Source organism: Podarcis liolepis (genome assembly GCF_965112155.1).
Source record: "Podarcis liolepis genome assembly, chromosome: 9".
NCBI classification, from domain to species: Eukaryota; Metazoa; Chordata; class Lepidosauria; order Squamata; family Lacertidae; genus Podarcis; species Podarcis liolepis.
This window is the reverse complement of record NC_139564.1, coordinates 52,407,637-52,551,815: the sequence shown is the minus strand read 5'-3', so window position 1 is coordinate 52,551,815 and position 144,179 is coordinate 52,407,637. Positions and strand designations below refer to the sequence as shown.

The following is a 144,179-nucleotide window of genomic DNA, read 5'->3' as shown; positions in this document are numbered from 1 at the left end:
GCCTGCAACACATATGTAGGTTATATACATGATTTAGAATCATTAACTATTTAACAGGCTGCCCACACCAGACCTTTGGCCCCAGCATATGGTCAACAGTGGAGTAGGTCCTCAGAGATGTGATGGCACACTATTGTTAAGTGCATGGACCACAATACCTGAAAAAAGGTGTATGTTTAATGGATATTAGGCCACTCTCATCTCCATCAGAAAATATCTGAATGTTCAACCCCCCCCCCCAAAAAAAAACTACTAGTAATTGGTAATATAGGGCAACTCTGAGAACACAGCTCCACTATTCTGTACATGACTTTTGTGATATTACCCTTTGAACTGCATCTTTTCTCACCCCCCCCCCATGATAGGGTTAACTAAAAGAACTCTTTACTGGAGTTTTTTGTTCCTCATTCATCAGAAATTGTCTCAAGTACCTTGTAGCATTTAAATCCTGTGCAGTCTTGGTGACTGGTTATTATTTGGATGCACACCTTGGCCACGCTTTATAGCCTAGGCTAGAAGTAGAGAAAATATCCTATCAACTTTCCTTTGAAATGTATAATAGAAGCCGAAATGCCTCAGAAGGCTCCAGTAGCAATATATAGAAGAAAGACGGCCATCTTGCCCTTCTCTGAGAGCATAAATTGTCATTATTGTTGTTTTCGAAATGCCAGGAGTATCATCCGACTCAGAAATGAAATGTGAAAGGTGTAAGAGCAGCAGCAAACATTTTGATTCATCATCACCATAGGAAATTAGAATTGCTTCTTCACGTTGGGCTGAAACAATAACTTAGTGGTGCAGCCAATTATTATATCCATAGATATAGATGGATCTTGACTTCTGAAGTGTAATAAACTATCAGGGTTAATAACACAAGAATTGTCTTGCTGGATCAAACTAAGGTCCGTTCAGTGCAGCATTCAGTTTTCAACCAACTAGATCAGGAAAACTTTTTCAAAAAGAGAGAGAGTTTAGCTTCTTACAAAAAAATCCTTTACTGAAAGTCCTTCTCCATTCACACTGATTCACCACCAAGCAACCTCTGCGCCAGAAGTTGCTGAATTACTACTTTAGTCAGCCCCAAGAATCATGGCCAATGACCAGGGATGCTGAGAACTGTAGTTCAGTGATATCTGAAGAACCAAAACATCCCCACACATGTTCTACACCATACTCATAATAATAATAATCATAATAATATTACCCCACCCATCTGGCTGGGTTTCCCCAGCCACTCTGGGTAGCTCCCAACAGAATATTAAAAACACAATAAAACATCAAAAACATCAAACATTAAAAACTTCCCTAAACAGGGCTGCTTTCAGATGTCTTCTACACGTCAGTAAGTTGTTTATTTCTTTGACATCTGATAAGAGGGAGTTCCACAGGGCGGGCGCCACTACTGAGAAGGCCCTCTGCCTGGTTCCCTGTAACTTCACTTCTCACAGTGACGGAACTGCCAGAAGGCCCTCGGAGCTGGACCTCAGTGTCCGGGCAGAACGATGGGGATGGAGACGCTTCTTCAGGTATACTGGGCTGAGGCCATTTAGGGCTTTAAAGGTCAGCACCAACACTTTGAATTGTGCTCAGAAACATTCTGGGAGCCAATGTAGGTCTTTCAGGACCGGTGTTATATGGTCTCGGCGGCCGCTCCCAATCATTGCAACAGGTTTCCGCACACCCCAGCATTATATCTACTGGATTGTGCAACCACCAGCATTCGGGGGAGGGGGGGACTTCTGTATGTGGCCACGATGATGAAGAATGATACGCAATGAAGGCATTTTATGCCTGGTCCTGGCTGCTGCTGCTGCTGCTACTATGGACCCAGCCTTCCTCTGCTCACCAAGCACCTTCCGCCAGCCTCGGAGCTGACTGAGTGGCAGTGGTGAGGGCAGCTTCCTGCAGTTGTGCCACCACAGGAGAAGGACAAGGAGGAAGTGCTGCCACCAGGGCTGGCAATGTTGAGGGGCCCACCACTATGGGCACAGGAGAGATGATATATCCTCCTCACATACTCTCTTTAGAAACCCAAGTTTGGAGGGGGGAAGTGTCAGTTCTGGATAACGGGGAGTGAGTACCTCCAGAAAAAAAGCACAGAGTACAACTATTCTGTTCACTTCTAATCTTGATCAAAAACTATCTGTAATATTAATTCTGTGGTAGTTATAACATAATTCAGCAAGATCTGGGGTTATAGTAGTGATACAACTTAATCATGTTTGCCTTAATTATGATATGTGTAATATCCAAATTGCCATTTCTATTTCAAGGGTTTGCTGGAAGTATTAGACACACAAAATCCAAAAGGAACTCTTCAGTCTTTTGGGGCAAATGGTAAATAAACATTGGATTGGGTCTAATTTGGTGTCCTTCCACACGGAAAGAGTTTTTCATTCATGGAAGGCCTTTTTTATACCTTTCATTATTGGAGCATTATGGGAAATTGCATCCATTTTTCATGTAAATTTAATTCAAGTCATTTAACAGAGTCCCGTGTTTTATATTGTTTCTGTGTCTTTGATAACTGTCAGCACATCAATTTTCTATGTAATTTTGATGCCACTAAGCAATAAAATATTAATAAATATCCAAAAAAGATTAGGTGATGGAGAAAAGCAGCTCCTATTCTGTAAGAGCTCTGAGGCTTTGGAAAGAAATGCTGCAGGAAGTTTGCCAGTGTGCTTTCCTGTGAAGATTTAGGAAGCTTTGCCAGTCATATATTTTTAGGCAAGGTTCAGAAGCTGAGCTGGCCATGTTCCTGCTATGTGGTCCTTTAGGTGATCTAGTGCTGCAGCTTGCAGGCATTTGTGAATTTTTGTTCTCAGTGTCTGTATTGTTACTTTTACTGCAGAGTGATTTGTTGTGATGGTTATTTTCTCTTTTACTCTTTCTGATGGCTTCACTGAGCATCTGAGAAGGTGGAGCACACATGTTCCACATAAGTGTATACACCCTAATTGGCAGAGGCTCTCTGAAGAGGTCTTCCCTATTGCCTTTGGTCCAAGATGCAATCAAACAGACCTGGGATTTTACATATGGAAACCATCTCTCCTGCCCTATATGCAAATCATATGGTCCCTTCCGCAGTGCTGGTTATCATCACATGCCCAACAGTTATGTGCACTGGGGCTCAGTACACAGGAAAACAACATGTTGGATTATTATTATTTTTAAGTGAATTGGTCCACCATAAAAGATCACCTTCAGATACCCTTGTGATCACCAGTCATGGAATGCCTTCCCCAGAGAGGGTCACTGGGCACCAACATTGTAGTCTTGTCACTGCCATGTGAAGACTCCTCCTCTTCCTCCTCCTCCTCCCCCCCAGGCCTTTTAAACTCATGATTTTTGAGCCCATTACCTGCTTAGTTTATTCCTTGGTGTTGCTGATAATTTTGTTTTATACTCCACTTTTTTGTTTTGTTTTATTCTGATTTTTCAGCTGTCCAGAAAACCTTGTTTTTCAAGGGTGCATAAAGATTTTGGATAAATTAGTAACCCTAAAATATGCAGAAGGCTTTGGGATTCTGTTTCTGCATGGACATTGTTCTCACGCTGCAGAACAAGGGCTCGGGGACCACTTGAACTAAATTCATTGGTTTGCTGGTTTTTCTATCTAATTTTATTAGATTGTTATCTGGCATTAATAATGTTAATTTAGGGACTAAATTTTAGTCCTTGCAACTATGGGTGGGCAAATATCACTTTTAGGTCAGCTCAGTTTCTCGTTTTCCAATCTTAATTTCTTTTCTCCACATTTTCACATCAATTTGCACATTATTGTTTCTAAAAATCCTTGTAAAAATTCATCAGCATTTTAGTGCAAATGTCTCATAATATACACATTTTATACACACCATACCTAGTACATGCATTTTGGTACACATTACTTGACTGGAGAATTGTACTGAGAAATTCAGAGAAGTGCAATTTTTTTGTGCATTGTTTTGGAAAGAGAAAATTAGACAGGTTTGCCTTTAAACATGAACTGAATTGAAATTCACCCCCATTTCTGTTTGCAACACAGCATGCAAGGATCGCAGAGTTCATTTTCTAATGAAAACCCAAAGGTAAGTTTAATTATAAACAGTAGCACTTTTTGCTGGAAGAGACTCAGGTGGTTTGCCTGTTCCCCAGATGTTGGCATTAAATGAGTTATTAAATAAAGAATGATGAGAACATGGAGAATAATTTGTCTATGATAGCTTTTCAGCTTTGCTTCCTTTCCTTGTGCATTAATGGCAATTGCTTCGCAGCCCATCTCTAATGGTGCAAGGTACACCTGGCATCGTCTAGAAAGGCAAGGCCGTCTTAGTTCAGCAGTATTAAGCAGTCATGCAAGTGTGGCACATTATAAAGGGACTTACAAGACTGACATGCAAAGTTGCCAACTTGTTAAACAAATTGCAACTGTGCCCACAAGTCATTTATATTCCTGGAGAGGAGCTGCATTAGCAAAATGCATCCAATTCCAGAGGCTGCACCACTAGGCTGCTTATATCTCATAGAAGTCAGCAGGATTAGTGTGATTTAACCATCAACAGGATTGTAGCCAGAGGCACTAAGAAATTATAACAAGATTAAGGAATGTTTTAATTGAGAAGTGCTTTTACATTGTTTGCATTTGCTTTAGCTGATTTGTCTGTAATATTTGATTTTTCTTTTTTGTAATGTAACACAAAAATTTAACCAGTTAATCTAGATCTGTTCAACGGGACTAATTCCAGTAGTTATCCAATGATGAGTAGCCACTTTTTCGTGATCTGTATAGCTTGTTTCTATTTTGAGATAGTAGGAAGCCTATTTTACAGAGTGTGAACTTCAAAGATGGCAGGCAGCTCAATTAGTCCTGCCTCCCATTTGTTTGAGAAACTGTTGAATGGATATGATGTATCGAAACATAATAATATCAAGTTAATAAGCTCTGTGATCCTTGTTTCATTTTGCCCCACTGATGCAATGAATGGCTGAACATTTGGTAGATTAATAGTGAGGCAAACCGAATTTCGGTTAGGGGAAAAGGGAATGTTTTCAGTGTTTACCTCAGTTACGGGCTAAAGACAAGACTGTGAATTCAAAGCCCTTGTGCAGTTCCCCCTAGAGGATTTAATAGCTGGGGTTGCTTTCATGCCCAAAGGATAAAGGGCTTTTTCAGAAGCACATTTCAAGCTATAATACTAGTGTGGTTACTACTCATTTTTTGTGCACAGTCCTGGCATGTTCTGTTGCTAAGGTATCACATTTGCCCAACATCCTATAGAGAATGTGTATATCCTGCATATGCATCAATGGAGGCTAGTGAAGATGCTCAGATAGCTCTGTGTTCAAAGCATTTGAGCATGCTTAGCAGTTGTGAACACACTGTCATTTTTCCCATTAGTGTGTGTTATACCAGCTACTCTAATTAAACCCATTTGTCCCTCTCATTACCTAAACTATTATTTGCGATCCTCACTATTTATCTTCCTTACAGAGGCAGTCCCATAATTTTTGCATGCAGGAAAGAAAAATAAGAAAAGTCTCATAAATGCAACCTAATATGGCAATTTAGTTTTGTTGAAAGTTTGACGTCGAATCAGGAAGTGAAAATTCAACAAGCCTCTTACTTTTCAGCTGCAATGATGAGAGATGGAAAAGTCATAACCTTTTTGTTCCTCTGCCCTTCTCCATTTCTAACAAAAAAGAAATAAAATGACGACAAGGTTAAAATACTCCCTGCCCCATTAACATTTCCATGCCCTTCTCAAAAGTTTAAGCGAGGACATGCATGGCATCAAGAGAATGGATTGCTTTTCCTTTCGGCCCATCCTCATTCCATTGGAGCCTTGCACATGTAGCGAATGTCAGATAGCTAGCGCATGCAGACTGCAGATAGCGGCTGTGCCCGAGACATGTGTGGCAAAGATAGGAATGCCTTAAGCTCTGGGGTGACGAAGATAATAACCAGGCAGGCCTCAAACATACAATGTACCAGCAAAAAGATAAGGATGTTAATGAGGTCACTGAGCAATTGCACAACTTCTGAATAATGGGACATCAAGTTATGCAGATAGCGCAGCTAAAGACAGATGAAAGGAAAAGTTAAAAATAGGAAACTGGATATTATGTTATCCGTCCTATTTGAAAAGACCACTTGCTAATGGTGAGGTTATTAATTATAGTGTTACAGCGGAACAGAAGCCATTTCTATTAACATAACTCAGCTCTGCCATTGCTCTTAGGCAAAGGTTTAAAGTTTTCTTGTGCTCATAACTTTAAGACCATGCTCCTGTGATATTTTGAATAAGAGAGACAAGGACAGATATTTTAAATTGTGGCATTCTAAATGCTAATATTAATATCTATTAGGTGAGAGGTAGAGCCTTTTTAGTAGTGTCCCCGTGGTCATGGTATTTCCTCCCAAAGGTGATTTGTATGGCTCCTATACTATTGCCTTTCAAATGAAACCTTTTAATTTCAAACAGCTTTGTTATATGTGACACTCCGCTACTTTTTAAGTGTCGTAATGTTTTAGTTTTAGATGATAATTTTATTGATACCTGTTGTGCTGCAGCTTTAATGTAAGCCCATTACAACATTTTAAAGGTGTACCCTTAAGGCTAACTTAAATGTATACCTAAGATGTACATTGTGAATGTGGCAAATGTACACTTCGTGGCACACCTGGGTGTGCTGGGGTGAAACACATGAAGTGTCCCTTAATCTAAGAACACTGACTTGCTGTGAGATGATGTGATGAACAAATGGCAAGAATGAAGTTCAACACTCTTTGATTACTGACTGTGCATCATAGACTTCAACAATGCAAAGGGTTCCTTGGCAAAAAAAAAACCCAAAAACCATGCAGAAAGCATTCCCTGGTGGTAAAAAGTTGGGAAATCACTGATATGCCCCATTGCCTATTTCGTCTTGCTTCTCCTATGCACAGATTTCAAAGAACCCATTGTTGTGTGCAGAAAATTGGGACTCTTGGAAATTAGCTTATGGCTTCAGACTAGGCTTAACAGAAATAGTTTAATTTTATTAAACTACTTCCAGAATACCCCTTGTATAAATCTTGGGATGGATATGTCTGTGATTAGGGTATTCTGAAATCCTGGCCAGGAAAAAGGAATGGATCTGCCACAAACTTTGCATACATCAACACAAAGTAACTTTTTCAAATAGTTTGGAGGCTACCCTAACAAATAGTTCCTTTAGCTCGCAGCACTTCTATTCAAGTTCTGGCTGGTGATACTGCCAATTCAATTTTGCTGCCATCTCTTTTTTAACCTCTAGTGAAGTGCTCACTCTCTCTGTGTCTTTACACATTTTATTTCGTATTTATCAGCTAATGGAAATGGAAATTACCTACATAAATAAGACATATACTCGCTCGGATGCAGTTCAACTTTGGCTACTTCTTTCTGGATTTTTAAATTAAAAATGCTCCACTTTAGTTGTTTTCAGATGGCAATCACATTCACTTTTAATGCAGTTGAATACACTGAAAATTAATTAGTTCCCAGGCAGTTCAAAGTCTAGCATGGCATTTTCCTTCAGTGAAATAAGGTTTATAGAGTAGCAACATGCTGCAGATAAGCAGTAGCTTTCCACCTGAAGTTAAGTTACTTTGTTGTTAATAAGGTTAGTTTGGAGGCCAAATTCAATGTTTTTTATCCTTTAGGACTCTAAGACAGGGACAGCCAAAGTGGTGCCCGGCTGATGTTCTTGGACTCCAACTCATGCCATACTAAGTCAGCATGGCCAATGGTCAGGATCAGGGATGATGGGAGTTGTAGTGTAGCAAGTTCTAGAAAGTGCCATTTTTGCTACCCTCTCCTTAAAAAAATAATACAAAGAGACTCCCCAGCACCACCCAACACATGCTTACATACCTTAAAGGTAAAGGTACCCTTGACCGTTAGGTCCAGTCTCATCTTGCTTTACTGGCTGAGGGAGTACAGCTTCTGGGTCATGTGGCCAGCATGGCTAAGCCGTTTCTGGTGAACCAGAGCAGCGTATGGAAACACCGTTTACCTTCCCTATTTATCTACTTGCAGTTTGATGTGCTTTCGAATTGCTAGGTGGGCAGGAGCAGGGACCAAACAACGGGAGCTCACCCCATCGCGGGGATTTGAACCGCCGACCTTCTGATTGGCAAGCCCTAGGCTCTGTGGTTTAGACCACAGCACCACCCGCATCCCTTACCTTACCTTCCCACAAACTCAGATAATGAAAGGCTGTGGGGAACAAAGAACAAGGATTCTTTTTTATTTATTTTTATATAAATTTTTATTGATTTTACAGAATTTTTAAAACAATACAAACATATAAAAAGACAAACAAACACGTATAATTTCATAACCTTATTCTCATGAACCTTGTTTCTCGGACTCCCCCGTACCTCCCCTTTCTGCATCCCAATGTCCAAATTTTTTCAGCAACTTCTAGTGATTCTGTCAGGAATATGTCTTACTAATCTTTCCTCCAATCTATTCTTATATCGCTGAAGCCCTTTCATTCTCAAAGCCTTGACCTTTTAACATTCATCAAGTTTATAATAGTCCTGAAGATAAATTTTAAATTTCTTCCAATCTTCTTCCGTCGTCTCCTTCCCCTGGTCGCGGATTCTGCCAGTCATCTCAGCCAGTGTCATATAGTCCATCACTTTCATCTGCCATTCTTCCAGAGTGGGTAGCTCTTGTGTCTTCCAATACTTTGTGATGAGGATTCTTTCTGCTGTAGTAGCATACATAAAAAAAAATTCTGTCTTTCTTTAACACAAATTGGCCGACAATGCCCAAGAGGAAGGATTCTTTTTTAAGCTTTGGTGCCTTCCTTTGGTATCCGAAGTTTTAGTACTAGAAAAAGGACTATTATCTTAAGGACTTTGAACACAGGCTAGCTGACATCTTTTAAATGCTCCTTAATTTTTTACTCTGTTTTAGTATTGGTGCTGCTGATGACAGGGTTTTTAGTGGGGAGGAATGATATTATACCCTCCAACATTTACCTGATGAAAATGGGGACGTCCTATTCAATGATAATAATAATAACAACAAGCCACATATTGCACCAGTTCTGAAAGACAGGCAGAGGGCAGGGCTGCTCTGGGCAGGAAGAAAGGATGAGTGGAGCAGGGCGGAGCACAAGGAGTCTTGACTTTTTGTCCTTTGTGCCTCCATGTCTAATCCTGCCCCTTTCTAAAATTTATTCATCTGTATGTCTGTCTGTCCTTTTTGTAAATCTCCCACAGAATAAAATAAAATAAAATCAGGACTAAAGGGTTTTCTCAGGTAAAGGGAATGTATGCTGTGTCTCGCTGGAGCAGCGGTGGTGGCATTTGGCCTCCTTCTGATAGGAAATGCTCTGTTGGTGGAGGGAGACTGTGGCGATCACACAGGGTCCCCGAACATTTAACAGTCTATTGAACCCTGTGCCACCACTGTGCTTGCTTCCTCACTGCCACCAACCCGTTACTCTCGGGTAAAACACTGAGTCCAGACATTTGTTAAAAGTGAACCAAATAAACAAATTTTTTTAACAAAAATTAACAAGCTTATGGTTTCTCAGATAATATTCCTGTCAGTATCTTAAATTTAGTTTTGTTACCGGCCTATACCTTTCTAATACCTTCTGACTGATTATCTCAACTGTTTGACCGACTCCTCTTAACAAATTCTCTCCCTCTCACACCAGACTAGCCCAACCCACAGACTTATCTTCTCTGTCTCTTCTAACTCCAGACTGTCTTCTCCACCCTAACTCTAACTCTAACTCTAACTCTTGGGTTCCCATTGGTTAGTCATTTTACAATGAGTTAACCCTTTCCTTATGAACCTAGTATGATGTCACACACCTAGGAGGGCAAACGCCACAGAGACACAGAAAATGGGGGGTCAAGGATGGTTAGTTGGAGGGGAGTGAGAAATGTCCCTGTTTCTATCTGAGGAATGTTGAAGGTTATGCGTGTGTCACATCTCTGGATTACAGGGGCTTACACCAATTTAGTAGCCTTCATATGTCTTGGACTACAACTCATCAGTCCCAGCCAGGATGTGTTGTGTCGGACTATTAGTTGTGTTCCAAAACAGGCTACAGGGTTGGCAAAGGCTGGCCTACAGGATTAGACGGCATTGCTCCTCTGTTCTAACCTTCTGCAACTTTTAAATATGCCAGAACCTAATTTGTTTTCTTGCTTCAGATTCTGAATTCCTTCCAGAAGGTCATTAAAGTACAGCTCCCATCTTCTTCTCCTAAAGCTTTGAAGTAGAGAAAAAGACAAAAGAAAAAGAAAAACCCTGCTTTTGTGTTCTCTGTGGCAAAGCAAAACTTGGAAATAACTCTTTTGTCTCTGATTAAATACTGAAAGTACAAATCTGGCAATGTAACCCTTGTTAGATTTTGATGCGATGAAGCATGATCTGTCCAATACTGGGAAGTTGTCTCTACTACATTAACCCTGCTGAGAGGTGCCAAGTACAGCATTAAAAAATTCCATCGTCGAAACACACTGGGAGATGTTGGTCCGCTATGTCTTGAAATCTTGATCCGTTGTCTGCAAAAAGCAGAGCTAGGAGTTGTATTTAAGCAGAGGGAATAGCTCCATGAAACATTCATATAGTCACGTGGGTTAAGAATAAGGGATAAGGGATCATCTTAAATTTTGTAGAATGAAAACATCGGACTATGATTTTATTGCAGTCAAAGGCCCCAGTCTGAGACCTGATTCTATGTGTTCAGAACACAGTATCTACCCCTCTACCCACCCACAGTACTCCAAAGTATTCCACTATGCACAGTGGGTGGAAAGAGAAGGGAGCTCGTATAGGAGCCCCTCTATATGCAAATAATGAAAGAATGATATATGGATTTGCAGAGTGAAACCATCCCATATGTGCACAATGGGTGTGTGTGTGTGTGTGTGTGTGTGTGTGTGTGTGTGTAATTGGTCGATTCAAATGTTACACAGTCACTTCAGTTGAATGCATACGCAACATGCAGTCAGTGCATTGGTAGCCTAAAGACCGAATTACTCAAATGTGTTTTAGTGGGTCTGCCCTTGGTCCTGATGTTCCATCCAGTGCTGAATGCAGTGGCTAGACTGATTGGGACCAATGGTCAGCAGCATGTTAATACTTCTGTTAAAACATTTGAAGTGGCTGTCCCTATGCCAGTGTTTCCCAACCGGTGTTCCGCGGCACACTAGTGTGCCGCGAGACGTTGCCTGGTGTGCCGTGGGAGGGAGGCGGGCGAGTCGGGCGGCGAGAGGCGGGGTGGCGGCGGCGAGGAGAGGCCGCCCAGCGCGGGGCTCTCGCCGTCTGCCTGCCTGGCTGCCTGCGTGGCGCTGACGTCACGGGGCTGTAACGTGCCCCACATAGGCACACGCGGGGCGGCGAGTGAGCTCCCTCCCACATCCCATCGCCGCTCGCTTCGGCCGGCCTACTGGGCTGTCGCAGGTGGAAGGCCTGCGCATGCGTGAGGTTTTCGCGCCTTCGGGATTCCCTTCACGCCTTCCTCCTCCCGGGTCCTTGAGAGCGCGGGAAGCGGCAGCGCGAGACCGGCGTTGAGCCTGGTAGGTATTGCGCTTGCCAAGGCAGTCATTTGGGAAATGAAAACTTGCAAAGCAAGCAACCAGTTCAATCTGAAGTACGTGTATGCTTAATATCCTGTATCTGAAACCTGTTCTGCCCCCTCCCCCACACTTGGTGCCATTTTCATCTACACATGCAGCAGAGTAAGTTGACCCAGAATAGTACCAATTCAGATGGCAGATGGGAGAATGACAGTGCTGAATGCTTTCCCATGTAGAACAGTCCCTGCAAATAAAAACCTAGCATATTTGGAAGAGGGATGCTAGCCTAACCATTACCTTCTATGCTGTTACTATTTTTTTTTTATTTTTTTTTACATAAGTAAAAAGTGACCTTTCCCCATCTGGCATGGTGGTGTGCCTCGAGATTTTTTTCATGAAACAAGTGTGCCTTTGCCCAAAAAAGGTTGCCCTATGCTACTGGACCAGGTTAAAGGCTCTTGTGTTAATATACAAAGCCCTGAGCAACTTGGCTCCAATTTTTTTTAAAAAAATGCCTGACTCCTCCTATCACTGCCCAATTGCTGAGATCATTTGCAGGAGTGCTGTTAATTGCCCCCTGCATTACAGAAACCTAACAGACTTCATCAAAACACCCAGCATTTCTTTTCACAAGTTCCATGCCATGGAATAATCTTCCAGCAGATGGAATAATCTTCCAGCAGAAATTCTGCTACTTATTTTCAGGACCTTTTTATGTTGGTAGTCCTACACACCTATTTAAATGTACTTAATTGGCCATGCATTTTAATGATGATTTTTTATGATTTTATGTGTTTTATTGCACTTATATATGTTGTTGTACAGCACCTTAATATAACTTGGTGGCATATACATATTTTTATAAAATAAAATAAGAAAAAAAAACATGCTCGCAGATTTTTACAGGCAATTAGCACACTCATATATTTTGCTGTGTTGCACACTTACCAGATGTGGCGATTTGCCACTGCTTCCATGCAATGAGATGCAGTCTTACATAACTCTCCCATCAATGTGTTTAACTTTACTTGGATTGTCCGTTTGTCTTCACAGCATCACTGGCTTCTCTTAGTGTGCATTTAGTGTCCTCGGATATACAGTTCTAGTGCAATTATTATACCAAACTGGATTCTGCAGAAAGAGTAAACATTGTTTTTAGTATATTTTGACCGAATGAATGTGATCTGCAAGTTCCTAGTTGTATAAGTGAAAATATTTCCTGCTCCCTTAGTTGTCTGTGCAGTCTGGTTGAATTAAAATCATTACCTGTAGCATAAAGGATTACCACTAATTGCCAGTGGTTAATTACCGGTACTTAATTGTTCTGTAGGAAACACTCCCAAAACCTTTTGGTGTATCTCTAATTACTGTAATAAGCCATATTTACTTACATTTCAATTTAATCCCAAGACACAGATCCTGAAGGATGCAAAAAGGCTGTTGTTGTGGTGGTTGTTGTTGTTGTTAACTCACCTACCCTTTACCTCCATCCAATACAATACAAAACAATTCAGAAGCTCTGCATGAGCCCAAACATTGTCATCTCTGTACAATTCTTCATGGACTCAGGAAAATGCAGAGAAAGTATTCAGAGCAAAGTATGATTTTATTAAAATGGCTGAAACAAGATACTAATGCTGGTGCTGACACTGATGAATAAATAAAATAAGTATTTAAACCAGTGATGGGCTGGACAAACTACAGCCTGTGCTCTACATCAATCCCATATGATCTTTTAAATATTATTATCCAGCCTTCCTGCACCTCTCTCACTGGCTGAGTCCAACACTTCACACTGCCATGGAAATAAGGAAAAACAGACCAGATTCCAAGCCATGTCTGTGATTTGGGGAGTCCATGTGACTAGGATAGCAAGGAGACCACACACTCTGTTGCCTTGCTGATGGGGACATCACTATCTTCACAGGGTGCCTTGCAAGGTGTCTCATAAGAGGATGGGACAAGTCAGTTGTGGGCCCATGTGTGGATTCCACAGCCTGGTTTTAAAGATGGTAGGAGGTGGCCTTGCATTTCTCTATTTCTGTGGACTTGGGAGAGCTAGGTTCAAAAGCCCTTGAGCAGGCTAAGCAAAGAGGGAAGCAAGCAGGAGATAGGTAGAGGAGAGAATCTCACTTCACAGCCAGCCACACAATTTCCCTAACCAAAGATATGGCCCTCAGGCCTGATTTGGAATAAAGCTTACCAGGCTTTTTCTTTTTTGCCAAATAATTTTTATCTATTTTCCATAATTTTTAACAAGTGGTCTTCAAATGAATGCAACTTAATACAAGTTTTACTTACCAGACTCTTTCATGGCTGCCTGTCTTGTGAGGAGAGAAATGTTCAAAGCAAAACTTTGGTTGAAACTGCTACAAATCCACAGGAAATAGATTTCAAAACATTGCAATTAACACTTGGGGGGAAATAGTTTAAGCTGTGTACCCCTCTCTCCCCATACCCTTTACGGATAAGGTATGCAAAATAGAACAAATGAATTCAGAAATTCCAGAGGTATTCCAGTGAAGGATGAACTGAACCATTATGGTGCTTTCAGTACTAACTGAGGCATGTTTGGTGTTTTAACAGATGGAGGAATGCAAGTAAGGGAACAAAGAATTATTATTATTATTTAATCAAGGATGGAGGAATGCAAGTAAGGGAACAAAGAATTATTATTATTATTATTATTATTATTATTATTATTATTATTATTATTATGTCAAGTGACCTGGAAACAGTTTTCATGTAAAGCACCCTTGCACAGATTGTAAATGATTTTATGCAAATAGGATTCTATCTTGAAGATCAAGTAAGATTGCAATGCTTGCAAAATACACAGAGACATCAGTTGACTTTGGGTGTGTCTTCAAGTTTCTTATTTCAAATGTGATGTGCATATGAAGTTCATTGTTCGTATGCTCAGGTAGCTTCAGCTTGCTTAGGTATTTTACCCATCTATATGAGTGAATGATGGCATATGCAGGAACAGAATAGGCTATGCAGTTTGCGTAGTAAGGCCTCTTACTTCCTTTCCTGCAAATATCACGTTCAGCCTTGTGTATAAAACCAAAGCTGGCTGAGTCCCTTAACAAGGAAAACTGTTAGCACAGTAGACATCTCATATTGTGTTTAGGTAATGTGATCTATTTATCCACTTATCTGTTGGATATGTTATCTACCCTTTATCATAAAGTCCCAGGGTTGATTACAACAATATGAAACAATATTAAAAGCAGTGAAAATAATATACACCAGAACAATACATCATCTATCTATCTATCTATCTATCTATCTATCTATCTATCTCTATCATAATAATTTACTATTTATACCCCACCCACCTGGCTAGGTTTCCCCAGCCGCTCTGGGTGGCTTCCAGCAGAATATTAAAATACGATTCCTCAATATTAAAAGCTTCCCTATACAGGGCTGCCTTCAGATGTCTTCTAAAAATCTGATAGTTGTTTATTTCTTTGACATCTGACGGAAGGGTGTTCCACAGGGAGCGCACCACTACCGAGAAGGCCCTCTGCCTGGTTTCCTGTAACTTCACTTCTCACATTGAGGAAACCACCAGGAGGCCCTCGGCACTGGACCTCAGTGTCTGGGTAGGACGATGGGGGTGGAGATGCTCCTTCAGGTATACTGGGCCGAGGCCATTTAGGGCTTTAAAGGTCAGCACCAACACTTTGAATTATGCCTGGAAATGTACTGGGAGCCAATGTAGGTCTTTCAGGACTGGTGTTATGTGGTCTCGGTGGCCACTCCCAGTCACCAGACTAGCTGCCGCATTCTGGATTAGTCTGGATTATCTATCATCTATCTATCTGGCTGCAGCTTTAGCACAAAATGAAAGTTATGCAGTGAATACTAGCACAACGGCATCAAGGTCAGGACATGAGCAACTGCTGTGTGGATAAAATCTCAAGTATATCAAGTCTTGGTACCATCCATGCTCAAAATGTATATCATCAAAACAAAGAGGCCAGACCCCCAGCTTTTCATGACTTGTTGAACATAAGCAGATGCACAACTATTTAATACTACGACCCCCTCCCCAGACTTTTTAATTGTAATTCTGCAGCTGGACCAGTTATCTTTAATATAGAATCCTTGGTATATCACCAGCATTATCAATGGAGGCAATGCCTTGGCAGTTAACAGGAACAAAAGTCATAGAAGTTCATAGCACAGCTATGCCAATTGTCCCTTGTGAAATGTTAAAAGCTGTATACAGTTCATAGATTTCAGGGACTGCTTGTTGATTCTGAATGCAGACAAAGCAATCCAATGCATTTTACAAGTAGGCGGAAAACCCATCAAGAAAGGGCATTTAGGACTTTGGCTTTTGTTTATTAAAAGTTAATGAGCAGTGAGACATGCTCAGGTACTTTCTGCAAGGGAAGCACAGTCATGATTGAGAGAGAATATAGTGTATTAAAAAGTTCAGCTGAATCACTTGCAACACCTGGATTGCTTGAGATGACCTATGCGGAAGAGGTTCATCTCCCTTACCTTTGAAGTTCCCAGTTGGTGTTTTAAATCAACATCCGCATTCAACAAAAATTGCTTTTTATGTGTACCGAAATAATTTATTTCTAGTTAGAACCATTCCCCGTGCTAATTAAGATAAATTGTTTCTAATTAACAGAAGCTTGGCATTTCAAGATTGGTTTGAAGACGGAGTTCTAAACGTCTGCAGAGAAAACACGGCAATCAGAATCAGATAAACGATATTGATTCTGCAACTGTCTGGCTGGAAATGCTGGATGTTCATTACTCATCTCATTGTTCATACAATAAGCTTTCTGTGGCAAAACATTAAAATGAAAATTCAGTGGCTAATCAAGAGAGTAGATGGAAACTTGATGCTAATGGGGCTGTGCCTACAAATAATGTTCCATCTAATATGACTGTGCTGATTTCCCTTATAGTAATATTATGCAGTGATAATATACACTGAAAGTGACAGTATACAGTGAGCTTGACTTAGATAAGCAGAGCAGACTGAAATATCATGAAGGGATTAAAGGGATCCAGTGAATAGACTGGGAGCAGCCGATGATTCTGAATTGGGGTGGAGCTGATTATGGTGACCAAGACACAATATATTGAATACATACTCCAAAGGGGCATTCCTCTAGGAATTAGGACTGCCATTTCTCTTAAAGACCCAAAAGGTACACTTGCATTTATGTGGCAATAGTTCCTCTTTGGTGCTGGAGGAGACTCTTGAGAGTCCCATGGACTGCAAGAAGATCAAACCTATCCATTCTGAAGGAAATCAGCCCTGAGTGCTCACTGGAAGGACAGATCCTGAAGCGGAAACTCCAATACTTTGGCCACCTCATGAGAAGAGAAGACTCCCTGGAAAAGACCCTGATATTGGGAAAGATTGAGGGCACAAGGAGAAGGGGACAACAGAGGACGAGATGGTTGGACAGTGTTCACGAAGCTACCAGCATGAGTTTGACCAAACTGCGGGAGGCAGTAGAAGACAGGAGTGCCTGGCGTGCTCTGGTCCATGAGGTCACGAAGAGTCGGACACAACTAAACGACTAAACAACAAGTTCCTCTTTATCACATACACAGCCCAACAAGACAATGACAAGAATCCACCAACAGCATTTGAATCAATCTGGCTAACCTGATTCTAAAACACCCACCCACCCCACTCACACATGAATACAAAGTTCACCACAGCCAATCACAAACAAACAAACACACCCTAGGCCAACCCCAACCTCTCTCAACACCAAAGGAACACAAGCAAATAGCAAAAATAACCTGCACAAGCGACGCTGACACAAAACCCCACACATACATCAAGTAGAATAGAAACATTGCCACCCCACCTCACCCCCACTCGCCATGCTCCCCTCCACCTCTTTCCCCCTTTTCTTCCTAATGCAACACTAATGTCTCAGCAAATGAAACTGATATGTAGAAAATGTAACTTGAAAAAGAGATATTGCACATACTTTTGTAAACCAAGAAATCTTGAATAAAAATAGGTGTTTTTTTAAAAAAAAGTAAATCTAACCATTCATCTAATCAGCATAAGTCATAACCTAACTTAATAGCTGCTACTCCTATCAGAGGGGTGTTATAAGTCATCATTTCTAGAGCAGTGCTGTAGAAGTTAAAGAATAACAAGCAAAAATAAGAATTTCTACCTAGTGAACTTTGGTGTTTATCCTTGACGGCTGAGTACATTCCTTGCTTACCGGAATGTGTGCTGCCATAATATGACAGTTGTTCCAGCTGAATTTATCAACACTTATGTGCCTATGGGGGAAAATTGGCAAGTTACAAAATAATTCCCCCATCCATGAATATACCCAGGACCCAGAAACTGCCAGATAGATGGCCCATAAGCCCCAGTGTTTTGCTTGACCTGACCTAGCTGAAATTTTAACCTCTGGCTGCAATATACTAGAAATGCATGTGCAAACTGAGGACAAAACTTGTCTTGTTCCTTTCCCCCATGTAGATAACAGAGTGCAGCGCACATTCAAGCATAAACAATGTTGATAATTTTTGTGTATGTATTTGCTTGGTGTAAATGTCTAAAGTAATTCTTTAGCCCGAGTTGCCCTGTTACTGATCCATTTTTAATTGCAGGGGAAAGTGTAAAAAGAAAAGTTTATGTAATGTGCCCGTAAAATATTTATTTTTAAATCTGTTTTACAACTGTAAATAAAAATCTGCTCAGACTTTGTCCTTTCCTACTTCGTGTATTTATTTTAAAAAAATTGTCTTTGTGAAAGAGCTCACATTGAGTCAACACCTCTTAGAATTATGGGTCAGAAGATGGCAGGTATATCTGTGTGTCAAACGATCAGAAGGAAGAATGTTACACAATTGCTTTTCTGCCATGCTCATCTTATCCCTGGGTAGATGTTTGGAACTTGCTCACCCACTGGGTGACTAGGTTTGTGGCCTCACAAAGGGTATAGTTGTTTATCTGCATAGCTGACCACTTTGTAATCACTCCCACCACTTTTCTAGCACACATACATCATTGGTGTAATGTCATAGCCCACACAACTAATCATAGTGGGTTGGAGCCAGGTTTAGTGATTCTTAGAATCAAATCACTTGAGTTACTCTTGGCTAACTTAAGTTCCATTGATTTTTATGCATCTACTCTTAGTCTGGTGGCGCTGTGGTCTAAACCACAGAGCCTAGGGCTTGCTGATCAGAAGGATGGTGGTTTGAATCCCCATGACGGGGTGAGCTCCCGTTGTTCGGTCCCAGCTCCTGCCCACCTAGCAGTTTGAAAGCACGTCAAAGTGCAAGTAGATAAATAGGTACCGCTTCAGTGGGAAGGTAAGCGGTGTTTCTGTGTGCTGCTCTGGTTCACCAGAAGTGGCTTAGTCTATCTGGGCACATGACCCGGAAGCTGTCTGCGGATAAACGCCGGCTCCCTCGGCCTATAGAGCGAGATGAGTGCCACAACCCCAGAGTTGTCAGCGACTGGACCTAACGGTCAGGGGTACCTTTAACTGTACTCTCAGTCTGACTATTTCTGGATCCAACCTGCTGCGTCTGCAAAGTCTATGATAGACTTTAAATAAGAGAGCATCCCACTGGGTTTTAAAGAATCTAATCAAAAGCAAACTTGCTATAGAATAAAGCTCAGACTCTCACTGAACAAGGGTTGCTTATGGAATTTGATCTTTGGAAAGTCAAATATGAACTGACCTGATCTGTACCTACCAGACTAATGTACAGAACACAACTCACAGAGTAATCCTAACTGGGTCTGGGGAGGTGTGGAGTGATAGAATCACCACTGCCTTTGAGGGGCTGCTGTTGGCCAGGATGTTTTCATAGAATCATAGAACTGTAGAGCTCAAAGGGACCATGAGCGTCTTCTAGTCAGCCCCATTGCAATGCAGGAATCTTTTGCCCAACATCGGCCTCGAACCCACAACCCCGAGATGACGAGGCTCATGCTCTACCAGCTGAGTTATCCCAATATTTGCACATCACCTCCAGGATTGGTGCAGCAGAGAGGCCCAAGAAGAAGACCCCTCAGGGAATCTGTGGGGCTCTGAATCCAGTGCCCTGTCTTTAAACGTATTACTTCAGATTTCTGCACGTCTTATCACCAATGGGATAACTGCCAGCAGACGTTTATCAGCCATCCATGAACAGATGCAACATCCCCTATGACAGAGCCCTCCCCTTACCAATGGTGCACCTCTCTACTGGTAGAAGCCAACAGGGACGTCAGTGCATGTCCATCCTGATCTGACAACCCAACCAACAGCAATAGCTTGGTTACCTTTAGTTATCCACTGAATTCCACACTTCCCAAATGTTGTGCACAGTCCTGGACTCAAAAAATAAAATAAAAAAGGAATTCTATTCATTTTCAAATATGTATTTTGAGCGTAATTGGCCTTTTGAGAGAATATGCACATTTAAGTTTTTGTTGAGATTTCTTTCCTTTTTTAAAAGAAAAGCACATTAGTGCAGAAATGAGCTGGAACAAAGTTATGGGTGAGAACATGAAAAAGACAAGGACTGGACATCGCCCAGCATGCCACCACTGAATGTAATAAGTAGGCACAGGTCGAGGCAGCAGGTGATCATCAGGTAATCTTCACAGATCTTCATTTGCCAACATTCCCAGATGGCTAGGTAAGAGTTAAGAGTGTATAATTCTCTTACTCCCTTTTTGCACTTCTCAAGTGTCCATGCAGCACTCCAAAATAAGAATCCTTGTGCCAAATGAAATAACTTTTGCCTTGACATAAGTTATTTGCAGGGTCAGGAGCCAGCAAAAGCCAAGAGTGGAGATTGTGAAGTCTAGAAGAAAATAATAAAAAGAGCGACTTTATCCCGCACATTCTAAACATACCACATTACAAACCAAACTTGAAAGTCTTCCTAAAGCACCGAAAGTGAATTTCTGAACAACTAAAGCACATGAGTAGAAAATCCAGGTAAATATTATGTCAGACTTCTTATTTTAGATTTCATATTCCCAGATGCTCCCTTTTATTTTGCACACTGCCACTCCAAAATAGTTTTTTGTTTTCTTTCAAGTTCTGATGTATCATTTAGTTTCTCTTGTCCTAGGGAGTGTTGGATGTGACATAGCACTTGGGAAATTCCATTTGAATATCTTATATTGGGGGGCGGGGACACACACAACGTAACTCTGTCTCTCTCAATGCCTTAAAAGACTTGCTTTGTTTTGAAGACTATTCAGTGATGCTTTACAAGTGCTTTATGCAATTCACAGGAAAGGGGAAATAGCTATCATATAACAGGCTGCACATCCATTTTTTTTCCAGGAAAAGTTGAATAAACCTAAAAATGTACTAAATTTGGTTTTGGTTTCAAAAGCTCAGTTCAGACTGGGCAGAGATCCAGCATGCTCGGAAAAGTAGGCAGACAGACAACCCTACCATCCACCTAAAGTAACATGGTGGATGTAACACTCTCACACACAATGATTCCATTCCCCTCCTGCTCCCTCCCTGCCTTAGAACAAAGGGCCTTTTTCACTGGTGGAATATCTCCTTTCCATCTTTCCAGCTCTATCATGGCATATGCAAGTCTCTAAGAGCAACACCAGGTATGATTTTTATTGTCCATTCACGATGATTTGTGCTCATGATAGTATTGGGGCATTTATACACAATCCCACTTTCAGTACTATTTGTAGACGTTTTGAGGTGGAGATACCGCTTCATTTGCAATCGGCATATGCCCCATAGCTTTCTGATGAAATCCTGCAGCTTTTCACACAACAACTGTGAAGTGAAGGACACGAGTTGTAATGCAGGTGAGCTGTGCACAGGCAAGCTGCCGGCTAGCTCTGTAGAGGGTCCTTTTATTGGCACAATATGCAAAACCAGTCAGATACATTTTGGACTGTGACCTTTACACAACTTCCAATCCCGAGATCATGGGGTGGTACAAAGTTATTTTGGCACCTGTTTCCACCGCATCATTTTCCCCTTGAACAATGTATGACGAAGGAGACAAAGGTCACAGACAGGGCACGGCAAACCACTAAGAGATCAAAGGTTAGATAGGGGGCAAGATGTTCAGACAGCTGTGGCTTTGTCTGTGGGGGAGTGTGCTCTGCACCCCAAGGTCAAGCATGCAGACAGCTGAGGCTGTCTTCGAGCGGAAGTGTGCTCCACACCCAGCGATCATTCCTACACAACTGTTCTCTTCTCATTTTGTTTTTGTTTGTTTTTTGTCCTGCTCAAATGTGCAATAGTGCAGGAGTTCCCTTTCCAGATGGCCATGCTGCATGGGGGCAGTAACATGGGGGCAACATGGCAGAACAACTAACAAAGCGGAATGTTGTAGGAACGGTGTGTGGATGCAGTATGGTTGCATGGACATGTTGCAGAATTGCCACAAAAAGATTGTTATCAGCACACAACCTTGAAATATAAATATATACTAGAGCAGGAAGAGCAACATGCTGCCCTGCAGATGTTGCTGGACCACAACTCCCATTAGCCCCATCCAGCATGACCAACAGGCAGGGATGATGGGAGTTGCAGTCCAATGACTTCCCGGAGGACCACACACTGGGTACCTCTGTACAAGATCCTACACACACCATTGCAATGGAATAGAGACATATTGGTGATGGGTGGGGTCAGAAATTATATGAAACAGCACTGGTTTAGGGAAAGTTCCCAATAGCCTATGGTGCACAGCTTCTCAAATATTAGTACCCTTAATCCTTCAATGGCAGGGTGTTTCTTTCCTCAAAACCTGCTTTATAGCTACTCTCCTGCCCCATTGATTGTCAATCACATAGTATTAGGCTAGCAATTTTTCAAGGAGCTTTTCACATAGCACTCACCAATTTAGCCATCTGTCAGTGTAGCTAAAGAAGGAATCTGCCTAACAGAATTCTGACACATGAAATGCAGCAGAAGTAATGCTAACTTTGCTTCGTTTCCCCCTCCTCTAGCCATTGTATAGGTCACTGCCACCTTTATTTCTTATAATAACAGTTGGTTTTCTGACCCATGAAAATGTTCTGTTTGGCATTTTGTTTTTTTTATGGTAGTTTCTTCAACCTTCCCTTGTGTCGTTATTCTTGCTCTTGCATATGACACATTAGATAACTATGTGTTGGCATTATATTTATGGTTTAGTCATAATTTATTTTGATTTTATATTTGACAATGGAAAAATTCCTCTCCTTCCTATACTTGAAAGGCGTGATTTATAAACTTATTGAACTGGTAGAGCCACAGCATGTCTGTGCTACAAATTTAAATCAATTTCAAACCTAACTACCCTGGATCTCAAGACAAGAACCGTGGGATTTGATGCTCTTTGTGGGAGCTAGGATCCCAAACAATGCATTCCCAACACCATCTCAGAACTGCAGCTCCCCAGGGTCTTTGGTGAAAGCAATAGATGCTAAACCTGTTTCAAACTAGTTTAGATTGAGGTTCAATACACACAACACTTTAATCTAGAACCAATGGAGACTGAGTACTTGTTTTTTCTACACAGTCAACACACAACCTAGATCCATTACATTTTTATTTTATTTATTTATTTGCTGCTGAAAAGCACTTGCATGTCAAGACCCCGAGGCCTCCCCCTTATATTGAATAATAACAGCTGGACACGGTATATTAGGTTAATGGCCAAAATTAGGCTACAACTTTATTGGTTACAGAACGTGAGTGGTATTGGCTTAGGCATTGGAACTGAACTGACTATATCTGACTCCTGCCCGCCATGCAGATAGTCCAGTAAGGGTCAACCACCAATAGGGGGAGCCCTAACTAAGAGCTCCTCCTGGGTCCCTGTTGGGGTCGTGGCATGGTCCTAGCCCCTTTCCGGGCTTCAGACAAGATCCACACCTCCAGATCCCTTTAACAGAATATCCTTAAAAATGAAGGGGCAGATGATGTCCACACCTCCAGAAGACAGAACAAGAAGGGAGATTCCCCGACCGTGCAGCTGCTTAAAAGCGCTAAGCCATGCCCCCGGGCAATCGAATTGGCTGGCCGAGGCCCATGATGTGGCCAGGGACTCCCTGATGACGCAAGGGCTTAGCCCAGCCGCCACTGTGTGCAGGAGGCCACGTGGCCTGCCCACAACACTGTCCCATCAGGAAATGGAACAGACTTCTTGAGAAACCAGTTTCATTCTGCAAATGATTGGAGTTCTTTAGGAAAATGGCCCACTGTGATTGAAACCTGGTCCTGTCAGTCTCTCTCCACCTCCTTCCCACGTAAGTTCATGGTATTTTCTCTCTTTTAAAAATAAAATAAAAATACAACCATCACTTTTGCGGGGATTCATGTATGCAGAGTGACTTGGGACTTTAAGGAGTTCCTGATGCAACTTGAGATGCCTTCATCACTCAGATTTAGGCATCTGAAAACCTCACCGGACATCTGAAGCACCCTTATTCACACTGTGATTTGGTAAGTAAACAGCACTGCTGCACAACTGTAGTAGATGAATCTGCGATTAATATTTTTTGCATCTAAATTTTATTAAATTTAAAATACTCATTTTTACATCCTTAAAATAACAGTGACTTCCCTTCTTCTCTTTCTATGGTTCATTCTGCATATCATAAATCCCTGCATATTTTACAGAAATTATACCATTCAGTATTCCGTTATTACATCCATCATGACTTATTTACACTGTTGAATTTATCTTAATGCTGTCAGTGCTTTCACAAAGCACAGGCCGCAGTAGTAACATAACCTTTTTTGACACCTGGGAATTTCAGTCTGAATTATCCCCAACAGAAAGAACTCTGTTTTTTTGGGGGGAAAGTACTTCAAAATATTTTTTTCAATTTAATATGGATCATTTCCCAATACTCTTTTACCCTTTTACAAGTCCACCACATATGAAGGAATGTTCCCTCAACCTCTTTGCATCTCCAGCGCTTATCTGATTTAGTCTTACACATCTTAGCAAGGCTACTCGGAGTTAAATACCATCTGTAAATCATTTTCAGGTAGTTCTCCTTCAAAGAATAACATGCTGTGAACTTCAAATCACTTTTCTAGAGTTTTTCCCAGAGGTTAAAATCTATATTGTGACCTATATCTATTGCCCAGTGTGTCATTGAGGCTTTAACAAGCTCGTCTTTTGTTCCCACTCTAGCAAATGAATCTGCAATTTTAGGGAGGATAGAAAATTTTAAGTGGCCAATGAATCTCTCCCAAAATTACTTATCTGAAAATAATTCCTTCCCTATTTTTGTTTATCACTGAAGAACACATTGTTGTACAGTTTTTAAAAGCTTACATTTGTCTTCTATGCTTGTGTGCTTAGCTAACATAGCTTGCAAATATTTCAGCTTCAGATAATAACATAAAATAACTACTTTGGGGGAACATAGAGGGCTGAATATTAGCATTGTCCTGCTCTTTGGTTCTTGCACATAGAACTTCTAGCTGAAATGAGTTTCAATCAACCTGCTTTTTGAGATGAAAATAACTTTCCATTTGTTTTAAAGTACACATAGCAAAATAAGCCCAAATAAACATATGCATTTAAATGGTCACTAAAGACACTTGCACTTTATTTCACATTGCATGGTAATGAATTCAGTCTAGTTGAAAGCTGCACAACATGTTTTTTATTTGCAGGTGTTTCACACAGTTTTCAAATGAATCGGACGAAAATTGTGACCCATGGGTCAGGGCACTGAGGGCTGATTTTGGGGCCTACCTGGAAATGCAGCTTTTGCACTGCAAAACATTGCAGGAGGCAATTTGCAGGTGTTGGGTGCCATTTTCAAGTGAATCGGATGTCATAATTTTGGCAAATACCATGACGCACGGGTCAGGGCTCCAATGGTTCATTTTTGGGCCTACCTGGAAATGCGGCGTTTATACCGCCAAATGTTGCAGGGGGCAATTTGCAGGTGTTTGGCATCGTTTTTGAGTTAATCGGACAACATTGGAATTTTGCCGAATACTGTGACTCCTGGCCAAGACACAGGTGGTGGATTATGCGGATGAGACCAATAGTGGTTCCAGTGGTCAAGAAGTTGGTTTCTGCACATGCTATAGAAGGAAGTGAGGGGCAGATGGGACTCATCAACTCTGATTCTAAACCTCCACTGCCTTGTGTGATATCTTCAGAAGAAGAAAAGGCTAAGGAGTAAACCCTACACCAGAGGTTGTTAACCTGGTCCCTACCACCCACTAGTGGGCGTTTCAGGATTCCAGGTGAGCAGTAGGGGGTTCTATGGCACAAGATGAATCCTTCTTCCATCAAGCACTAGTGGGCGATAAGGAAATTTTATCATCAAGAAAGATGATTAGTGGTCGGTAGGTATAAAAAGGTTGACGATCCCTGCCCTACACAAATCTGGATTTGACTGCCTAAAATGGTTGGGTAGTGCCTTGTACACCTCCTTCTGGGAAGCTGGTGCCAAACACAATGCTGTGCCAGACTTCACCCCTGGAGGCACACTCCATTGTCTCTTGAGACAGACAGATGCCAACCAGCCAGGTAGCAAAGACTTCAACGTGGTCAGCTTCTGTGATTTCTAAATGGCCATAGTTAAGCATCACTTGTGAAAATGCTCTAATGTTAGCCAGTCAAATTAAAGCTCCTTTTTTGTTCCATTGCCTTTGATAGAAGCATACCTTCATTTTGACTGTGGCCATCAGTCAGTTGATAAAATATAAGGTACCACCAGTCTTTTATCTGACTTTGCTCAAGAATTCTAACAAAGGATTGGTTGTCTTCTTCCTCTTCCTCTTCTTACTTCTCCTGCTTGGAGTTGGGGTAGAAGAAACAGGTATAAAATTGAGCAGGATGGGATGAACTGTCCTGAGTGGTTTAGGGTGGGTTGGTGAGGGATTATAATAATAATAATAATAATAATAATAATAATAATAATAATAATAATAATAAATTTTATTTATATCCCGCCCTCCCCAGCCGAAGCCGGGCTCAGGGCGGCTAACAACAATAAAACAGTACAAAAGTACAACATAAACAACATTCTAAAATCATTCATTATAAAAATTAATTAATTAATTCAAGCCACTAGCAACCATTGGGCTAGAGCTCTGCAAAGATTGCCGAGGGAGGGAGTCAGGCTGTGCCCTGGCCAAAGGCCTGGTGGAACAGCTCTGTCTTGCAGGCCCTGCGGAAGGATGTCAAATCCCGCAGGGCCCTGGTCTCTTGTGACAGAGTGTTCCACCAGAACACTATGGTATGTATAGGACTGTTCAATTTTCCCTGCACCCACTGGCTAGTGAGAGGGAATGCTAGCCTCTAGCATGGGGTCCCTGGGAATGAGAATCATTTACTTCTTGTTTGCTTTTTCCTTCCCACTCCCCACCTGTCACTGCTCCTGAAACTTCCCCTTCATTGGCCAGTCCTATGCATGTTATTTGTCAGGTGGCGGAGGAACCAACCTCCATGGCAGGTTGCCAGGAATGGATAAGACAAGGAAAAGTCCTTACCATCTGCTTTTTTATTCAGTATTTACAGAGAGAGGCTAGGAATGCAGCCTCTCGGAATAATGGTGGCTTTCCACCCCCTTTTCTTCCCACTTCCTCATTCATCACCTTCTCCCCTGCAGGTGGTGCGGAGGGCCTTTTGCTTCTGAGTCCTTTGCTCTACTACTTTCAAGGCTTGCCGGGTTCTGGAAGAGGTTCTGTAATTCTCTCTAAAGACACTGAGTCCATCAGCTGCCATTCCCCTGGTACTTCTTCTTCCTCCTCTCCCATTATTTCCCAGTTTTCCCCCTCCTCTGCCTCTGAGCTGTGACCTCCCTCAAAGCCCTGTTGTAATTCTGAACTGTCTTCTTATTCTCTGGGATGGTCAGGCTGGGGATGCAGTCTCCACCATTCCTCCTCTGCCCAGTCGCTGACATTAATGCAGAAGTCTGCCCCACCATATTCAACGAGGCTTACTCTCAGGTAATGCAGACTCAATCAGGCAGGGGGCACCTTCACCTGCTAATTTTATGGGGACCCTACTACACTCTGTCTTCAGATAACGCTTCCACATCCTGCCTTCCTGGGTAAGGGGAGGCAAAGCAGCTTCTGGAAGAGGATAACAGAGTGCGTCTAGGAATGTGTGTTTCTGAGCCTCCCTGGTGTCTGAATGTCAGTTAATACTTCAAGCAAGGCTAAATAGTTTCTCTATGGACTAAAAAAATTTTTCTGCCTGGGGGTGGCAGACACCATAAATATACCTCTGCCTTTTAGGTGTGCTCTTAAAATGCTGAACACCCCTGAGGTTCTTCTATAAAAGGTAGAGGGGAAATATTTGAAGGTAAGTGCCACTGGGAGCATGTGGGTTCAGGAAAGGAATTGGCTTCTTTGCCTCACGAACCTCCACGGATCATAGCACTTCTATCCCACAGAATAAAATTCAAATGATCACACATTCTTTCCAATTAGACAAAATTATACCGCAACCTGCAGAGAATGTTGCAAGTCAGAGGAGATATTGCACATTTACGTGGGGCTCTTGTGTGCATTGGAGAGAGCAAACATCTGCTGCAAATTATTCTTTAAAAATCATTAGCTTTACAGCGTTATCTGTTTTATTGCAGCTCCTGGGAACAAAATAATAGATGTGGAAGCCTATAAAAACTGGTTTCAATGTCTGATTGGCAAGGGATGCCCTTTTGTGCATTTGTATCCAATACAGGTATGATAAATGCCTTCCTTTCAGAAAAGGAAAGAAAACACACTTTTGGTGAGAATTCAGCCGAGATTTGCACACTATTTGTTTTGTCAGGCTAAAACAGTAATCACATTCCTTACAGAATATTAACCACAATCTCACATGGTTTCATATCATAGTTTCATATTTTCAGAGAATAGAACTCCCACCAGTTACTTGCCCCCCACTTTGGTATGGAATAGAGAAATATGTCTATGTGAAGAGGTCTTTGCATAGATTGGGCCAATGCACATGCACTCAGATTTGAGAAACAAAATAATGATTAAAGGTTATATTCTCCAGCCCATTATCCTAAAATGATTAAGCACTTCAGCTGATCAGCCTATATATAAAAATACAGGCTTCCAGACTAACCATAAGAGGGAAATATCCCTCCTTTCAACCCTGGGTGAACTCCATCACCTTGAATAATTTATAGGAGACTACTTTTTTCTCCCTGACCTTGGGAGCAGTGGATATTTGTACCTGACCAGTCCAGCATTGATAGAATGCACAAGTGAGGTCCTAAAATCATCTATCCCAGGATTTACCAAACTGGTCAGCAATGAAAAGTCATTGGAAAAGTGCTCTTCACCCAAGAATGTATCAGTGTGTTTGCAACAGTTGTTGCTAAAGGCCTGTATCTAAGAAGCACATCTCCCATTGCTTGCTGGTCAGAGTCATAAGATCTGCTTGTGATCCTTTCAACACCTGAGACTCATTTTGAGGGGACACAGGGCAGGGCCTTCTCTGCTGTGGCACCCCAGTTGTGGAACTCTCAGTGGAGGTGTGGCTATTCTCCTTCCATATTGTCATTTTAAAAATATTAAATGAAGTAGTAGTTTGGGGGCTGAAGGAGATTAAGACCTTATCTTTTTCTCTCTTTTTTTGCCAGACTGCATATCTCTTGTGGTAGTTAATGTTTTAATAGTTTATTTTAAAACAACAACAACAACAATAATACAATAATAACAAGAACCTCAACTGCATTGAAAGTTAAATATTGTATCAGATCAAAGTTAGAGAAGAGATACTGAGATACTGAACATTATCACTGTTGTTTGGGCCTTATAATGTTCTTTATTACAGGAAAAAATATATATGCATATATATATCAGTAGTATAGTTTAGCCTGCCTGATCAGTTTTCAGTAGCATCAACATACATAAGCCCATTTATTTCAAAAAGTGTAAGTCTGCCTAATTCCACACAGGATCAGGCTGTTTCTGAGTTCCCAATGCAGCTGTTTTGGAATCATTGTCAAAAACCAACCTTTCCGAGCACACACACTCACACCAAAACTGGCCAGGCCTAGAATATGTGAGAGCATCTACAAAAGTAGGTGGCCAGAAAACATGGCATTGATAGGCAGCCTGCGACTTGAGTGAAAATGCTGGCTGCTATAGTGCATTAGGAACTGAATGCATCAGGTCTTTTAGCAAAGGCACTGTTCACATGTACATCAACCAGACATGACAGCATGAACTATAATGGTTCCCTAGGAGCCATTAAGGTCTATCTATTCAGTTAGTTATACATGGGATTAAAATGATCTGTGCTGAGAAGCAGATAGAAAGCTATGCTGTGGCTTTAGGTCAGTGCCTGACTGAATTAGGGAGGAGAACTGTTGAGTACAAGAGAAAGAAAAAATCCTCCACAGGCTTCAATAGCTCGGTTCACTCCTACTAGAGTGATTTTGAAGGGGAGTTAAATAAAGGAAGACTCAACGTAGCAGCAATTCCCATTTTGTGGAATGCTGAGGCTGGCGTCTTTGTTGGCACCTGCAATTGATCCATCACCTTGCTCTGCAGTGGGATGCAAGCTCACCTGGGGCCGTTTGAACTTCTCTGCAGCCATTATGAAAGGAAAACAAAAGGAAAACACTAGAAGGCTGATCATCGTGTGCACTGGGAACCTGTTGTCCATGGGTGCGCTCAAGGTTGGGTCCTGGAGTTTGAGTGTTTATGGGTGGCTACATATGCAATGTGGGTGGCGCTGTGGTCTAAATCACTGAGCTTCTTGGGCTTGCCGATCAGAAGGTTGGCGGTTTGAATTCCCATGACGGGGTGAGCTCCCGTTGCTCTGTCCCAGCTCCTGCCAACATAATCATAATAATCATAATAATTATAATAATAATTTATTACTTATACCCCGCCCATCTGGCTGGGTCTTCCCAGCCACTCTGGGCGGCTTCCAACAGGAGATTAAAAATACATTAAAACATAAGTCATTTAAAAACTTCCCTAAACAGGGCTGCCTTCAGATGTCTTCTAAACATCAGATAGTTGTTTATTCCTTTGACATCTGATGGGAGGGTGTTCAACAGGGAACCTAGCAGTTTGAAAGCATGCCAGTGCAAGTAGATAAACAGGTATCACTGTGGTGGGAATTTAAATGGCATTTCCGTGCACTCTGGTTTCCATCACGATGTCCCATTGTGCCAGAAACAGTCATGCTGGCCACATGACTTGGAAGGCTGTCTGTGGACAAACGCCAGCTCTACCAGCCTGAAAGTGAGATGAGCGCTGCAATCCCATAGTTGCCTTTGACTGGACTTAACAGTCCAGGGGTCCTTTATGCATTGCCAGAGGAAAAAAGGAAAGCGGAAAGGCATCAACCAAAAAGAAGAAGACAATAGAGGACACAGATTTGTGCATGTACTAATTTATAGGTGGATGCAAATTTAGACATAATTACTATAATTTGAAGAGAAATAAAATACGTCTCTCCACAGTAGGGAGGACTGTGGCCACATGACCTTTGGGCCTTGCTGGGTCAAGCACCATATATTTAAAGCACCCACGTGAATCCTGGAAACTGTAGTTTGTTAAGGATGCTGGGAATGGTACCTCTGTGAAGGGTGAATTATACTTCCCAGGATTCTTTGGGGGGAAACATGACTTGAATGTAGGTGTCGATGCAGCCTAAAGGTCTAACCCACCAGAATAAGACTGAACCAATAACTGGATTAGGAGAAGGTTGCAATGATTTATATTATTGTCCTTGCAACCAGGTTAGTATAGGAATAAATGCAACCATATTTTCTCATGTGCTCTGGATTCCTAGACTGCATCATTTTCCTGTGCATCTGGCATGTCAGAAGGGAGTTTAGATATTTGCCTTGGAGACACCTTTTTTCTCTGTCCCTTGGGCCAATGCTAATTAGCTCAGGGAAAGGTGCAAGCAACCAGCTGTAGGAAATTAACCCACACTTTGTTCTCTTTTCAACTGTAGCAGATGGGGATTGAAACATCATGGAACGATGACTGTAAATATATTCAGGCAATAAGAGCTTGCACAGTCCAGTTTATGTGTGGAGACAGAGGACAGCACTGTGTAGATCTGCCCAGGAACACTAGAAGATCGGGCAGTGCTGTGTCAAGCTAAATGGCCTCATTTGTAGCACCGAATAAAGATCTGGAACTTGCACCTAATTTATTTATTTTTTAAGAAAACCTTTTGCAGCATTCAATTTTCCCAGAGAAAAGCAACAAACGCGTGTGTGCCAGGGCTACTTCCACACCACACATTTATAGAACATAGCTCCACCAGAGAATGCCAAGAACTATGGTTTAAGATTTCTAGGAATTGTAGTTTTGTCAGGGGTAAACTACAGTTCCCATGATTCTTTGGGCAAAGCCATGTGCTTGCAATGTATGGTATGAATGTAGCCTAACTCCACTTTGTCTTCTCAGCTAACATATTTTAAGGCTGCCTCTAAACCTGTGCAGCATCTAGGAGAGATTAATCTAATTAGGTAATCTAATCTACACTCCCTTTCAGCACTGAGACCAATGGCTTTAACACTAAACCAGCTTCCCCCTGTCTCCTCTATCCCTCCCAACTAGTATTAGGGATGGCTCATTCTGTTAATTTCAGTTTCTCTGAGTTTCTCATTTTCCCAATGATAAGTTCTGTTCTTCATATTTCCACAGCCATTCTTAAAAAAACAATTCCAAGTTTTCACAACCCTTTGTCAGCTTGCTTGTGCAGATTCCTCCTACAATACATGTGTTTATATGCAATTTTCTTTAATATACACATTTTTGCAAATCAATTTCCCCATATAGAATGCATTTGGTATCTAATTTTCACTACTATATACATTTATATATATATACAGTATAGCATAGCATAGCATAGCATAGCATAGCATAGCATAGCATAGCATAGCATAGCATAGCATAGTATATGCTATTTTGTACGCATTACTTGGCTAGAGAACTGCATTGCAAATTTCAGATATGTATGTGTGTCAAAGCATAATCTTGTTTTTAAGTTGTATTGATTCAACTTGTTTTTATTATTGCTTGTTAGCCGCCCTGAGCCTGGCCTTGGCTGGGGAGGGCAGGGTATAAATAAAAATTACTATTATATTATTATTATTAAAGCATGGCTGAGTTTGTTTTGCTTATTGTTTCAGAAAGTGTGAATTAGGTAGCTTCACATTCAACTGTAAACTGAATCAAATTACTCACCCATTTCTACCTATCCGTTTTCCTTAGCATCCAGCCTAGTAAAGAGGTCTGTGGAATTTAAAAGCTTGTTCACTGTTTTGTTTGGCTGCGCTACTGTGGATTTAGGAATTTAAAAATTATTGCTTTCATACTTTTGTTCTCATGATAAACTTACATGTCCCCAGCAAACACTTTGCCTATCCCTCAAGGGGGAAAAACACAACAGCCACTCATTCCAAGAGAAAGTTCTTCAGGAAGTGCTAATTAAATTCTATTCTGATGCTGAACCCCCTGACCTGCCTTAAGAAAGCTGCCTTATGTAATCCTATAATCCCTGCTTAACACAAGCTCTATTCTAAAATATGAATTATTGACAAATAATTATTGACTTGCAGATGGTAAGCACAAGAGTATGCTGAAGCTTTCATGAGCTCCAAAGAAAGAAAGAAAGAAAGAAAGAAAGAAAGAAAGAAAAGCAATGCACAATTGGATTTTTTTGCACTTACATGCTGTATCTGAATGTCCTGCCACACATGGGAATGAATAATGTTCTTTTTTTTTAAAAAAAAAAAAAGATATTTATTACTTTTTCAACATTTTCAACGCAACACTACAAACAAAAAAGAAAAGAGAAAAACAATACAAATACAATACAAAAACGCTACATGGACTAACAAAACAAAGCAAAAACCAACAAAAACAATTTACAAACACCTCAAACATTTTCAATACAGTGGTGCCTCGCAAGACGAAATTAATTCGTTCCACAAGTTTTTTCTTCTTGCGAGTTTTTCGTCTTGCGATGCACGGTTTCCCATAGGAATGCATTGAAAATCAATTAATGCGTTCCTAGGGAAACCGACTTCAGACCAGGTCCGGGGACAGTCTGTCCCCCGACCTCTTCTGAAGGCTGGGGGGGGGAGGGCTTTTCTTCCCACCCCCAGCATTTTAAAAAACCCCGGGACAGCGGAGGGCTTCTCTGCTGTCCGGGGCAATCTTAAAATGCTGGCGGGCGGCATTTTAAAATCGCCCCGGGACAGCGGAGGACTTCTCCGCTGTCCGGGGCGATTTAAAAGCCCCTGGGAAGGCAGGCAGGGGGGACAAAGACTTTTGCCCCCCGCCAGCCTTCAGAAGAGGTCCCGGACCTCTTCTGAAGGCTGGCGGGGGCGAAAGTCTTTGCTCCCCCCGCCTGCCTTCAAAAGCTGTCCGGCCAAGGCTTCGCGGACCTCTCCGCAAGCAGCGGCAGCGCTGCCGCTGCTGGCGGAGAGTTGCCGGCATGCCGAAGCCTGCGCGCGCTGAGATCAGCGCGCCCAGGCTTCGCGGACCTGTCCGCCAGCAGCGGCAGCGCTGCCGCTGCTGGCGGAGAGTTGCCGGCATGCCGAAGCCTGCGCGCGCTGAGATCAGCGCACCCAGGCTTTGCGGATCTCTCCTGCCTTCAAAAGCCGTCCGGGATAGCGGGAAGCGCTTCCCTGCTATCCCGGACTGCTTTTAAAATGCTGGCGCTGGGGAGCAAAGCCTTTCGGCCCCCGCCAGCCTTCCTGGACCTCTTCTGAAGGCTGGAGGGGGGGGAAAGGCTTTGCTCCCCACCGCTAGCATTTAAAAGAGGTCCCCGGAGATTTCCCTATGGGCTTTCGTCTTGCGAAGCAAGCCCATAGGGAAATTCGTTTTGCGAAGCGCCTCCAAAACGGAAAACCCTTTCGTCTAGCGGGTTTTCCGTCTTGCGAGGCGTTCGTCTTGCGGGGTACCACTGTATCTTATATTTCATTCACTTATTTCCAGCGACCTCCTCACACCTCCCTTTTTGTATTCCACTTCTATTAATTGTTTCAGCAATTCCTTTCCATCTTACTCTGTTTTCTATCCTATAATTATCTTAACACATTCTTGCCTTATTTTTCCTTTAATTTTCTATTAATCTATTTATACTTAATTCCTTATGACATTTCTACTAAAGCCATATAACTTCATTCCAACATTTTTCTAACATTCCTTAATTTTACAATATTTCTATAAATAGTCTTTAAACTTTTTCCAATCTTCTTCCACCGATTCTTCTCCCTGGTCTCGGATCTTGCCAGTCATGTCCGCCAATTCCATATAGTCCATCAACTTCGTCTGCCATTGTCCAACACTTCAGTGTTTTCAAGAAGCAGCCATTCTCTCAACCAGCAAAAAGCAGATGGTTCACAACGAAATTTAAAGGTCTGGCAGGGCAGGTCCACCTGGGAATGAATAATGTTCTTGCATATTCCCTTGGATGAGTTTATTTACCACAGAAGTAAGAATAGGTGAATCAGCCAATTTGGTTTTCTCTCAGTTTCTCATTTTTCCAATCTTCTGTGCTGCATATTTCCAAATCAGTTTGGGGTATATGTGTGGTGTGTGTTGTTGTGTGTTGTTGTTGTTGTCGTGTGTGTAGAGATTAAGCCATTGAATAATTCACCAGCATTTCAGATAAATTCCCCCCTACTATACACTTGTTTGCAATTTTTCATGTTATTTTCAGAACTATATGCAATTTATTACACATTTTTACCCTAGTAAATGCAATCTTGTAAAGACTACATGGCTGGAGATCTGCATTGCAATATTCAGAAAACTGTGAATTTTTAAGAATGGCTGTGTTTCAATGGGTATATTGTTTCAGGAAGTGCAAGTTAAGTAAGTTTGCCTTTAAAGGTGAACCAGATTTCTCCTCCTGTCTCTATACAGGTTGTTGTTTCATGACATTTGTCTCCAAAATTTGCTCTGGGAACCTGCAATATTAGAATCCATCTGTCACATAAGTTAGAACATGAAACCAAAGCTAATGAGCATGGAACAGAATGGCAGATAAATCCAGCTTCAGGTTCCCTTTGTATTGAATTGTTTATATTTTCTTTTTAGGGGCATTTGCTGCCACTAGACTGAACATGATAAGATAAATCCAGCTGTCCATCCCTTGTGACACCATCAAATTAAAGCGTGTCAAAATTATGAGAGCAATGTGGCATATAAAATTTGTCCCAGGAAGCAATATAATGCCAAGTATTGTTCTTTGATTGTTCAACCAGATGCTAAAGCAGCAGGAATTTTAATGTCAATGAAGGGGTTTCGTTAAGTCTGGTATCTACATGACCCAAATTCTCTTTTAGAATCCTACTTGTCAAGTTGTAACCAAAAGACCTAGTTTTAGGGCTGGGATATTTAACATTTATCATTGTTCCAAGATTACATAAAACAAATACATGCCCTAGCAGAGCACAAGAAAAGTCTCCTGGATCAGACAAAAGGCCCATCTATTTCAGCATCTGGTTTTCACAGTGGCCAGCAGACACCAAGGAAAAAACTGAAAACAGGACCTAAGCACTTGTGATTGCTAGCAACAAGCATTCATAGGTGTGCTGCCTTTGACAGTGGAGGCGAGACATTGCCAGTATGGCTAGCTGCCAAACACAAAGCTAGAACTAATGGCCCATAGAAAACAATTACAGTTGTGCCTCGAAAGTCGAACAGAATTCGTTCCGGAAGTCCGATTGACTTCCAAAGCGTTCAGAAACCAAAGTGCGGCTTCTGATTGGCTGCAGGAAGCTCCTGCAGCCAACCGGAAGCTGCAGAAGCCCCGTCGGACATTCAGCTTCCAATAAGAGTTCACAAACTGGAACAGTCACTTCTGGGTTTGCAGCGTTCGGGAGCCAAAATGTTCAAGAATGAAGCTGTTCAAAAACCAAGGTATCAAGGCATGACTGTACTAGAATTGCACTGTCACCCACATAAAAATAGAAACAAAAACAATATTGTTACGCACGTGAATGTGTTCATCCCCACAGCATCATCAAGTAGAATTTCAACTAGAGTGCTTAGGGGTCACATATTCAATCCATTATAAGCTTTGTTCTCCAGCCAATAAACACATGGGACTTTTTTCCCAGTATCTTGACCATGTGATGGGCTCATGGGAAAAAGCTGTCCCATGAGCCCATGAAAAGGGTAGGGGGAAGCCTATATAAGGTTGCTTCCCCTAGAGATCAGGGCCATTTTGGTTCAAGACGAAGAAGAAGAAGTAGAAGATTTTGGATTTGATATCCTGCTTTATCACTACCCGAAGGAGTCTCAAAGCGGCTAACAATCTCCATTTCCCTTCCTCCCCCACAAGAAACACTCTGTGAGGTGAGTGAGGCGGAGAGACTTCAAAGAAGTGTGACTAGCCCAAGGTCACCCAGCAGCTGCACATGGAGGAGCGGAGACGCGTACCCGGTTCCCCAGATTACCAGTCTACCACTCTTAACCACTACACCACACTGGCTCTCAAGAGCTTCCCACCTGCCCATTCTCAGGTTAGGGCCTTCAATGAGCAATTTTGGGTCTCTGGTTGGCAGGACCAAAAAGGATTTTTTGTCTCTCAACCTGATTGGCACTTGGTCCCGTCCCCCCCCCCCCCCGCTTTCCCTCAGTAAAATTATGGCCTTCCTTTGTTAGGGTGAAGAACATTGTTTGTTGAGGGTGGAAATGGAATTGGGTTGGAACAACAAAGTATAGTAAGGGACCATAAGGGGTCTGAGGGTAGGATTGACCACAGCACCCCCTAAACTCGGGTTGGGATATCTGCCTGGTTGGAATCTGCACCCTGGTTGCCCAGTGAGACCTTGCTTGCTAAGCGTGCACCATGGTAAGGTTCAACACTGATCAACTCCCATGGAACAAGTCTGGGGTGGTTCAAACCCAGCAGACCCATTCCATCAACATGGGGCTTGTGAAATGATGAACTGATCCTTCCCCATTGCCATGCTAACCTTTCTGCTGCCTGCTGCTGTCAATAAAGATTTGGCCTGATTTTATCCCATCACCATTGTACAGTCTGGTTATGTGCTGCTCACGTGGGTCACATAATGTGCCTGCCTGGGCAACAGCCAGTATTTGGAGCTTCCTAGTGTATAGGTCCCTAGCACACAAGAACAGTTTGTACTATCTGGACAGCCCCTGATAAAAATCAAGCCCTGTTTGGTTAGAGTGGTGGAAAATGTGCCTGGTTCAACTGAGTTTGCATTAGGAGCAACATTGTGTTTTGGTCCTCATACAGCTGCAATTAAGAGACAACTTGCAGTAGCAGTGGACACATTCCAGATGGTTCCCAGCTGTGAAAATGTTTTTGTGCCGCTGATAGTTTGATATCCTTGTCATCCTGGCAAGGCTACCCTCCCTTTTGCTACTCAGAGGAAGCAGGGGGCAATCTGTCCTGAGCAGGGAAGTTGCTTAAAATAGAACTTGCTGTGAGTTTTCTTCCTGCTTCCTTGAGAAAAAGAAAATGATTCCACAAACCCAACGCTGTTATTTTAAGCAGCAATCTGGGAATTATGACTAAAATTGTGGGTGATGTTTATGAGAAATTTCTTCTACCAGGAATTTCTCTTGTACGGGAACTTTCATTTCAATCTTCAGACAGTTCTGCCAGCAAACTCAAGTTGACCCAATTCATAATAACTTGTTTTAATTGCTATATTTTGTACAGGCAATGATTTTGAGTTGGGGTATGGATAATATGAACAGAAATGAATTAAAAGGGGACATTTAAGCTTACTTGTATCCATTTGGTGGTATAATGATGTTCTTAATTTGTCATTTGCAGCATACATTTAACTCAGATCCAGAACTGCTGTCCCTGAATTGTGTGAGAAAGGCAGTTTTTCATGTCCAGCTGATGTGTTTGCTTTGTTATTTTAATGCAGAACAGGGATCTATGGAAATCTTGGTGCTAAATCCAACTATGGTAGCTCCACATCAGTAGAAAAGGCATTGTTAAGCTTGCCCTGCTTTTCCAAACAGTGAAAAGTTCCAGAGGTGCAGTGTTTACCCTGATTGGCTTACCTCTGGAAGGAGGTGACAGAAGGCTTCTTGGTGTTATGAAATATTTGCCTTTATTTACAAATATACCAGTTGAGCATAGACAGAGCCGCAGCTTGAACACTCCAAAAGACAGCCAAAGACTACTGCTTCCACATCAGATCTCCAGGGAGGCAATCAGCACTCCCCAACACTGTTAAGCTACAGCTCCCTAACCTTCACCACCTAGTGCTCTCCAGATGTACTTGGATTACAACTCAGATCAGCCACAGCTGGCATGGACAATGGTAATGAATTATGAGATTTGTATTCCAGAATACTTAGAGGGCACAAAGTTGGGGAAAGCTGACCTTCAGAGCGCAAAAGCTAGCTCTCTCTGTCTTTTTCAGCCTTCCTTAAACTTTCATCTGTTGTACTTTTCCAAAACAGAAATCTTACAGGAAGTCTGAAGGATAGCTGTGTTTTGATCTACATCATTTTGAGAAGTATGAACTAGGAAGGTTACCTGAAACAAATTTCTTGTGCATCCCAAGGTCAAGGGATCTGAGCAGCAAAGGAGAAAAGTCTGAGGCATTTGAGAGGGCATGAAACTCTGAGGTGGAACATGGATTCCATTTTTAGGCTCTCTGTGAATTTATAGATATATTAGTAGTAGTAGTAGTAGTAGTAGTAGTAGTAGTAGTAGTAAAAAAAAGCTTGTTGAAACCCATACTTATCTATCTGCTTAATATTAAACACTTGGATCCATATCAAGTTCTTTTTTTCAACTAAAATGTTTGGTAGAAATACACCTCTACTGCTGCCTTTGCTTTCCATCCTGTTTTTAAGGAGTTTCCATTGAAATGAACAGGGCTTAATTTACAGGAGTAAAGCTAGAAAATTATGTGGTTTCTCAGCCTCCTGATGACCTTATTTGCTGGGACAGTGGTGTGAAAAGCTGCAGGGATGTTAGGAAAGCTTGCATGCAAACTGGCTAGCTAAATGTACATCCACAGGGTGTTTGAAAGATAGAGAGAAATGAGCAAAGCCTTTCAAAGCAATCTCTTGACCTTTGGTATATATCAGCTCTGAGAAACAGGTAGTGGTTGTCCCCAAATCTCTCAGCACCACATAATATCACCATTTTCTGTATTTTTTGTTGGCCAACTGGTAGACCTCCACTGTGGCCTGCTGTGTTTGTTAAAGTGAGATTCTTCCACTTGCTCGGAGCAAAGCAGTGTTCCCCCATTACCATCCCTGTTCACAGAGCAGCAATTTCAAGATGACATATTTTCAAACTGAAGTGGTATGTTGCAGGAGCACAAACTGAGGTTGCAATCCCTCAACCACTTTGGAGAAAACAAGGAGAGTGCTCAGGGGCTATTTTAGATTAAGTTGCTGGAGGTTTTCCTAAAGCTTTGTTTGCAAGCAAACTGTTCCAAGTCTGGTTCTACCAAAGTTATAACTATAAAACCTCTGTGGTTCTCTAAGACAGAAGAAACGTCGGCAACGATGCCAATAAACACTGAGGTGATTTTTCTTGTGTGTGTGCTATTCTTTTAGTGGGTGTCAGTCAGTTGGCTTTGGAGTCCTTCCAGTGCTTGCTTCCTTGTGGGTGCTTTATGCAAAACAATCCATAGTTCTCTGACTTTCTCCCTTCACTCAGGAGTGTTCACTGGAAGATGAACACACAGTTTAATTAAATGTGGATTCAGAGCATGGCAATGTACTGTGAAGATAAATGTGAACAGTTTTCCAGTAACACGTCTGCTCAGTTAATCGTCTTATATTTTGTACTTGCCAGTAACCATCCTGGTACTTAATGTTTAGAGGAGATGGACTTGAGTCCAATTTTGAGTGGACAAGAGATGAAATGGATAATAATTAAAACAGAGTTTTAGCAGACGAATGTTTTGTTCCACACACATAATATGAATGGGTGGAGAAGTGTTGTATATCTCTCCATCTTCATCTCCCTTGTTCCATGATTTAGCTACATTTATGAAACAGATGTTTCCTCTGGTGTATATGTCTCAATAAATTGACACTTTTTTGGAAGGGAGAAGATGGAAAGCTCCTAGTCAAGAGAATTGGTTGAATTATACTAGAGTGGATCACGGTTAAGCTTTAATAATGTAGCTAGCAGCTTTCTGAGCCTTGGATATTTTTAAAATTTATTTTATTAGTTCCTACATTGCTTTGCCAAAATGGAGGCCTCCATTTAGAATTTCTAAAATGGTCCCATTTAGCAACTTGGGTATTAGGGAGCAGGCTAATATGGGTAGGAACATACAGCTCTGCATGCAGAAAGTCCTCGGTCCAATACATCAAATTGCCCATTGAAGGATTTCAGACAGCAGGACAGAAAAGGATTTCTGCCTGAGATCTGAGATGCTAAAGAGTTCTGGGGAGTCAGAGATAGATGGACATAGATGCTAAAAAGTTCTGGGCAGTCAGAGATAATTTGGCCATCATAGAGTTGGAAGGGACCACAAGCATCATCTAGACCAACCCCCTGCAATGCAGGAATCTCAGCTAAAACATCAATGACAGGTGGCCATCCAAACTCTGCTTAAAAACCCCCGATGAGGAGAGTCCACAACTCCTGAGCAAGAACACTCCAATGCCAAACATCCCTTACTGTCAAAAAGCTCTTCCTGGTCAGAATCTCCTTTCTTGTAACTTGGAGCTGTTGATCCAAGTCCTACCCTCCAGAGCAGGAGAAAACAAGCTTGCTCCATCTTCTATGTGACAGCCCTTGTGATATTCAATATCTTGATCATCTTGGTTGCCCTCCTCTGCACATGTTCCAGCTTGTCAACATTCTTCTTAAATTCAGTTGCCCTGTCAAGAATAAAACACCTTCCCCAATAAGCATTGGCTCCATTGGTAACCAAATCAACTGTTCTTTGCATTCTTAAGGTTAGAGGCCTTTATCTTCATTTTGTGTATACCCACCCCATCATAGCCTTAACCTTGGATATTTTTGGATAGAAGGAGCTAGCTGTGCAGGATCAGGTCAGAGATTAATCTAGTCCATTTTAAGAATATCCCTGCTGAATCTACTTTGTCTGTTCTCTCGGTGACCAACCAGTGCTTACAAGTCGGGGGGGGGGGAGATTTCTTCACAGATCTCCCTGCCTAGACATCTGTGAAGAAATCATATTTATTATTATTTCTGGGGCAATTAAAAGAAAAAGGAATATGTAAGTGATCTCACGCTTTTGCATATAATGGGTTAATTGTGTGCAGCCTTTCTTCTGAGCGTTCTGGAGACGCAAAGTATCCACAAGAGGGTTGCAGGTAATTGAATCTCCATCTAACTGCCATGTTATGTTGTGAAAAGCCACGATAATTATGGGAGCAAGATTTCTGTTTCATCACTGCTAGCCTTTCCTCTGTTGCACATCTTTGTTCTGCTCTAATGGAAGCCTGCACCAGAAGTTTTGAAACTGCTGGCATGGAGATAGAACAAACAGTTGCTACAGCATCTGTGTTAATTTGTTAGTCAAAACCAATGCCAGATCAGGTAGCTCAACTGGGACAGAAATCAGTGTTGTGCATCAGACTGGATATATGCCCAATATCACCCAGTCCAAGGCCTGCTACCTGTTCTAGATTATTTTCCTCCTTTCTTCCTTTCTAGGATGTCCCTTTTTTTCACTGGAGAAATGTTGGAAGGTATGATAGGATACTGAGAAGAACATTTTGCTCAGAAGGTCTTTCCTCGCTCACAGGAGCAGATAATGTCAGTTCTGCAAGCCTTTTTCTCAAGAAAATTTTATTTCCCCTCAAGAACCAGCCTATAGCTGAGCTATCATATAACTATGATTTGGAGCCAGGAAAAAAACTCTTAACAGCCTTAATCCAGGCCATAGGCCCTACCTTACCTATGTGTACAATGTGTGACAAATGAGACTATGTCCATCTGCCTTTGAATGAAGACAGGAAATCAAGGTTGGAATTAAGTAGCTCACAACTTTATTAAAAGATCTGCAAATGGCCTATTCACTGTAATCCAAATATCATTAACCATCGGTGGCTATTCAGGGATCCACCTGGGTGCCACAAGTAGAACCAAGAGTTTTCTGGTATCACTGGACAGGTCAGGCACTAACACAAGGGGTAGCTGTACATTGAATTCAACAAGTGTAAAGTTTGTAAACACAAACATTTGAGCTGTACAATCTTTCACCTGAACTTTTGTACAGAGACAGCTTGTTTGCCTTCAGTGTGAGCTCTGAACAATCTTACAGTCTAATATAGAGTAATCTAATCTAATGTAATTGCAATCGAATGCAGAGTACCGTATTTTTCGCCCCATAAGACGCACTTTTTCCCCTCCAAAAATGAAGGGGAAATGTGCCTGCGTCTTATGGGGCGAATGCAGGCTTTCGCTGAAGCCTGGAGAGCGAGGGGGGTCGGTGCGTACCGACCCCTCTCGCTCTCCAGGCTTCAGGAAGCTCTGCGCAACCCTCGGGAGACCGGCTCGAGGGTTGCGCAGAGCTGCCTGCAATCCCGGGACCAGCGCAGCTCTGCGCGGCCACCGGGAGCCGGGGGAGAAGCTCCGCCCGGCTCCCGGTGGCCGTGCAGAGCTGCGTGCGGTCCTGGGACCAGCGCAGCTCTGCCCGGCCACCGGGAGCCGGGGGAGAAGCTCCGCCCCGCTCCCGGTGGCCGCGCAGAGCTGCCTGCCATCGCGGGACCAGCGCAGCTCTGCCCGGCCACCGGGAGCCGGGGGAGAAGCTCCGCCCCGCTCCCGGTGGCCCTGCAGAGCTGCGTGCGGTCCTGGGACCAGCGCAGCTCTGCCCGGCCACCGGGAGCCGGGGGAGAAGCTCCGCCCCGCTCCCGGTGGCCCTGCAGAGCTGCGTGCGGTCCTGGGACCAGCGCAGCTCTGCCCGGCCACCGGGAGCCGGGGGAGAAGCTCCGCCCCGCTCCCGGTGGCCGCGCAGAGCTGCCTGCCGTCGCGGGACCAGCGCAGCTCTGCCCGGCCACCGGGAGCCGGGGGAGAAGCTCCGCCCCGCTCCCGGTGGCCGCGCAGAGCTGCCTGCCGTCGCGGGACCAGCGCAGCTCTGCCCGGCCACCGGGAGCCGGGGGAGAAGCTCCGCCCCGCTCCCGGTGGCCCTGCAGAGCTGCGTGCGGTCCTGGGACCAGCGCAGCTCTGCCCGGCCACCGGGAGCCGGGGGAGAAGCTCCGCCCCGCTCCCGGTGGCCGCGCAGAGCTGCCTGCCGTCGCGGGACCAGCGCAGCTCTGCGCGGCCACCGGGAGCCGGGGGAGAAGCTCCGCCCCGCTCCCGGTGGCCGCGCAGAGCTGCCTGCCATCGCGGGACCAGCGCAGCTCTGCGCGGCCACCGGGAGCCGGGGGAGAAGCTCCGCCCCGCTCCCGGTGGCCGCGCAGAGCTGCCTGCAATCCCGGGACCAGCGCAGCTCTGCGCGGCCACCGGGAGCCGGGGGAGAAGCTCCGCCCCGCTCCCGGTGGCCCTGCAGAGCTGCGTGCGGTCCTGGGAGCAGCGCAGCTCTGCGCCGCCATCCCGAGCGGGGCGCTAAGTCCCGCCCCGCTCGGGATGGCGGCACAGAGCTGCCTGCCATCGCGGGACGGCAGGCAGGTCTACGCCGCCATCCCGAGCGGGGCGCTAAGTCCCGCCCCGCTCGGGATGGCGGCACAGAGCTGCCTGCCGTCGCGGGACTGCAGGCAGGTCTACGCCGCCATCCCGAGCGGGGCGCTAAGTCCCGCCCCGCTCGGGATGGCGGCACAGAGCTGCCTGCCGTCGCGGGACGGCAGGCAGGTCTACGCCGCCATCCCGAGCGGGGCGCTAAGTCCCGCCCCGCTCGGGATGGCGGCACAGAGCTGCCCTCCCCATCGCCAGCCCCACAAGCTCGGGGGGCAGCGGGGAGGCAGAGCGTGCCTTCCCACTGTTCCCCGACCTGGTTCTTCCAGCCCCGCACCTGGGGGGGGGGAAATAAAAAATTTTTTCTTTATTTTCCCCCCAAAAAACTAGGTGCGTCTTATGGGCCGGAGCGTCTTATGGGGCGCAAAATACGGTACATTATTTCAGCCAGGGTGGTATAGTTTATAGTGTTGGACTGTGACCTGGGAGAGCAGAGTTTGACTCCTCACTCAGACATGAAGCTCACTGGCTGACCTTGGACCTCTAACTGTCTCTCAGCCTAACCTACCACACAAAGTTGTTGTGGGGATTAAATGAGAAAGCTGGGACATAAATGCAATTAATAGTAATAATAATGCTTTGGACCTGATTTGTGCATAACTTACCTACAATATTAGCTGGTGCTAATATAGAGTGTGGCATCTGAAGATATATAGGGATGATCTACCCTAGTTCATTTCCAGAAATGGAATCAGAAAGTATGCTTTCTTCTCCTTATTGCCTCACCCCATGAAGAAGGGAGCATCTCTGAATTCTATGTGAGGGTTTTCCAGTCCCTGAAGCCCCTAATCATTTAGCTGTGGGTATCTGAAGGCTACGCTGTCTCCAAATAGGACTCATCCAAACCAAGAGGCACTCAAAGTGTCCTGCCAACATTACATTCCTTCCTAACCCATGCTGTCACCATGCAAACAGTGGCAACTCCAATGCAAATCAACTTATTGCATTCTAAAACAACCTTACAGTCTCTATCTCCCGGGCCTCATCACTGGACCAAGGACACTGGATAATGCCAGTCACAAATCCCACAGAACAGTGAGGAGGGATGAACCACAGCCAGCAACGAAAGGAACACAGATTATGTGACCATAAGAGCTGTGATGGGCGAAGTACTTCCATCCTTACATAGCGAAGGGGGGTTCATTCCGTCCTCGAGTGTTGTCTAGTGTCCTGGTTGCATCTGTTTCCCTAATTTAACATTAACATTTGCTCAGTCTCACATTACACTGTCTTTCCCCAGGCCGCAAAATATGCAATCAAAACTTCCCATGTATAGCTGTATTCAAGACTCTCCCCCACCTCCTGCTAAATAAATAAATAAGTATCATATATAGCATTAGTTTTGAAATGAATATACTGCTTGTCACAGAAAGATGGATTTTTCCTACTGTTCTACTGTCAACTTCCTCCTGATCAAACTAGACAAGACCAGCTTCTACTGTTTTTAGAGCTTTTGAATTTTTGGGCTGGTTCCCCCCCCCCTCTCTTGGCAATCTCTTCTCACATCTGCACCCTGTTTATAGTTAGAAAGTATGGAGTCCAAAAGCTGTCAGGGGATGGAAGTAATCTTATAAATCCAAAGTGAATACAAATGGGCTCCCTATAAAAGATCTCTCATTAGATAATGAGACTCACCAACAATGTAGCTTCCATTTACACCTCCCCATTCGCGCCCACAGCCTGGAAGAGTGGAAGTTGCTCAGTAGGAAATTACTCTATGATTTCTTCAACAGCTTTCAAAATATTAGAAAGAGCAAAAGAGTGGTTTTGATTTACTCATGCCCTAATTGCAAAGGGAGTGTATGGAGATAATAACGAAAACAAAGCATTTTAGAATTTGCAAGCTACACTGTTTTTCAATTAGAGTTCCCAGACAGAGTAATGTTCCCACAATGCATTTTTCTCCCATGCAAGACCGTTTTCTCTGCTTTGCGCTTTATGGAGTGTATTAAAATATGAGCAATGATCATGGGTTCCACCTTGCTATTGGGATTTTTCATTTCCATTTCTCAGAAAATGTCTGATTGAGAATCTCCAAGTTTATATTTATTGGGAGTTTTCAGGTTCATACCGGTGACATGTCTCAGAATAACATTGTAAAACATTTGCTAGCTCATTTGAGCAGCTCATACTATGAAAATGACAAACAAGAGGATGATGCTGATTTGATCATTACACTCCCCTCACTTTCCAGGCAGAGGATTGCACTCAGGCTGCAACCTTAATACCACTTAGATAAGGTAAGGTAAAGGTACCGCTGACTGTTAGGACCAGTCACGGACGACTCTGGGGTTGCGTGCTCATCTCACTCTATAGGCCGAGGGAGCCGGCGTTTGTCCTCAGACAGCTTCTGGATCATGTGGCCAGCATGACTAAGCCCTTCTGGCGAACCAGAGCAGAGCACGGAAATGTTGTTTACCTTCCCGCCAGAGTGGTACCTGCTACTTGCACTTTGACGTGCTTTTGAACGGCTAGGTGGGTAGGAGCTGGGAACGAACAATGGGAGCTCACCCCATTGTGCGGATTCGAATCGCCGACCTTCTTATCAGCAAGTCCTAGGCTCTGTGGTTTAGACCACAGCTCCACCCGCTTACTCAACAGTAAATCCCAGTAAATTCAATAGGACTTCTCAGCAGAAATGGTTACAATTGTGCTGTTACCTGCATTTTGTTGCCTTCAGACAAAGGTCACTGAAGGTCCTTTTCTCTTTATTTAACTATTTCCAGTCCCAAACCCCAAATCTCACAACAATATGAACCACAACTCTCCACTTTCCAATTTTTGCTCTGCATTGAGTGCCCATCAATGGATCTTCTTCCCAGACCTAAAAATAAAATATGGATTGAGCAAGTAACGGCTCCTCTGGACTGGTGTTTTATTGTGTATGTATTCTGTAGCATGTTCTTAACACCATAATGCATCCGTAGTGGATTTTTTTCTGCGTTTCTGATGCTACCACATTATTGCTGTCCAGAGGGGTAATAGAACAACAAAAGCAGGATAAAATCAACCAGAACATTTGTGGTATACAAAGTTATGGGATTTCAACAGGAAATTATGGGATATGCAGTGGTGAGAAAGGAAGCAGTGTGACTGCCCCAAAACTTTTGCAGACACAACCACTATTAAGAGCAGGCTCATGTGTGGCCATAGCATAACAAGCAGATATTGTCATGGATATGCAATAAAAAAGGAGGGCCCTGTTTTAAATCAGGGGAATTGGTGTTATACCAAGTGCATTGATTTTTAATGAGAACGGCATTTTTATTTATTCTCAGTCACATGGCTTCTTTTAATTCAGACTGGGGAAAAAGTAGAGTGGCCTTAATCCCCTCCATTTTTAAGTGTCATAATTAATTTTTGGCTTCTCGGGAAATTTCCAGGGGTGAAGAATTCTTGCAAGATCTTGCTTGTAGAGTATAAATTATTTTGCACATTTGCAAAGACTGTTTAATGATCTCTCTAGGGGAAATATTGATAATATTGATGCCCCCTCTTCCCCTGTACTCCTTCCCCACAAATAACTACATTTTCCCCTTTTTATCAAAACGATGTAGCTTGTTTTGCCTCAAATATCTGCAATGGCCACTTACCCGTCTTCTGGGTAAGCAGCAGTTGAAGCCCAATGTGGCGCCTCCAGAACACCCCACTGCCATCTTTGTTCAGGCCATTGCTGCTTCCCTGGCCACTGTGGTGCTTGACGGGTTGTTGCCGCCAGGCCCTCAATTCAAACTAGCCAATCTGTGGCGGCCTGGGGGGCGTGGCTTGGGGAGCGGACCTGGAGGCTGCAGTCTTCCTCCAGACATGAACATCTTTTTACTCTGAATCAGTGTGTGCAGATGTTCTTTTTGGGTTTTCCTCTACATGCAAAAGACTTTACTTCACTGTAGCAGAATTGCCTTCTAGTTGTATATTAAGGTTATAGACACAGAAATGATCAGTATAACCTCTGTTACAGGATAACAAGCATGAAATTCTACTCAGTATTGATCCAGAGCAGAACTACAATGTATAGTAAGCAGAGTAAAAAACTATCCCAAAAGATAGACCAGAGGCAATTGTATTTCATTCAGCAGAGCTTCACTGCTACTGAAGGCAAATGAGCATAATGGTCACAAATCCATTACATTCAGGGTTGTCAATGACCATAAGCAATTCAGCAGACTTAATTTAAACTTACAATAACTTACAATAAGACTAAACCTTAACACTATGAATACTATGTACAGAACACCACACCAGAAGGAAAAGAGATAGAAAGTGAAACCCAGGTTCCTTATGGCCTTAATTTTATAGTCAGCATGTCCTTGACAGAAGAGATAACAAAAACCAGTTTAAGTCAGCTGTACTCGGCTTCTCTGAAGTTATAACCCAAATATGAAGCTTCTGCTTGTTTCTTTCACGCAGAGAATCTTCCAGAACCCTCTTGAATTAAGTGGTATAGAAAAGATCTCTACACATCAGATCAATACTTTCTGCACTAAGAAATGCAAACTGACAAATCTGAGGCATGATTGTGAATAACCGGCTGGCTTAACAAGAGTGACAGAGCTGGACTGCACTGGTCAGGAAAAGCACTTTTGCTGCACTGCCAGCAGGGCTGCCACAGCCAACCATCATCATTTGGGGCCCTAATATAACTTGTGGCTTGCTAGACAGGCTTAGTTTCAGTGGTTCCTTGACTGCCCCGATGTTAACCCATCCTTACCTCGCAAATGTCCTATGCTGAGGCTTCATGCTGCCTATGGGAAACTTGTTTGGTTTTATTATGTATATTAGAAAGAGAAAATAATCAACCATGATCCCTGAAATCTCTGCACTAGTGCAGCCTAATCAGCAGGTCTAGGATTTTTGCTTCTTGCCTAGTCCCTCATATCATCTTTCCATTATTTGGGACAATCTCAAGGAAATGGTGAGCTGCAAGGAAGAGGAAGAGGAACAGTAAGAGCGTCTCCACCCCCATCGTTCTACCCAGACACAGGTCCAGCACCAGGGGCCTTCTGGCAGTTCCCTCACTGCGAGAAGCCAAGTTACAGGGAACCAGGCAGAGGGCCTTCTCGGTAGTGGCGCCTTCCCTGTGGAACACCCTCCCACCAGATGTCAAAGAGAACAACAACTACCAGGCTTTTAGAAGACATCTGAAGGCAGCCCTGTTTCGGGAAGCTTTTAATGTTTGATGTATTATAGTATTTTAATATTCTTTTGGAAGCCGCCCAGAGTGGCTGGGGAAGCCCAGCCAGATGGGCGGGGTATAAATAATAAATTATTATTATTATTATTATTATTATTATTATTATTATTATTATTATTATTATCTTGAGACGCTTGCTGCTACTTCTATTTTGTTTTCTCAGAATTATTTCTGTTTTGAAGTTTGCCTACCCTTCCTTTATCTCCCTACACAAACTCACGTCTGGAGATGAAAACTCAGACTGTGCTTTGGATACATCTTGTTTTTAATCCAGACACCAATAATTTAAATTGATTGAGGTACAAATAAAAGCAAGCCCTCTAATCTATGCCATTGCTTACTGCGAGCCCAAACAAATGATTGCATGAACATATTTCAGTTCCTTGAAATCACTGAATTATTCAAAATATAGGTTGACTTCCAAGAGTTCAGAACTTTTATTTCTTCTTTTTCTGGCACAAATATATTTTTTATGATAGATATTTGTTGTGGCTGCTTTGTAAGCTCAGTTGCAGTTTTGTATTTTTCTTTCCCTCTCAGTATACTTAGCTGTAATGGTTATTTCTACAGCAATATGGCACCTGTTATGTCTTTATGTTCTGTGTTTCATTCAAAAATCAATGCAAATCTAAAATTAAAATAGCAAACACAATTGGAAAGATATAAGAAGCATACTTGCATATATGCACAACTGTGGCCCATTGATGAAGACTCAAGCAGTAGTACCCGGTGGAATTAATCAGCCACAGAAAATACAAGAGGAATGGGTCTGAATAATTCACTGCTGTCTCTGAGGCCATTTCTTCATTGAATTTATATTTCTATAGAGCAGTTTGAGCTTTTATTTATCTCCTGGCATTCCTATAATGTGAGAATAGGTTGGGAAATAATGGCAAAAGAAGCGAGCGAGCTGCAGCAATAAACAAAATGTTTTTCAGTAGCACAGGTCTTTAAAGGATCAGTTTACAGGGGAGGGTGAAACACAGTCATACTTCTTATAGTTCTAACTTCACAGTGAGTGGAAAAATGACTTTTAAAAAATCTGTATATACCACTTTCCCAGGGAAAGCCTACTCAAAGTGACTTGCAGCAACAAAGACTTCAAGCATATGCACTATAGACACAAATGAAAGTATTATTGAGCTATTTAAATAGCAGATCATTTTCTCCAGAGCTTTATTATTATTTGAGTACTTACCATTATATTTATTTTTAATCATATGGTATGTATATACCCCACTTTTCTTCCACCGTGAAACTGAAGGAACCTCAGGACAGATGAAATAAAGTTCTTATTAATGCAGTGCATAAGAGGCAGTGATGACCAGCAACTTGGATGGGTTTAAAAGAAGATTGTATAAATTCAAGGGGAGTAAGGCTATCAATGGTGACTAGCCATTATAATTGGACTCTGCCTTCATGGTTGGAGGCAGTAAAGCTTCTGAATTCCAGTTGCTGGAAGCCACAGAAAGTGAGACTGTTCTTGTGCTTGGGTTCTGCATGTGGGTTTTCCATGGGCATCTGGCTGGCCACTGTGAGAACAGGAACCTGAACTTGATAGGTCATTGGCTTAATCCAGCAGGAGTTTAGCGGCAGTCTTCTGCCTGGGCACTGATTAACCACGAACCTCTTAGTTTCAGCAAGGGAGCTATTTCAAGGGCCCTCCGGCCATGTTAAGGGCGAACAGCTCTGCCCTCTGCAATACAGTGGTACCTTGGGTTACATACACTTCAGGTTACATACACTTCAGGTTACAGACTACGCTAACCCAGAAATAATGCTTCAGGTTAAGAACTTTGCTTCAGGATAAGAACAGAAATCGGGCTCTGGCGGCACGGCGGCAGCAGGAGGAGGCCCCATTAGCTAAAGTGGTGCTTCAGGTTAAGAACAGTTTCAGGTTAAGAACAGACCTCCGGAACGAATTAAGTACTTAACCCAAGGTACCACTGTATGTGCCTCTTTGTTTGTATGCACATATAACATTTATTATATAAAATTTTCTCCATTTATTATTAACTTCATAATAAATGTTCACAAATGTGTGTCTCCTAACCATTAAAATACCAAATTACTCTGTTCCTTTAATATATTCCTTGAGATAGGATTTTACAGTGCAGTTTTTCTTAAAAAAAATGTTTAAGGTTACTCTCATTTTCCTACTCAGATTGAAATACTGCCCCTCAATGACGCTAAACTTGGATTCACAAAATGTTTAGGGGTGTGTGTACCCCTGAGTCCCCCCAGAAAAAAAGCACTGGGGTTTTAAAATAAACCCTCATGAAATTTTGGAGCAAAATGTCCAAACATGTATGGCAACTTTTTTAAAAAAACAAGTGAAATAAGTTGGTAATTCTGAGTGTGAAATTGTTTAGTCTCTGATTCAAACACATGCCCTATTCACCATATAGTTGAACTATTCATTTACAGATACCCAGATTTGGAAAGATAAGTATGGAGCCTTGATTCAGTATTGTACACTTGTAACTGAAGCTAAAAATATATAGGAAAATACTCACTTTAAAAAGTTCCATTGTCAACAAGAATACTCCAAAGTATGTCAATTTAGCATTGTCACTCACAAAAGCAATATTATTCAAACTAGACGTTATCTATTTGCGGTGATTCCCTTGTCATTTGTACTGCAGTTAAAAAGTCTCAGTACTATACAGATGTCAATCAAGTGGAGGAAAAAACACCCGAATAGGAAATGACAACTAGAGAAAAAACAGAATAAATTTTACTTAACTTTCTTGGATGGTTAATGAACCGGGACTCTTTCAAAATGCCTACCTGGGAATCCTTTTGATTAAACAAGCAACCTAGACAGGATGGCTCATGTATTTACATGATTCGCCAACTAAAGGTAAAGCAATCTGATTTATCTCTCAGCCCCCTGCTAGAGTGTAGGCCTTGCCAAATGCACAACAATACAGTGGTACCTCGGGTTACAGACGCTTCAGGTTACAGACTCCGCTAACACAGAAATAGTACCTCGGGTTAAGAACTTTGCTTCAGGATGAGAACAGAAATCGTGCTCCGGTGGCGCAGTGGCAGCAGGAGACCCCATTAGCTAAAGTGGTGCTTCAGGTTAAGAACAGTTTCAGGTTAAGAATGGACTTCTAGAACGAATTAAGTCCTTAACCTGAGGTACCACTGTACTGAGCTCTGATTCTGTCTGGTCCTACCACAACAATTGTTTGGCTGAACTCTTAGGCAGCATCCCAGCCAGATCTCTGGAAAATCTACATATGCTTTGAGAGCCATCACCCCAATGAACTGGCTACTCCTTCTTGCTTCTGCTATCTGTTTGCCTTTCCTCTCCAGTGATTTGACCAAATATATGAGAAATTGAGAATAAAGTGTTTGCTGAAATGCTGCCACATAATTATTTTGCCGATCATTCAACACATTTCCGTGGGAAAGAAACCCATTGAACTTTGTGGCAGTTGTGTCATAAGATTGCATTATTGAACTCTGTGTGTCTTTGTGATAGGGAACGCCTTTAAAAACTTTTTCTTTGGGGGGGAAATAAAGCATCGGAGGGTTTCCCCCAAGATCTTTCAGTGTTTTTCAAGACATTCTTATGAAAAAAGAAATAAACTGAAACATAAAAGTATTTCAGGTTCATTTTTCCTTGTTTAATAATAATAATAATGGTTGAATGCAATGGCATTGCACACCGTGACTTTACAAATATATTTTAAGAGGCCCACTTCAATCCCTGCCATTACTTTTCCGGAAATTGCTTTTTGCTGTTGTTGAGAATATGTAACAAAATAGCAATTAACTGGTTTAGTGTTGGAGGGTTCCCATGAAGGACGATAGAGGAGGAGGCACTGAGGCATGGCTGTGCAGTAAATTTCAGCTTCTAAGGAATGGGAGGAAGGTTTGCAGTAAAAGTGAGAAAAAGGGAATACGGGTGGAATAATCTGAAAATCATGATGGTGGGCTCAACTGCGTGGATCCCCCCCCCCCAATTCAAATCTTGCTCCTTGATCTCATTAAGAAATGAGCACTAGTCCAGAGAGGCAAGGATGAGCAGCCAGGAGCTTGTATTTTGCTATTCACCCCTCTACCCCAAATTAAAATAAATTGAAGCTATCCATTTCAAGGTGATTGAAACATCTTGCAAACGATCATTGCCATTTTGAGCCAACATCACCAATGGAAAGCCACTTCTCTTGCTACTTTTAAATACATAGGAATATTATCATGAATCACCCTTTGTCTAAAGATATCCTCCCTAAATATGAAATGTACACAGATTGACTTTTATGGTAAACAAGAGAACAAACACTTCTGACACAGATCTAGAGATAACTGAGTTTCTTTAGGAGTGTAATATGTTACATTCAATGAGAGTACAGTCTATATACCTTTGTACATGGCTGAGCAGTATATATCAAAATAGTACACACTTTCACACAACCACCTGTACCTATGCAGAGCCCATTTGTTCCTGGGTTTACTGCAATGTGTGAACAAGTCTCTTATACAGATAGAGATAAAAACAGTTGTGATTTGCTGCTGCTTTGAAAAAGCCAAATTAATAAAGCACACATTACACAAGATTTTCATAAGTCCCAAGTTATCCCATGCAAAGCAGCAAATGCTACCTTTCTGGTGCTGAGCATTTTCCTAACACTATTTAAATGCATTCTAAAAGTACATAAATGTTTTGGATGACTTAATGAAGTTTACGGCATTTATTAGCAGTTGCCATGTAACGAATCTGAAAAGTTATATCTAGAGAACACTTAAAAAGTCAGCCAAATGGTGAGGATTGCAGCCAACATTTTAGCAAATCATTATGAAGGAGGGGCGAGCGAATGGGCCATTCTTTGAGCCTATAAATTGTAGTTATCACTTGGTTCTCTCCCATTTCTGGTGTTTGTAATTTTACAATTAGGAAGAAACTTGTCAGAGGCACAATGAATGACACAGGGGGAAATTCTTGCAGAATGCAACTGCCATCAATAGCGGGAGAAACAAAGCAATTGTTGTGTTGCTTAAATTTTTTAAACCATTTGGCAGCTTAATCTGTCTGAACAGTCGGGCATAAAATCTGTTATGTTAGCTTTGATTTACACTCAAGTGGTTATTTTGCTTTTGTGGCGGTACAAACAAAAGATGGGCTTCAATAAAATGAAGTGCTAATGAGGATTTGTTTGAATTATTTTAATAGATTGTGATGGCCTGCAAGGTGTGTGTATACAAGCAGCATGAAAACACACACACACAAAAGTGGCCTTTTAGAACAAGGTTGGCAAAACATCATTTAGGAATTCTCATTGCCTGCCAGACAGATTGCACATTGAGCTATAAGCATGGTTGACCCATCCCACAAACTGATAGAGAAGCTTTGGGTTGCTAATTGCCACCCTGGAACTAGGCTTAGTTGCATCTGTATAAGAAAGCAGCTACAGTGGTACCTCGGGTTACATACGCTTCAGGTTACAGATGCTTCAGGTTACAGACTCTGCTAACCCAGAAATATTACCTTGGGTTAAGAACTTTGCTTCAGGATGAGAACAGAAATCGTGCTCCGGTGGCGCAGCGGCAGCAGGAGACCCCATTAGCTAAAGTGGTACCTCAGGTTAAGAACAGTTTCAGGTTAGGAACGGACCTCCGGAACGAATTAAGTGCTTAACCCGAGGTACCACTGTACTACCTTTTGCCCAAAAAGGGGGGCAGAGACATGCAGCTCTGATCTGCTTGCTTTTAGAAACGTCTTAGTCTGGTTTTTCAGGCACCTAAAACCACCAGGATTGGATCCAGTCAATGCCTGGATGGAAGCCACATATAGGATATAAGAGAAAGATACAAGAGATAGAAAAATGCTGCAGAAAACAAATCTAGGGTGCATGTCTTTGTTACAGCATATGAAAGAGGCAAGTTGTCTGAGGAACCTTTGTGAAAGGTTCTTTTGGATATACTAAAAAAGAAAAAAGGAGGGGAATGCACACATAAAAACTCCATTAAACTAGGGACCTCCCCCTATCAAACTTTAGGGTGAATGTTTGTGGTGAATGTTCCTCAGTTTTGATGGGCTCAAGTATGTGCTGTGGCCTATATCATTTTGTTCATTAGAGAGAAGACAAAAGGAAGAAGAGACAGCTGCAGAATAAGACCATTGGTCCATCTAGCTCTCCTAGCCCTACATGGAGAGGTTGAGAATTGAACCATTGGACATTCTGCATTAAAAGCAGATGCCCCCACCACTGTGCTCTGTTCCTTCACCAAATCTTTTTCTGTGATGCATATTATCTCTCTTTTCCTTCTCCTTTCTTGTGGCTTCTCCTCTCTCCTAATTAGTGGGCTTTAATTCATGCACACTGTATATTTTTTAATAGTCTCAATAAACATGTTTTTAAAACAGGGAGCGAGAAAGGGAATATATGTTAGAACATATGAAATCAGAATTATTGGGATGCAAAACAGACTAATGGCAGAAAGTAAACCATGAATTCAGAACATGACTAAAGAGCACATTTGAGGTGAACAGGTTCTCCTGTATTAGCATGATAATTTCGGGTGAAGTGTGCTCTGAATAACTTGCTTGTAGCAAACTATGCTTCAGAAGCAGGGATGGTGCTCAAATTTACCCAAATTGCAACCTGACTGCCACTAACCAGCTTACCTTAGCTGGAAATATCTAGAATGCTGTTGCATCTCACGCAGGGCATGAGGCCCATCAGGCCAGTGTGAATTACGCTGTCAGGACTGAGCTGCCACAAGAGATCTGGTATAGCTGGGTGCAAACATGGACTGGAATGGATGGGATATGGCTGTGAAAACGGCCTGCAGATGCCCACCAATTTCCTGCCTGCCTCTAAAACGAGGGTGGGATTGGGGGAGAGAAGCATGCAGCAGTAGTAGCAAATGGTGGGAGTTTAGAGGGAGACTTACCACAACATCAGAGGCATCAAAGAAAACAGAAAACAGGTAGCCTTAAAGTGGAGATGGCTAACAGAGAGGACTTCAATTGGAGCAACAGTCCTGGCCACTGGAGATACCCTGGGGGTGGGGGTGGGAGGAAATATGGCTACAGCGCTTTGGAGAGTGACTAAGGCACCTGTTAAATGGCTACATATTTCTGGGCTAACGCTCAAGATGATGTTCACCAACCCGGTACCTGAGGACTCCACGAGGCCTGCAAAGGTGGGGGGCCTGAGCGTCACTTCTTAAAAACTGTACAGTAAGTCTCTAGCCCTCCTAGAAAGAAAGTTATGAAGCAAAATGTTCAGGCACCCTTCTATACATTAAGTATGCCTTTTATTTGTGATTTTGCATCTGTATGGTGGGCTGTGGTACTTCAGTATTATTCCCAGAGTTAATTATCTTTTATTATCTAGCTCTAATTTAGAGCTGTACACCAGCAATAGCCCACCAGTTTGAAAGCGAGTGTCTGGACTTGCTTGACAGTTTGCCTAGATCCTCTTAGGTTGGAGACTTGTGGGGTTTTTGAATAGTTGGATGATAGAGGCATCATTGCTATTGGTGTACCTGTTGCCTCTGGACATCATTTAAAAAACAAAGAAACAAAAACACTGCAGATACCTGTAAAGCTTGTTGTCACACGACAGGCAGTTATACGTCTGTTTCACAATTCTCCACTCTCTGAAAAAAGCATCGTTTGTTTCTAACACACAAGTTCTCCACTACCCTCCAGAATTCAGCAATAATTTAAACCAGGAGAACCCAATATAGCGCCCTCTAGATATTGTGGAATACAGCTTACATAACTGGCCATGCTGATGGGGACCAGTGGGGATTGGAGTCCAGAACATCTGGTTGGCATCACTTTGGGCATCTAGATAACATCTCAGTAGGTCTCCAGAAGCTGTTTTAAACTTAATATAACTCAGATAATTTGTTTGATTAACAAGTCAAACATTATACATTTGGGAACCAATCTCATGAATTTGTGCACTTGAGTTAATAAAAGTTCTAAGTCATATCCTCTGAAGATTAAAAATTAGTTTCCTGTTGTCACTTTGCTTTACTTCAGCAATTTCCTCTCTTGGATGTTCAACCATTTGAAATTTCTGTACTTCATTTAAACTATCTGCCTCTGCAATACCATAAACCTGCTAAAATAATAACAAACAATGAAATGGATGAATGCTCCACAATGGGAAAACACACCCTTGAACATCCATATTGCACATTCTGGAATATGAACTCATTCAAATACAAATTGCTTTCAAAGAAAAAATCACCAGGTGCAAACAATGCTATGTGAATAATTTACTTTAGGACCAAATGAAACTACGAGGCTGGCATTGAATTGATGCTTGGGCAGCGTGGTAAAGGCTGAGGAGAGGTGGCTTTACATTGCTGTGTGAAATGAGGCATAGGAAGAGATGGTTTTAAGGGAATGGCCTGGTCAACTAAAAGAGAACTGAGGACAGATTCTCATTAAACCTCCTAGCACTGTTGCTCCTGTGGAAGATGACCGCTGACAGAGGAGAAGGGAGGTGAGCTTTTTGCCTATTCCCTTCTGCATCACCTAACAACTGCATGTTCTGGTGGGTTGAGAGAAACAGGATGTAGTGACAGACCCCAAGCTGGATGGCTACTAGCCATGATGACTATGTACCACATCCAGCATTGCAGGCCATACGCTGCTGTGTGTCAGTTGCTGGGAATTGTTTTCTGTAGGGGTGTTCATACATTTCATTCAACACGTATATAATTTGTGTACAGAAATAGTTGAGCTCCACACTCATATAACAAGTGTACAGTTTGAGGTATTTAAAAAGGAGATAGATGATAGATAGATAGATAGATAGATGATAGATAGATAGATAGATAGATAGATAGATAGATAGATGATAGATAGATAGATGATAGATGAGAGATAGATGAGAGATAGATGAGAGATAGATGAGAGAGAGAGAGAGAGAGAGAGAGAGAGAGAGAGAGAGAGAGAGAGATGACAGATAGATATAGATAGATGATAGACAGAATCAATATCAGTCTTTGTACCTGTGTACAGCACAGCTAAGCTGCACAAACCAACAAGTGTTATTTTAGGTGTAGTGGTAGCTTGTAGTTGTGTTCAGTGTAACATAAGAGTACACCTAGATTCACGTGCTATTAAAGTTTAAAACAAATTATAAGAGACAAAAAGTCCAAATTATACAATTAAAAAATGTATATAAAATCCAAGACAGCTTTAAATCCTTTGTTACACATTTTCAGTTTGAGCTGAAGCCTCCAGCTTCGAATGATTACATTTCTTGCTTCAAGTCGCTCAGGAGGTAAGCTCTGGCTTAAAGACATTTCCTGTTTCTTGTCTCTAAAGGTTCCTCAGCTTCACGGTTATCAATTAAACAGTCTTATTAGCTATGACTCAATCTGCCAGCTGTATTTGCAACCACTGGGCAGACATTGAAGGAAGGGGGAGACTCATAAAACATCTTCCCTGTTCATCTGGAAAAACGATCACTTCACCACTCACCAGCTACTTAGACTTTGGTTGCCTTCTTTAAGCTCCAGAGAATAACCATCTCCCATGACAATCTGAAATCTCAAGTTCATAATAATTATTTCATTGACCTAAAATAGTTTGAAGCAGAGCATCACAATTTCCCAGCAAAATAAGAGAGATTCACCACATATATTGCCTTTTAACTACTACTAAATAGTCCCAAGTACACCAGGAAGGATGAAGAGCAAGTGTTCCTTTCTAAGAAAAATCCCTTCTCACTCCCCCAAAATATCCCCTCCTACCCCCACTGCAAAAACGAGTGTGTGTGTGTGGTGATTTTCTGGAGATGAATTATTTTGAGACGTTCAAAAGGGCTGTTCTGTACAGGGAGGTTTTAATATTTTATTGGAAGCTGCCCAGAATGACTGGGCCAATCCAGTCAGATGGGTGGGTGATGATGATGATCACCATCGTCATCATCTTACTGTGTCTCACCAGGCAGTGTTACTAGTGAAAAGCACTGCTCTCTTCCATCTACACATCCCAGAATGCCTTGGGAGCAACATGATGTGAATGTTGCCTCATTCCCAAGGTGTTCCAGCCTGTGAACAGATGCAGAAAGAGGCTTATTTTTGCTGCAAGCTGCTTACTAAAATAGTTTTAAAAGCAAGAAACATGGAAAATCACTCACCACCTCATAAAGGTTAAGTATGATAAGTGACAACTCTTTCCTGAAATTTTCAAAGAGATCTCTCTTCTCTCCCTAGTCCTATGACTTTTCAGGAGTTGTGTTTTGTCCCAACCCAGCCAATGAATGGTCAAAAATTATTAATTGTATTTTTTTTGGGGGGGGGTGAAGGGTGCACAACTCGATACTAGAACAGATGAGTTATCTCTTATTGCTACACCAGTTCAACAGAACATCGTGGGACACAAAACCAGAGCAAAGAAATGAATTGTGCCCTCATAATGCAAGGATAGGGGGGGGGGAGTCTGTGACCTTCCAATTATCACTGGACTCCAATTTCCATCATCACCAGCCATCATAGACAAGTGTCATGGATGATGGGAGTTGTAGTCCAGCAACATTTAGAAGGCTATAAATTCCTCACCCCTTTCATACCCTCCAACACTTTGTGAGAAAAATTCAGGACACCCCCCCCATCTCCATCACTTACCCCCTCCTGGCTGCTGACCCCTTCCTTGCCTGCCTGCTCACCCCCTCCACCCCTCCCCTCTCTTACCTTTGCTGTCTTCAGCCTTCTCACAAAATGAGATGATGCCAGGCCTAGAGTGGCCCTGGGAAGGCTGTGCCAGGCCTGGCAGCCACCACAAATGGCATGAGGCCTAGAGCGGCCCCCACAAGACCACGCCATGCCTGGCGGCTGCTAGAGACAGTACAAAGCCTAATGTGGTCCCGTGAAGGTCACTCCAGTCTATACCACATCAGTAGATGGGGCATGGCCTGGAGCAGCTTCTGGGGAAATTGGGGGATCCTGGATTAAGTTCAGAAGCCGGGGCAGCTTCTGTAAATTTGGGATGTCCCTATTAAATTGGGGCACTTGAGGGGTCTGCTGTTTTAGTGATCTCCCTTGTATGTTCCGATATATCAGAACATTGTAATCCACTTCTTTAGTCTGATGAACAATGAAGATGACTGTCTGGAGCTCAGTGCAGTCGTTGTTTACAGATAAGATAGAAAACTCTTTGTTTCCTCAATCTGTTTCAATTGCTAAATGAAAATTACATGCTTCCATACTGTTGCAACACGAGAGACTGAAAAAGCTATGAACGGTTAAACAAGTCTTTTGTTTCCAGACACAATCCTCTTTAAAAAAACAAAAAAAAATCCAAACAATTTTCCAGAACTAAAATCTGGACAAAATTGTGGCTTTTAGATTAAATCAAGCTTCAGCATTCGGTGTCATAATTCAAAATGCCATTGTGATGTCTGTAAGTTAGCACATAACTTATAAATGCGATTTTTCATGGCAACGCTTTAGCTTCGAGTTGTGCAATGGACATTTTTGAGGTCAGCTCATAATCTCATCCAAAATTCATTTCCCCCTTTTCTCCTTAATTCTCCCTCACATAAAGCTGCCTTTTAAAGTGTGAAGAGTGAGAGCAGGAAGATGGGCAATGCAAACAAGCCCAATATAGCATATTGTTATGGAAATCTGCATGCGTCATTTATGCAACTGAATGCAAGCTGTAACATTTCGTTACACCTCATATCGAAGCGAGCATGCAGGGGACAAAACTGAAACCAATCGCTGAAAATAACTGTTCTCTTCCTACTTACAGAATGCTAGGAGCATTTCAAAGTAACAATATTAACTCTAGAAAGCAAAGAGAGAGAAACAAATTGAATGTATCGCTACAAAAAAGCCCAATTTGAAAACCTTCCACTGATACACGAGCCTTCTGCATCCTTGGAAATATATCATTTTGTTTGTTGCTTTTAACTCAGAAAGTTGTAAGGATACATATTATACCACAACTTTTGTATAGTGTTGGTCAGACTGTTCTGTTGCTTCATTTTTAAATGACCACCAGTTTAGTCAAATCCCTGCTCAATCATAGGTGAACTGGAGCCCACATAGCTAATCTACCTCACAGGGTGGAGTAGGAGGAAATGAAGTGAGCGAATCACATATGTCATCTTGAATTCCTTGGAGTTAAGGTGAGATATGAAAATCACTGGTTATTTTTGCATAAGGTTCTGGGGACATAGAAGCACTCTACTATTTGGTAGACTTCTGTCAAATAAAATCCCCGAGAAGCTATTATTATTATTTATTCAGTTTGTATACCACCCTTCAGCCAAAGAGGATGTTGTCATGGGTAGAGTAAGGCTGCATGCACATCATACAATTAAAACTCATTTCAAGTACACACCCCTCCAGAAGAATCCTGGAAACTAGTTGTCAGGGGTGCCAACTTGAATAAAATATGGAGGGGCAGGTAAGCCCCGCCCCTGCATAATCGATCACATGACACAGCAGATGCACACCATTTGAATGGCAATGTCCATCCACGTACAGCGCCCTGGGACTTCAGTTCTCATGGGTCTTGGGACCCATCTATACTCATAGTTTCTATGGATAAATGTTTCAGCCCAAGTAACATATTACCTTCTGTGCAATCTTTCAATGACCACATGGCAGGTGGGACCAGAGGCAATAAGCAGGTGGAGCAACAAATGTAAATTACCTTTGTACAGTAGGTTTGTTGTTGTTGTTGTTTAGTTGTTTAGTCGTGTCCGACTCTTCGTGACCCCATGGACCAGAGCCTGCCAGGCACTCCTGTCTTCCACTGCTTCCTGCAGTTTGGTCAAACTCATGTTCGTAGCTTCGAGAACACTGTCCAACCATCTCGTCCTCTGTCGTCCCCTTCTCCTTGTGCCCTCCATCTTTCCCAACATCAGGGTCTTTTCCAGGGAGTATTCTCTTCTCATGAGGTAGCCAAAGTATTGGAGTCTCAGCTTCAGGATCTGTCCTTCCAGTGAGCACTCAGGGCTGATTTCCTACAGAATGGATAGGTTTGATCTTCTTGCAGTCCATGGGACTCTCAAGAGTCTCCTCCAGCACCATAATTCAAAAGCATTGATTCTTCGGCGGTACAGTAGGTTAGTTTCTACTAACCCATCCATCCCATTTTGTCCTCCTTCCAAACTTGAGGCATTATCAGAATTGAAGGTCACATCCCAGAAAGGCAAAAATATTGAAGAAGGGTGCAAAGGAGGATTAGTAAGGGGGAATGGCCTTGTGAGAAGAGGTCCAGGTGAGGATGGGTATGGTGTGAGTCCTGAGGGCCACATAGAGAGGCTTGGAGTTCCTAACTCACCATCTTGGTTCTGTGTTTGTTGGCCATCAAGCTTTCTGGTTTTGAACTATGCAGGGTTTGGGGTTTATTAATTTTATTTTCTGAGGCTTCTGTCCTTCACCTGCCATTGTTCACGTGAGGTGTTCTGCTTCCTTCCTCAACAGAAGGATGCAATAATTACAAGAGTTTTCTACAACTGGCAATAAAAGATCTATTTTTTTCACTTGCATTTTCTGTTGCACAAGCAAAAGCCACAGGTACATGTCTTCCGTTCGTTCGGTTCAATGGCTTCAGTGCCAATACCAACAGCGCAACGGAAGGAGGGTGGTCCTAGGTGTCAGGACATGATCTTCTGTGGGTATGATCCTGCAACGAATGGGTGGAAGTTTGCATACCCAGAGGGTGATCAGACCAAGCTGCTGGTCAGCAAGCATGCTGAGTTCTTTGAGCAGGGTGTTTGGTCACAGCCTAGGTATGGTCCTGATTTTCTCTCAGAATGCTTGTCCGATTCTGGAGGGGAGGAGAGGGAAGCAGAGGCTGATCCCGGTGATGGGGACCAGGTCCAGGATCAGGGTTCAGAACCCGGTGATGAGGACCAGGTCCAGGGTCAGGGGTCAGGGCAGGTTTGGGCATCTCCAAGGGTTGTGAAAGGAATGTCCAGGTGTGAGGCTTCATCTCCGGTAAGCGTAATGGAGAAAGCTCACGGACGGGTTGTCAAGTCAGAGGGGGAAAAGTCTGACGGAGGAGACACAACTGCTGGCCCAGGTGGGTCAGAGGGGTTTCAGGTCACGGGTGCGTGGGAAAGTGTCGCACAGTGTGATTCTGGGAATGTTGAAGGGGTTCAACAATTGCCTGGGATAAACGCCAGCCTGAGACTTCCGGTCGGTGCCAGCGCTTAATGGCGGTCCTAGCCCCGAGCTCCGGGGAAGGACTGCTTCGCAAGTTCGGGTCTTACCTGCTACGGCAAGCGGGGGACCCCTAAAATCCCAGGCGCTGAAGCCTGAGAACAAGGAGACTCGGTGGGCACCTTTGCGCCCCCCGGTACCGTGAAAGCGACACCGGGAGCGAGCGCGGTGCTGAGAGTCGCTACCCAGCCTGCGAAGTGAAGCCGCGTCGCCATTAGCGGAGAGCGCCGATTCCTTCCTGAAAAGAAAATTCGGACTGAATTCCCGTGAGTAAGACTTGAAAAATAACTGGGACCCTCTAAACTTTAAAATTTGAACTAAAAACGGGGGAGATCTAAACAAAGGAAGTCTGCCTCCCCCCGACTGCATGAAAGTGAAAGCAACGGAGCTCTAAACCTGCATCCGTTTAAACCAGCTCTTTAATCAGCTAAACCGGACATTTGGACCTTTGATCTCCCCTCTAGCTAGCAGGGCAGAGGGGAGGTGAATTGGACTAATAATTGCATGATCTATTGGAAGTTAAAAATCTCTGCCGTCTCACCCATCTGAAAGCATGAAACGGTCTGCCTTTTTTTTTTTAGCACACTGAACTGACTTTTCCCTGTAGAGTGATATCTTGATACAAAGTTCCCACAGTGTCTGGCTACTCTGTAGTATAAGAAGAAATAATACAAACTGGATAACTGTGGCAGCTTAAAGCTACAAGCTTTCTAGCAATATTGATTTGGACTGTGTTAAGCTCTTGTTTTGTATTCTGGACAATCTCCCCTGTTTTTTGTACTTGGAACATTGTTCTATGGCCATTTTGATTTGCTCCCTCTAGAGGATAAAGTAAAGTTTGCCACAGCTTGACAGTGGAACTTTCCAAGGGAGAAAATTCCCGTGGGAAGTGACCTTGACATGAGTGGCCCACAAGAAGAGATAGTCACAAGAGCTAAGACCAAGCACCATCAGCAACAACAACAGCTGCAGCAACAACAGGCAAAGAAAAGAGGATCAATTTCAGGCCCAACAACTGGAGCAGCAGGAACAACAGGACAAGATAAAGGGACAGCCGTCTCTATGGAAGCTGTGACAGATGCGCTGCTTAAGATCAACCAAACTTTGGAGTCTTTAACAAAACAGACCTCAGAGAACACACTAAAATTAGCAGAAATTTCAGTAAGATTAAACCAGAATACAGAATCTATAAATAAACTGGTGGAGGAAAATGCCACTACGCGTCAAATTGCGGAAGATGCCAAGGCTACGGCGGGAGAGACACAGGAGAAATTAGAGCCGATTGCCAAGAAGGTCTATGAGCATGACTCAACTCTGGCCTTGTGGGACTTACAGAGGAAAGAGAGAAACTTAAAATTAAGACTGATCCCGGAGAACGAAAGAGACAACCTTGTGGAATATCTGACACGGGAGTTTGTGGATTGCTGGGACCTTGAGGAAGACGAATTCAAAATTACGACTGCTTTTAGATTGGGAAAAAAGCAAGACAGAAAGACCCCGAGAGACTGTTTGATCACATTCAGATCCAAGGAGGAAAGAGACAAAATATTAAGACTACACTTTGAAAAGGCCTTGCAAATTGGAAATTCAACTGCACAGTTCTTCAAAGACATCCCAAAACATATTTTGGATTTAAGAAACTTCTACAAGGACTTAGCTCTTCTGCTAAAGAAAAATTCCATCCGTTTCAGGTGGGAGTTCCCACAAGGACTGTCATTTGACTACAAGTTAAAGAAGGTAAAAATAAAGACAATTCAAGATAAAGAAAAAATTTTGGCAAGATATCAGGAGGAGCTACAGAAGGGGATTGTGGACGTACTTGGGGAACAGAGGAGAGCACTGGAGATCCTGAATCTCTCGACTGGACAAAAACCACCACCATCAGAAGAAGAGCAACAACTTGGAGCTGTTGGAGGAGCCTTAGAAAAATAACAAGATGGCTCTGCAATTCCTTAGTTGGAATTGTAATGGACTCAATGTGCCTTTGAGGAGAAGACAAGTATTTCACATACTGAATAGAGAACAATTGGACTTGATATGTCTACAAGAAACTCATATAACCAGAGCCCACAGGAGACTACTTATAAATAAAAGGCTAGGACAAGAATTTATCTCATCAGACAAAGTCAAGAAGAGAGGAGTTGTAATATATGTTAAGGAAAAATGGGCTCCAAAAATGATATTTAAGGATGAACAAGGGAGATATCTGGCAGTGGAAATACAAATTCAAGGAGAAAAATTTTTAGTGGTTGGAATTTATGCGCCAAATGAAGGCAAATCTGACTTCTTTAAGAGACTTCATGAAACTCTTTCTGACTATTTGGATTACAATATGATAATCATGGGAGACATGAATGGTGTGGTCTCCACCAACATGGACAAGGCACAAAGACTAACAGTTAGTAAAGAAGGGAGACTCCCTAAGACTTTTTTTGAAATGACAGAAAATATGGACTTGATAGACATATGGAGAACAAGGAACCCTCTGGAGAGAGAGGGAACCTTCTTCTCCCAAGCAATGACGACCTGGACCAGAATTGATCAAATTTGGGTTACTAGTGGAATGGCTCCAAAGATTAAGAAAGTGGAAATCTGCCCAAAAACTTGCTCCGACCATAACGCCGTGAAGATGGAGATGAAACTTACAACAACTGGTCAATTCAGATGGAGAATGAATGACACCCTCTTTCGGGACAAGGAGATTCTTATGAAGGCCCAAAAGACTTTAAAAGATTATTTCGAAATAAATATGAGGACCGACGTGGAGAAAAGAGTGATCTGGGATGCAAGTAAAGCGGTCATGAGAGGATTCTTGATTCAACAAAATTCAATAAAGAGGAAAAAACAAAACGAGAAAAAAGAGAAGCTATTGGAAATGATAAAGGAAGGAGAGAGAAAATTAAGAACAAAACCAAAATCTCAGGACATCTTAAGAGAGATCAAGTTATATCAAACACAATATATGGAATTGATGAACCAAGAGATTGAATGGAAGATAAAGCAAATGAAGCAAAAGACATTTGAATCAGCAAATAAATGTGGCAAACTCTTGGCATGGCAATTGAAGAAAAGGCAGAAACTAAATACAGTTACAAGCCTGGAGGTGGATGGAAAGAATATATCTAAACCTAATGAAATTAGAAACTGCTTCGTAAGTTATTTCAAAAAGCTTTACACTCAAGGCCCCCAAAATGAAGAAGATATAGACAAATTCCTGGGAAAATACGGATTACAAAACATCTCTCATCAAAGTAAGATGGACTTGAACCAGAGAATCTCAGAACAAGAGATAGAGGCTGCTATTCAGAACATGCAATTGGGCAAATCTCCGGGACCAGATGGATTGACTTCCAGATACTACAAATCGTTGAAGGAATGGCTAACTCAACCACTAAGAGAAGTGTGCAACGAGATCCTTGAGGGAAAAAGGGCCCCTGAATCGTGGCAAGAGGCATATATTTCACTCATACCAAAGTCAGAGACTGAAAAGACCCAACTTAAGAACTACCGCCCAATATCACTCCTCAATGTGGATTACAAAATTTTTGCAGACATTTTGGCAAAAAGATTTAAAAGAGTATTGATGGAGAAGATTCATAAGGACCAAGCAGGTTTTCTCCCCAAAAGACACCTGGCAGACAATGTAAGGAATGTAATAGACATTCTGGAAAAGCTAGAGGTGAATATAAACACTAAAGCAGTACTGATTTTTGTGGACGCGGAGAAGGCCTTTGACAACATTTCTTGGAGTTTTATGAGAAAGAATCTTCATGGGATGGGGGTAGGCCAGGGTTTTGAGAATGGTATGGCTGCAATATATTCTGAACAAAAAGCTAAACTGATTGTAAATAATGTTATGACGGAGGAACTTAAGATAGAAAAAGGAACACGACAGGGGTGCCCGATTTCCCCATTACTTTTTATTTCAGTTCTGGAGGTGTTGCTGAACATGATAAGAAATGACCAGCAGGTTAAAGGTGTGCAGGTCGGAGCTAAACATTACAAGTTAAGAGCGTTCGCAGATGACCTGGTATTGACTTTGCAAGAGCCAAACACTAGTACAAAAAAGGTTTTAGAAATAATACAACAGTTTGGCCAGGTAGCTGGATTTAAGTTGAACAAGCAAAAAACTAAAGTTTTAGGGAAAAACTTAACAGATATGGAAAAGGAGAAATTTCAAGAGGAAACAGGTTTGACTGTGGTAAAGAAGGTGAAATACCTAGGGGTTTATTTAACATCTAAAAATCTGAATTTGTACAAGGACAATTATGAAAAATGTTGGTCAGAAATTAAAAAAGATCTAGAAATATGGTCAAATTTGAAACTGTCAATGCTAGGCCGAATCGCTGTGATTAAAATGAATGTATTGCCTAGAATGCTTTTTCTGTTTCAGACCTTGCAGATTCTCGACAAGATGGAATGTTTCAAGAGGTGGCAGAAAGATATTTCGAAATTTGTCTGGCAGGGCAAAAAGCCCAGAATTAAATTCAAAATATTAACAGATGCTAAAGAAAGAGGGGGTTTTGCCCTGCCGGACTTAAAATTGTACTACGAGGCAGCAGCTTTCTGCTGGCTGAAAGAATGGATGCTCCTCGAGAACACTGATATCTTGGATCTGGAAGGTTTTAACAATGCTTTTGGTTGGCATGCATATCTTTGGTATGATAAAGTAAACAGCGCTTTTAAAAATCACATTGTTAGGAAAGCATTGATTAATGTTTGGATAAGATACAAAGATCTATTGGAAAATAAAACCCCTAGATGGGTGTCACCAGTGGAGGCCAAAGCAGTGAAGAGACTCAATACGGAGGCCGGATGGCCGAAGTATTGGGAAATCTTAGAACAGGATGGAGACAAGTTCAGACTACAAAGTCAGGAGAAATTGAAGCATAAAGTTGGAAACTGGTTTCAATATCGTCAAATAATGGAATTTTTTAAACAGGACAGGAAAATTGGTTTCCAGGTGGAAAAATCAAAATTAGAAACTGAACTGTTAGAACCCAATACTAAGATTTTATCTAGAATGTATAACTTGCTGTTGAAATGGAACACACAGGATGAAACAGTAAAATCTGCTATGATTAAGTGGGCTCAGGATGTTGGACATAACATCATGTCAGCTGACTGGGAATGGTTATGGAACACCGGTATTAAATTTACGGCATGTAATGCCTTAAAGGAAAACATTATGAAAATGGTATACAGGTGGTACATGACCCCAGTCAAGCTGGCAAAAATCTATCATTTGCCTGGTAATAAATGTTGGAAGTGTAAAGAGACTGAAGGTACCTTTTATCACCTTTGGTGGACTTGCCCGAAGATTAAGGCCTTCTGGGAAATGATCTATAATGAAATGAAAAAGGTACTTAAATGTACCTTTCCCAAAAAGCCAGAGGCCTTTCTTCTGGGCATTGTCGGCCAATTGGTGACAAAGAAGGATAGAACTTTTTTTATGTATGCTACAACAGCGGCAAGAATACTCATCGCAAAGTATTGGAAGACACAAGATTTACCCACTCTGGAAGAATGGCAGATGAAAGTGATGGACTATATGACATTGGCCGAGATGACAGGCAGAATCCGTGACCAACGAAAAGAGACGGTGGAAGAAGACTGGAGAAAATTTAAAAGTTATCTGAAGGACTATTATAAACTTAATGAATGTTAAAAATGTCGTGGTTTTCAGAAACAAGGGGGTACAGGGATATATGGTTAGAAGATAGAAAAGAACTAAGTTGACAGAGACTTGAAAGCAATAATTGGGAGTTGCTAGTTGAAGTATGGACATTGGGATGCAGAGAGGGGGGGTATGGGGAAGTCCAAGAAAAGAGGTTTATAAGAAAATATGTACGAAACTATGCGTGTTTGTTTGTCATTTTCATTGTTTGTTTGTCTTTTTAAAACGTTGTAAAACCAATAAAAATTTTATAAAAAAAAAAAATAAACGCCAGTGGGAGGCAAAAGGCAATGGGAGGTGAGTTGAACTCAAAGAGGTCTGTAAATAGGGGTTCACAGTTTCCCTCAGGATTCGAGACGAGAGGGGGTGTTATTGGTTTCAGAACTCACAGGGTTAAAGAGTTCTGTGGTGACGTCTCTGACCTGAGGCGTGGTTAGAAACTTCTATGGGAGTGGCTTGACTCCGAGAGTTTGAGTCTGGTTTCGTTTTCGCGGAGAGAGGATGCAAGATGTGTCAGTTCTCGCCGGGTTGATTTAAGAGCTGTTTTACTTCATGATTAAAGGCAAGAGAAGATAAAGAAAGCCTTTGTGTGTGTCTGGATTTATTACCCACATGCTGCAATTGCTTCGACCGCTGTGTTTATCTCTGCTACCGGCAAGAGGGAGAGGCAGGAAGGATTTTTGGATCAGCACGGACAGACAGCAGAGCTGCGCAAGGGGAAGCGTGCTGGACATGTTTGTTTTTCTTGGAACTCATGGCAACTCTGCACTCTCCGTTGCCATAAGTATGCCCTGGTAGTCCTGACAGAGAAGAATTATTTCCTGGATGTTTCTCTTTCAGTGCAATTGCTTCCTCGTATATTCGGAATAGCAGGAAACCTTAACATATCAATGGCAGGTTTTGTTTGAGATAGAAGTGGCACTATCAGCAACCCCTTCTGTGTCCATTCTCATTTTTTAATGAATGCAAGGAAATATCACTTGACAGCAGGTAATTCCTGCCACCCCAGGTGTGGGATAAAAACAATTTTCATAGGCAACATCCCCATTTCTGTTGAAGTCTCAGGAGATATTAGATAAAAGAGGGGAAAAAAGGTTGTGGATCTACACCTTCGTTCGCCTCGTTTCATAAGTGTGCCCCAATTAAATATATTACTCTGGTTATCTCCAAAAGAACTATTGATCACATTCTTTCTCTGTGTAGAATGCTGTTCTTTTGTTTGGCTCAGGCTGATGGCAGAAACAAAGCATAGTCCCCATCTTCTTGCCTCTTTAAGAGTTAAGCTGCGCTACAAACCCATCCAGCATTGTTCAGTTCACCTTTGTCTTCCTCTATGCAACTTTCTTTGTGGGCTACCTGCCTCCCCCTCCCCCAAAAAGTGTTTCATTGAACTCACTCATTATATTCCTTTTTGTTCAAAAGCAAATTAGGTTTCTAAAAAATAAAATAAAATAAACTTTGAAAAAAAAAAGCTTTGACAACGAACACTGATAATAAGCGGTTGGTGGGCTGTTGACCTTCTGTGTTAATGATAAAGAGCAAAGAGGGTTTTTATTTATTTATTTCCTTTAAAAAAGGATGAACAAAAGGACCTTTTTTTGATTTATTGTTAGTCTTTCCAGAAGGGCAGGTGACATTTCCTGCAACACTGACTTTAATTCATAATCCCCTTTTGGCAAGCCGATGAGAATTACAATTTGAACGATTTTCACAGTTACGCGCTCTGCTAGGATGAAAATGCAATGGAGAGCCTCACTTCAGCTGAGCCAGAGAAAACCTCCCCTTGCCAATCCCTCCTTTGTGTTTCAAAGTTGGCTTCCCAGTACAGATTGGATTCACACCATTTAAAAATAAATCCGCTGTCTGGAAAGCCAAAGATTCATCTATGTTGTCATGGCATTGGTATTTCCATTTTGACTCTTGGCGATAGCTTTAAGCTCTAGAGTGAGTAATGGCTTCTCGCATTAAAAAAGCTTCTGCTTAAAATAACATAAAAAAGAAGAAGATGTATACTCCTTTTAGTAATGTTACTGTAAGAGACTGGCCAATGTCTTTTATGATGCAATCACACACACACACACACACACACACACACACACACACACGCTATTATCTACTTACTTTTAGAATTTATTTTATAGCCTGATAGGTGATCAATATACTTTGTGGCTAGATGCATGTGTGAGTGCATTAAAATTGCATTTAGTTTCACTTCTAACATAAAATTAATAGAGCCATAAACGTTGAGCAATGGCTGAAACTTCATTAACCTTTAGCATCTTGTAATGCAAGGACATTACACGGAAATTCAAATATTCACATTTCCCATCAATATTAAAAGATCTAGAATGCTTGGCCTCTCTTTCCTCTTTCCAGTCTAGCTCAACAGCCTCCAGACCTGGAGTGTGGATGGAAAGCTGTTATGTCTTTAAAAAAATGCTTCAGCAACAGGAGCCTCCTGAGACAAATCTGACATCAAGTGGGATGCCAATTCATCTTCTAGTTTCTAACTCAGATTTATAAAGTGAGCAGGGTGCCTATATCACTAAGGACCACAGGGGTGGGGGACTACAAGTGAGCATATCTTCATGGTTATGACAGCAGAGGTTCCAGATTGGAAACCTGGCACAGGAGACTCTTGGAACTTAAATACTTTCCCTCCCACTGTGGTCCCAATCTGGATCAGAGGATGGGCTGGACCTCTAATCGAATTGCGAAAAAGGAGGTCCCATTGAAATAACTAGGTTGTTTTTGTTTATTTATTAGCAATACAAATTGCAGTTGTGAAGAAAGGAGAGATCCAGACTGAGATCACGGCATGAGGAAAGGGCTTAAAATATCCCACTTCTCATTCTAGTACAGTGGTACCTTGGTTCTTGAACATAATCCATTACAGAAGTCCATTTGACTTCTGAAACATTTGAAAACCAAGGCGTGGCTTCTGATTGGTGCAGGCATCCCCAAAACAATAGCCAACAGCAGCATTGGACATTCGGCTTCTGAAAAACATTAGGAAACCAGAACACTTACTTCCAGGTTTTTGGTGTCCGGGAACCGAAATGTTCAAGTACCAAGGTGTTTGAGAACCACGGTTCCACTGTATTCTAATCCATGCTGGGGTCCTCACACCAAGAATCTATGTATATGTGAGAAGCACCTGCACTCAAGCGCAGAACTTTGGATTAAAATTAATGTGTAGTTTGGTCCTCAGTGGCCCACTTTGAGAGTGGCTTTTGGAATTTTGGTCCACCATTCCTCTTCTGTAGTTATTCTCTGGTCACACCTACACTGTCCACTTAAAGCCCATGGCTTACCCCAAAGAATCCTGGGAACTGTAGCTTGTTAAGAGTGCTGGGAATTGTAGCTCTGTGAAGACTTAACTGCAGTTTCCAGAATTATTTGGTGGAAGCAAAGGGCTTTAAATATATAATATGAATGTGGCTTCTGACAGTACAAAGACTAGTTGCTGACAGGAACCCCAATGTGGTTTAAGAACATGTTGTGTAAAGGTGAGGGCTGCTTTAAAAACAAAAAACAAAAAAACCTTCAATTTGGGAAAACAAAATGGATTTCCACATTTTATTTTAAAACAAATATCCTCTTTCCCCCCCTTTATGGACATTCCAGACAGGATTTTTAAATAAGACAGAGCTATTACTAGTTATCAGTATAAGTATTTGGTGGGGAAGATATTAATTATACATTTGTGCAGGAGACCTTTTTTCATTAGTGCTCAATTTAAAAACATAATTGACATAACTTCTAATATTAATGTAGTTTTATTATAAAATCATTCATGTGGTACCCGGAGACTTAAAATAATGAATCAATCAAGCTTCATAATACAGACTTAGTGAAAATATTATTTACGGTAATTAAAATTTCTCTTCAAATGTTAAAAGCATCCCCCATGAAAAATAAAGTGGTTTTTTTTTTAATAAACTGCCCCCCATTTGTGACTTAAATGCTCTCAAAATGGGATGTAAACAAAAAGAGCTACATTTTAATAAAAGTCTAAGAACATATGCATAAATTAATTGCATGACAAGAAAACTGAGTGATTCCCTCTAAAGGGGCTAGGTTCAGAGCACAGGGAAACGCTGTTAACCTTCCCACTGCAGGAGTACCTATTTATCTACTTGCACTGGCATGCTTTCAACTGCTAGGTTGGAAGAAGCTGGGACAGAGCAACGGGAGCTCCCCTCATTATGGGGATTCAAACCACTGACCTTCTGACCGGCAAGCCCAAGGAACTCAGTGGTTTAGACCCCGCTTGGAGGACATGAACTAGGTTGGCAGAAGAGTTATTTGCATTATATCATTGTAAATTGCCACAAACACATGTGCTTGCCCTCATTTCTTGGGGGGAATGTGTGATACAAATGCAGTTAAAATAAATAAGTCTGCCCCATCACCCATTAGAGAACATGCGATCATCAGCTGTTGCTCCTTGCCACCATCTCCATTCACCCACTCACCTCTAGCAACCAGAAATAGAGAGAAGGAAACAGTGGCTAGGACTGGTCCCTTCCAGTCCTCAGCAGCTGATGTTTAAGGATGATGCCAGCTGTGATCTTCATCAGGACTAGACAAATAACGGTGAACTATAACATTTAGGTAATGGGAAAATACCATTACAGATTATTATTCAAGATGGTAGCAAATAATGGCTACAAAAATATTTTTCTCAAGGAATCCCACCATTTATTCTTCTATCAGGATCAAGCTAGACAGGAGATCCATGATCTCCCAGTGGCTGTTTTCTTCAAGTTCAAAAATGCTTTGGGGAAAACTGGATTAGAGGTGCGCAGTTGGGTGAGGGGTTGAACCTGTGTCATTTCCCCATTCTAAATCTTCTTCCTTGCAGATGTTATTTATCCTGCAGGACAAACCATACAGATAACAATATGTTTCCCTCTGAGTGAGAACTAGTAGCTTGGGAGATATTTAGATCCAATTTGGACTCCTCTACAGCTGCTTTGACGGGACGCGGGTGGCGCTGTGGGTTAAACCACAGAGGCTAGGACTTGCCGATCAGAAGGTCAGCAGTTCAAATCCCTGCGACGGGGTGAGCTCCCATTGCTCGGTCCCTGCTCCTGCCAACCTAGCAGTCCAAAAGCACGTCAAAGTGCAAGTAGATAAATAGATACCTTCCCACTCCAGCGGGAAGGTAAATGCCGTTTCCGTGTGCTGCTCTGGTTCGCCAGAAGCAGCTTAGTCATGCTGGCCACATGACCCGGAAGCTGTACGTCGGCTCCCTCGGCCAATAAAGCGAGATGAGCGCCACAACCCCAGAGTCGGTCAAGACTGGACCTAATGGTCAGGGGTCCCTTTACCTTTGCCTTTACAGCTGCCTTGAACTCAAAACAAAACAAGTCAGCCCATGGGAGTTCCAATCACATATCTCCCAGTGAGTTGTCTCATTTAATAAACAGGTTAAGTTTTGGGTTCTGCTGAAAGTGAAAAATAATATTAATGAGAAATGTTAGAAAAATTCCCGTAACATAGTGACAAATTGGAAGAAGTGGAACTTAGTTGCTGGGTTTTCAAGCACACCTAAAACAACCTGCAATTCTGCAAAATAAACAAGATACAGTTTGAAAATGGTGGCAAAATGAAATTCTGGTCTCTTCACGGTGCATTTCAGAATGCAGCTAATTTATTTATACTGGTTTTCCTCTTTTTTCCATGACTAACTGTAACAACAGCATTACTGGAAATCATATGGGTTGTTACTAAGTTTAGAACTACCTGGAAAATGGGAGAAATCTATTATTTTCCATGGAACACAAAACTTCATACATTGCTATATGGCAGTAGAACATCCTCTAGGGGGAGTTGCGTAGGAGCAGAAAGGAAGCTATAACTTAGCAAAAGTAGCCAAGAAAATGTACAGTTAGACCTTAATACTCCCAAACTGCTTCCCACTGTTCCTTATTACCTGTGATCTTCTCCCACTGGACCTGAAGAGTCTGCAAGAGTTTCTACAGCCAACATTTTATAACAGCTGCTGCCTGAACGCGAGGCAAGGGGCTGTGGCTTTAAAGCTTTGGAACTTGTTGAATGGAGTCAGAACTGAAACCAGCTCCCCTTGCAATCACCCAAAGGCAGGTTCCCTGGAATTATGGACTTCTGTTTACAGAAGGTGACTCCACTTTGCTTTTGAGTGATGGCCCATCAACTCAGTCTCCCATGCTGAAAGCCATTCCATTCAGCTGGTCCTCTCTCCCTAAGGAGTAGTCTTGAGGGCATGGGGTTGCAGAGGGGAGAATGTGTGGAATCACATTCTGACAACCATCTTCCCTGAGTGCTTCTCAAGATCTAAGCCATTGAGATAGATAGCAGTGTAGGGATGGAGAAAAAACTGTCAATTTCAGATTTTCTCAGTTTCTCATTTTTTTCAGCCCTAAGGTCAATTCTCCACGTTTCCATATTTGTTTATTTTTTAAGGTCTTCATGAAAGTCCATCAGCATCAGTCCAAATTTATCCTAATATACACCTTTTAATGCAATTTTGCCTAAAAGAAACATGTTTGCAAAGGAATTTTCTTAATATAATTTATTTTTGTATGTTATATTAATGTATGTATGCATTTATATATGGGTTTTACCCTAGTAGATGTACATCCCTTGGTTGGAGTTGCACAGGAAAATTTAAAGAAGAGTGAATTTCTAAAGACTTTCAGTTTGCATATTGTTCAGAAAGTGCAAATTCGGTAGATTAGGTAGATTCGCCTTTAAATGTGAACTGAACTGGATTTTTCCTCCATCCCTACAGAAGAGTCAGGCAAGCATTGAACTGGTACCCACTGTACTATATGGGACTTAAAATATTTTATATCTGGATCATATACCCCAGGGTCAGCAAGGTTTATCTTGCCTGGGCCGGATTGGTCCTGCAGAGATCCCTCCGTGGGTAGGATCACACACGCGCTCGCGATTTTAGCGCAGCATGCGAGCAGGCAACTCGGTTCAGGGGCGGCTTGGGGGCCGGTCAAATGACCTTCATGGGCCACTTCCGGCCCATGGGCCTTAGGTTGCTGACCCCTGATATACCCTTCTTATTAAAACTTTCAAGTTAGTTTTAGATACATCAATAGTAGACACATTGTCCTTGCAACCGTTTAAGTTTCAGATTCTTGATTCTGAACTGCAAAAGCTTTGCAATTTGAAGGTCTGATGAAAGAGCAGCCCATTTTGCAGGCAGTTCTGTGATTAAACAGAAAGTTGTCTTTCACATTACTAAGGTATATTTGGGCATAAGCTTTCGTGGACTAGAATCTACTTTATCAGAAAAAACTTATGGCATCATAAATTTGTAAGTCTTTAGGGTCCCACTAGATGCTTTGTTGTTTTTGCTGCAACAGACTAGCAGAGGTACCTATTTGGAAATAATTATGTACCATGGCTTATTTTTCATCCTCTTAATATTCCAGGAGAAGCCAGACAGCTCCTTTTTTAAACTCGCTCATTCTCAGCCTTGTTCTAAAAGATCCAGATACATTTTCTTATTAGGCATAATTCAACATAGTTCTTTTTATTAGGAAATTTGGACAGTCACCAAATTCATCTGGGATTGGTGACATTCACAAAACTTGATATCACCTGAACCTAAACACAAGAAAGCATATTTTGATCCCAATCAACTGTTTGTTTTCACTTTAAATGATAGGATCATTCTGTGGCGCTGTTTCTCTGAATTAAATTTTACCTGGAGAAGCATGCCCCAAACACAAAAATATAAAGCTTTTCCTAAAAGTATTTCTTTCCTGTGTGAAACTGATAGCACACAACTATGTCGATCTGCTTTTGGTGTGAAGAAGTCCATTTCATTCAGTATTTGCTGCAAAGCATGGTTAAGATGTCAGTATTGGTTTTCTGCAATGTACTTCCGCTTTGGGGAATTGTGCTGAAATAGTTTGAAGGGCTCTGATTATAAGAGCACTGATCCTGCACTAATGCTAAATTTAATTCACTTTAGAAATGTTCCACAAATCCACTGTTGTTTTCATTTGTTTCCCGCAAGCATAAAGGATTTATAAAGGGCATAATGAAGTTTAATGAATAAGCCCATAAATGTTCAGTTGCACACCATTTCCATTAATCTGAAAATCCATTTAATACATAAACTCCAGAGTTGGTTCTTAACTGGAGTTGCCATCAATTTTAATCTTCTGAAGGTTTGCATGCTTTGCGTAAAAGGGCATAGGAGACGATAAAACAAAAATGCCCTAATACAATGGAAGCAGTTTTCTATCAGAGCAATCTAGAGGAAGACAATGTAGTACCCTCCAGATGCTGTTGAACTACAAATCCCATCATCCATAAGCATTGGTTGTGCTTCCTGAGGCTGATGGAGTTGGAATCCAACAAAATCTAAAAGATAACATGTTATTTACCCTTACGATAATCATCTTTCACAGGAGCTGGAGATATGCTGTTGTAACATGCTGGCAAAATGGCTGCCATATCAAATGCTTGCTCAGCCCGAGAAAGGAGGGGGGAATCACAGGGTAAAATCACAAGTGTCAAAAGGGCAGACTTGCTCCTAATATCTCCAGAACATCGCCAGAGTGCACAAAGTCAGGAACTGTCCCAGCGATGACCTACAGAAAGGAATTCCATCCTGCATAATGGCAGCTAACATCCAGCACACCTGAGAAATTACCCAGGCAGGTACATAACTATGACTCAATGGGAATAACTCAGATTGGACACCAGTGCTGTGCAAAATCAGGCCACAAGTTTATTGACTAAGTGGAGGTGGCATAACAGCAGGGCAAGGATCAATTCCTTATTCCACTCAGCCCTTGCTTGATGGAAGGGCACTCTGTCAGGGTTGGGAAGCATCCCAAACCTCCACCATGGGGGATGGTCAGTGTTGAACCCTGTCATAGTGCAAGTGTCCCACTGGGCAACCAGAAGAAGGGATTCTAGCCAGGAAGAGGACCTACTCCATCTTAGGACATCTCTTGAGCTAATCCTCCCATTCAGGCCCAATATGGGGTGCTCCTCTCCCATGCTGATTCTGCCCACTGCCATTTCTGAAGAAGTTGTGACAAAAATGTCTAATCAACTAACATAATCAAGCATTTTCACCGAGGTAAAGATGAAAGAAAACCCAACCAAGAGCCAATTCAAGTTGGGAAGAGGTGAGTCCTTTCCGGCCCTAACAACCAGTGACTAAAATAACCCAGTAAGGCTCTATCACTGAGAGTGGGCAGGTGAGAGGAACTTTGGGGAAATGGCCCTGAAATGGGTGAGGTCTTTCAGGCTTCAGCCCCTCTTTCACTCTCACAAGTACCCACAGGAGATTCAGAACAAGATTAACCATATGCCCAGCTTTTAATATTAAAAAGAAATTGTATTAATGACAATGTATGTATCCAACAAAGAGACAGTGTGCTTGGCAATGAATGTCACAAGGATTTCCCCCAAAGGTGAACAGAAAAGCTAGACATTGGGTGACTATCATAGAATCCTATAGGAAATAAAAGAAAGATTCCTACTAATAAGAGCACAGCAGTGTGTCTTCTTCAGCAAAGCACATTGCATTCAAATACTGGCACTCCCTGTTTGAATGTTAAGAGCTACCAACTATAATTTACCGCAGAGCATCAAATATAGTTAAAACAGAATAAGACCACCACCTCAGTGGAGGGGGCCCTATTGGTGGTTCTGCTGGCTTAAGAAGTTTAGGGACTAGCAGCCTGAGAGAAGGAGATGGGTGGGGAAAAATAATTTACAACTGTTTTCACCTTCAAGAGGTATCATGCAAAAATTATAGAATTTATAAAGGTTGCTTCAGGTTGAAACAGTATTTCAGCATTGTATGTGCAGCTGCTGGGTTGTGAGTGCATTCTGGCTCTGGATATCTAACAGATATTCTAGCAGAACATGCAGTCACTGCTGGAAAAAAAATTTCAAATGTTACCAGCTCATATCTTGCAGGGGCTGGAATACCATTAGTTGTTTCTAGCAGTGCTGTAACCATTGCCTTGAGATGGTAACTTTACAGCAATTAAAGAAATGGTGAATAGAATGGGATGAAGTGTTATCACAAGGAAAAACAAACAAACCCAGAAGACGTTCTTGGCCAGGAAAATGTTTCAAAATGTTTTATACTAGAATGTGAAGGCAGGCCAGCAGATGCCAGCCTTGAAGAAACAGCTCTTTTCTAATAATCTCTCATTAGAATCAATCATGAGGAATTCCAGCATCCCCCCTTTCTTCTTCTTCTTCTTCTTCTTCTTCTTCTTCTTCTTCTTCTTCTTCTTCTTCTTCTTCTTCTTCTTCTCCTCCTCCTCCTCCTCCTCCTCCTCCTCCTCCTCCTCCTCTACTCCAAACACACTTCCTTAGAATTGGATTTGATCTCTGCAGCTCTCTGAGGTGTTAAAGTAGGGCGCTGTTATTTTTGTATTTTCTTCAGCTGCAAATGGAATTATATTCAGGAGGAAATAGAAGTATATTTCTTTACATTATGGGGAAATAGGCACATGATTGCCTGCCTTAACTTTGTTGTTGAGATGTGAAGAGCTTGACATGACTAAATGACAGAAACTAAATAGCAGTTCTGAGCCACATGTTAAAGACTTAAACACTTATTTTTCGGTTGCAAGGAAAGCTATTAAATTGAACAGCGGCACTTTTTTGGCTGAAGTGTTTTGCAGAATAGGAGAATGTGCAGAAAAATGATACTTTATCTGCTCTTTGCAAAGGAAGACACAATGCCAGCTTGAGGATTTGGGGGCCCTTTGGGTGAGGCACTCTCAAAGAGTCTCAGCAGGTCATTCTCTCACCCTTTCTTTATTCTTCTTGGGTTCTCCCTGTAAAGAAAGAGTGGGATCATGGCATGATGGGTTCTTTGCCTCTTTTGAGGCCCTGGCAAATGCCAGGCCATAAAACCTTCTGAAGCTTGCCCTTGAAGGAAACAACCTCATAGTGAGTGCTATGCTTGTTTATGTTTTTATTATTATTTTTATAATGCATTGCATTGTCTAGGGAAACGTCTTTGGGAAGTATGCATCTTCCATATCTCAAATCATATTTCAAAAGGGCTTCTTCTTTTTTTGCTAAAGCTGGTTCTTGGGTAGTTTTGTCAGTTCTGTTGCACGTAATTTATTTTTAAAAGAGAATTAGCATGAATACCAGAGGGATTCTTTTCTTCTGCCCTTTTCTTCAGGCTAATTTCTTCTTCACTGTTCTTGTACTCTGCAAAAGTCAAAGCCTAGGTAACATTCTCCCTCAGTTTCAGAAGACAGTCCCTGACAGAACAAGAGTGTGGTTTGGAATGCCCTCTATATTAAAAGGGAACTTGCAGCCTGTGGAGAAAGTGGAACACTCTAAGGAGAAGTGTGCATGTTAAAACGTTATATCCTCTCTATACTAGAGAGAGAATATAGACTACATACAAACAAACAGAAATATATTCCTGTTTGCTTGTATACAGTTGACTGAATGGGGAAAGGATTTACCATTTACTTACATCTGAAGCTAGTGACATACACTGTATAGAGGTTCTGCATTTGGCAGCTGGTTAAGAACTAGGCTGGTGGTGTTTGTGTGCTTAAAGCAGTTATACCCCACCCCTCAGTAAAAAAAAAACACAAAAACACCAGAGTGGTTTATAGATATCACTACTATATACCCTCCAAGCCTTGAAGCCAAAACCCTAGACACTATCTTCTCATTTTTTATCATAAGAACTTGGTGGCATTTTTGGTTGCCATGATCTCACATGATTTTGGCTGGAGTCCACCCCCCAAAAAAGAAAAACACTTGAGAGGGAGGCATTGCAGTGCAAAACTACCTGAGATCACAGCAACCCAAATGCCTGCTATTCTCTTGCAATAAGAAAATGGTGTTACTGGTTTTTCCAGGACACTCTTGGGGTCTGTTGCTAAGACCTTCAGGCTTGCAATTTAAAAAGCAGGTAACACACCAGGTAAAAAGAATGGGGGGGGGAGGAAAAGCAATCTCAAGCACATGTTCTTAAAGGAACAGTTTTTAGAACACAAATGCTAAAGAGGCGATGGTGTGTCATGAGCTCTTAACACCTACATACAAATAAAGAATTAAAAAGTCAAATGATCAGGTTGCTACAAAGTACTGATATCAGCAGTGGGATTACTATATACCGTATTTTCCATGTATAGGACAATGCTTTTTGCTTAAAAAAAAGAAAAAAGGCAGAAATTGGGTGTCATCTTATACACGGATAATGAATTCGGGGGGGGGGGGATGTGTGATTAATGGCAGCAGCAAGCAGGAGATTGACAGCTGCAAGTGGGTTGGTGATTGGCTATGGCTGCAACAATTGGGCAGGTGATTGGCGGCTGTGGCGAGGCAGCCAGGCTATTGGTGACTGCGGCAAGTGGGCGGGCTGGTGGTGGCAAACGCGCAGACAATTGGTGGCTGCAGCGAGGTGTGCGATCGGCAGTGGCCATGGCAAGCGATTTGCAGTGTTAGGCAGGTGGGTGAGTAATTGGCAGAAGTGACCTCCCCCACCCCCCCCCAAAAGCAAAACAATTTAATTTCTTAATTTGGGGCTTAAAAAAATAGGGGTTGACTTGTACATGGGGGCATGTTATACACAGAAAAATACGGTAACCACCGCTATGGCAGCCTGCTCCTCTTAGGTTTTATTTATGATATATTGATTACGACTTTGTATAGCCGATAGGTTGCAAAACATACATGTTAGGTAACATTAGTTCATCTCGTTAAATTTCCCCATTATACTGAATTCTCTGGCAGTAATTCCGCTCAGCTTCTGCATGCCAATGGTAGTGAATGGCTCCAGGTGGAGATGCATCCATCAAGATCTATGGGACTTGGATGAGCACTGAGATGCAGATGCGTTCCTTACACATGGTTTTATAGATCCAGCAAGGGGATGTGTGTTTGAAAGCCTGCTTCCATCTGTAGATACTTCTTCCTGGACTGCAGCATCTGTCTTTAGATGGTGTTTTGTGGTTCAAAGCCACAGTCTGGTAAGTAGATTTTAGGAGGTGCTCAGGGGCTTGGGAGCAGCCGGCAGAATACCTGATGTGGTTTTCTTTGGGCAACAGCTTTCTGCACCAGATTACAAAGAATTCTCTGAAATTATGATTCATCTACAGGAGAACTCACAAAAAACAGAATTAATGTTTTGAAAATCTGATATTTCTGAGGGCCTGCACAGTGAGCACATGGATAGCAATGTTCTATTTACAAACTATAATTCTCTTTTAATGTTATTTTACTTAAACATACTCTATTTTAATAACAATCATTGGGCTCTGATGATATTTATATATCAGAGTTTCAGGTTGAGGTTCTGCAGTATTTCAGTTTCTGACTGCTTTAGATACTATAATGCAGACACCTAACTTACCTAGAAGGCTTCAGCAGAAGTTAGAAGAGACATGCTTATCTTTTATAGAAACATTTATTCAAAATTGCCAGTTTTGAATTACTCCCCGTATAATAATGGCCTTAGTTGTTGCTCTTATTTGATTTACAGATACTACAGCTCTGCACAGGTTGTAAGATTCGCCTTGCATCTGTACATTTTTAAATTTTCCTATCTCTTCTTCATTACTTTCTGCACTATCTGCTTCAGTCTGTATGCTGGGTTCCAAGCCACTCAGTAGAAAATGAAGCTCTGTGTTCCTCATTCACTATAATGTGGAAATCTACAAAAAGCTATAACTTTTTACCCTTTAGATCAAAGTGAATGAAGTTTATAGGTGCATGAACTCCTTCAGAGTGGCTCAATCCAGCCAATTTATAGCTAGATAAATCTACAGATTTTCTTGCTGGACATTTTTGCATTTTTAAAACAAAGTAAAGTCTATAACTATTTGATTCCCAAAGATGTCTTCTTCTTTTTTGGCTATCACTCGTAGCTGAACAGACTGAACAGTGTGTCCATAAGTGACTGTGGAGGCCAATTCTGGATCCACATGTACTTCCACAGTGGGGACATAGGTTTCCAGGCGAGAGTTGATCATGGTGAGGATGCCTTCCTCTTACCATGTTTCTTTCTTTCGCCCTGAGTTTGTGCTTCTTCAAAGTCCATGATGCCTTTGGTAGAGGCTATTCTCCAGTTGGAGCACTTGCAGGCCAGTGTTTCCCAATTATCTTTGCTTATACTGCATTTTTAAAGATTTGCCTTAAGAGTGTTTTTAAACCTCTTGTTATCTGCCACATTTTGCTTTCCATTCTTAAATTGGGAATAGAGCAGTTGCTTTGGAAGACAATAATCAGGCATCCGAACAACATGACAAGTCCAACGAAGCTGATGTTGAAGAATCATTGCTTCAACCCTGGTGATCTTTGTTTTGTCCAAAGAAGTAATGCCGCTGTTGAGTACATAAACTATGGGAGAGAAATTCCTAATGCATTATCACAAATGATAAATAATAAACATGAACTCAGTGTAGGGAAAGAAGCATTCTTACTAGCATGTGTTGTGCCAAATAAACACCAGCTCCTAATAATAATCAAGAAAATAGAAAGGTGTTCTGCACCTCCCCACTTCCCACAGGACAGGCTTGCTTAGATAGAGCCACCCATTTCAAATTGGGACAGTCTGACAATAAGGAAATCTACAGTATTCAAATGTTGTCCCAGCAAGCTTCCCAGTAACTTGGGGAGGGGAAGAGGAGACAGGTACGACCACTATTCCTGCCAACATTGCAACAGTAAGAGATTTGACCAGTGCCATGCACCCCAGGTTAAGGGACGCAGGTGGCACTGTGGGTTAAACCACAGAGCCTAGGACTTGCTGATCAGAAGGTCGGCGGTTCAAATCCCCACAACGGGGTGAGCTCCCGTTACTCAGTCCCTGCTCCTGCCAACCTAGCAGTTCAAAAGCACGTCAAAGTGCAAATAGATAAATAGGTACCGCTCCGGTGGGAAGGTAAACGGTGTTTCCGTGTGCTGCTCTGGTTCTCCAGAAGCAGCTTAGTCATGCTGGCCACATGACCCGGAAGCTGTACTCCGCCTCCCTCGGCCATAAAGCGAGATGCACGCCGCAACCCCAAAGTCGGCCACGGCTGGACCTGATGGTCAGGGGTCCCTTTACCTTTATGCATCCCAGGTTAAAGAAGATGTATGCAAAAAGTGTCAATGCCAATCTAGTTACTGCCAAGACCAACAGACACAGTTGAGAACTTTTACTCTAGACCAGGGGAAGCCAAAATGGGGCTGTTCATATGTCATTTGCCATCAGCCAGCATGGCAAATGGTAAACGATGGGAGTTCTGCCCCAATACTGTCATGAAGACACCATGGTGGCTACCCTTGCTTTAGCATGGATAGGACCTATTTAAATGCGAGGTGCTCCTCACTGAGCTAGTTTACTTGCACTAATGATGCATGCGAGAAGTGGAATATTTAAAAGTTTTCCACAACAGCTGCAGCTGCTAGCGTTTGTAGCCTCGACACATCAGCACTGCTAGCAGTGCCACGTTTTAATTGTCTGAAAGTCTAGCCCATTAGCGCTCATAGCATCTCCATTTAGTCACTGGTGTAGCTCTATGAAAACAGATGCATAAATAACTTGAGATATCATAGCAGGAACTAAGAGTATTGCTCAGCTAAGTGGTACAGCAGTCAATTGTAAAATAAATACTTGGTTTATGTCCACAGATGTTTTAAAAAGCCAGCCCATTTTAACACAGGCATCCTGGAAGGAAATGTCTTTTTATAAGAAGGGGGGAGCGCTGTTTGAAGAGGCAGCAGCACAGAGGAGAAAATAAAGGGAAATATTCTCTTTGGAATCTGACCATTATATCATAGTAGACAGCATTATCATAGTGCTGTTTTGCTCTGCACACCAATTACCTTTAATATTGAGTATATTAAATTGCATTCAGCAAATTCCAAAAGATAAGCCCAGATTCAATTATTGCCTCCATTAATTTGGCATATGCGCCTCAGATTGTGCAGATTTTTTTGGTTTGTGGCAAAACAGCTTGCGATGCTCTTCATGTCAAAACAAAACATTAAAAATGCTTCCCTGTGTCCTGGGGTGAATGTGCTGTTCCTCTGGAAGCTCCAAAGAGAGTTAGAAAAAACAATATAATCCTTGAGTGAATATTAATATCTTCTTAGGTTGTGCCTGAATTTCTTGTGAGAACTCTGGATTTTATTACTCTGGCTTTGGGCATAGTCTGAAGAAAATGGAATCATGAAAAGCTCTTCGATGGTTATGAATTTGCAGAGTGTGTGGGAGAGGTGTGCCTTTAGTGTTTCTGAACCAACACTTTACCTGGCATTTAGAAGAAGGGAGAAAGTACAGCTGAGTGAATGCTCATTAGAACCCACCAGGCCTGAAAGCACTCCATTGGCTGCCAGTGAGCTTCCGGGCTCAATTCAAGGTCTTTAAACTAGTATATAAAGCCCTAAACGAGTCATAGGACAGTATGTGACATCCCCAGGCAGGACCCAAGTACCTAAAATGCTGCCTTCCCCGGTATCAACCATCTTGGACCCTAGGATCAGCAGCTGGCAGTACTGACACCTGGGACTACTCATTTGGCATTGACCCATGACAGGGCCATTTCAGTGGGAGTTCCCCATTTGTGGAATACCCTCCCTCATTATACACTTTCAGGAGAAATGGAAAAATATTCCTGTTGACCCACAGACACAGTGTCAAAGCTTTCAGGTATTCAGCTGTGCCTCCAAGCAGAAGCATTTCTGTACAGGTCCTGGTATGTTTGGGAAATTGATATTTTAGTCATTCATTCAAATTGAGTTTCCATCCTATAATCTTTCTGTAAAAAGGGCTTTAAGGTGTGTCACAACTGTTCAAAAACAAAACAAAAATGGGGATGCTGTGAGGTATATTTTTTATGAACAAATGACAAAGGAATCATTGGCTACAATTTGCAGGTTGCTGCCACATATGTACCCAATATACATGATGTGAAAATACATTTGTTTCCCTCACAGTGCAGGTAAAGGTAAAGGGACCCCTGACCATTAAGTACAGTTGTGGACGACTCTGGGGTTGCAGTTCTCATCTCGCTTTATTGGCCGAGGGAGACAGTATACAGCTTCCAGGTCATGTGGCCAGCATGACTAAGCTGCTTCTGGCAAACCAGAGCAGCACACGGAAACACTGTTTACCTTCCCTCCAGAGTGGTACCTATTTATCTACTTGCACTTTGATGTGCTTTCAAACTGCTAGGTGGGCAGGTGCAAGGATTGAGCAATAGGAGCTCACCCCGTCGCAGGAATTTGAACCACGACCTTCCAATCGGCAAGCCCTAGGCTCTGTGGCTTAGACCACAGTGCCACCCGCATCCACTTACAGTGCAAGTATGTGCTAAATACATGTGTGAAAGGCCATGATTTGAGCAGAGGGGTTCTTCAAATATTACATGGCTATAAATCACCATGCTCAACAACCACACACATGTATTTTCTCTCTGTGTGTGGGTATGCATGCTGAAATTCTTATTTGCCACATTAAAATATTTTTTTGAAGGCTTTTATATACTTCTTAATCATTAGCATTTCTAAGTGGTGTACATAAAAATTAACCATACAGAGAACAGAACAATGAAAAATGTTCATAAAGCCAAATACTACCTTAAAATACTTGCTGAAATTAAAAAAAGTAAGTCTTGATCATATGTTTGAAGTTCAGCAAGGAAGGGGCCTGTCTAATCTCGTTCAGGAGAATTTACACAAGCTTGGGCAAAGAATAGTGAACACATGGTTTGTAACAGTTAGGAGCTGTGCATCTTAATTACGGGGGACAGGCACCAAAAGAGACTCCTGCAAAGACCTGGGTGATCAGTAGGTAGAGGGGGAGAAATAAATTCAGCTCACATTTAAAGCTAAATCCATCAGATTCACACGTTCTGAAACTATAGGAGAACCAAATTGCCTTTGCAATTTGCACTGATCTGAATTTTGCGATGCAGCTCTCCTACCTGCCAGTGTTTACAAAGATGACTATATATGGGGAAATCGTGCATATTGATGAAAATACCATACAAAAATGCATAATGTTAGAAGCAGCTAAAAAAGCCAATGCAATTCTGGACTGCATCAATAGGAGTATAGCATCTAGATCAAGGGAAGTAATAGTGCCACTGTATTCTGCTCTGGTCAGACCTCACCTGGAGTACTGTGTCCAGTTCTGGGCACCACAGTTCAAGAAGGACACTGACAAACTGGAACGTGTCCAGAGGAGGGCAACCAAAATGGTCAAAGGCCTGGAAACGATGCCTTATGAGGAACGGCTAAAGGAGCTGGGCATGTTTAGCCTGGAGAAGAGGAGGTTAAGGGGTGATATGATAGCCATGTTCAAATATATAAAAGGATGTCATATAGAGGAGGGAGAAAGGTTGTTTTCTGCTGCTCCAGAGAAGTGGACACCGAGCAATGGATCCAAACTACAAGAAAGAAGATTCTACCTAAACATTAGGAAGAACTTCCTGACAGTAAGAGCTGTTTGACAGTGGAATTTGCTGCCAAGGAGTGTGGTGGAGTCTCCTACTTTGGAGGTCTTTAAGCAGAGGCTTGACAACCATATGTCAGGAGTGCTCTGATGGTGTTTCCTGCTTGGCAGGGGGTTGGACTCGATGGCCCTTGTGGTCTATTCCAGCTCTATGATTCTATGATTCTATTCTATGTTAGGATAAATTGCAGAAACGTATACGTTAGTCAAAACTGCATACAAAAATGTGTTTGTTAGAAGAAATTTGCAAATTCCTGCAGAAAAGTGGAGAACCGAATTTAAGATTGTGAAAACGAGAAACTGTGAAAACTGAAATTGACAGATCCTTCCATCCCTATTGATCAGACAGTGATATAAAGAATCAGGCAGTCCTTAAGAAATCCAGAACTCAAGTTGTTAAGGGGCTTTTAAATTAATACAATAACTTTTAATCTGGCCCAGCAGCATATGGGCAGCAGGTAACAACCTTTAAGCACCAGAGTTTTGTGCTGGTGGCAGTCTGTCCCCATTAACAGCCTAGCCACAGCTTTTTGCACAAGCTGGAGTTTCCAGACCAGACACAAATTGTGGCCCCGCCTAGAGTGCATTGGTTGTACTGAAATAGACAGAAATGCAATTTTCATGACTATGTGTTCCAGCCTTCATGCTCCAGAAGTGCTTTCTGTGTAGGTAATGCATAATGTCTGGCCCTTAGCATCCAGTCACTTGCACACAAAAATTGAGAAGAAAAACACCTTCTATTACAGTGCCCTTTTGTCAACGAATTAAGCTAGATTTAATGAATTTCTCCACATCATTTATCTTCTTGTCACGGCAAACCACTACAGTATTTTCTCTTAATGATTACAAAGCTGACAATGATGGCAAATGCTCTTCAGTAAGTTGTTAACCCCTTTCCCCGATGTTTATTTCATGGGTGGGAAACTTTAAGAAGAAACAGCAGGGGTTCTGTTGAGAGTCCACCCCCTCCAAAGTTTCGTGGGAAATTTTGTATAATGCCAAGCACTAACTTCTACCTGCAGAAGGTTCAGCAAGTGTCTTTCACATTATGGGACACAAGAGTAACCACAATCATTGGTGGACCCTCTTCCCCATGCTTCATGTGAAGCACTGGGTGGAAAAATTCAATTTTAGACAGAACTTCAGAGAGACAGAGGTGCCTTGCATGAAAGCAGAGTTAACAATCAGGGCAGAACTGCTGCTCCTATACAAGGTCTAGTCTCAGGTATACTGTTGCTGAAGCAACGTCAGAGTTCTGCTCATATATAGCATTCAGGGTGAACCATGCATAAGTCAGCTTAGCCTTCTCCTGCATTGTCTCTGCTGAGGTCAGCACTTGCCTCAGAGCAATTGTATTGAATTGGCAGTATTCTTTTCTGAGAGCTTGTTTACATAATCAAGTTTGAGGCACTGCTATAGAAGTGGATCCTGATCTTTTGTGATGTCCACCACTAACAGGAAGTGATGGCCTAAGCAAAATCGAGACATGTAGGACCAGGGCTCTAGAATAGGCTAGAAATCAAGACAAGTCCAGGACTCTGGACAAGGTCTAAGGTGCTGTAGGTTCTGTAGGTTCAGAACCAAAGTCAATTGTCCCACAACTGAGACAAGAAGAGCAAGTTGTCTCAGCACTGTCCTGGAACAACTGGAAAAGCCTTTTAGAATGGGGTGAGTAGTTAAGATTAATAACCTGTGGTGCCTTTTTCTACAGCCATTGGTTTATTTTAAGCAGTGGGTTTCTCGTTCCAGGGACTTTCCATGTTGTTCAATTTATTGGATAATTTACAGGTCACGGTGTATCTTTACAGCCACAGGCACTCAATCTGGAAATAACTGATGTAGATAGATTCATGGATATAGATAGATAGATGATGATGATAGATAGATAGATAGATAGATAGATAGATAGATAGATAGATAGATGATAGATAGATAGATAGATAGAGAGAGAGAGAGAGAGAGATAGATGATAGATAGATAGATAGATAGATAGATAGATAGATAGATAGATAGATAGATGATAGATAGATAGATAGATAGATGATAGAGAGAGAGAGAGAGAGAGAGAGAGGTAGATAGGTTCCACCACTACCAATTAGTTAATGGTCATCTAGTCAACCCCCTGCAATGCAGGATATAGATACTATAGATCTGGGCAGTATTTTATATGATCATACATGGGTATAGTCTAGGAGCAGCTCAAACAGTAATAGCACTCACTCAAAGTATCTACTGATGGGCTGTACCATTTCAGATGGCAAGCCAGGGGTTACATACGGTATTTGAATGCTTTCATTTTAAAATAATAATAAAAAGACTTCCTGGTACATATAAACCTAGGAAAGGGAAACTGTATACAGAAAAGAGTTGTCATCTATCCTCCCTATCATATTTGTTTTGTGAGTATAGGGGTGGGTAGGTGTTATGGTGTTGCTTCTTAATGCAGAGGAGATTGATGCATTTATTTGTTTAGATTATTTATACCTCACTTTTTATACCAGTCATCAAAGTGGTTTACTATACAAAGGAAACCAACTAGCAACACAGAACTGCAAAAAATATCCACCATATACAAATTCATCATAGAATATAGCAGCATAAAAAACAACATAAAAAGAATTAATCCCCTAAAACCAAAGAATTGCTTATAGATTGCCACTTAGGTAAAATGGGAAATCTAGTATGTCTTTTCCACCTCATAGTCTGAAATTGTAAAACCTAGAAAAAGAAAGCAGACTACATGAACAGACTGCTTATTTGCTCCTATTCTTAACCAGAGAGCGTGCAAACTCTTTTAGCTACCATTCCAAACAATGTGAAGAGGCACAAAAATAGATACCATAAAGGAAAGTTAAAATAAGCCTATCAAAGGGAGGCTACATTTAAGTGTTTTATATGTGAACACATGCACTTTTCCTTTTCCAAAAGTAGGGAGAAAAATTATTTCAAGGCACCATTTTCTTTGGTTGTTCTTTCAATGTTTAGAAGAGGCTGATTGCTGCGGAACAACGATCATAGAGAATTTGAGCGAGATACAGATCAATACAGATTGTTTACTGCCAAAGATGGTTTCAGCTGCGCCCTTGTTAAACCCTGAGTATAAGTGTGAAGTAAAGCCATCTCCTTTGTAGTCCAATGACATTGTGCAGGGTATAACATTATTTCTGTCAAGAAAATAACTGTTTAAATGGCAATCCCCCAAAGATAGGTGGGCTATTTGATGCCATTCTTCTTTGCCCTCAACCCAACAAAGTAGATCACAGCAATGCATAATTGAGGAACAGTGTTCCATGGGTCTTGTGTAGCTCTGAGGTTCTTTGAAGGGGAAAAAGAAGTGCCCAAACCGAAGACCACCTCCAATCTTCAGCTGATATTCAGCACATATATCTTTTTTTCTTTATTTGCGGGGGGTGGGGGATCAGATCTCATTTGTTAAGGGTGCTGAGAGTTATTAGGAGACCCCTATTCCTTTTACAGAGCTTTAACTCTCAGAGCTCCCTGGGAAGAAGCATTGACAGCTAAATCAATCTTGAGAATTACAGCTCTATGACAAAAATGGGTGTTTACCAAGTTTGAGGTGGGCAGAGGTTACAGCTCATTGTGTCAGGCCGTGCAATCCCCCCCCAGCAAACTCTGTTGTGCAGTTGACCGTTGAAAATCACCAGGCTGTCCGCAAGGCACTATGGTGTTCCCGCCAAACCCGCAATTTGAATTCAGCCAATCGGGCTGGGCCTTGGGAGATAGAGCTTTGGGAGCAAACCTGACTGTGGCAGTTTTCACTCCAGTCTGCTCCCAGGCCATAAAAGACAGCCACCAATCTCCTTGGCACTCATTTGATTTTATCAGGTGTAATGATCTCTGGCAGGCAAGCAAGCCCCGCTAAGAAGTAATGACTCTCCGGCAGTTTTACGTATGTTTATTTACATCAAAACACACCCAAAGCACAGCTTCTCCTCTGCTCACATTGATGATAGTAGATCCTTCTGAATCTTTGCCCCTTCCACAGCAGGAAGGACACCAAACTCCCACCTTTCCCCTCTTGCCCTTCCGTTGCCCTCTGATCTTATCCAGTCTCCTAGAACATGGACTGAGAAGCTGGCCTCTGCCGTCCCCACTTTCACTTGACATAGTCTCAGACCTCTGCTTATCTGCTGATTGCCTAGCAATGCTCTAGCTGCCTTCCAACTCTTCCTCTTCTTGAGAGCCAACAGTGTCTTCCTCAAGAACTGCCCTCTCTAGACTCTGTCAGCCAGTCCTCATTTGAAGAGTCAGTCCCTCTTTCACTTAGCTCAATTCTGAGTCTGACTCTTGCCCTGCGTTCTGGTGAGCCACGTTCCTGACACCAGGGAAGGAAACACTGGAGAAAGGGAATATAGTACTGTCTGAATGCAATCAGTGTCTGTCACAATGGAGACCATTTTGCTAGTCCAAAACTTTTTTAAATGGCTGCTTCCAATATTACATGCTATGGCAAGTCATCAACCTGGACAAGTGTCAAGGGGTTGTTATGATCTGGCACCTGCTAAGGGCCCACACTCCAGCAGGTTACTCACCCGCAAAGCTCCCTGGATCTGCTCATCATATTTAACACAGTAAACTGTTTGTTCACTTCCTTCTCCATCTGGCTAAGAAGGAATGACTAAGCAAATGACAGCAGTGGTCAGAAGGAGAAGGAGGCTCACTGCTTGCTTGCTCATTGGCTCTGACTGGGAAGCAGTCGTAAGGCAGAGGAGCGGCTACAATAGCAGTCAGGGGTCTTACAAATACAGTTTTCAGTGACTGCTTATTTTAGTTCAGGGTATTTGCGTGGACAGGCGGAGTCCCCAGATCCTGCACGGTCCCCCCGTCATGTGGAATAACGACTCAAGACAACGTGCTATGGGATTAAATTGGCCACAACTTTATTAAATTTCAAATGTGGGTAGACCTTGGCTCAGGCATTGGGCGTTCTCCCTCCCCTAGGGACCTAGGGAGCATCAGGGTTATCCAGTGTGGGGGGGGATGGGCCGGCTCTGGAGAACATATGTTCAAGCAGAGATGGCCGCCCCCGTAACGCCGCCGCCGCAGGAGAGAGCAATGACGACCTTTCGGTGTACGGCCAAAGCCTCCCTTCAGAAAACCCCTTTAACGGGGAACCCTGGTATCGCCGCCGCAAGAGGAAGATGGACAAAAGGATTCCGCCCAAGGCCTGATACCGCCAAAGTTGTGACATTTTGCTACGGGAAAGGCGAAACCTGCCAATGCAGGGAAATTCCTTTCCGGCCCTTTAACAGCGACCTTAACGTAGCAGCGCCCGCATACCTGTGAAGAAAAGTTAACCTGCAAAACCTGTGAAGACAAGTTAACCTGCAAAGTAAGACATTAACTGAGGGTGGGTAGGGTGGGAGAAGCTCTGGAGCCAAGTGAGGATTCCTAGGTAAGATCCTCCCTCTATTGTGTGGGCAGGTAATCCCTCCCCTACCTGGCCTGGTCTCCTTGGCAACGCTTCCCCCAGGTGGGATTGGACAACTGACTGAGGTAGGCGGAGACCTCCAGGTATCACACCTGAGGGAAGGCAAAGCCAAGCCTATGCTGTTGGGGCCACTCCAGGTCTAGGGGCTGCACGCGTCCACGCAAAGGTCGCCCCCCGTTTTAAGCGGGGAGCGGTCATTGTAGAAATTTCTGAAAAGCAGTCAGAATCAACATGCACGTGTTCATCTCTCTTCCCCACCCTCCAGTAAAGTGAATGCGTTTTTTGTTCCCAGTTCTCTGAACAGTCATAGTCAAAATCCAATATCAAGAAGACATTCACACTTATAATTATGAGATGTGCATTAATTTACTTCGGGGAAATGTGCTCTTTGTTCAAACTGGCACTCACACAAATCCACAAAATGATTAATTGCAAATCCAGCAGCGGCATGTTATGACTAACAGGAGAGAATGTAATATACCTGACCCTACTGCCAGTATCACACCATAACTATTAGACGGAGGGAGGATTTCTTTTTTGTTTTTGGATCAGTACATCATCAGAGAGCAATGATATGCCGGGCCAACTGACACATGTTGAGTGCTGGCAATGGCAAGAATACTATCAGCTGTAAAATAAATCAAGCAGTGTCAACATATACAAGGGCAGTTCAAAAGATAGCAGCAACTGATTATAATTAAAATGCAGCTTCACTGAGAACAGCATATTAAGGGAACAAAATCCATTTGTCCTCTGCATAAAGATTTGTTCATCTACGTGCATTAGGACAATATCAAGAATGCAATTATAAATGTTGTTCTCATGCTGGCTATAAATGAGAAGCCATGGCCCTCACACAGGACTCTGTTATTTTATTAATTAACGCGACCAAAGTTCAAACAAAAGGTTTAATTTTTGTAGTTAATTGGCAAAATAAAATAGTGCCAAGTTGTGTCTAAAACCAAGCCAGAGGCAGATTTCGGACAGCACAACCATTTCTGCTGCACTGGGCTCCAAGCCTAGGGGCCGCTACAGGGCATTGCAACTATGACATAGTGAAATGAGCAGAACAGAAGGCAAGAGATGGGAGGATGCTGAATTTTGGCCTCGCACAGGGTGCCGCTGAAATTTGGAAGACCGAAGTCTGCCCCAGACCAAGCAAGCAAGGTACAGAAAAGAGTCTCAAAGCCATTTCTTTTGCTGTGGCATGCTACTGAAAACAGAGTGCCCTCTATATCTCATTCTGGTGTTTTCTCCAACCTCTGGAGGAGATTTGGGGAGAGCACAAGGGATGGGGAGGAAGGAGCTGTGTTGTATGAGCAGGAATCCTGGAACCAGCGTGATGCATTAGTTGAATCTCACTAAGTATAACTAAGAGATTATACACCCTTCACCCTCCCAGGGGTAGCCATTTTAGTCTGTTGCAGCAAAAACAATGGTTGTGTTATCACCTTGTTGCTATAGAAAATGGTCACTGTGGTTATTTTGCATACATTTCAGCTCTGATTGAATTGTCGTGGGCTGTATTTTTTCTTCTTCATTTCATTGGCATTTGAGTCTACATTCTACTTCCCCCTCTCTATACACACCTACTTACCGAGTGAGTTAACACGTGGATTTTTGTGCATAAAAGCTTCATGTCATAATAAGCTTGCTAATCTGTAAGGTAGTACACTACTTTTTGCTACTTTTTGTTTTTAGCTCTGTATCTTATGAAAAGATGAGAGAAAACTATGTACTCTTTTCTTATTGAAGTTCACCTGTGGACCAACTCTAATGGAATTTTAAATGTGCACATTGTACATTTTCTTAATGCCGCAGGAAGAAAAATATTATGCTCCTTTCCAAAGGTGTCTCTCACTCTTTCTTGAAAGATAGGATAGGTGTGTAGGTGTTTGTGTATGTGAGAAAGAGAAAGAAGAGAGAGGATGATTCCTTTCTCACAAATTTAATAAAGTGAGTTATAAATATGATAGCTGGAAAAAAATCCTTTTTATTTTTTGTAAAGGGTAACTTTTCTTCTTTAAAGAAATCAGAAAAATACGATGTGTTGATTAACTGAGACTTGTACTTATCAATTTTTGAGAGAAAGTGAGAACTAAGCTGATTCATAAACACCTCCAAAATAGCACTAGAATTCTGAAACCTATCTAAGCTACTGGCATCAGCACATCTTGTGCTAGTTATTGCACTATTTGACGTACTTTTGTTTGTCGGTCCTGGATCTATTGCAAATCAAGTTTATTGGGTGACCTCAAGGATCAGCATCATGAGAAAGAGCGAAAATGTTTCTTGTGGCTGCACCATTCATCATCATATAAACACTTCTATCCTCTCCCCTGAAATTCTGACCATCTCTTTTCTTAACTAAAAAAAAAAGAAGTGTTCCAGGCTCTGTAGCCTTTCCTCAGTAGGAAGATACACTGAGCATCACCAGCCGCTAGTGTGGGAGCTGGAGCTAAGCAAGTAAGATGGAAATCAAAGAACTGGAGAGGACTGTCAAGGTCTAGACATGCAAAACACAACTGAACTATTTCCGATGAACATCAGACATAATCAGGGGTGCATGACAATGATACACAATGATAGTGACAGGTGGGGCTAGCCTCTTCAGCCCCGCATTTACCTTTGCACATTTGTGGAAAGTGTTTCTGTGTATCTCCTTTAATTTTACTTTTTTATTTTGGTGAGGGAACTGTCCAACTAATCGTTCAGTTTGGATTCCCATTTTTCCCCAGACTGAAGTTCAGTTCACCACATTTCTGCATTGGTTCTTGTGAAAATCAGTATTTTGGTATTAATTTCTCCTAATATACACATTTTCCTATGCAATTTTGCCTAGCCTGTGAATTCTTGCAAGCCATTTCCCCCTGTGATAATGCATTATCAATACAATATTCACTAATATATGTGTTTTTATGCCCAGCTTCTCCTAGTATATGCATTCTTTGTAAACATTACTTGACTGGAGAACTGCCTTACAAAATTCGGAGAAGCGTGGATTTCAGAGGATGGTTGTGTTTGAGTTGACATATTGTTTTGGAAAGTGAGAAAGAGGTAGGCTTGCCTTTAAATGTAAATTGAATTGAATTCCACTCCTATCCCTAGGTGAAACCACACTGTAGGACAACAATGCTTTTAGAAGGATATTAACATAGTAATAGATAAACAGTGACAATCCTTGGACTAACCTTGAGTATCTGTATTATTTGTAGGAACCTAGCCTTAGAAAGCATGTAGCAGAAACTCTAGAAAGAGTTTGTTGCATTTCATCATCAATGCCCATTCTGTGCTGCCTGTGAGAGATCCTTTAAAGGAGGAAAAGATCATATGCAGAAAGCTGGTGGGTTTAATAGATAAAGGGATTAGCTGAGACTCAAATGAGCTTGGCGGTCACAGGCTACCCTGATTGTGTTCAAGGTAGCTAAGTGCACAAAGAAACAGAAAAACATAAATCAAGCAATTTATCATAGTTGGTGTTTTCAAGTCAGAAGCCATGTTTGAAAGAGCCGAGTGACCTTCTCGAAGCCCGTTCTACAAGTGACAGCTAATTTAGAATGCCTGATAGACGAGTGCTCAATTAAATCATTTTAGATCAGCAGTGGAGGACTTCACCTTAGCCTTACGGAATTACACAAATGTATCTCTTATGTAAATAACCTGTGAAGCAAGCATAGTGGCAGGTATTCAGCCTAGCAGCAAAGGCAACCAGAATCATTAGCAGTCACTTCTATGAAGGGTTGCATGTGATGGCCAATAAAAGGAGTGGGAGGGGAGCAGTTAAATTCTGCCCTCTGCCTGGTCAAAAGTCTCCTACACCTGTGGAATCTTCTTTCTCCCTTGCTGAAATTCTGACCTTGAACATGTAATTAGAGCACCCCCTCTCCATCTTTTATCAAGTCTCTTCTCAAACTTCATCTCTGCCAATGACACCTTTGGTTTAAGGCATAAATTTCCATCTTTAACCGAAACAAATCTAAATGCATGTCGTTGGATGTGTACATATTAACCACTCCTTGCTATGTTCCTTGCTTCTCTCCCTTTGTAAAAATGAATAAGCAATAAGGAAATTTAATAATTAAGACCTTCTGAACAGAAAGAGTAAAGAAAAATTAAAAAGAAAGAACAAGAATTAAATTAAGAATTAAAAAACGGCAGCAGAGGAATTTTAAAAGCTACCAGGGACTTGGTAGCTTTTCCTCACTTGGAGGGCAAAACAGTTTCGATTTGTTTCTTTAATGGTAAAAGAGTTGGTGCCTCCCTTATTTTTGAAGAAGAGCATACCTGAGTGGAACCACTGAGAAGGCCCTCTCCTTGGTTGGGTGACCTAATCTAATCTTATTTAGCAAAAACAATTAGAGAATATTCTCTGAGACAAAGCTTAAATTTTGAGCAGATTCATATGGGAGGATACCAGCCCTTAGGTTAGGCATCCCCAAACTCGACCCTCCAGCTGTTTTGGGACTACAGTTCCCATCATCCCTGACCACTGGTCCTGTTAGCTAGGGATGATGGGAGTTGTAGTCCCAAAACAGCTGGAGGGCCAAGTTTGGGGATGCCTTCCTTAAGTACTCAGGTACTTTGTATGGATTTTGTTCGAGTACAACCCTCACTATTCCTGGCCACTGGCAATGCTAGCTGGGGCTTATAGCAGTTGGTCCAACAACTTCTGGCTGTCCACAGGTTTCCCATCTGTGCTTTAAAGGCTTAATGTCAATATTAAACAGTAAGGAGGATAAGAGAAAATCTTTGGGGAACATTATAGTACAAGTGTCGTGGTGCATGACCATAATTCCCCCAGCACTATCTGTAGTCTGCTTGTGGCATGGAAGTTGAGTCATCAACAAGCAATGGTCCATAAATCCTATGCTGGACATGTAATCTGGAAGTTGATAGCATCAAATACTGCTGAGAGATTCAGAAGAACCAACAAACTTGCAGTCTCCCTGTTGCTTTCCCTGCACATGTTATCTCCCAGGGCGACCAATGAAGCTTCAGCCAAATTTCATCTAGTGGGTTGGTCATAAATATATGTGCTCCTAAGAGGAATCATGTGATCTGAACACAATAGCACCACTGTGTCCATTCCAGCCAATGCCAGTTTTAAATTGGCTTGTTATAAATCGATTCACCAATTTAAGCTACACATGTGGAAAAAACCCCTGAAACTATGATTGCTAGTAGCCCTGCACACAGTATTGTATTCTATGGAAAATACACCAACTGCAGAGGGGAATTCCAATATTTATAGGTCAGTGCTTCTCCATTTCCATCCCTCGAGGCAGACAGGAGTAAAAAATATAGTGGAAGTGGATTGTGTTCTACTGAGTGGCAACAGGATATGAAAAATGCAGAAATGACTCCACACCCATTGTTAGCAATAAACCTGTGCTGTGTGATCTCTAGCCAAAATACCTAAGGGGTGGTTGAAGAAGCAGAGAGCTGCAATACCTACCAGGAAGTGGTTTCCTCAGCCAAACCTCACTGGCTAGGGGTAAAGGATACAGTCACTTTAGCAGCTGTTCTCACGGAAGTGGAGTTCTGATATTCAGCCACCAAGAGTATATGAAATCATTCTTCTAACCCACAGAATCTCCTTCTGCAAAACCAACACACAGCAGTTAAGGCTCCTGTGAGATGGTGTTAAAATATTAAAGATGAGTAGGTGGACAGATGGATAGGTAAGGCAACCATGGTAAACTACAGTATTTAATTTAACAATTTATACATTGCTTAACACTGAATTGTCCTCTTCAAAAATCAGCCCCTTAAAAAAGCCCATTATATAATCCCTCCTTTTTCCTGCATTAAAAATATGTGTGCTCTTTTTGTAATAGTGAGGCTTTATATAGTCTATCATATATTTTATTATAATTTAAGTATTGACTCGTCGTGACTAGAAATGGAAAAACTTGTCACATCTTGATTTGGAATTGAGCCCTCTCCCTTGTCGCGAATTCCTCGCAGCGCTTTAGCAGAAATGCTGAGAGTCCCAGGTTCTTCAGTTCAGTATTATTTATTGTGAGCTATATACAGTGGTACCTCGGGTTCATATGCTTCAGGTTACATACGCTTCAGGTTACAGACTCCGCTAACCCAGAAATAGTGCTTCAGGTTAAGAACTTTGCTTCAGGATGAGAACAGAAATCAGGCTCCGGCCTCACGGCTGCAGCAAGAGACCCCATTATTTGAAGTGGTGCTTCAGGTTAAGAGCAGTTTCAGGTTAAGTACGGACCTCCGGAATGAATTAAGTACTTAACCCGAGGTACCACTGTATACACAAATATCTACAGAAGCAGTTCATACAGGCAGACAGAGTACCTGGCTGCACCTTATGGCAAATAGGAAGACTCTTTCTCTCTGACCACACTCCTCCACACAACCACCTTTACTGCTGGGACAGGCTTCCCTTTTAAACCAATGAGAGCCAATCAACTGTCAGCACATTACTGCTGAGTCATTCTGACCCAGCACCTCCATAGAAAGTATTGCATCAGCCTGTTGCATCAACTAGCAAACTCAAGCCTGCAGACTTACTTACACAGCATTCTGTGAATCCCAACATCCCTCTCCCATGTCCCCACCAAATGTGACCAAGGGAAGAGTTCTCAACTTGTGTCCACAAGCTTATGTAGCCTGCCCTATCCACCTTTCAACTTGCCTAGCAGGCTGGCAGCAACAGACAGCTACTGGAATGTTGCCATGTCAGTTCTCCATGCACCTGGAGTCCCGGGAAATATTATTTCCCATGATGTCTGGTGTCCATATAAGGAATTCAGGTGACCTGAGAAAATTACATTTCCTAGGGTCTGCATTACCTCAGTCCATTAGTATTTGGGACATGCTGTAGCAGGCACCAGAAAGGGAGGATATTCAGGACAGGTAGATTAAAATGGAGCCAGACAGGGAGAGACAGAGACAGAGAGAGACAGTCTTTGGGCATAATTTAACCCCCATGCTTCAGATCAGCTTCTTCAGGGAGAGTGTGACCCCATCTAAAACAGGGTGTATCCTACTCATCAGGACAGAGGAATGAGGATGTCTCAGTCTTGTTTGGATCGACCAGATTGTGCTCTAGATACTCCATGAGGATCTGCCACAACAGTAAGCATTTAGGTCACAGTGTCATCCTGGTACGTGGGAAAGGATCTCTCCTTCCACCACGTGAAGGAGAGCAATTTGGGTGCAAGTAACAAATTATATGGCTTACAATCAGAGGTGGAGAAAGCCACTTGGGCACCTAGGGCGATGCGCCCAGGGGCGGGGTGAGCCACCCATAGGGGCAGGGTGGGTGAGGCAAGCCACCCATGGGGCGGGGCTTCTGGAGTCTGCCTGCCTCCTCCCACTCAGCCACCCTACAGCTGGGTGGGGGGCAGCAGGAGGATCATTTGGGGCAACGCAGAGCCTCCCAGCCCAGGAGTGATGTGTGGCTTTGGCGCACTGCAGGCCACACAGTGAGTGCCGCCCAACATTTTGTCACCCCCCTCAGTGGTGACACCCGGGGCGAGCCACACCCACCACACCCCCTTCCTCTGCCCCTGCTTACAATGTATCCCAGAGAGGCTGGGGAAACCCAGCCGGATGGGCAGGGTATAAATAATAAATTATTATTATTATTATTATTATTATTATTATTATTATTATCCCTTCTAAAATACCATGTGATTGCACAAAATTGAGACTGTTCACTTCATGCTATGGAGCCTGTGCTTATCCAATTGTTTTCCACTGTTTACCTCCAGATTCGAAGACAAAGGTGTCGCAAAGCCAAGTGTACATAATTGCATATCAGTAGAATTATTATAAGAGAATTATCTGTCATGTGGGTAAAATTCCCTATAAAATGGGGCAAGTTATAAATCACTTGGCAATAGTTTCTCTTTAAATTAGGGTTCAAATATTGGAGTCCACCTAAGCTTTGAAGGTAAAGCACTAAGAAGGGCAGTTTCTAAAAAAGAAGCAATATTGGTGGGTGATTTGTGTCCTACATAACCACTTAGTGCCTGCTATAATGACAAATGTGTGGGTTAAAGAAAAAGAAAAAGAAGTCCTTTTTTATAACCAGGATGTCTTTTGATGATAAGCAAAGTGCAGCATGTTTTGTAAAGATTATCTTTGAAAGTGCTATATATATATTTTTAAAAATGCAAATAGATGCATGTGAAGTATTCCATTTAAAAAGTATTTCATTTGAAAGAAACATGCTTTGCTTTTCCTCCTTCATAGGTAGTGCATCTTTCAATGTGATGAATAGGATTAAAGTGTTCAAAATGCCCTTTTTAAAAAAGGTAAGTTCAAGTGTGTTATATTTCTTAGAGATATCTATACTTTTTGATGAAAACATCCAAATATTTTTGGATGAAATATTAAAGGAGCCAGCCCTACTGTGCATGACTTGGCTGGTTTGGGGTTTCTTCCTATGACTTCATTTTTTAAAATTATTATTCTGTAAATAGTTAATACAAACTGTGAGGATGAGATGCAAGGATGCAACAATGAAATACAACTGCAAGTGTAACAGGACATCCACTATCTGATCTCCTGACAGGAATGAGAGGATAGCCATTGACCATCGGTCTTCTTCCAGATCCAATGGTGGCAGCACGACAGCTGAGGTGAAAAGGTATCTCCTTTTCCTCTTTTTTTCCCCCTTTAACAAAGACAAGTGGTCACCTAAGCTGTGCTGTGACTTCATAATTCAAATCCTTACCACCACCAGTTGTTATTAGCCACACAGAGGAAAACATATAGGCAAACCTTGCATATTTTCTGGCAATAATGTTTCACAAAAGCTATGCTGTTGCTCTGTATGGCTGCTCTGCCAAGTTTGTTGGTTTCATGGTTTCAACTTTACAATTTTAATGAGGATAGATATTGTTTTTAATTGTGATATTTTTGGAACCCAGCCTGGGTTACATTCGGTGAAGGGTGGACTAGTAGTAGTAGTAGAGGTAGTAATGTTAGCAATTAGTAATTAGTTGAAAGTGTAAAAAACAACAACGCCCTCCTGAGGCATTCTTGACCATGATTCCAGCCCCCTTCCCATGTCTACATTTGGAAAAGGAGACTGTTGAAAAGCAGGTGAAAGAATCTAAATGCTCCATGCTTATGGGATAACAATGGACAGCTAACTGACTTCAAGTTAGATCTGGCCCTTGAAACAATATTATCTGGTTCCATATGACCACTACCACATTTAAAGCAAGATGGTATGCCCCACGGTATGCCCCATGGAGGACCTTAAGGTCCACAAATGACAACATTTTGGAGGTCCCAAGTTGCAAGGTGGTTAGATTGGTCTCAACTAGGGCTGGGGCCTTTTCAGTACTCGCCCCAACTTGGTGGAACACTGTCACAAGAGACTAGGGCCCTGCAGGACTTGACATCTTTCCACAGGGCCTGCAAGACAGAGCTGTTCCACCTGGCCTTTGGTTTGGACTCAGTCTGATTCTTATGTTTCCCTCCCCTTATGGTCTTGATTTATCGGCTATTTTATAATGAGGCTGCATTTTAAATTGCATTTTAACCTGTATTTTAAATTGTTGTTTGTTTGTTTTTCCCCTCTTTTCCCCCTATTATGTTTTTATTGTGATTTTATTGGTGTTAGCCGCCCTGAGCCCAGCTCTGGCCGGGGAGGGCGGGGTATAAATAACATTATTATTATTATTATTATTATTATTATTATTATTATTATTATGTCTTTTTTAAAATATATATATACTATTTTACTTATAAGCATAGGAAACAATGTGTGATATCCAATGTAAACCATACTCAGTGTGGACTCATCCAAATCAAAGGAGTTAAGTAACTTAGTTGCATTTATTTTAATGGGTTTCTTTATGATTTAGTGGGATATCAGCCTATGAGTCCTGAAGTGGGTTTCATTTAAGTTTATTGAATTGCTATCTTGGGTGCACCATAGGAAAGCAAAGTGGCTTCTGCCAGTTTGTCTCCTGAGGAGATCTTTTAGGAATCAGCCCATTTGTCCCTTGTCACTCCTTCACCTGATGTCGTCCAAGTTCCTATGCTGTTTTCTTTGACTCCATTACCGCTAGGCAAACATCTCAGTGTAAAGGTCAGGTGAAAGAGAGAGAGAGAATTGTTGAGGGGGGTGCACAGTTGTTCTTTGAGAGAAATCATAGAGTTGTGGAGTTGGAAGGAACCGTTGAACTCTAGGAAAACAAACATTCTTCTCTTTCCCTTTCCAAAACTCAAATGTTTTTCCTCTCACAACGCCCGGAGACCATCTGCCTCCTTTGGTTGTGGGCTAGTCATGAGCAGACGAAAGGAGGCTCACAGAGACAAACTACTGAGAAGACATTACTCTGTGGCAGATTGGAATGGCTGATCTGCCTAATTTCTCCTTCAGAACTGATTTATGGGAGGAGGCAACTAGTAGTTTAAATTCAAAGTCGGAGGCTATGGTATGGTTTGTTCTAGGCAACCTCCCAGGCTCCCTAGACCTCTCATTACCTCTTTATACTGAGGGAAAACTGTGGGTTTGTTTGATCTGGAGTGACCCTCAAGCCTTGATTATCTGCCATGGTTAACTGAAGACTGAAAGCACCAGCTGTCCTCTCAGGAGTAAGACCCATGTAATTCACAAAGATGGCGGAGAAGGCCAAAGTGACCACGGTGCATTAGTTAATTTAGCACCAACGTACATTTTTAATGGGTCATGATGTTAATTACCTTTAACTTGCATTCCAGTGGGCATATCTGTGGAGTAAAAAAAAAAGGCTACAAGCCAAAAAATAGTTCCAAATAAATTATTAAAATAGGCCACAAGCATCTATCTATTCAGCTTTGCTGCAAAATGAGTCACTTAAAAAAAAAATTCTTTATTTTTCAAAGGACATCCACATTTGCTTTGCATCATCTTAGCCCATACTGGAAACAGGCAAGTGCAGCCAAAGCCTTTGGCATTTTCCCAACTGTTTTCCAAAGTGAGTCAGTGGTTGATGTCAAATAGTCATTTGGCCAACACATGATCTCTGTCTTCAATTCTCCTCGGGGAAACAGCCAAGCAGCTTCTCGCTGCCATTTCCAAGCCGTGATTAATACCTGTCCTAGAGAAATCTTTCTGAAGCCACAATTGTTTGTGGTACCAAAATAAGAGAAAAGAAATATATAAGAAAAAATGCATGTAGTAGCAAAAAAAACAACCACAAAAAACCAAAATAGAACACAATGACAAACACCACCTCTGTTGACTCCAATTGATAAAAAGGTATATTCTAATGAAAGGATTTGCAAGAAGGCAATTGCTTGGATAAGGAAGGCCCTTATATTCAATGAATTGGATCCCCACCACCGCCACATACTTCAAATGATAAATATCCACCTGATTTAGCATCCAAATCCTACTTATTACTTCACAATCTTCTCCCAACCCTGTCTGAAAATTACTCCGTTTCTTCAGTTATCTTCAATTATCTTTAGTCCCAGAGCTTTTTGACCATTTTAATCCTCAGAGCATCCAGAACTACTAAAAATAATAATGAGTGAATGCTGCCTCCCGCAGAAGCAGGCCGATATGTAAGCTAGGAAATGAAGCCAATTCTTGATGTCTTGGGCACATTCCCATTCTATAGCTGTTAAGAACAATGATGGAAAAAAATATTCCTCCCATACTCCCATAGACATGACAGCTGTCCAGCTGGCCATCCTGGGGCTCTCAGCATTTCAACCACAGCCATTTAATCAATGGTTGTGTGTAGAAAAATGGTCAATTCTCATCCCACCTCCCCACTGGCATTTCATAGCTCTGGTTACTGCCCATTTTCCTGTCACGGTCAAGCTGGTTCCTCAGAGGAGGCGTGGAAAGAATTCTTTTCTATCTGCTTGTTTATGAGCCTAGCAGATGGGAGAGTGGTTCTCAATTTGTTATAGGCTGTTCACTCCATCCGACACATTGCCAAGCACAGGGTCACCAGGCTCCATCAAAACTGAGCAAGGAGGGGAAGGCAAAACACTCTAATTGCACAGCAACCTCAACTTTAAATAAAAAGAAAGTCATCTGGTATTACTCTCCTGCATGCATTTGAGCTATTAAATATGATGTGCTCTTGAGACATGGGGTTCAGGGGAAGAGATCTAAAAGAAACATGATGCAATGTGGCACATTAGCTACACGCATGGGCTTGCATGGCTTTGGCCAGAGATTCTTAGGCCAAACAAACAGATGCCTGGAAACAGGCCTTCAAAATGCACAACTGCCGTGATGATTTTGATGGACTAAACCTCCTCACCAGCTTAGCTAGACTGTTAAGTGTCAGCATAGCCATGTGGTGCTGGGTATATCAAACCATTTGCTTAATTGTTGCTCAAACCATTTGCTTAATTGCAACACTCTGGAACAATTGTAGAGTGCAAATAAGAGACAAATTTAGAACACAAAGCTCATGTCATCCGATGTTGTCCATACACTTTTCAGGGCATTATGTGGACAAACTATGGTGACTGCAGTGCTCAACAGCATGGGTTCAATGTATTAGGGTTGCCACGTGACCTTCCTTTCCCCCCCCTTTTTTTTTTTGGAGAAAAATGTTCCCTGTTCTGTTTGGACTTCAAACAGATGCCCTTTTTCACATATTCAAGCTCATCCTTTTCTTCCTCCTCAAAACTGTGTGGGCAGGGGTAGGCCTGATGGCAGGAGGAGAGCTCTCTGATTGCATTTATGACATCTATTTTAGAAAATGAGATTTATGTGGGGTGCAATAGTTTCTTTTCCAATGTGGCAATGTTTTTAAATACACATTTCTACACCAGGTAAAGTAATTTTTAGCCCCCCAATTCCTCCGTGACCGGTCCCATATTTTGCCCGATCAAAGGTGGTAACCCTATAATGATGCAAAGTTGTGGCCCAAGAACATGTGACTGTAGTGGCTAGGCTATGTGTGGGCAACACTTTAGGGCAGGCATGGCCAAACTTGGCCCTTCAGCTGTTTTGGGACTACAACTCCCATCCTCCCTAGCTAACAGGACCATTGGTCAGGGATGATGGGAACTGTAGTCCCAAAGCAGCTGGAGGGCCAAGTTTGGCCATGCCTGCTTTAAGGGAAGACAGAATCATACCACGAAGATGTTGGTGGGGAAAGGAAGTGATGAGGAGACTGACTCTAGTCATGACACACCTCCCAAGTAACTGATTGGAAGGATATCACATATCTTTATAGGGCTAAGCATGTGGAACGCCATTATGTGGTGGTAGAGCTAATAGACTGGTCAGGGGAATTATGTGCACAACATTCCATCCAGCTAGGATTGCATGTGTGGAAGTCTCCTTTAGTATATGTATAATGATACCTAACTAGAGCAGTACAGGGGGCAGGGACAATTAACTTGAATAATCAAAATTTTCATTTCTTTGACATATTTTTGTGTGCAGTGTTGTTCCTTCTATCACTGATTATCCAGCCAGGACTGTGCATGCAAAGCAGCCCCCAGGGTGTATGCATGCAGTTGAATCTGGGATTTTAGGGGTTAATGCATGTGCAAGATTTGAGCAATCATTCAGAGATGGACATGCATGTCCGAATGCACCCGCAGAGCCCCAAATTAAAGAAGACTGAATGTACATAAGAAGTTGCCTCATGTGGTCCCCACTGGCTTAGTTTTTTCTACAGTGATTAACAGTGTTTGCGTAGGGTCTCAGGGGAGATGCCAGAGACTGAATCTTCTATATTCAGAGCATGGTCTCTGACACTGTGACCTGGCCTCTCCTGTATCCAAAGTAGTTTTGTGGCTCTCATTCTTCTGCATCATAAGCAGTGCTTTTTTCTGGGGGGATGCAGAAGTACGCATACCTCCTAAACATTTTGTGAACCTAACAATAGAAGAAATTAAGATTTATTTATTTATTTATTTATTAGAAAGTTCTTCTTTAGCATGGTGAATCGTCAGTTCCGTTGCTACCCTCGATGGTGGCCTCACAGTGTTTCCTGAGGCTCAGACGGAATGAGAGTACCCCTAAACTTTTTTAAAAAGAAAAAAAATCACTGATCATAAGAATATTATTAACTAGACAATTTGCTACTGTGTGGAAATTAAAACCCAACCTAAACCATTATTTTAAATCACAGAACATCTTAAAAGGAAAGAAGAAGAAGCATGTCATTCTGTTCTGGAAAGCTATTTTAAAATATGTGTGATTAGCAAATTACTCAGAAAAAAACCCCGCAAATTATCTTCAGTCGTAAGTCTCCCAATAGTAATGTCATTATATGGATTAGTATCCACAAAGTTCAGAAGATTTTTCTGAAGAATGTGGTAACCAGGTTACAACAAGTCATCAAAGGCACACACAAATCATTATTCTGGAAACAATGAGAATGTTCCGACTTTTATTAAATCTGAGCAATTCACATCTTTCTGCTTATTAATTAGTCCACTGTGAATTGCAGACTGAGAAAAGAAAGCATAAGGATTATCTAATAGCTACTTTTTCTGTTCTCAAATAACAAATTACTTAAATGAGTTTTTAATACAGCATCAGTTTAGCTTAATTTGCCAAATTCAAAGATTTGGATTTCCTCCTGCTGCATTTAATACGCATCCTGATGTAAAAGACACTTTACCCTCTGGGTAGGAGCAAGTCATTTGGTGATAGGCGCAAGTAATGTGGTTCAAGGATGCTGTAGCTACTTGCCTCTCTCAAAACCACAAACCTGCACAGAAAATGCAAGTGGTATATACACCCTCGAGATTGCCTCACTTCATTATTATGATTGACTCTCATTACCAAGGTATTCACCTCCGGTCATCTCCCAAATCTCTTTATAGAAATTGGCACAAATAGCTACTCCAAAACAACGCAGAGTATTTGATTGTCTAGAAAAGGATTCTAGACCCTGGACTATAGATGGATTACTAGACTACTAGCCCATGGTATGTAACAATGGTGGCAGAATTCTCTAGAATTGCTGCAAGGCTCCAATCCATGCTTAATATGTATTGCCCTAGGGCAGTGGTGGCCAAACTCAGCCCTCCAGCTGTTTGGGGACTACAACTTCCATCATCCCTAGCTAACAGGACCAGTGGCCAGGGATGATGGGGATTGTAGTCCCAAAACAGCTGGAGGGCCAAGTTTGGCCACCACTGCCCTAGGCCTTGCTGAATCAAGGGAATGCACAACAAAATTGATTAATTAAAATAAGAAATGAGAATAATGCTTTCCAGCACCAGAACCCTGGGCTGAACAGCAAGGGATGGTAAATCCCTTCATTGTCCTTATGGCAAGCTTCCAACAGTGTCTTGCTGGCCATTGTGAGTAGCTGGGGCAACCTAGCCCGGTGGACGGTGTATAAATAATAAAAATGTTGTTATTATTATTGCTGCTGCTGCTGCTTGTAACAGAGTGGACTAGATCAACCTTCCCCAACAATATGCTCATCAGTTATTTTGGACAGCTCCCATCACTATTGATGGAAACAATACTATTGTCGTGACATCATCAGTGATACTGACAGAGCTTCACATGACCCCCATCTCTAACACAAGGAAAGAGGTGGGGGTCATGGCGTCATGCATACTAACCTTCCACCTGCATTCAATGCATACTGCAATCATGTCCCCAACACCCACAGCAGAAATGCTTCCCCATTGCCCATGCATGCAGATAGTGTGAGAAATGGTTCCATGCACACAATGCTGAAAGCACATAGAGATCCTCCATACTAGGAGGGGACTTGGTTTAATCTTTGCATGGAGTAGCTCTACATACATACATCAATATGCACATTGAACCTTTTCCCACACTGGGATAATATCCCAGACCCTAAGACAGCCATGAGCACCATTGATCACCAAAACTACAAATGCTGCTTTTGTTTATTTATAATTTATATGGATAATAAATCATAACACTCTCATTTCCTTTCATGCACCGGTATGCTTGTCTTATTTCTTATATTTCTATAGCTTTTGAACACTCGGGATCTGATTTCATTTTCATTGCACTGGGATGACAGCAATGCCATATAGATTTGTCTCGGAAAACAAGAACAAAATGATGAAATCTGTTATGTGCTTGGTCTGAAGTTTCTGCAGCAGCCCAACACTTTTCATGCTGCCATTTTCAATGAATTGGCATGACAATAAAGGTCACAAAGCAATATGAGAGTAAGTATAGAGTAAAATGGGTCAGAAGAAATATAATTGTGTTAGTTGAAAAGTTCAGCAGAGCTTGCATTAAGCACTTGCACACTGATTTCATTTTCTCACAACGGCATGGTGTTTTGGTCACCACAGGGTCAGAACATAGGGCTGTAATAGATTTACTTTTTTGCATTGCAGTGGCAAATGCGGCATTGATTCTTCATAAATGTGTAGTGCATATTTTTCAATTCAAGGGCCACACCCTTTCATGGGCAGACTTCCAGAGTCCATATGACAGTGGTATGTTAGAAGCAAAAGTCAGATGTTTCAACACACACACACACACACCTTCATCCTCTATCCAGGCAAATGTGAGGCATTACTACAGTTCAAGGAAAATTTCCAGATATGCAGAATCACTTGCAGAAGGTATTGATCAGGGTTGGTGAGGCCTGAAGCCTGGAAAGGATAATGTTTTGGAGAGACAGAGAATGACTCATTTATCCCCCAGGCTCAAGGTCTCCCAGCCCTGCTTCAGAATGTCTATGGCAATGTGTATTTATTAACCTTACCTGTTACAGGAAAACACACATAAAGCACAGAGAAAGCAAGGTGTCTAGGGGGCCTGAACAGGATCCTTACAACTGGGTACCAAGAAGTGGCCCGAGACATTTGTGTGAGTCCCAAGGTCTAAGGATGTATAACATTGACCTCTGTGAATGGCAGCAATTGTCTTTTGGTTGTGTCCTATAGGGCAGTTGTGTAGGCTTGGCCTGTGTGATCAGTACCCTGCAGCAATGGAAAGTACAGCTTATGCATTCAAAGACTTCAGATCCTGGGGATAATGTATGTAGGCCCCCTATGCAGAAATTATAGCCAATGATTTGAAGTTATGACAGGACCAGCAGCCATGATCTACATCACTTTCCCATGCACACATTTCCACTCTGACTGCCTTTTCATTCCAAGACAGAAGATAAAGCTGGAAGATTTTCTGTTCAATGCTGGTCATGATTATGCAGCCATAAAACTTTTTTTTTTTTTGTAATTTTCCCTGTAAATTGATGAACAATGAGAGGGAGGGGGGAATTGTGTGAAGTATATTGATAATTAATTCACTTTTTGTGAATTTTGACCCAGAAGCAACATACTAGGAAGGCTTGCAAAAACCAGTTAATATCTCAAAAATAAAACACGTCTAGCAGATCTTCAAAAGAAAGCAGCCACAAGTTGTCCCCCTACATCAATGAACACACATATTTTATATTGCAGTTTCCAGTGCCAAGATTGTTTGCTTATGAGGTGACAGCCAAGTTGGATCATAGAAAACATTCTCCCTCCCTCTTCCTTCTGTTAAATTTATGTTGCTAAATTAGGGTAATTAGAGTGACATACTACAAGCTTCTTTTCTTCCCCGTAGAAAGCAAAACTGGAAAATAGATGTTCCAATGGCAGCAGAATTCAGGTTTTAGGGGTGGGACACCTTATTTAATACTATGTTGAGATAGTTTAACATTATGTGTTTTTGCCTATATATGTACAAAATAGTTTCATCAACCCAAAGTATTGTCAATTTTAAGCTCTCTCCCTCACTATGACTATGAAAGTTAACTTTTCCAAAGTACTATCTTAAAGTTTTTATTTATGCTGCTACTGCCTTTTAGGACCTCCACCTTCCCCCATGAGCCTTATTTAGATTGCTCTGTTGTTTTACTAATAAGTTTCCCATTTTTATCATTCTTTTGTAAGCTGCCTTGAATATTTGCTCGAAAGGACGAGGTATAGAAGCTGAAAGCAGACAAACTTGCAAAGCTTTCGGCCTTGTCATGCTCAGATTCCTATAAATGCTATCAGACGTTTACTACTTGATTTAGCAAACTGATTGGCTTAGTCAACTGCTTTAGTAAATATCCTTATGAGTTAAGGCAATGCCTTCGAATCACAGAGTTGTAAAGGGCCATGAGAGTCATCTAGTCCAACCTTCCTCAATGCAGGAATCTTTTGCCCAACGTTGGGCTCAGACCCACAACATTGAGATTAAGAGTCTCATGCTCTACCGACTGACCTATTGGAGAGACTATGGCAGCAGATCGCATCTGGGAAAACAGGAACCAGGACTATCTAGCTCTGTGCTCTAGTCCCTCTTGTGGTGAATTACTTAGGACTGCAGATGAAAAAGTATTCAGGATTATGAGGTCCTCCCAGCTTCTATAGTGACTCTACCTCGCAAAGCACTACACATTTTTCTTCTGAATAAACTGTTCACACAGAAATCCCTGAATGCGGGTGTGGAGGAGCAAGACCTCATATAATTTCCCCAGTTGTTATGTATTCATCTGAATAAATCTATAATTTACACCTTCAGATGAATCTGTGGAGCAGAAAGAGGTGTGATCCTGCTCCTCTCCTCCACATGTTCAGTGTTTGTGTCAGAGCTTTCTTAAATTTTTATGTTGGTGACATGCGCGCACTCTCTCTCTGTATATATATATGTATGAATTTTCAATTTAGCATCTCAAATAAAATATTTTAAATAATATTATATATAATAAATAATATTATATATCCAATGACTTCCCTTCTTCTCCTTCCATGGTTCATTTTGCTTTTCTATCATTCCTGCATATTTTACTTTAACAATTTTAATGATTCTCCACTTTTACAGTACTCAAATATTAACTACACTGTTGAATTTATCTTAATGCTGCCAGCATTTTCAACTGTATACAATTATTCTCCATATACTCAAGAAATATTTTCCACTCTTCTTTGAATACATGTCCTTCTTGCTCTCTTATTCTATGTGTTAAACCTGCTAGTTCTGTATATTCAAACATCTTAAGTTGCCAATCTTCCCTACCTAGGACCTCCGTTACTTTCTATTTGGGGGCTAAGGAAACTCAAACCGCCGTTGTTGCATACATAAATAAATTTTTCTGACACCTAGGAATTTCTGTCTGAACTATTCTCAACAGGAAGGACTCCAGTCTTTTGGGGAAGGTTATTTTAAACATTTTTCCAACTCATTGTAGTTCATTTCCCAATATTCTTTTACCTTGTTACATGTCTACCACATATGAAAAAAATGTTTACTCCATTTCTTTACATTTCCAACACATATCTGATTCTGCTCTATACATCTTAGCCAACCTATTCAAAGTTAAATGCCACATGTGAATCATTTTCATATAATTCTCTTTCAATGTGTAGCATGCAGTAAATTTCAAATCATTTTTCCAAAGTTTCTCCCAGAGGTTTTAGTCTATATTGTGGTGACACACTTTTTAGACACGCATCTTCGAGACACAGTAATTCAGTTTTACTAGCAAACATAATAATAATAATAATAATAATAATAATAATAATAATAATTTATTACTTATACCCTGCCCATCTGGCTGGGTCTCCCCAGCCACTCTGGGCGGCTTCCAACAGGAGATTAAAAATACATTAAAGCATCAGTTTGGAAAGCTCTGGTTTGTGTTGAAAGGGCTGTTTGGAAGCTTGTGTGTCAGGATTTGAGAAACTAGGGTCCCTACATGCATCTTGCTACTGGCTGCCTAGGCTGCTCATTATCATGCAGTTTTGTGACTGCCCTATCTATGGATAAAAAGGAGCTTAAATTTTTAACCCAGCTTTTATTTTTAACTGGACCAGAACCTAATTTCTGGTCATCCCAATGAAAAACTGAGTACTTATTAGACAACCACACAAGCAGAACTGCCAAAGTGGCCTTTTTTTTTACAGTTGCCATTGAAAAGCATCACCAAAAATATTCAGTCAGTAACACAGTATAACTGTTACAAGGGTGAAAAAGAATGCTAGCAATTTCATTGGCACACTATTATTGAGTTAAGATTGTAATTTATATTATGTGCTATGATTTAGAATCTTAACAATATATTTGGACCATCCGGAACATTCCAGAGTGCATAGTGACATATTTTTAGTACCTTTAAGGTGCTTTTCAAGACACAGATATGCTAAAGACATTTTTCTTCCCATACGTAGCTTAAATTAGTTCTTTCATGTCGATTTAGCAGCAATAACCCTATCTTTTCATTCTATCTTTCCATTGCAAGATAAGAATAGTGTATGCGGAAATGGAATGAATAGAAATAATGGGTAAATCACCCATTTAAGTGTCTGACATATTGACAACAGCAGGAAAATGGCTAAGCTTCTATTTTTATTTCTGCACAGACTTATTGTGAGGGCTGGGTGCCTGACACAAGGATATAAAATCAAATTCTTCCATTTGTTTTCATAAAATGATGTGGAAAATTTGCCTAATTCCCTAACAATCGTAAGCCATGTTATAAAACTATACACACAATACTTTCTTGTAGAGGAACAAGGAGCTGGAGTGTGTGAGTTTTGAGCCAGAAATGGCCGCTTGCCCCTTTCCCGGGTGGGAAACAGTTGCAGGCCCTGGCATTCTGCCGCCATCCTCAGCAGCCACAACACACATGCAGATGGGTCTCAGAAAGAAATTAGTGGCAACCGCCTTGTGGAACGCCCTCCCATCAGATGTCAAGGAAATAAACAACTACTTGACGTTTAGAAAACATCTGAAGGCAGTCCTGTTTTGGGAAGTTTCTAGTGTTTTATCGTGTTTTTAATATTCTATTGGGAGCCACCTAGAGTGGCTGGGGAAACCCAGCCAGATGGGCAGGGTAATAATAATAATAATAATAATAATAATAATAAGTTTGCTTATTAAACAATGGTTTTGCCTGGCTCCCTGTTTGTCCTTTTGATGCCAAGTGAAAATCTTTTCCTCATGGATAGCCTTCTTAGTGCTACTTTCCATTGTTGGGTGGAGCAAGGAGGGAGGGTGTCAGGGACTGGACTGAGGAGGAATGATGGGGACCATCCCCACTCCTGAACCTTCCCAAGAAGAGGAGGACAGTATAGATTTACAGCAGTGGTTTGTAGAAGGTCATAGTACAGAGGCTGCAGAGGGGAGAAGCTGGGAAATATTGGGAGAGGAGCAGCAGGAAGAATAAGCACCGGGGGTGGGAGACAGCTGACAGACTCAGTGTCTTCAGAAAGCATTCCTGACCCCCCCCTCTCCCAGGACCCAGTGTGCATTGAGAGTAGTAGAACAGAAAGCTCAGAGGCAGAAAGCACAGATCAGCTGATACAGGGATGATATATAGTAGGAGAGACAGAGAGGATGGGACTTTACTTGGAGCAATGCTATTATCTAAGAGAGACGGCATTTCTATGCCTCTCTGTGAATATTGAATAAAAGACTTGGTAAGAACTCTTCTTGTCTATCTGCTTCTTGGCTGCCACAGTGGGAGCAACTGGATTTCCTGAAGCCTTACAGAGGGTGGCCAGAACAATGAATGCAACATTTACCTTTCTACAGTAGAGTACATTCCATCCACACAAGACAGTGAGTTCCACAAACACACACTCCTCTGTCTATCCTTCATCCAGACAAGCAATAGGTTTTATTACAGTACAAGGACACATTCCAGCCAAAATGTTGGGCAGGTAGACAGACATGCTTGGAGGGATGCATCTGACCCCTGGGCTTGAGGTTCCCCACTCCTGAATGAAGTGAATAGAGTTGTTCCATGATAGCTGTCTTGGTGGTATGCAAGATGGACTTTCAGTCATCTCTAGTTCCATTTCCAATCCTGATTCCAAATTCCTAGTCCCACCCTCCACGCCCAGTTTTCGATGCCACCACAATGTTGTGCTGCTATTGCTACTAATTTGCACTTCTGTGTGAATTTTATTCCCTCCATTGTCTGAGGATACCAGGCTGTGGTGCGTCAGTGATGGTCACATCCTATCTTAAATGCTTCCGTGCCAGTGGAGTAGTTCACAGATGGGGCTGTAAACAAAGAAAATATAAAACTGAGAGCTATAAAATATAGAAATCTTGTTAGCAGTTGGCTGTAATGATGTGCCATCTGTATCCTGAGTAGGGCCTGGATTAAGAGGAGCATTAGAGAGAATTCTGAAATGCATTGTTTCAAATATTAAGGCATGTGGAAATATCTTACAAAGTTCCTGAATATGGATCTTTAATGCTTCAAGGTTTTGTTCCATCCGCTTTGCTTTATATTGAAACAAAGTGACTTTCTGCTATTGTTCTGCCCTAAAACTGAGGTTCGTCAGTGTCTCCTAATGCTGTTTGCTGGTTATTCTTGGCATTTATGACACCTGCCCACTTTTTCTTTGGCTTTTGCCAAATGCCAGCAGTCTCTTGGCATGGCTAATAAACATGTTATGTAGAAAACTTCCTTGCACATTCAGGTCCCAGTAGGGCAGGCTGATTTGAAAGCTTAAGAAAACTCTTAATACTTCTTTGACTGAATCTATACATTAAACACATCGCGAGTTCTATGGAAGCCTTGTACACAGAACATGGACTTTTGTAAGGAATAACAACAAAACAAAATTAAATACATAAATATGAAATAAATTTAGATATGATATAAATATTATTCCTGAAGCAATAAATGAAATCAGCAATAAATCCAGTGCTAGAGTCTGGTGCCATCCTCTATGTGAAGAATGGGGATAGATGGAGGCTCCTTTTGAGATTTTAGTATCTTCAGATCCTGTTTCCATTCCACAGCTGACAGCTTGGCTCAGCTTTCCATAGTGTTTTGCACATCAAAACAGACTAGGGATCTGAGAGACCAGAGCTCCAGTCTCCATTCAGCCACGAGGCTCTCTGGGTGACACTGTGTAACTCACCAACTTTCAGCCTAACCCACCTCACAGGGTTCTTGCAAGGATAATGTTGAGAGGGGAAGATGAGATCTTTGGAGGAAAGGTGGGATGTAAATTTAACAACGAGAACAACAACTCATACATGTCTGGTGTTGTTGTTATCTGATTGGCCCACACAGACATTTATATTCATGAGCCACCAAGCTTATATAGCACTTTTCTTCATACAACAGAGACAAAGAGGTTTGAATCTGTAAAAATATTTGTGTGCCTCAAACATTCTAGTGGGCCTGTTGTATTGCACCAAGGGCCTATTTTGGCTCAAAACATTGGCTTCAAATTCTCCTCATTCAGAATAGCAAGAGGGTGTTAAAGTTTATTTATGGAGATGAGGTACATCTTTATCTCTCCTTGGCCCCAAACCACTGCCTTTCCAGAGGTTGTTGAACTGCAACTCTTGTCAGCCCCAGCCAGCATAGTCAATAGTAAGAAATCTGGAGGGCCATGGATTTCTCAATCCTGACATAGATACTGCACACATCTGTAGTACATATGCCCATCCTTCTGCTTTGGTGTGTATGTAGTGGATTTAAAAAAAGAAAGAAAAAGAAAAGAAAAGCCCCACAAGAGCCTCCTAGTTGGGCTAATCACAGACAAATCTTCCCAACATACAACATCAGCAAGATGAACAAAGAAGACAGACTAAACTTGCATCTTTAGAGAGTCACAGCTTTCCATTTTGGCAGCTACCTGTTTTGAATTTTTAGAGATTGCTTTCAGCTGTTGGATGGATTCTTTCCTTTCTGTTTTCTTTATCATGTTGCAACGAGCCCTACGTTATTTTAAGCAAATGGAAAAAGAAGCCATAACGACAGATAAAAGACGCAATACTGGGAGCAAAAGGTGAGAATTTAAATGCAAAGAAAGAAAAAGACACATTTGATTCAGTTTAATTGATATGCTTTTAATTGATAGAGGCTGAGGGCTGGAGAGGAATGCAGCGGCTTCTGGTTGTGTGCCTAGCAGTCTGATTGTTTAAGGCAGGGCTTCCATACATCCAGATTTCCCTGGACATTACCAGAATTTCAAAGGCGGAACTGACGTCTAGGGGGAAATTCCAAAATGTGGCACTTTGTCATGATTTTTTGTTTAAAAAAAAAAAAAAGCTCGACAATTTTTGGGTGTCCTAGTTTTTACTTTTTGAAATATGGTGATTCTAGTTTAAGGTGCTATTCTATAATGGGGAACCTGAAGCACAGTGGACAAATGTGGCCCCTAGGCCTTTCTATCTGGCCCTTGGGACTCTCCCCAAGCCACACCCCTCTCCAGAACTGCACGACATCCTCATGTGCTTTTGCATTACTGAAATGTGTCCTTCAACTCTGATAATGCCTCTTGCTTCTCTGGATGGTGCACAGAGGTGGATGTATGAGTATGAAGAAGCTAGCCTACTGTACAAAGGTAATATTTATATTTGTTGCCCTGCCTATGTTTGCCTCTGGTCTCGCCCACTATTGGCATGTTGCCCCTGGAAGGGAATGTGTCCATTAGGCACCCTTCCTGCAATGACTTGAGGGATTTAGGATCTGACAGAAGCAAGCTATGCCAGTGTAACAGCAGGTACACCTCCACCATGACAAATACGCTGGTGGAACTCTCCCAGTACCTTGTAAAGACAACAATGCTTACCAACAAAATATCAATTAACACTGACTAATTGAATGAAAATGCATTACAGCACATTAATGAACAACATTTACTGCTGTTTCTGGAATGGAAGCCAGCCCATCCAATTTGATAGCAGAGAACATGATTCCCCAACTGAGGGATGGCTCATAAAATTATTCCTGCTCATTAGAAAATGTCCAGTATCTACTATGACCATCTCTTGCCATCCTCTCACTGTGCTGTAAATGGAGTAGACTGAAGTGCTTGTGTCCAAAGGGTGAATAAGTTGTTGTTGTTGATTAAACTTGTTAGTTGCTTCATCTTGCCCAGGGCAACCTAAAGTGACCCAACGCTGCCCAGACAAACCAGTCAGATGAGCAGAGTACAAATAATAAAATTGTTGTTGTTGTTACAAACAAGCAGACATCCCATTAGATGTCAAGGAAATAAACAACTATTTGACTTTAAGAAGACATCTGAAGGAAGCCCTGTATAGGGAAGGTTTTTATGTTTGGTATTTTATTGTGTTCTTAATATTTTGTTGGGTGCTGCCCATAGTGGCTGGGGCAACCCAGTCAGAAGGGCGGCATATAAATAACAAATATAAGACAGAACAGGCAAAACAAACCACACAGAGATACATTAAAAACACCTCATCAACTTCTAAAAGGCCACAGATAGTTAAAGGCTGGCATCAAGATAGGGAGAGCATTCCACAAATGGGGAGTCACCACAGAAAAGGTTTGTTCCCATGTTGGCGCCCTCCGGACCTCTTGTACCTCCTATTATGATTGCAGGGCTTGGGGAGAGGTGGTCCTTGAGGTATTGTAGTTCTGAGCCTTTATGTCTTTATAGGTCAAAACTAGCACTTTTATTTGGCAGCCAGTTCAGTGGGGCCAGCATTGGCATTATATGCTCAAACTGTTCTGCCCCAGTGGCAACCTGGCCACTGAATTTTGCACCAGCTGAAGTTTCCAAACCATCTTCAGAAATAGCACCACATTTAATGTATTGCTGTAATCTAACCTAGAGGTTACCAGAGCACAGACAACAGAAGTTAAGCTACCCCTGTCCAAATAGGCCACCTCCCATCCATCCAGTCTCGGGATGGTGCTTCAGTCTTATCTGGCTTGAGCTTCAGTTTATTGGCTCTCATCCAGTCATTACTGAAGCAGGACTTCGGTCCAGCACATCCACTGCCACACCTGCAGATGTAAAGGAGAACTAGAGCTATGTGGCACAGGCATATTACTGACAATGTACTCCAAAACTCTGGATGACCCTACTCAGCAATTTCATATAGATGTTAAACAGCATGGGGAGTAAAATTTAACTCTGAGGATGTGCGCACTGAAGGCTGCATGGGGCTGAAGAGCACCCCCGAACCATCAGCCTCTGGAAACAACCATCCCAGTTTGAACAGAACTGCCGCAAAGCAGGGCCACCCATCCCTAACTCAGACAACAGAATAGCATGGTACTGTCAGGAGCTTGTCCTACACTTGAGTAGGACCCTGGCAGAGACACATGCCCGACTGGCATGTTCCCTCCCTCCTGGTCAATCGTTCGGGAGCTTCAAAAGCTTTCTTCAGCCCGAACATCACAGCAACCGATGCCAACAGACATCGGCATACTTAGGGATCCGCAGAGTCTTCACAGCTTGTGTTGCAGACCTCAGCAACTCAGCATTTGGGCTAATCTACTTTTTTTACATATAAACACACACGGAGCACTGCAACATGGCTCCCTCTCTCCCTAGCATCAGGCAGCAAAGTGAAAAAACAAAGGACAATAGTTCCACTTCACGGAACACAGTAACACAAACATCCTGTCTCCGTCACTTCCCACTCTGTGGAGTCAAAACATACACCGTCATGTGATAGACAAAAATCCCATGACTGCAATCATGGAGCAGGAATTCTAACAGGTCCATGGTATCAAAAGCCAATAAGAGCTCAAAGAGAATTAACAACAGTGCTTTCCCCCCTAAAAAAATGTTTAGGGATACTCTCATTTTCTTACTCATTTTGAGATACCGCCCCTCAGTGAGGCCAAACTTAGATTCACAAAATATTTAGGAGCATGCGAACCCCTATGCCCCCCCCAACAAAAGGACTGATTAACTTGGAAACATTTCCCTTGTCTCCCTCCCAACAAAGCAGTTTCTGTGCTAAAACCAGGCCTAAACCCTGATTGAAATGAATCAAGAAAATCAGTTTCCTCCAAGAACTCCTGGATTTGGTCCAGAACTTTTCCCAAGAAGGGGAAGAAGGGGAGATTGACAACTATCCAGTAAGCCTTTATTGAGGAGTAGTTTTTCCACTGCCTCTTTCAAGCAAGCAGGGACCACTCCTTCTTACAAGGAGGCATCAATTACCTCCCTGGCCCAGCCAGCTGTCCCCTCCCTGCTAGTTTTTATCAGTCAAGTGGGCAAGGACACAGGCAGTTGCATGGACCAATCCAAGCATCTTGTCCATACACCGTACTCAGGCCCCGCTTACTGAAACTCATGCAACACAACAGTTTTACACAGTGTTCTGGACACCTCTCAAAATTCATCTGCTGTAACAGTGGAGTCAAGGTCTCAGCGGATGCAAGCAATATTATCCTCTGAATGCTTTGCAAAAAAGTTGCAGAAAGCTACCATCAGTTCTACCAACTCCTTTGGGCCTGGGTAGCACACCACACTGCACTGGAGCTGCTTAATGGACCAGTAACAGTGGCATGGCAATTCCAACTGAGAATTACACTGGCTGAGAAGATTTTATATTTAATTCTTTTTTGCTCAGGTGACAATTGCACTGACTTTGGAAATCAGGCCTTTGGAAATCTCTAGCATAAGTAGGTTAAATGATGGATTTGTGTATGTTTTTATCTCCATTACATTTGGGGAACTGGCATGTTGCAATATGGATGAAATGAAACGTATCCGTTGTGCATTGTGTAGGAGGCCCAGCTTTTCAGTGAGATGCCATCCTCCTTTATGAAAAGGCCGCTTTCCTATAATTGCTATGGTGGTTTTCCTGCAAGTCAAGTGCATTCTGCAGAATTATTGCTTACCGCCACCCCCTGGCTATGCATTAGGTATTGTAAATAAAGTCCTGTGATCATTTCTGCCCAACATGTTGTGGTATTGAATTACTAGCAGGCGGGTTAAATGAGAGTGTAAGAGCATTCCTTTTTTAATGTGATATTTCCTGCAATCTCTTGAGAGATTTTGTTATGAGAACAGTTTAACGGTGTGTCATTTTCTATTTCATGTTTTTCAGGTGAGTTCTGAATGTTTGATCTGCAGTATGAATTATGATAGGAGTCTGTAGCACTTGCATTCTCTCTCTCTCTCTCTCTCTCTCTCTCACTCTCTCTCTCACACACACACACACACACATGCTTCTTTCATGTTAAGGGAGCAATAAATGGAACATTGAGAAGGATCACAAATTCTTATGATAATTCATAAAACTTTAATTGGTCGAATAAACTCATTCTTTTAAAAATGTATAATCTCATTATTTCAAAAGCTGAGAGCAGAGCAAGACATTACAAAACTATTGGCCTGGTGCTGCAGAAAAGCAGCCTCATATTGATTTTCCCCTTCCTCTCTGTAGCTGTGAGTTCACTATACCTCAGATCCTGGTGACATTAAATTGAGTACACCCCCACTCCTGTAAGCAGCAACCAATACTATGAGCAGGACACAAAAACATGCACAGTAATAGCATTAGGTTGGGGGAAAGGTGAACTCACACAGCCACAGAGAGTGAGAAATTGGACTTGGGTCTACTCTTTGTTGTACTTGTGGGAAATTGCAGTCAAACATAACTGTGTGTGAGTGCTAGTTAGTGCATGAAGGGGTTAAAACCACAGAGTTAGATTCCTAGACTTGGTTGTGCTCCTTCTTCTCTGATGAGGGAGGAAGTGAAGCATTCTCTTTCTCACTCTCTCTGTGACATATAACTGACCAAGGAAGATGTGCCTAAGAAAGTTCAAAGCTTAGAGCACATGTTTGAAGCTATCTTTCTGTATTTTCTATGAAAATGCCTATGTTCTCTTTGCCACTGCTTGGATAAATGCATCTATTTGACCTTTGTAACATTTTGTAAGTAAAGCATTTTAAACTTACTTAACAGTGGGTGGTTAGTTCATTGCAAGAGGGGTAGAAAGAGGATTACTGTTTGCAATTGGACTAAATGGGATAAAGGGTTCTAACAACTTATATTCCTAACACTATACTGCTGCTTGACTTTTGTGAGTTTAAATTCTGCTTCTGGTGGCTCTCTCCTGCTGGAGAGTAAGCTTAGCCCCACAGTTTGAACCCAGGCACCCAGCCAATTCTTTTGTTTTTTACCCCACATGTGTGGGTCACAGGGATTATATTTTTTCCTCTTAAAATTAGCCTCATAGATAGATAAGAATCTTTATTTGTGTCAGCCATCGGCCATAGTAATAAAACAACAATACGACACACAAAGAATAAAACTAAAAAGTCAATTATATAAAATACATTTTAGGGGACGACAAAATAATAGTAGCAAAACATAACGATAATAATAAATTAGCCTCATCAAGTGGCTTGTTGGGTTGGGGAAAGCCTAGCTTCCTGGCAGGTGGGTCGCCGTTGAATACTGGGAAGCAGAGGAGTGAGGCGGTGTGCCGGTTAGCATGCTGAAACACCAGTGCTTCTGCCAGAGCATTTGCACCTTGCATGCTTCCCATGTATGCTTCCCAGAAGTAGCAAGAAATGTTTGTTTTTAGCTGGCGATTCTTTTACCATTCCAAATTCCTTTCTATTACCAGTATCTAATACATTTTCACATCTACAGCTGGATAATCTAACTCTCACACCAGTGAGTGGCCTGAAGGCACATGGGGCCATCACCTTGTTGAATCTAAGCAGGTCTGAGTCTGGTTAACTGCCTGGATGGGATATCACTTTGGAGCCATGTGTACACTAACCTGAGTTCTATGATGGGGGAGAAGGCAGGATTGATATGAGAATAAATGTACACAGAAGGTTTTTTTCCCTGTTATGAAGAGGAAGACCCTTTTTTGTGGACCCAAATCTGCTCTAGACGGTCCTGTGCATGGACACCATTGGATACAACCCTTTATTTTTTACTTGCTTTTAAAATCTCATTTGTAAAGACTACTGATGGAATCTACCTGTAGTATGTCATTTGTTTTGTTTCACTTGATACCATATATAAGTGACGATTTTGTGTAGGATAGAATCAAGGACTATGAATCAGGAAATCCTTTTTTTATTCCTGCCTTTCAAGCTTTTTGTCACAGTGCCATTCAACTGTCTCCTTCCACATACAGGAAGCAGAGTAATGGATTTGGACAGATAATGGAATTTGATGGCATAGTTATCAGAGAATAGTAGCCCATCCAGTTTGTAAGGTGTGGCCACCCTCATGAATTCGCAAGAAAGTGTGTGTGTGTGGGGGGGGGAAATCTGATGGCCTGGACACTAGAAAATATTGCCCTGGTACTGAAATATAACAAGAGATAGAAAAATGATGTTCACAGAGCATTTGAAAACATTACCATTAAAGGAACCTGAAGGGGTAAGATAAAATGACGTTTTCAGCTGCATATGCTAGTTACCAGCTGCGTGCTTGTGGAAATTCACAAATAATTCAAGAAACAATCTCTCACACAGTCCAGGTGGAGTAGGTAAGGCTTCTGGAGATCAATAAGGCTGCAGATGCGAACATGTTCATTATTGCATATTTATGGTAAATAAGACCCATTGGAACCCATCAAGCATCTCTTTCTAAAAAAACAAATCCTAATGGCTTGACAGATCCCATCACAGATACCTTTCATTCCCTTCAAATGTAAGGAGTGGATGAAACTATTGGCCAGATTTATTCCCATGAAGACCCAGGTGCATGTGAAAAAGAAGGGTGTGTATAGTTTTTCCTTGGTACCCCCCTCTTCAGTGATGTTGGAATTGGAGCCATCACAGAGCCAGCATGACAGAATTTGCATTAATCCTTGGTCTTTCTGACACATAGTGAACTTCATTATAAAGGATTATGTAGGCCTGGGTACTAGGTACACAATCTGGGTTTGCCAATCTCTTTTTGGCTCATGGGCATTTTTGTAAAGAGAAGAAACTCGTGGACCTCTTCTCTTTCTCTTTCTCTTTCTCTTTCTCTTTCTCTCCCACACCCACCCATACCTATTCTATTGGCTACAATAGAATAAAACCTATAGCGATCAATGGGACAGGATAGCCGTTTTACGTGTGTGTGTGCGCTCACTTGCTCTTTTGGATACATTCAATATTCAACTGCAAAAAAGCAGTGGAGTCAATCAACACAAAGTTAGGCATGTGCAGACCTATTTATTTCAATAGATTTAGTCATTTGGAACTCTGTGCTGTATTGCGGTCAGTGTACTTGAAGAGCCTTTTTTGTGGTTGCCATTTTTATACCGCAGAATAATTGCATGTCACCAGGAGTTGTCACATTCCCTTTCCTGGTGCCCACAGAGCCCTTCCTAGCACTGAAACTAAACTTGAAAGAAACATCTCTCACACTGAAATCAATGAGACTTAAAAAGCATTTCCCTTGTTCTAGATCACACTTTGTGTAAATGCGTGAACCGGACATTGCAGAGCAAATTTACTTATAATAGTCATAAACTGAATGAACTTTGCTGGTGTCAGGTTTTATCTGGATTCAATGCAAATATCAATAAGGAAGACAAATTGTGAAAGGTAAATTTTGTTGCTTCTTTTCGGGGTGACTTTTTCCTTTTTAGTTCTTCCAAACCCTGTATAGCTGTGGGCTTCACAGAGCATATTTACTTAGCACCACTTTACACTTCATTTTGGCTTTCCCTGGTCCAGTTTTTGTTAAAGGTGAAGAACCAGAGATAGAGGTTGACCTTTAATATAGACAGAAATGAGAGACTTAACACTTCAGTTGCTTAATCCTGATACAGCCACCAGAAAACTACTATGCCAAGAAAGGGGGGAAAGATGAAATATTTTGAGTTGGATAAGATAAACAGGCACAGGGCACTGTAATAAGTTCCAAATTGGCAAGTTAGTTAAAATTCATAAAGTACTTTTGATAATGCTAACTCCCTTGATTAAAGGACACCGTCTCTACCATTTTTCAGCAATAGATATTGTAAATAAAAGCATTTAGGTTTGTGACAGCTGTGCCTGTTAGATAAGAAAAGCATTGTGAAACAGTGGAGAAGTAATTTTCCTGCAACTTATTTATAGTTGCCCTAGCTGTAAAAGTGGAAAGGGGAGGAGGTTAAAAATCAATCCCAGCATTTGGAAGGAAAACTCAATACTTATTTGATAAACATTATAAATTGGTACAATGTTATCGTTATTGTACTTCATCCCCTGCTCTTTCTAGATATTAATCTGCGTGAGGAATGAAATTTTTGGTGATAGCCAAAGGTGTTTTCATGGCTACAAGTCAAAAACTGTCCCATTTGCTAATGGCTATTTGTTTTTGGCCACAATATATATTGAACAAACAGTCATTCCTAACTTGACTCTGCCTTACACCTTTTGAAGGGGACGGGTTCACACAAACACATGCATCCCAAAATGTTTTGACAGCTGATTTACTGTGTTCCTGGGGATGGTTTGCAAAGGCTCACTATTCAGTAATTATAATGCAAAGTAATGGTTTGCATGTGTGAATGGGCCACTTTCTGATATAGCACCACAGAGCTGGTGAAACTTCCACATCACCTCATTGTCAATGCAGGCACTGACCTTGTTTATGTTTGAGGAAAGGGAACCTACATATGCATCAGTGCACACAGCGGCGTAGCGTGGGTTGTCAGCACCCGGGGCAAGGCAAATAATTTGCGCCCCCTAACCCTTAACCTGCCGCCACTGCCAGCTTCTTCTTGCTGCTGCCTGGTCTGGTCTGGTGTGGTTCTCTCCCGCGCTCAGCACTGCGCTGGGCGGTCGCTGCACTGTCCCTCCCCCAGATAGCCCCTTGCTCTCTCTCCGCACCACACGCCTGGCACCCACCCCCTCCACAGTGGGCGGCGACCCAGCGGCTCGGATCGGATTCGCACAGCCAGCACTGCAGTGAGAGAGAGTGAGTGAGCCAGGTAGGGGCAGACAGCTGCGAGTGCGAGCGCCCCCCCCACGATGTTGCGGCCGGTGCGGCCGGCCCCCCCTACACCCCCACGCTACGCCACTGAGTGCACATACACACCAATGTGAGCCTTGTATACATGGATCAGGATCACCCTAATACTTTACTTTTCTTTTTATCAAGCAGGTTTTGAATTTGAATTTTCTGCTGCTTATATATTGCATGCTTTTATTAATTGTGTACACCACTGTGGAATTTTGCCACCCTATTTTTTGACTAGGGACGCGGGTGGCGCTGTGGGTTAAACCACAGAGCCTAGGACTTGCTGATCAGAAGGTTGGTGGTTCGAATCCCCATGACGAGGTGAGCTCCTGTTGCTCGGTCCCTGCTCCTGCCAACCTAGCAGTTCGAAAGCATGTCAAAGTGCAAGTAGATAAATAGATAAATACCTTCTGGCGGGAAGGTAAACGGCGTTTCCCTGTGCTTCTCTGGTTTGCCAGAAGCAGCTTAGTCACGCTGGCCACATGACCCGGAAAAACTGTCTGTGGACAAACGCCAGCTCCCTCGGCCAGTAAAGTGAGATGAGCGCTGCAACCCCAGAGTCGTCCGCGACTGGACTTAAGATTCAGGGGTCCTTAAATTTTTTGACTGCATGTTTTGGAATTGTACATTCTTTTATTATATCTTGCCTTTTCTGCCTTATCTACAAGACACCCAAGGTTGCAAACTTCATCAAAGGGGTGCTTCTCAGTTTACCAGGTATCTGTCAGCACCAGGGGATCCTACAGCATCCCTTCTCAGGAGGATGTCATGGTTCATATACTGTGAGAGAAAATAAAGTTCAGTGCTGCTCAAGGACTGCAGTCATAGAATAGAGCAAGGACAACCAATTTGGGGTCCTTCGACCATTGTGTTGGACTCCCATCAGCTCCAGCCTGCATGGCCAATAGTCAGGGGTGATGGGGAATTGTAGCCCAATAATGTCTGCAGAGCATCTCATTGGCTCCTCCTGTAATATGTGCTTGGTAATATGGCTTCATTCTCCAGGGCACACTTCAGCTCATCTTACAGCATTCAAGTGTGACTTAGCAAACAGCTTGGGAATAACTGTTTGTATGGCTTCTTCAAAAGCTACTGGAGGAAAGATGCTACCCTGTTCTATTTGTGTTACATTAGATGCCACCTTGTCATTAGGAGTGCAAGTCCCTGCTTGCTCTCTCGTGACAACATATAATTGAGTTCTGCCACACTATAAAAAAGTACCATTAAACAAGGGCACTGGAGATATGTAAGGTAAAGCAGCCTTACATAAAAGTGAAGACTTGCTATACATTTCCAGACCTAGGAAATTCAATGGGAAACTGCACCATAAACCCATTCAATAACAATACATCAACAGGATCTCTTGTGGGCTGAACCAAGTTTCAGGATGATGATGATGATGAATAATTCATTAAATTTGTATCCCACCCTTCCTCTCAAAGGAATCTGGGGTGGCACATTACAGATTACAGTGGTACCTCGGGTTAAGTACTTAATTCATTCCAGAGGTCCATTCTTAACCTGAAACTGTTCTTAACCTGAAGCACCACTTTAGCTAATGGGGCCTCCTGCTGCCGCCGCACCGCCGGAGCCCGATTTCTGTTCTCATCCTGAAGCAAAGTTCTTAACCAGAGGTACTATTTCTGGGGTAGTGGAGTCTGTAACCTGAAGCGTACGTAAGCCGAGGTACCACTGTATTTGTTATTTGGCTTACCAATGGCAGGATATCTGTGCTAATGCAAGAAGTGTTGGAATGATATGTTGGAATCGTGTTTTGGGAGCCGCCCAGAGTGGCTGGGGAAGTCCAGCCAGCTGGGTGGGGTATAAATAAATAAGTATATTATTATTATTATTATTATTATTATTATTATTATTATTATCGTCGTCATCATCATCAGTGCTTTTTTCTGGGGGGATGCAGGGGTACACATATCCTAAACATTTTGTGATTCTTTGTACTTTTGACCATTTACTGTATTTATTTTTCCCAATTTGAACTATAAAATAGTGATTTTCTTGAGTCAAAATGAGAGTACCCCTAAACATTTTTTAGAAGAAAAGCACTGATGACGACGACGATGATGATATCACTGTATGTACTTTCTATGCTTCATTTCCCTCTGAGTCTGAGAGCTCACACACACACACACACACACACACACACACACACCATTTGTATATCTACGAGAACAACACATTATACATCTGATGAAAAGGACAGTGCTCAAAGGAAGGCTATGCCATAATAAATAGGTGAGGACTGGGTTCAACTAGTGCAATTGGGTTTTCACCCCCTCTTCTCCTCCTGTGTGCCCCTGGGACCCTCAAATCAGTTTGGGTGGTGTTGGGGATAACACCAGAAGAGCATTCAGAGGAGGAAAGGGAGATTGTTCTATCACAGAAATGCTTGCACTCATGCAACAATAACTTTAGCACTATGTTGAATTTGTCCTTAGTCTTTAAAGTAACACAAGACACTTTTCTACATTTCTGAAGTTTTATTTAGGTAGTTTGCCAAGAGATTATTTCCACTGAAAAGCAAGCACCCTTCAAATAAGACAATATCAAACTGCTGATCGTTTGACTATACTAGTTTTTCTTTTTCTTTTTCAAACTTCATTCTCCTTTTCAGCTACAATTATGCCAGCCAGCCAGGTATGAAAAATGGAGAAGCGACAATTGCTGTCTTTCTTCTGACAATGCAGTTATGGAAAGAGAGAAAAACTGAGCAGATTCTCCTGAAAGGAAGATGCAGAGAAGTATTATATATATATATAAAAATCTCATAAACCTACTTTAACAATGACGCCTCCGTTGCAAATATGTCTTCAATGATACAAAGTGGTCCCCCTCCTCCATGAATTATGCCATTTTGAGACAGTAGCTGTAATTCCAGAGTTATCATCCCTGCTGGGCTACAACACTGTTTTATTGTCAGATTGTATTATCATACAATGCATAAATACCGCAAGCCTGAAGCCAAAAATGTGGCTGTTATTACAAAACCATATAGAAACTTCAACCTCTCTCATCTGTAGTCATGTCCATCTCTCCTCTTTGCTTGTTCCAATTTTCCTTCGTGGCAGTAGCTTAATGGTAGAGCATCTGCTTTGCATCCAGAAAGTCCCGGGTGAAATCTCCAGCATCCCCTTTAAGGCTTGAAGACACTCCTGTCTGAAACCTTGGACAGCCGCCATAGTTAGTGTAGACCAGGGCTGGCCAACTCCCAAGAGACTGTGATCTACTGACAGAATTAAAGACTGGCAGTGATCTACCCCCTTTTGGGGGGTTCAGGTCAAAGTTGCTGAGCTTTTTTGGGGGGGAGGAAAGCCCCAGTTCTTTGGGGTTCAAGCCTAAGCTCTAGGGAGAAAGGGGAACAGCCACTCACCAACAGATCACTGGGGAAACAAACAGCCTCACTGAGTAAACTCCATCTTCTATTTTGTGGATCGTGCAACAATGGAGGTTGGGGCAAAGGGGCGGGGCAGGATTCTATTTCACCAACCCTAAGGAAAGGGACCCAGCGATCAACCATGATCTACCAAAACCTCCCGGGGATCTACCAGTAGATTGTGATCGACCTGTTGGACATCCCTGGTGTAGACAGTACTGAATGGGCTGGCTTCCTATGTTCCAACTCCTCCCCCCTCATTTGTGGAGCCTCCCTCTCTCTTCCACTTCTTCTTTTTTTTCTTTTTAACTATTCCTGCTTCCCTTGACCTGCAGCCTGGTCTGGCTTCTGCTTTCATCTTTTGGAGGTCCATGCTCCTTCTGTCCCTCCCTAGATAATGCATTATTGGTGTTAGGCTGAGGAAGGCTGCTTTACTTATGCATAGGGTTTCCAATAGAGGGATGGGAACACTGGTTGGCCAAGGGTCCGTTCCCCATGCAAGAAGCCCAGTGCATGAACAAGACAAGCCCCCATTAGACTAATAATGATTACATTAACTTGGCATCATCGGAGCCAACTTCTAGGGGTCCCCTAACAAAATATTTGAGGGGGGCGGACATCCCTAGATTTGATGGGCATTGCAGGAGGATGTATTAATTGAGAAGTCTAAGTAAGTATACTTACACAGTATGTTATATTTTAGTTCAGGGTGTCCCAGAATTCAGCCTCCAGTTGTTTATGAACCACAATTCCCACCATCCCTGACCACTGGTCCTGATAGCTAGGGATGATGGGAGTTGTAGTCTAAAAACTGCTGGAGACCAAAGTTTTGGAAACCCTATTCTAATCCCTCCCCACTATCTAATAGTACCTGTAAACCGTTGGTATTTTGTGGGAGGGATTTACATGCATCCTGGGAAATTTAAGTTTGCACAATTAGAGCAACTTGGGATAGTTCAGTTGGTTCTTAATCTCAGGGTTCAAGCCCCATGTTGGGTGAAAAAATTCTGTATTGCAGGGGGTTGGACTAGATGACCCTTGTGGTCCCTTAGAACTCTACAATTCTATGAATCTAGAATGCTGGACTATCATGATGATGATGATGATGATGGATTAAAGTACTCGGTCATCCTAATGCAACAAATCCAGTTTTAAAAAGAAGCAGACTTTTTATGGTTAGGAAAATTACTGAAAAGAGTGAATGCAGGACCAACCCTCCTTGTTGTATAACTTCCCTGAAACCAAATCACCATGAGTGCTCATTAAAGACTGAATATGATCTAATCCCCCTGCAAGCAAATCAGGATTAATGTGCAATAAATAGGTAATTGGAAGGAGTCTTAAAAGTTTTGCACAAGCTGGGACTATTGCCGTGCTTCAGAAGAAGGTAGAGCGAGTTGCAGGCTTGCATCCTCAAAAACATTTGGGACCTCACTACAGAGATAAGTTAACTGGCCAATCCCCCAGTTCCGTTTTCATATCATTCAAGAGGCATTCTGAAAAAGAAGAAGGTGGGAGACTAATTTATTCACACGAAATTTAAAATCTTTTCTGTAATATTTTTCCATCAGCCAATAGATGAAAAGGATTTGCACATCGTAAGACTCGCCTGCATAATATGCCATGTGAACAATAAATATGGCAGCCGTCAACAGATGTTTATAAAGAACGAAACAAGATGTGCCCAATTTTTGGTCCACCAAAGTTTACAGCATTCTTTTAAGTGTGGCTCCAAAGTACTATTTTGGGAAAGAATAAGACAAAGCATATGTTTAAGAATGCTGTGTTTTGAAAAGCTGGCATCCCATACAAATGGTTTGACATTTTTTTCTATAGATAGCTTTCCTCCACATGGTGGTGATGAGTGGCTGTAGACCTCACTAAATTAGCAATTATGGGTTCCAGAATGAGTCTCTTCAGAACTTCATAGGCAGTGATTAAAAAAGAAGAAAACTTGCTGCCATGCAGGTTCAACTGAGCATTCCTCACCCCACCACAGAAACAAATTTCACCCATTTTGATTGAGATTTATTTATTTATTAACCCACCCACCCCTACAGTGGTCATTTTAATCTGACAATGAAACATGCAGCTGTACTTCAAAAAATAATCTCCAAACAAGCAGCTTTCAGCCAGACAAGCAAATATAGTTTCAGAATCATATCTCTGTCCTAGAAAACTCTGAGTAGAATAATCTTGAAGAGTTTTGTTCAGATGAGATTAGAATAATTCCACCATCCCCAGAACCTGAAGCCATTTTTATAAACCGGCTCTGCACGTCGCAGATGTGATATGCTTAATTAAGAAATCGTAGGCAGGCTAAACTGATAAGGAGGTTAGTTCCAACATTGCTCTTGGTGTTATATAAAGCTGATGCTGGTCAGTCATAAGTGTTTCACTCAGCCAATATGTTAGTTTTTGCAAGAGAAAATCTAAACAGGTTGGATCTAGTCTAAATGAGTATGCTTTGGTCCGATTGAAATCAATGAGACATAATGCAATTGTAATCCTAATGACTTCTTAATATGCTGGAACCAGTTTATTTGCAGGAATAAATTTATTCTTTATTCACAGGAAGCAGGAGAGGAGACCGCACTGCTGGCATGTTGTCTTCACTACAGAGGTACCTTGGGTTACAAACGCTTCAGGTTACAGATGCTTCAGGTTACAGACTCCGCTAACCCAGAAATATTACCTCAGGTTAAGAACTTTGCTTCAGAATGAGAACAGAAATCATGCTCCAGCGGTGCGGCAGCAGCGGGAGGCCCCATTAGCTAAAGTGGTGCTTCAGGTTACGAACAGTTTCAGGTTAAGAACAGACCTCCGGAAAGAATTAAGTTCTTAACCCGAGGTACCACTGTATTTTGATAGCCTTCCTAGAGGTGGAGGGTGAACTTGGGCAGTGGGGAACCTCCTGACAGGAGACAAACATGTTTATTACTATTCACAATAACTATTTTAAGGTGAAAACAAATAGCAGGGTAAGTGTCCATTAAGTTACAGAGACTTCATCAACCTGCTTGCAAGGTGAAAGGCTTATCTGAGGACAGAACAATAAACTTGGTGGTCTTCTCTCTCCTACTAGTACCCATATTTCTGGAATTCCCATTCTCGATTGTCTAATGTACACACCTGCTGACAGTGTGTTGACAACAGTGCATTCTTCAGAGGTATCTGATGCTTGGCTAGCTTGATCCATAATACAGTGGTACCTTGGGTTAAGTACTTAATTCGTTCCGGAGGTCCGTACTTAACCTGAAACTGTTCTTAACCTGAAGCACCACTTTAGCTAATGGGGCCTCCTGCTGCTGCCGCATCGCCAGAGCACGATTTCTGTTCTCACCCTGAAGCAAAGTTCTTAACCTGAGGCACTATTTCTGGGTTAGCGGAGTCTGTAACCTGAAGCGTATGTAACCCAAGGTACCACTGTATGGTTTCTGCAAATGGCACAGTTATTAACCACGATGTCCCAAGCCCAGAGTGCAACTGCATTCCACTTCTTTACTTCAAAGCGCTTCTTGCCGGCACCACTTTTGGTCCCACTCGGTGTGTCCACATCCATCGCAACAGCCGTTTGGGCAGCGGGGAACCTCCTGTGCTTGTGGAGGCTCCTTGTGCATTTTAGAACCCCGAGTTTACAACCATGCCTGAAGCTCACTCTCCAAAGAGTGTCTGGTGACATGAAAAGGAACACATCTCTTAGGGAGTAAGGATACACTCCTGCACTCTCACTTGCTGATTGCTGGTGGGCAACCCTTACACTGTGGATGTTACAAATCATAGCATGTTTATTATCTAAGTTCCTTCACTTTGTGTCACAATCCAGGAATTAGTCTTCCCTGGAGTGAAATGGCTTGAGAAAAATACAAACGCTGCCATAGACACACAAGAAACCAAACTCCATAATGGGGCAATGCCATCAGTAGCCCAATAAAATATCACCAAATCATGGTCAAGTTCTCCAGAGTTCTTCATCAAATATTTGACGAAGGGTCATGGAGAATTCAAAAGCTTGCTCACTCATTTGTGACATTTTAATTAAGCTGATAAATGCATTATCCAGTAATGCATTTTGGGCTTTTTCTGACAGGCCAAAACAACATCATTTTTTATAAAATAAATAAATAAAACCAAATAGTATCTAAAAGTCCATGCAATGTCAATACTGTGTCGTCTGCTTTCCAGGCTGTCTATCTATTATGAATGTCCTCCTGCTGAAAGCTAATTGCCAGGAAAGCAATGAGCGACATCTGCCAGCTCAAACTATGGAGAGAAACTCATAAACTGTAGATGTTGAAAAATATCTAGTGTTGGGGGGGAAAGGTTCCCCCACCTCCTTTATGTCACATAACAGCTGACAAGATAAAAGAATCCTGATGTGAAGTAGAGAGGAGCCACTGCCTCTCTATGGCATGTGAAGAGTGTTTCATTAGGAATAGTGTGTCAGTTTCTGCACACATCAGGAAAGAGAAAATCAGTAAAGAGGGAGAGAAGAGAAGAAAGGCAGGGGGAAACATTGGTTTCTTGGATATTATATTGCTTGTTTTTTACTTCCTCTATTTTCTCCGTTACAAAATTAGTTTTTTGAAACTATGTACTGGCACTTGTAAGGGACACGGGTTAAACCACAGAGCCTAGGGCTTGCCGATCAGAAGGTCAGCAGTTCGAATCCCCACAATGTTGATTGGTCCCTGCTCCTGCCAACCTAGCAGTTCGAAAGCACGTCAAAGTGCAAGTAGATAAATAGGTACCACTCTGGCAGGAAGGTAAACGGCGTTTCCGTGCGCTGCTCTGGTCCGCCAGAAGCGGCTTAGTCATGCTGGCCACATGACCCGGAAGCTGTACGCCGGCTCCCTTGGCCAATAAAGCGAGATGAGTGCCCCAGAGTCGGCCACGACTGGACCTAATAGCCAGGGGTCACTTTACCTTTACCTTACAGTTGCCAAAATGGAATGCCTAGTTGCTATTTGGGGGCAAGACTGCTCTAAAGTCTTATTTTTCAAATGATGAACTGACTGTAATTGATTCTCAGTTTAAAGGTAAAGGTACCCCTGCCCGTACAGGCCAGTCGTGTCCGACTCTAGGGTTGCGTGCTCATCTCGCTCTAGAGGCCGTGAGCCGGCGCCATCCGAAGACACTTCCGGGTCACGTGGCCAGCGTGACGAAGCTGCAGCTGGCGAGCCAGCACCAGCGCAGCACACGGAAACGCCGTTTACCTTCCTGCTATAAAGCGGTCCCTATTTATCTACTTGCACTTAAGAGTGCTTTCGAACTGCTAGGTGGGCAGGAGCTGGGACCGAACGACAGGAGCTCACCCCACCGCAGGGATTCGAACTGCTGACCATACGATCGGCAAGTCCTAGGCACTGAGGTTTTACCCACAGCGCCACCCGCGTCCCTCAGTTTAACACCTGGCTAATGGTCAGGGGTCCCTTTATCTTTACTGGCACTTGTACCTATTGGTGGAGTTTTGAAAGAGCAATTCTAGTAACAAAAGTAGCAATAAACCCAGATGCCAACTTTGCTGCCACATACAGCCAGACATCACAATCACTGGACCCAACAACATCAAACACCATCTGGGGCCAGCTTTATTCTTACCACTACTACCACTACTACTACTGTTCAAAGTCCGCTTTCACTGAAAGATCTAATGGTCAGAATATAAATGGCAAAAAAATTCTGCTTTCACCATTTCATAAAACACCCCATACATTCAAAGTAATCCCATCATAATTTCACCATCATTTTAATTTATTTGAATTAATTATTTGAATTAATTTTGGGATGTATTTTAATTGATTGATTGATTTTATGTATATTGTGTTTTTATATTATATTAGCTACTCTGAGCCCAGCTCCAATAAGGGTAGGGCAGGATACAAATAAAATTTGTTGTTGTTGTTGTTGTTGTTGTTGTTGTTAACAATTTGAACATATTGTACCATCGGTACAGCTGGGGGGAAATGTAGGACAAGTCTTAAAGTGCCGTTCTAATATGGCTCATTATCTAACACATTTTTGAAAATGACATTAATCATTTGCAAACAGATTTGAAAAAGAGCTGGGGAAAAATATTTTCACATCATAAGAACAAGGACTGTGAGCTACAAGACAATTGATTCCAAAAATGTTTTATATATTTTTACCAGCTTTCAAAGGCAAGGCTTATGGCACTCAGCATGACTGAAAATGTGTTTTCAGCATCTGAGTAAACATTTTATTGATATTCAACAGGTGATGTTCCAAAACTGAAGTTGTGTGGACTGCATCTGATAAACAGAGCGTGTTCCAAGCAAGCCTTGTTTTATTGTTCTCTATTGCTGTTCTCAAAGCTCAAGTAATCCATGCTGAGCACAGCCCAGTTCAATAGAAGTGTTTACTTTATGTTTTAAAAACATAAGGAATGTTCAAGGGCTGTCAGGCAGTTATCTTAATCATTATGGTACCTTTCCCCTCAGATTAAGGGATTACGCATCACACTTCTAGTAAGATTCAGATATTTGCAAATACAGCGTTACAATTATCTTGTTTGACCGTCAGTCAAGGAGGTATTAAGCAATTGGATAATGTCCCCAAGCACTTGATAAATTAAATCCTTTTATGCAAGCCTACACTTGCTGCTAGCAGTAAGTCAGCCATTTAAAACTGTGTGATTCCATGGGAGAGCATCTCAGTATTTTAAAACTGGATCTGGCTGTTTCACAGGTTCCTCTCCCCTCCTCAAATGTAGACTGCAAAAGGGCATGACTATTTCATAATTACAAAAATATCTCTATGGATATGGATGGGTTGGATCCAGCCTTGGCCATGCTTAGAGTAGACCCATTGAAGTCAATGGGACCTCAGTTGTGACTAAGGCTGCAATTCAAACTACAGCTACTCTGAGGAGTCTCATTGAATTCAGTGGGACTTACAGGTAGGACAGCCTGGATCCAATCTGATATCTGCAATTTATCTGGATTCATAATTTACAGTAACTTTCTAGGGTATCTAATCCCAACTTGAGACCCTCCAGACATTTTGCACATCAACTCCCATCAACTGCTTTGTAAAATTCTGCCTGTGTGAGCGTCTAGTCCTCTGCACTCTTCATTCACTTGAGAGTAGATGGATTTCTTTCTCTCTCTCTTTTGCCAATGAGGATTCTATAGTGTTCCTGAGCAAGGATCTATTTCCTAATCCTCAAGTGCACACATCTCCAGACCACTTGCCAAGTTCAAGAGCCAGAGTAGACCTCCACACAGGAAAGAACCTCATACAGCTAACTCAGTTGTTGTCTACACCTTTAGTAGTGAATGTTGTGCTGTCAGGCTGCTGCCAGCAACTCCCGGCCGGTTGCCCAAGAACATACAAAGACAAGGAAATGTTTCTTACCATCTGCTTTTTATTCAGTATTTACAGAGAGAGGCTATAGAACCCAGCCTCTTTAACCATGACCATTAACCATGCTGGCTGGGGCTGATGAAAGCCAGAGTCCCACACCATCCAGTGTAGCGATAGATTCCCCCATCTCCATATTAGGTGTTGCAATGGAATCCAAAGCTTCAACCCTGTTTTCTTCTTAAAAACCACTCTATCTACCAAAGACCCTATCCTTAAGCAGAAGAAAGATGGCTAACTAGGTAGCCTAATCAGAGCTTTTGCAAAAATACCCCCCCCCAAAAAAACCGCAACAAGATAACGTTTTCCCATGTTAATCCATTTAGCAGAAAGTGAAGAGTAACATTTCTTCTAGTTTACACCTCTTAAAATTGTTTCCATGTGCAAAACAAGGTGCTAAGATTGTCATCCATGTGACCCTGGCTGATTAAATGCTTCCACCTTCTGTTTATGCAACACCTAAAGATCACAGCGTGCTGGCTTCATCCTCCAGAGGGTTCCCAAATAAGGATGCTGTTGTTCCTTAAAAACACTCATGGTATGAAGTCTGGAAATAGCTGTTTATTTTCATTGGGATGCAACCTCCTATCTCTCTTAGCTCACTTTATCTTGGGTACTTTTCTAAAAGGCTTTGATTCAAGCTCTGTGGTCAACATTCTGCTTGCTCAGGATCTCTCATGCCCCCAGCTTTTACGATGTGTTATTGCATGGATTGGGCACTTCCCTGGAAAACCGGAAGGCTTGCTATGAGTGCTCCCCTGTCCTCAGATTAATTTCTGTAGCTCTCAAGTGTGTACTAGCTTGGGAGCAAAAAAGGAGGAAGATTGTGGAAACTGGTTAATGAGTTTATGAAAGGTCACCTTGCAGCCTGTTTACCTCATAAAGGAAGTGTCTCTTCATTACAAGGGTTTTTACAAATAAATGGTTCTGGCGATTCCTTGCATGTTATTGATTGTATCTTCAAATACAGGCCAGGGAGGGAAAACCTTAATGAAAATTTAAAAAAATTGTCTAGTGATGGAAGGCAAGGGAGCCAAGGGAATGAAAAGCTTTTATAATGGGGAATGAGCAGTTATGCTGAAAGTGGGAACTGGGGTTTCTAGGGTAAGTAAAAGTAGACACAAGTTGCTGGTGGAAGAAGCAATGTACCACCAGGTATTAGCTTAGACTAATTGAAATAGATAGATGATAGATAGATAGATGACAGATAGGTAGGTAGATAGATAGATAGATAGATAGAGAGAGAGAGAGAGAGATGATAGATAGATAGATAGATAGATAGATAGATAGATAGATAGATATAGATAGATAGATAGATAGATAGATGATAGATAATAGATAGATGATGATGATAGATAGATAGATAATAGATAGATAGATAGATAGATAGATAGATAGATAGATAGATAGATAGATGATAGATAGATAGAGATAGATGATAGATAGATAGATGGATGGATCGAGATAGCTAGATAGATGATAGATAGATAGATAGATAGATAGATAGATAGATAGAGGATAGACAGATGATAGATAGATGATAGATGATAGATGATAGATGATAGATGATAGATGATAGATAGATAGATGATAGATAGATAGATAGATAGATAGATAGATAGATAGATAGATAGATAGATGATAGATAGATGATAGACAGATGATAGATGATAGATAGATAGATGGATAGATAGATAGATAGATAGATAGATAGATAGATAGATAGATAGGTAGATAGATGATAGATAGATAGATAGAGATAGAGATGATAGAGATAGATATCACCAAGTTGATTGTATGATCCAGCTTAATCTGTTATTAAGGGCTGCTTTTGTAGCAATGTTTTTACAGTACATACTGGAATGAAGAAGGAATCTACCCACCTGGTATTCCAAAGTAGAAAAGCTGATTCAACTTGATCCATTCACAAAGTCGTTCAGATCATGAATCCTCATCAGAATCCAGAGTTCTGTGGGTCTCTTTACAAGGCATTTTGAGGGCTGCAGTGCTGCCTGGTCTCTTCCTTTACAGACAGACAGAAAGACAATAAGCCACTTGGAGCAGATAGCATCTGATCGTGATAACAGCATACTGAACTAGATGGGCCATTGACCAGATCCAATAGGTTCCTCTTATATAATCCTTATTTATTTAAACAAGTATTTTATAGTGTGACTTTTGGGACAGTTTTCCATACATTCATTTTTTTTATTGCAATTTCTCCTTGTGTGGAGCTCCCCAACATGGCAATATGGAGATTATTCAAAGTAGAGCTGTTATGACGTCTGGGACACTTTTATTTTTGCCAACACACTTCTGGTTAATATCACTGGCACAAAATAGCAGCCTGTTATGCAGAAGCATGTTTCACACACTCTGGCATAACGTCTAGGTTTCTCCTGCATGCCTCTCTACATGGTGGGAAACACCATGAAGAGAGGATATAAGCTCAGCAATGAATGTGCGAAGCTGCCCTGACTGGAGAAAATTGGGTAGCACAATCTCATGCATATTTACAAAGAAGCAAGTCCCCGAGTTCACGGGAATTTACTCCCATGTAAATGTGTGCAGAATTGTAGCATACATCTAATCATATGAGGCATCTTTAACACTGGGCTACTGAAACTTCACAAAACATTATGGGACATCAGTGCTGGTGAAACATTATACATGGGCTGCAGGCTGATATCTCAGTCCAAATGTTTAATATTAGGATACAGTGGTCCCTCGGGTTACATACGCTTCAGGTTACATACACTTGAGGTTACATACTCCACTAACCCAGAAATATTACCTTGGGTTAAGAACTTTGCTTCAGGCTGAGAAGAGAAATCATTCAGCAGCGGCGCAGTGGCAACAGGAGGTCTCATTAGCTAAAGTGGTGCTTCAGGTTAAGAACAGTTTCAGGTTAAGAACAGAATGAATTAGGTTCTTAACCTGAGGTACCACTGTATTAGTGTTGCAAAAATCCATTTGTCATTCCAAAAACCCTTTTATCTCTTTAAGCTGATGCTATATTTGCTTTCTTGTTTTGTGGCACATTATGCCTGAAATAATGCTTGCAGAATAAAGGTAAAAAATATTGGGATGGTTAGATGGGCAATGCCATGTGAAACTAATAAACTCAACCCTGACCTCTGCCATCTTGGACAAGGAACAGGCCTGTGTCAAAGGCTGGGGACTCAGGTTAAATTGTACCAAGGGGGCTGAGAAAGGCAGGGTTTGAATATTAGACTCCTGGCACCAAGCCCGTCTTGCTAAAGTCTGGATGGTTGGCCCTCTTCATTATAATTCCTTGAGTTTGAGATATGCTGATCCAATGCACTGCAGGTCAGAAATCATGCTGAAAATGTCTCTTTCCATTTAAACTATTGGATTACATAGTAAAGAGCCTATCTTTACTTTTTTAGAGATATAGGCAAAGAAAAAAAGAAAAAAAAAGGCAGTGTTTTTAAAGTACAGCACAAAGCTGTATGTCTCTGGCTCCATGCAGCAAAGCTTAGTGGAACTTGTCCTATGACCTTAAACATCAACCCTTCACATTAGTCACCTTCTTATTGGTGAGGAAATGTTCCTTTCGTTGGGAAAACAAGTTTGCATTCCTTATAGTGAAACCGACTCAAAATAACTGGGCAATTGCCTACAGAAAGAAAAAGTCTTTATTTCTTTTTGTATTGCAAGCTCTTTTAAGGAATATATCCAAGACCTTAATCAAGTAACAGCCTAGAGCCACGTGGCTTAAGATCTGCTAGAGTTCAGCAGCTGCAACGCAAGGTATGAAACTGTGGAGCAGAACCTTCTCTGTTACATTCCTCAGAAGTGGAATTACCACTCCTTGGAGATACATATGCCTGTCTTCCACAGTAACTGATTTCAGAGGTTGATTTACCACGCACCTTTTCCTTTAGGCGTAGAAAGACAGATGATGCGCATACTTGCCCAGGCAGGTGCATTATGTGACCCATGAGAGAAGCAAATAACCAGACTGTAGAATGGTGGTGGGATAAAACCAGGCCAAATCTTTATTGACAGCATCAGGCAAGGGGAAGGGTTGGCATGGTACTGGGTCCAGGATCAGTTCATCATTCCACAAGCCCCATGTTGATGGAATGGATCCATTGGGTTTGAACCTTTCTGTGGTGCAAGCCAAGCAAGCAAGGTCTCACTGGGCCACTAGGGTGCAGATTCTAACCAGGCAGATACCCCTATCCAACCTTGGGGGTGCTGCGGTCAATCCTACCCTCAGGCCCCCATATTCTATGTTGATCCTGCCCAGTGCCATTTCTGCCCCCATGCAAACAATGTTCTTCCTCCTAACAAAGGAATGACGTAATTTCACTAAGGGAAAGGCTAAGAAAACCCCAAGTGCCAATCAGGTTAAGAGAAAAATATCCTTTCTGGCCCTGTCAACCAGAGACCCAAAATTGTTCAGTGAAGGCTCTAACCCAAGGCTGGGTGAGCAGGAAGCTTTTGGTTTTGTAGGGCCAATAACTGTACTGGAGCAGCAAAGGGCAGCCGTTCCTGTTGTCCACTGCTGTTCTCACCCTGGGAAATGATTTACAGTGGTACCTCGGGTTACATACGCTTCAGGTTACAGACTCCGCTAACCCAGAAATAGTACCTCGTGTTAAGAACTTTGCTTCAGGATGAGAACAGAAATCGTGCGGTGGCGCGGTGGCAGCATAAGACCCCATTAGCTAAAGTGGTACCTTAGGTTAAGAACAGTTTCAGGTTAAGAACGGACCTCCAGAAATTAAGTTCTTAACCCAAGGTACCACACTAATTCAAAAAGGCAGGCATCTTGCTGGAACCCTGTCTACCTGAACAGCACTACCTTTCCTATTCTGCCCTGACAGGCAGCCTTCCCCACTTGCTTGTTCACCTGCCCACTCCATCCCTGCTGACCACCAAAGTTTTGAAAATACAGAGCAGTAGCAAGGTGGGAGAAGGAGTGGCCAAGTTAGCAAGGCTGCCATGGCCAAGAAAGTGCCCTCACCCTCAAAGGCACCATGCCCAGGGCCCTCTAAAACCTGGCAATGCCTCTGATCTCATTTTGCTTTGAAAGCCTGAGGGCAGAGCCTGCACTGCTCATTTTGTTATTTCCTCATCCCCACTAACAACAGCAGCAGCATTTCAATTCATAGATGGACTTCGGTCTAAACTGAATGTGGATTCTGCATTTTCTGCCAACTGTTTCAAATTCTCAGTGCTTCTAAACCATGCACAGGCACACAGAAGTCACAGGAACTGATTCTTCCAACTTGCTGACTACTCGACACATTTATATTTAGAATACTATGAAAATCAGCTACCTGAATTAGCTAGCGCTGCAGGCATTTAACAGATGCTTGTTTAGCTTCATAAAGCAGGGTTTGTTTCAAGCTGTCACCAGAGGAAAACCTCATTACAGGGAATAGTAGATAAGCCACTGTTTCTTGGCCCTAAAACAAAACAAGACTCGACGACAAAGTTTTATCAGTATTAGTTGGGCAGTGTCCATTGTCATCAAGTTACAGGGATAATTTACTCAACTTTTTGGCATGCATCTCAATCAATTATTTGATCTTCTTGGCTTGTGCCTGGACTAGTACGAAAGGTGTTCTCATCTTTAAAAGGGCCTGGTGGGAGAAATCACCGCTCTATGCAACAAGTGCAAGATATAAAACAGCTTGCCAGGTGGATCACCCACAGCGCACAGACAGTATCCACAACACCAGCAGACATTCTTGATAACAGCTACCGGTGGCGTAGAAATTCTGCATGGAGAAAAGGAATCATCCACATGGTGAGGCATATGAATATTACAGCCATTATGTATGCTGTATTATGACTCGCCTTGCACACTTCCAAGCTGGTCATAATAAGAAGTGAGGCTTAGTTCCTTGCAAGCTGAGCAGAGCCAATCAGTTATGCCCCATTTGGCTAGCACTGGTTTGCCCTGATTTCTACAGCTAAAGCTGATGCGTGAGATTGATGTGGACGGTTTGTAGGTTGGAGTGGACCGAGTCAATCCTCTTTTTTCATTATTAAAAGTAAATTGCAATATAACAGCAATAATAATGCTAGAATAACAGCAATAACCCTCACATTCCCCAGGACTGTTTTTACCATTGTAGATAAATGCAAAAGTGAAACTGCTGTGGTTTGGGGATTATTATTGTTATTATTAATAATAAAGCACCAAAACTTTTCTAAGCACTGCATAATTTATATTTAAAGTGGCTATAGAAAGTCAGTGTGTTGCAGTAGCTAGAGTGTTGGACTAGGACCTGGGATACCACAGCTGAAATCCCAATTTGCTATGAAGCTCATATCGTGACCTTCAGACAGTTTCTACTTCTTAGCCTACCCCACCTCAAAGGTTTGTTGTGGGGATTAATTGAGGGAGAGAAGCATGTATTTCTCCATGGAGGAAAGGATATGATATAAATGCAATAAATACCATAAGATAAGTCCTGCCTACCAGTTTGTAATCTTATAATACTAAAGGAAAAGGGAATGGGGAGGGAAGATGAAAGCAAGCCTTAGAACAGCTGCTCCTTCACTGACCAATGGATGGTGCATTAAGGATTATTATTATTATTTATTATTTATTTAACTTATACACCACCCTATACCCAGAGGTCTCGGGGCAGTTCCCAACAAGACCACAACATATGAATTCAAACCAAAAGCAGTAACCCAATAGCCTCCCCCCAAAAAAAATTCCATGAGTCTATGCTTGGGCAGCAAAGGAGAACCATGCACAATCTTTAAGACATCAGGGCTGCAAATTGGCTTTTATTGATGTAGAATATTTGTTTGGGGTTAGATACAACAGTGTTGCTCAGCTGATAGTAGAGAAAGGGGGAAATTTCATATTTTCTATGCATTTTAATGAGGAACCACCTGATTTGTACATCTTGAACTAATCACAAACCCGAACACAACTATCCTTTGAAATTTTCACTTATCTGAATTTTGTAATGCAGTTCCCTGTACAATGTGTGCAAAAAAATGCATATACTAAAGAGAAATGTGCACAAAAATGCACGTATTAGTGAAAATTATAATAAAAAATTAGATTAGGGGAACTTGCTAGTCAAAACAGTGTATATTAGTCAAAACTGTGTACAAAATTGTGTATATTAAGAGAAATTCACACCAAAATTCTGGTGAATTTTCAGGAAGATAAAAAAATTAGAAAATGCTATGGAAATGCGAAAAGCCAAATTTGACCATCCTTAGCAGATGGTAAAACTTCTGTCAGCTGAACAGTGAAGAAAACAAGGTCCAACTCTTCCCCCTCCAGACCCCAATCCCCATTTAATCTGCTCCAAAGGGTTCAAGGACTTTCCAAGTAGATTTAGGGCAACAGTAATAGAATCCTTACTGTCCACTGAGTGACATCATTGGATATAGCACCTAAAGTACTGATACCTGACCTACATATTGAAGTTCTCATGTAGTCCTTTGAAGAGACTTTCCAAAAGCAAGTGGATATTGCAGTGGACAATTTCTTTAGCATAGCAAGAAACTAGTCCAGATTTCAAGGTAGATATTTTTGACTTGTCTCATATATTTTTTGAAAAGGCTATCATGCTTGAAAGGTTAGCATTCCTGTAATGTCATTGTTCCATTGTTCTGGGGAAACCTTGGAGTTCCTCATAAGACCATCAGGGGTTATTCACTGAGAAGATCATTACTGGCAGAGCAGCTT

The 144,179-nt window shown here is 42.0% G+C and overlaps 1 long non-coding RNA gene across 1 annotated transcript; it reads left to right on the top strand.

The window, feature by feature from the left end:
• The first annotated feature begins 79,555 nt into the window (after positions 1-79,555).
• On the top strand, positions 79,556-133,700 carry LOC310686444. Its single transcript, XR_014515922.1, has 4 exons — positions 79,556-80,133; positions 101,564-101,730; positions 128,339-128,465; positions 131,672-133,700. It is a non-coding gene; the product is annotated as an uncharacterized lncRNA (long non-coding RNA).
• Positions 133,701-144,179: the final 10,479 nt, after the last annotated feature.